Source organism: Myxocyprinus asiaticus, chromosome 24, assembly GCF_019703515.2.
Source record: "Myxocyprinus asiaticus isolate MX2 ecotype Aquarium Trade chromosome 24, UBuf_Myxa_2, whole genome shotgun sequence".
In the NCBI taxonomy this organism is placed as follows: Eukaryota; Metazoa; Chordata; class Actinopteri; order Cypriniformes; family Catostomidae; genus Myxocyprinus; species Myxocyprinus asiaticus.
In genome coordinates this window covers 44874132-44996027 of record NC_059367.1, presented here as the reverse complement: position 1 = coordinate 44996027, position 121896 = coordinate 44874132, and the positions used below count along the sequence as shown (strand labels likewise).

At 37.9% G+C, this 121896-nt stretch overlaps 2 protein-coding genes across 6 annotated transcripts; both read left to right on the top strand.

The window, feature by feature from the left end:
• Positions 1-16268: 16268 nt before the first annotated feature.
• Positions 16269-74897, top strand: LOC127414800 (protein bicaudal D homolog 2-like). The gene is made up of 9 exons (XM_051653121.1): positions 16269-16708; positions 35098-35310; positions 40543-40695; positions 42802-42957; positions 43688-43987; positions 53667-53924; positions 54412-55179; positions 58293-58444; positions 69582-74897. Exons 1-9 carry the CDS (start codon positions 16517-16519, stop codon positions 69925-69927), a joined length of 2538 nt encoding a protein of 845 aa, XP_051509081.1. The 5' UTR covers positions 16269-16516; the 3' UTR covers positions 69928-74897.
• Positions 74898-83274: 8377 nt separating this feature from the next.
• LOC127415287 (receptor-type tyrosine-protein phosphatase beta-like) lies at positions 83275-111400 on the top strand. Of its 5 annotated transcripts, none has more exons than XM_051653982.1 (14): positions 83275-83408; positions 83893-84066; positions 90374-90473; positions 93671-93761; positions 93872-93948; positions 94286-94420; positions 94504-94626; positions 96237-96397; positions 97636-97771; positions 99211-99275; positions 99498-104233; positions 104497-104603; positions 104705-104787; positions 107281-111400. In XM_051653982.1, exons 2-11 carry the CDS (start codon positions 84062-84064, stop codon positions 99562-99564), a joined length of 960 nt encoding a protein of 319 aa, XP_051509942.1. In that variant the 5' UTR covers positions 83275-83408; positions 83893-84061; the 3' UTR covers positions 99565-104233; positions 104497-104603; positions 104705-104787; positions 107281-111400. The 5 variants fall into 5 exon arrangements, with proteins under 5 accessions (XP_051509942.1, XP_051509944.1, XP_051509941.1 ...); XM_051653984.1 differs by having other exon boundaries at positions 83281-83413; positions 96240-96397; XM_051653981.1 differs by having other exon boundaries at positions 83281-83413.
• The last annotated feature ends 10496 nt before the right edge of the window (positions 111401-121896 follow it).

The following is a 121896-nucleotide window of genomic DNA, read 5'->3' as shown; positions in this document are numbered from 1 at the left end:
AGAAAATGCCAAATAATGCATGCCGAGCCAAACTAGGCAGATACCCATTAATTTTACACATTCAAAAGAGATCTATTACATTTTGGAAACACCTTAAATCAAGCCCCCATCAAACACTCCACCATGAAGCATTTTAGACCAAGAGCTGGACCCCAGAATCAGTCCTCTCAGCCAGCTGGTCCTGAAACTCACCAGCTCAAACCAATTACAGACCAGTACTTCTGAAATAAAACATATCAAATTCGGCCAAATCATAAAGCACAATAAAAATACCTATTTGGAACATTGGGAGAATGAAACTAAATCGCAACACAAATTAGAATGATATAGAGGTCTAAAAAGAAAATCTGAATTGCCAGTTTATCTGTCTACCATCAGAGATGTAAAACAGAGGCACATCCTGACCAAATACAGGCTGAGTGATCATAACCTCACCATAGAAAAGTCTTGGCTCCCCAGAGAAAACAGGACATGTGTTCACTGCCAGAATGGAGAGGTTGAAACAGAGATGCACTTTCTCCTCCACTGTGGAAAATATCAATTCATTAGAAACACATTCTTCATAAAATGCAGTGAATCAATACCTGAAATATATGAGCTGCCTGAAATTGAACAAATTCAAATCATATTAGGAGAGAAAGAACACATGGCCCCTACAGCTGCTAAATATGTCACACATGCCATAACCTGAGAGAAAGAACTCTGAGCCGCTAAACCAAACCTTTTCACTTAAATTATTCATTAGATATACTGTATATTACTGTGTATCAGTTACATGTGATTTAAAATATTTACATACAATGCATTTGTTTATTTGTTTGTTAATTACTGTGTTCTAAATATCCACAGTTTAAATCTGTTGATTAGTGTTATACACGTTTCTACTCTGTTTGATTTGATTATAACGTGTGCTTTGGCAACATTGTAACATACAGTCATGCCAATAAAGCAATTGAAATTGAATTGAGAGAGAGAGATTTAATTTTTAAAAACCTTTTATTATACAGAAAAAGAGACATTTCTAAAATTAACACATTGTTATACATTTTAAAATACTTTCAAAACAGTTTTTTTTTTAATTCAGTTTTACCAAAAATTACGCAAAACACAGCTCATCATTCACAACTGAACACAGAATTCCTCCGATACACCATACATTTAAAAAAAATTTTTGTAGAAATGAAAATCAACTAACAGTCTAGATTTGATCATTGCTTCAAACATCATGACAACATCTTGATCAATCCCCTTCTCAATCTTATGTTTCCTACTAACATAGATAGCCATTTTTGCTTTCCCCAAAATAAAATTCAACAGCTAACAAACAAATCTTTTTCTTTGTACATACTTAAAACCAAAAATAAAACTTTGTGTAGAAAACTCTTCATTAACACAGTAAAACAAATTTTTCAAAGTGTCTAACAAAGGTTTAAGTCTACAGCACTCTATAAAAGCATGAAAAACAGTTTCTCTACCACCACAAAAAGGACAAAACAGGGTTTAAAACAGAAAGAAAAGCATTAACTGCAATAATTCTGTGTAAAATCCTCCACTGAAGGTCAGTCATTTTTTTAGCTAATGGTGGCTTATAAAATGCTCTCCACTCTGATTTAACATCTTTGTCTATGCCTAAAAAGTGTGCCATGGTGTATCAACTCTGTTTTGTAACCCCTTCTTACTGAACACTCTCACACATGCCATATACAATTGTTTCCCATTCACAAAATTAAAATCCGTACATGTTTCTTTTTTGGATTTTAAAAAGAATCCTGAAACATTTTCCACATCCAGAAACAACAACAACCTCGGAAATAATCTTTATCATCGGGAATAGCTGTTGCTCTACAGAAGTTATCAAGCATAGTAATCTCTTCTGTTGTAAGGTCAGAAAGCAGTCTCTAGAGTATCTGAGGTACAGTTCACACAGATTTCATTTCTAAATGCGCCGCTACTTCTTCAGCTTTGTCAAATCCAGGCCCAGCTATACTGACCAAAGAACGCAACGTTATAAGTCCAGCTTTACGGAAAGCTTCAGTCAATGCTCCACTTGAATTCATTCCATCCAATCGTGCACCATATATCAGTGGTTCTTCCAATAGCCAGTATAATGAGTCTGTGGCTTCTTTTATTTTAACAAAAAATAGACACCATACTTTAAAAAGGTTCTGATAAAAAATGGGTATATCAGTTGTGTTCATTCTTCTGGGATACAATAAAAATAAAGATTTGTCTAAATTCAACTTTTGAACAGTCTTTAACAAACAACTGGTCATCAATTTCCAGCTGGAGTCATCCGGGCCAGTAATAAGCCTCTGTAAAAAACGCAAACAGAAAGCTGCAGTCCTGCTCTGTAGATGCATGAGGCCTTGACCACCTTCTTCTTTTGGTAAATATAAACGCTATGTGGCACCCAATGCACTTTACCCCCCAAATAAATCTACTGTGGCAGCGGGGGCGTGGTCAAGCATCCGTCCGGAGAGAGAGAAAGTGGTAAGTACGCTTGCATCAGAGCTTGCACCTGTCTCTAATTCCAGTGAGCATGGGGAGAGTGGCATATAAACAGCCACGCCACCAGCAGCCGAGAGAGAGAGAGAGACTGGCACAAGGAAGGCCACGGTGCTACAGAAGCTGTTGTGTTTAAGCTATTGTATTTGTGAAGCTGATGTGTTTAAATAACTCCATGCCTGTGAGACTGATGAGTTTTTGAAATTGTAAAGCACTGAGGTGGCCAATTAAAACTCATACCTGAATCTGGAAACCTCGCATCCCTGTGTTCTCCTTCCCTTCTGCCTGTAAGGCTGTGTTACATCTACTAATAAAGATGGCACTTTTGGTGGATTGAGGCAAGCTATTTGATGCCACAGGGAAGATGCCACCAGATTGTTAATAATGAGTGTACGCCCTCTGTAGGACAGCGTTGAAACAATCCACCTCCATCTGTCCAAACGTCCTTTCAATTTTTCAATTACTCCTTTCCAATTTTTCTGCACCATATCTTCATCACCTAGATATACTCCTAAATATTTAAAACCATTTATTTTCCAATTTAGACTCTCTGGGAAACTAGGTACATAATTTTTCCACCTCCCCACCAAAAAGGCCTCGCTTTTATTCCAATTAATTTTTGCAGAGGAAACGTAACCAAATTTTTCTGATAAATCTATTAGGATTTGCACATCCCTCTGCTCTTTAATGAAAACAACTACATCATCGTAGGCTGATAATTTAAAATTATATTCACATTTTGGAACTGAAAAACCTTTTAATTCTGTTCTTAACTTTTGCAAGAAAGGTTCTATTGCCAAAGCACAGAGCATTCCTGATAAAGGGCAACCTTGCCTAACCCCACGGTAAACTTTAAAAGGAGCACATAAGCCACCATTAACTTTCAACATACTCTCAATGTCACTATAAAGTTTTAATTTTTGCAATAAAATCAGAACTAAAACAAAATCCCATTAAAACCTTCCACAAATACTGATGTTCAACACGGTCAAAAGCCTTTTCCTGGTCAATTGAAATCAAGCCAACGTTTATACCAAACATTTTAGAAACTTCTAACAAGTCTCTAATCAATTATATATTATCAAAAATCATCCTTCCTGGTACACGGTATGATTGATCAAAATGGATGACCTCTACCAAAGCCTTTCCCAGTCTATTAGCCAAAACCTTAGAGAGCAGTTTATAGTTGCTGCACAACAAGGATACAGGTCGCCAGCACTTTATATCCGTTAAGTCACCCTTTTTTGGAAGCAGAGTCAGGACCGCTCTCCAACAGCTCAGTGGCAGAATCCCTCTAGCCAGACTCTCACTGAGAACTGCCAACAGATCCTCTCCTAAAATGTTCCAGTAGGTCTTATAGTACTCAACTGGAATTCCATTCATCCCTGAAACTTTGCCATATTCCATATCCCGGAGGGCTTCCTGTAGTTCCTATAAAACATGATCATGATTTCCAGTAAATTGTGCCAAATCCTGCAATTTTAAAATTTCAGACTCTAACACTTTCATAGACTTTGCAATATCTTTAGTGAAGTTATGAGTATATTGTTGACATAATTGTTTTATATGTGTTTTCCCAAATTCCCACCATTTTTGCAAGGACTGAAAATGTTCTTTTTCCATTTTAAACTCTTTCCAGAATGTTTTTAAAACTTCTTTAAAATGTACATCATTCAATAAATTAAAATGCCAATAGGCACTATTCAGCTTAATAGATTTCACAGTAATTGTTCAAATCACTAAACTATGATCTGAAAAACCTATTGGGGAAATAGTACAATAAGTAACCATACTAAGCTGATGCTTAAAAATGTAAAATCTATCTAGCCTTGCTAGAGACAATCGATTTTAATGAGTATGTACCAATGTGTACTGTTATGGAAATTTCTCCAGACATCGCATATCTCATGTGTCTCAATCATTTGGATAAGCCTTTTATGAGAGGGCATATTTGGCTCAATGTGATTCTCAATAAGAACCACATTACAGCGACCACGAGGAGGTTAACCCAACGTGACTCTACCCTGCCTAGCAACCTGGCCAATTTGGTTGATTAGGAGGTCTGACTGGAGTCACTCAGCACGCCCTGGATTCGAACTTGTGACTCCACGAAAGTGTGACTCCTTTTCTCCCAATGTTGGAATGCCCAATTCCCACTACTTTAGTAGGTCCTCATGGTGGCGCGGTTACTCACCTCAGTCCGGGTGGCGGAGGACAAGTCTCAGTTGCCTCCGCTTCTGAGACCACCCATCCGTGCATCTTATCACGTGGCTCGCTGTGCATGACACCGTAGAGACTCACAACATGTGGAGGCTCATGCTAAACTCCGCGATCCACGCACAACATACCACACACCCCATTGAGAGCGAGAACCACTTAATCGTGACCATGAGGAGGTTAGCCCATGTGACTCTACCCTCCGTAGCAATTGGGCCAATTTTGTTGCTTAGGAGACCTTGCTGAAGTCACTCGCACACCCTGGATTTGAACTCACGACTCCAGGGGTGGTAGTCAGCATCAGTACTCGCTGAGCTACCCAGGCCCCCTACATTCATCATCATTTTCAACCAAATCTGAAGTTTCACTGTCTGCACTTTTAATCATATTCACACTTGGCTCATTTTCAATACATTCCTTTGTCACTGTTTCACTCTTTCCAACATTGTCTATTTTCTTTTCATTCAATGTTCTATCCACAACTGCATTGTCAAGGGATTCTGGTTCACTAACTGTCGGCCCAGCTTCACTTGTGGATTGTCTTCTTTTGCTATTTGCATTTCTTTCACTTGAAACATCTGTTGAACCTGTATGTGTGTTATTGTCTGGGCAAGCACAAACTAAATGTCCTATTTTGCCACATCTAAAACACTTCATTGAACCAGTCATTACAAAGACAGTGTAATCAAAATCGTCAATTCTGAATTTTTAATTCAGGTCAAGTTCAACCCTGTTGTCTTGCAGAATCATGTATGTGAACCTCCTGAAAGATACAACATGTTTCACTAATTCAGATTTGCTCCTGATTGAGATCTTCTTAACAGGAGAAACCAATTTTCCAAAATATGTCAGTTCTTTAGCCAAAACCTCATCTTTAATAAATGGTGGAACATTAGACAACTTTACTTTTTTGGCAGGGGTAAAGAGAGAAAACACTGGAGTAAACAAATCGCGAATGAATATTCCTCTCTCACTACCTCATTTGCTTTTTCCACCGTACTTAAGAACAGTACGATTGCAGTGTTCATTCTTGACACAGCTAGAACACAATTATGTCCAACCACTTCTCCCACAGCTAAACTGCATTCCTCTATACTCGCTGCGGACACCACTTTTAGACGTGACGCTGCATAAGGGAATCCAAGCATTCAACATCATCATTCCAGCTATACTCCAGACTAAATTAAACCAACTCTGTGTCAGTGGATTTCTGACAGACAGGCAGCAGCTGTTATGTTTTTTTTATATATTTTGTATGTGAAGAACGAGACAACACGGACACGAGATGACTGCATCAGCGGGAACCTTTTTTATTACTACTGAAGTCTACTGTCAATGATGTCATACAAGTACAGGTAACACAAACATACAAAATACATGACATCACCTTTCTTAAGTTTGATACTATCCAGATTGTTGCTAGTATTACTTAACTACTGTATATTAAACTCTTATCAACATAATGTTTTAACTAAACAGTTATACAAGCTAAATAATACTTTGCTTATGAGCAATCTTGTGAACAATGAGCTTATATATATATATATATATATATATATATATATATATATTTTTTTTTTACTTTGTTTTGCTTGCACAAATTATTCAAAAATAACAAAATAATAATAAAACTCAGGTTACTGCAATGTACATTTGTAGTGTACTATATTCAGTCCTTATACCTTGAAGGTATATTCACTTGTCTAACTGACCTGGTAATATATCCATGTGGCTGAGACTCAGGTAATTCAGTGTTTTGCGTGTCCTTGTAATTTGTAGGTGAGTGAGTGTCAGTGACTTGTGAGTCCATCTCGCAGTTAGTGTCATTGACTGCGTTGTCTGTTGCTGTTGTGAAACTTTTCTCTCCAGTCTTGAGAAGATGCTTTCTGTTCCTCCTGTATGTTCTTCCATCTGGAGTTTGTACGATGAATGATCTTGGTTGCTCATGTCTTTTGATGATCACTGCAGGTTGCCAAACATCTCCTCGTTGCACTCTCACTCTTTCTCCTATGTGAACATCTGGAAGCGCTCTTGTTTGTCTGTCAAAGTAGGCTTTTTGTTTGTCTTGTCTTTGTTTCAGGTTGTTCTGGATCTGTATGTTGCTCTCGGGTGACAATAAGGTGACTAAGTTAGGCATCTTGGATTTCAACTGACGTCCCATTAGTAACTGTACTGGTGAGTACCCAATACCATCCAATGGCGTGTTTCGGTATTCCAACAAGGCAATGTAGGGGTCACTTTTGCCACTCTGAGCTCTCTTTAACAAGTTTTTGATGGTTTGAACTGCTCGTTCAGCTTGTCCATTCGAGTGTGCATGTCCTGGGCTTGATGTTACATACTCCAATTCCGATGCTTTTGCAAAGTTACTGAACTCTGTGCTGGCATACTGTGGACCATTGTCCGAGATTACAGTATCTGGTATACCATGCCTCGCAAACATAGATTTCATGGCTACAATTACACTCTGAGCAGTTGTGTCAGACAGTTTGCTGATTTCTGGGAATTTAGAGTAATAATCAACAGACAATAAGTGATCTGAACCATTGTAATGGAATAGATCTGTGGCAATTTTTGACCAAGTCCTTCCTGGTATTGGATGTGATTTCAATGGTTCTCTTGGATTACTGTTCTTGTGTGTGTTACATACTGGACACTGGGAGACAAACTCTTCAATTTGAGTTGACATGTTCGGCCAATACAGAACATCTCTGGCTCTTTCTTTGCATTTCACAACTCCAAGGTGTGATTCATGAATTTTCATCAGCATTTCCTGTCTCAATTTGTTTGGAACAATGAGCTTTGCAGATTTGAAAAGGAGTCCTGATGTGAAACTTATTTCCTCTTTGAATGTCCAGTACACTTGAATCACTTTTGGAACAGCACTTCTTTCATTAGGCCATCCAAACATGGTCATTTTGTGCAGTAGTTGCATTTCTGGATCTGCAGCTATTACATTGCGGAAGACGTACAGCTTTTCTTCAGACACATGTAGATGCGTCGTTATCCAGCACAGCTCTAACTCTTGACCAAGTAAGTCTTCTGTATGCTCATTCAGGTATGCACAACTTAGTGCGTCAGCGATGTGCATCTCTTTGCCTGGTTTGTATGTTACCTTTAGGCTGAATCTCTGAAGTCTGATAAGCATGCGCTGTAATTTGTGTGGAGCTTTGTGCAGCGATTTCTTGAAAATGCTTTCCAGTGCTTTATGATCACTTTCAACTTCCACTTCTTTGCTGTAGACATATTGATGACATTTTTTGCATTCATAAACTATGGCAAGTAGCTCTTTTTAAATTCATGCATATCTTTTTTGAGTATCCGTGAGGGCATATGATCCATATTTAACTGTTTTTTTATGTTGTAGAATAACTGCTCCAATGCCTTCTGAGCTGGCATCAACTGAAAGTGTCACCAGTTTCTGCACATCAAAGAATTTCTGTGTTGGTGCATTTGTTAGCAGATTTTTCATTCTAGCGAAGCTTTTTTGTTGCTCTTCCTCCCAGTGCCACTGAACATCATCTTCTAGCAGCTTTCGGAAAGCAGCACTGATGTCAGATAAATTCAGAATGAATTTGGATAGGTATTGCACCATACCCATGAATCTCATGAGTGCTTGTTTATTTTCAGGCGGTGGCATTTGCACAATTGCTCTCACATTTTCATCATCTGGCTTGAGAACTTCTTCTGAGAAGATGTGTCCAAGATATCTTATTTTGATGTTCTTATCTGGTACTTGCTCTTGTTTAGTTTTAGATTCCATTCTATTGCTCTTTCCAGCAGCTTGATGAGTCTGCGGTCATGTTCTTCTGTTGACACTCCCCATACTAGGATGTCATCTATGACGCTGACCACACCTTAAAGACCTTCTAACATCTGCACGATTGCACTCTGGAAGACTTCACTGGCTGAAGACACAATAAATGGTAAGTGAAAAAATCTATACCTTCCTATTGGCGTGTTGAATATGCAGAGTTTCGTACTTTCATCATCTAGCTTTATTTGCCAGAATCCTTGGTTGGCGTCCAGGACTGAGAATACCTTTGCATTTGGCATGCTGGATACCACTTCTTCCACTGTGAGTAGAGGGTAATGTTCATGCTTTATTGCATTGTTAAGGTCTTGTGGATCCATGCATATATGTATCTTGTTTGGTTTCACTACTGTTACCATGCTGCTCACCCAGTCTGTCGGTTCTGTTTGTTTTGCTATTACACCCATGCTTTCCATCTTGTGTAACTCTTCAACTATCTTGTCTTTAACCGCTACAGGAAACTTCCTTGGTGGATGTATCACTGGTGTTACATTGGGATCTGTTTTAATGTGATGCTCAATTGGCAAGCAACCAAGACCAGAGAACAGGTCATCAAAGTCTTTCAAGAGATCATTTTCAGTCTTTATTTTGTATATTCTTCTCACCATCCCTAATTTTTCACAGGTAGCACGTCCATGTATTGCTGGTATTGCCATCGACCACTTGAAATTTTATATTGTGCTTTTGGTTTCTGTATGTGAAGGTAAGTTGAACTTGTCCCACAGGCGACATCTTGTGGCCAGAATAGGTAATTAAGTGACAGGTGGATTTCTTTAAGTTTTCTTTGAGTTTCCAGTGACTTGAACACACTGTTGGATATTACATTACATGCTGCCCCGGTGTCTAATTTGAATATCACACTCTTGTTGTTCATTTTCAGGTTTTCAGTGGTGACAGTGTGCACATTTTTGGTGTTTTTTGCACTTCAGTGGTTCAACAAAGAAATCATCTTGTTCATCACTTTGTTCACCTTGTTCTACTGCCTGTATTTTCTTGGTGGAGACTTGCATTTTGTACATTTTTGCTTTGCACGTTTGTCCATAAGCTGGGCACTTTTTATATTCATATTGGTAACCACATCTTGAACATTTCACGTTTGCTTTATGGTGACTTTCCATTGCATGCAGTCTACTTTTCTGTTCACTTTGCACTGTTTTGCCTCCTCTTTTTTTTTTTGACACTGCCTATTTTGTGCATGTTTATTTCGTCAACTAGCACTTTCATCTGGTTTGACGTTATCTCATTGGCCCGACAGGTGTCAATTGCTTTTTCCAACGTGAGGTCTGCTTCACGCAACAATCTTGCACGAACATTGTCGTCTCTTATTCCGCATACAATTCTGTCCCTGATAAGTGAATCAGTCAAATCGCCAAATTCACAGTCTTTTGCCTTGTGTTTAAGATCTGTGACATATGAATCAGTTGTTTCTTCTGGGCCTTGTGCTCTCGTGAAAAACATGTGGCGAGTATACGGCAGATTCTTTCTGGGTTCACAGTATTCTTTGAATTTCTTTTTTAGTTCCTCAATTTTATTTACTTTTCGCTCTGTGAACTGGAATGGCATTTTCACCCGCAATATGAAGAAATGTAGAACAGTGCACTGTCTCTGATTTCTCTGCCACGCCGCTAGCAATGAGGTATAATTCAAATTTCTGAAGCCATACCTTCCAATTTTCCGCCAAGTTGCTTTAAGACACAAAGCTGATGGTGGTTGCAGTAGCGACATCTTTTTCAGTTTTGCTTTTCATTTCTTCTATCCCTTTTCTTACATTATGCTTTTTATATATTTTGTAGGTAAAGAATGAGACAACACGGACACGAGATGACTGCATCAGCGGGAACCTTTTTTATTACTACTGAAGTTCACTGTCAATGACATCATACAAGTATGGGTAGCACAAACATATAAAACACTACCTTTTTGAACACTTGCCTTCTGGCCGGCTCTACAGAGTACCGAGCACCAGAACCATCAGGCACAAGAACAGTTTTCCCCTCAGGCTATCCATCTCATGAACAGTTGCCCCATTGAGCAATAATTATGAGCAATACACAGCTTAGTCTATTTATATTTATCCAACATATCCTACCTCTTCTGCCATTACATTCCCTTACACTATCTGTATATAACAGATTTGTATTTGTATATTGTACATATATATATATATATATATATATATATATATATATATATATATATATATATTGTCCTATTGTGTATTTCAATATACACTTTATTTTCTATTCACTTTTTATTTTTATTCTATTTTTGTATTATCTCTGTCTTGTTGTTGTATTGTTTGTGCACTGGAAGCTTCTGTCACCAAGACAAATTCCTTGTATGTGTAAGCATACTTGGCAATAAAGCTCATTCTGATTCTGATTAAAATGCTTTGGCAATACTATACTCCAATTATCATGCCAATAAAGCTAAACTGAGAAAGAGAGAGAGAGAGAGAGAGAGAGAGAGAGAGAAAGAGAGAGAGAGAGCACAGTCTGTCTGTAGAGACGGGCTGACACAGGCAGAACTGGAGACCCAGAGAGGATAGACTGTGTTTACACTCCACTGTCGTGTCGTGGAGGATGAGCTGCACTTCCTCACTCGCTGCGGTAAATATGAGACAATTAGAAACACTTACTTTACACAAATAGCTCATATTCTACCTGAATTCCAGAACATAAATAAATTAGGCAAACTCTCGTAACTTATGGGAGAGAAAGTAGAGTGTGTTCAGCTGGCAGCGCAGTATGTGTCCTCCTGTCATCATATGAGGGACAGAGACTGACCCCTCATGATATTTTTGTAATTAAAATGTTTTATTGATTCGAAGATATATAACAAAGAAAAACACAATATATATACATTGAATCAACATTTATATTTAACCACCACCATTACCTCTCCCCCTCCCCCTCCCCAATGACCATCCCCACCCTGACCCCAAATGAACACCCCTGTGGTCACATATAAGAATACACACACACACACACACACACACACACACAAAATAAATAAATAAATATATATATATATATATATATATATATATATATATATATATATATATATATATATATATATATAATAATCATAGATAATTAAAACTAAACTTCTCTCTCCACAGCCCCTCCCAAAAAACATTAAATAATTGCCCCATTTTCTATCAAACAAATCCCAAAACCCCAACATATTACTTATATATATAAAAAAAAAATTATATATAAAAAAAAATCGAAATCTGCCACCCTCCCCATCTCCGCACACCACTCCGGAAATGAGGGCGCTCCATCCGACTTCCATCCCCTTAAAATAACCTGCCTACCAATCATCACACTGGTCAGAACCCCATTTTTTATGTGTTTATCCCCCATATTGCTGACCGTCCTATCGCCCACAATACGGAGTCTGGGGCAAAATGAAATTTGAGTGCCCAAAACGTCACAAATAAAACTCTGAACCTTCAACAAAACTTCTTGGATCTTAACACACCACCAAAAAACATGGGTTGTGTCTCCAACTTCTGATTGGCATCGCCAGCAGGTGGGTGTGACTTTAAGTCCAAGCCTATACAATCTAGAGGGGGTCCAATTAAATCTATGTAAAATCTTGAATTGCATAAGGCGTACCCTTGCATCTCTAGATGCAGACTTGATGTTTTTTAGAATCCTAGCCCACACTCCCTCCTCCAATACCAAGTTTAAATCTTTCTCCCATAATCTCTTGATAGAATTTAAAGCTCCATCCCCCAGATCCTGAATTAGCAGGGAGTAATACACTGATGCCTCATGACCATTTCCAAAAGCAGTAATCACCCCTCTCAGAGTATCTGCCACTTTAGGGGGGTGTAAACTACTCCCAAAGATAGTACAGAGCAGGTGGTGCAGCTGTAAATACCTGAAGAACTGAGATCTGGGAATCCCAAAATGTTGAACCAAATTTTCAAAGGATCTGAACACTCCCCTCTCATACAGGTCAGAGTGTAGTAACCCCCTTCACAATTCACTCTGACCAGCAGAAAGGGGACTTTTTAATACATAATTTTGGGTTCAGCCATATGCTCGAGGCAATATTTAAATAAATGTCCGAATTAAACACTCTGGACACTTTTGTCCACACCAAGTGCAAATGCGAGACAACGGGGTGTAACTTAACTTCTCCGATTAGTTTGATAGAAAGGCTTTGCAATGGCAAAATAGGGGCAAGAACTTCCTGTTCAATACAAAACCAGGGAGGGGCTCTCTCAGGTGGAAGCGACCAATGAGCCAAATGTCTGAGACCGAATGCACAATAATAAAACAAAATCTTGGGTAGGCCTAGCCCACCTTTGTCAATCAGCCTATGTAACTTATTGAAATGTAATCTTGGACGCTTGCCATTCCAAATGAAGGACTTCGCTACGCTATCAAATTGCTTGAAATAAGAGAGCGACATCTACAGGGAGAGATTGTAGCAGGTAGTTGAATTTTGGAATACAATTCATTTTAATTACATTAACCTTCCCAATCATAGATAAATGTAATGAAGCCCACCTGCCCACATCGCTCGAAAACTTTTTATTAAGGGGTCAAAATGAACTCTAACTAAATCAGTCAAATTTGCTGGGAATAAAATGCCCAAATACTTAATGCTCTGTTTATGCCATTGGAATGCGACCGGCTGGAAAGCCGTTACCAGACAGTACGCTGTCAGAGCCAAAGCTTTGGATTTAGACCAATTGACTCTGTATCCTGAGAACTTAGAAAAGGAATGAATAATATTGTGGAGGCAAGGCATAGATCTAATGGGGTCAGAGACGAATAATAAAATATCATCAAAATGTATAGTCCCTACCAGGGTTCAAAAGTCTCCAAATATCTGAAAGACCAAGATTTTTACACATCCTGTGAAATGTCACTGTCACTTTTGCTTCACTATGATCAAGGACTGAGTCCATCAAAAGATTAAAGTCTCCTCCCAATATTATATCATGAGGGGTTCCAGCGGCTTGCAACATCCCTTCAAGATCTATAAAAAAGCCCTGATCATCAGCGTTAGGTGTGTAAATATTAGCCAAAATCAACCTTTGCCCCTGAATTTCTGCTAAAACAATGACTCTTCTTAATTTATCTTTAATCTGTTTGAGACATTTGAATTGTAGATGTTTACTTATCGATGTAGTGATTCCCCTGCTCTTACTTGAGCCAACACTAAAGAAAACATGTCCACCCCATATCTTCCCAAATTTTTCAGCTTCCTGCTGGGAAAGATGCGTTTCTTGAAGAAACAATATGTCATATTTCTTACGTTTAAGAAAAGAAATAACCTTCCTTCTTTTATGGCGTGCCCCAACCCATTCACATTCCATGTGGATAGAGACAATCTGCTCATATTAACATTTGACATTTTGACATATTAGAAAAAATAGATTGTGTCAAAAATAAAAATTGTTACGACCACATTCCAACTTTAGTGCAACAATCAAACCCTGAACCTCCCCCCTAACCAAACAAACAGAAAAAAGAAAAACGTGCGCATTAACCCCGCACACGACAGCGCCAACTGGCGTCCATCCCTCTAAACTCAAACAGTCCATTTACTCCTATGAGAGCCCCCGTGACAACTTTACCATCAGATTTGCCACAAATTTTGTGAGACAGAATTACACAACAGAAAATAATCTATAAAACAAACTCCAGACAATAGGAGGCATAAGCACAAAGAGCGTGTAGATTCATCCACATAACTGTCCCGAAGGTGTGTTATTCCACAAAACAAACTCCAGCCGCTAGGCGGAACCAGCACAAAAAGAAACAAAAAAGGTGCTCAGTTTCCTCGGAAAGTCAAGTGAATGTTCAGTGGGTCAAGCCCACTCAGCTGCAACATGAGAGCCACACATAACTTACTCAGTCATTGACTTTATGAAGCACATTGCTTGCTGTGGTCATGTGAATATTTTGCGGCCATCCTTAGTATCTATTCTCAATTTGGCCGGGAACATCAGTGCAAAAGTGACATTCCGTTGATGTAAGAGATTCTTGCATTCCTTGAATCGATCACGTTTCTCCCTTGTCGAATTCACAAAGTCTGGGAACAAGAAAATGCTGTGGTTCTTCCAAGAAAGCCTTCCATTACTCCTCGCCATGCGTAACACGAGATCTTTATCGGATGATCTCAGAAATTTGGCCAGAATTGATCGGGACCTGTCTCCTTCTGCAGATCTCCGAGCCGGAACTCTGTGAGCTCGCTCGATTTCCAGCTTGTGGCTTGTTATGTCAAGCAGACTCGGGAAGAGCCAGTCTAGGAATTTCACCATATCTCTGCCTTCTTCATCCTCAGGTGTTCCGCTCTGATTCTCCAAGACTTCCAACTTTTCCCAGACTCGCTCCAAGTCTGTCTTTGTCGCTAGTGGGTTAGCAGCTAATTCCCTCTCCGATGACTCCAGATAATCAATCCGTTTCTCAACATCCGCTACTCTTGTAACCAACATTTCGTCTCCATGGCAGTGACTGATCGATGCATCACAGCAAGATCCTCCAAGTCAGCAACGACCTTCGTCAGCATTGCCGAGACATTCATCAGTTCATGCTGAATCACTTTCACTTCACCATCCAAATTGATTCCCGGGCTTGTGGCCTGCTGCTCAGAGGCTTCAGCTTGAGCACGTAAGTGTCTTTTAAATTCTCCAGAGCCCGAAGATTTTGAATTATTTTACATATTATCTTCCTAGAACAGTTAAGAATCAGGGTGTGATTACACCCTGTGTGGCAAAGTGGGGGCCTGGGTAGCTCAGTGGGAAAATACGCTGGCTACTACCCCTGGAGTTTGCTAGTTCGCTAGTTCGAATCCCAGGGTGTGCTGAGTGACTCCAGCCAGGATTTGGCCCGGTTGCTAGGGAGGGTAGAGTCACATGGGGTAACCTCCTCGTGGTCGCTATAATGTGGTTCGTTCTCGGTGGGACGCATGGTGAGTTGAGCGTGGTTGCCGCGGTGGATGGCGTGAATCCTCCACATGCGCTATGTCTCCGTGGCAACGCGCTCAGCAAGCCACGTGATGCACGGAGGCAACTGGGATTCGTCCTCCGCCACCCAGACTGAGGCAAATCACTATGTGACCACGAGGACTTAGAGCACATTGGGAATTGGGCATTCCAAATTGGGAGAAAAAGGAAGAAGAAGAAGAAAAAAAAACTAGCAAAGTGCACAGAGCTCACTGTTCACACATCGGAACCTTGCATGGCACCACGTGACTCTCCCCGACCCCTCATAATATTTCAGCTCTGTTGAAACTGCTATTTTAATTTCCTTTTTTCCTCCCTTTCTCATTGCTCTCTGTATTTTACTTTGTTATTTGTATTTTATTTTATTATCATTATTATTTATTGTATATACATATTTTTTATATTTGTAATATGTTTATTACTCAATGCTTTGGCAACATACTACATAGTATACAGTCATGCCAATAAAGCCAATTTGCGAGCGAGAGAGAGAGAGAGAGAGAGAGGATAGAAAACCCTTTTTTATCAAAAGAGCGCTTTACTTTTGTTCTGACTGCTGAAGATTATTGAACTGAACAGAGATCTCCACGTCACGCACAGGGGGCCGGTTCACACCGGCTTCCGGCATCCACACGCTCCAACCGCACTGACTCATGGGATATGAGTTCACTGCTCCTATTTCGACACGACAAAGGCGTAGGACAGAACTACATCCCCCACAAAGCCTTTCCTTATTACAGGGAAACCCCCAATCTGACCGATCCCTCAGTAGATTAGAGACTCTCCTGTTCCTCTCCATGTTATTGACGGGGAGAGGAGAGGAGGTGTTTGATCTGCAGCCATGGAGCCGCATTAGGAGAAATAAAGAGCAGGCTCCTCTTCCCCTGAAAAGAAGAAAATAGTCAATAAAGCTATTCCTGAGCAGGAATATATATGAGCGAAGGCGGATACGAGTGTGAATCATGCCGTGCACACACAGAAGAATCTGAAAGCGTTTGCCGTTAAAGATGTCCGCAGAGCAGCAGCGGGCGGAGATGGAGCGGCTGTCCCGGGAGCTGGCCGAGACCACGCAGGAGAAGATCCAGGCGGCGGAATACGGCCTGGCGGTGCTTGAGGAGAAACAGCAGCTCAAGCAGCAGTACGACGAGCTGGAGGCGGAATATGAGAGCGTCCGCCAAGAGCTGGAGCTGCTGCGAGAGGTAATGACGTCAAACCTGATTTATTTATTAGATCTAATTGACACAGATTCGTCATTGTGTTGTTGATTTGGCGCAAAGAGATTATGTAGGCTTCTTGATCTGGTGAAATGCCGTCATGTAGATGGAATGGCGAAATTGACGTCACTATGTAGCTGAAATGAGAAAATGCGGTAGATTTATAGTGTCATAACGTTACTGTTTAGTTGATATGACATTGTGATGTTGTTATGGTGAAAATGCTGTCATTGTGTGCTGTATTTTTTGCTGTGAATTGACGTCACTTTGTAGTTGATATGGTGAAACGACCTAATCGTGTTGTTATGGTGAAATGCTGTCATTTATGTAGTACATACGGTGACATGACATCATTATGTAGGCTAGTTGGTATTATGAAATGACATTGTCATTGTAATATACATACCCTTAGTAAGATAGTATATCATGCTGTCATGATGTAGTTGTTGTGGTGTAATGACGTCATTACTTAGTTTATATGGTGAAAATGCTGTCATGAGGCTATATGCAGTAGTTACTGTTGTTCTTTAGTTGTTAATATGGTGAAATGCTGTCATCATGTTGTTCATTGGGTGAAATGGCATCACTTTGTATTTGGTATGATGAAATTACATTGTTATTGTATATCAAAAGCTATTTTGCATTGGTTCTGTAACAGATTTAGTTTCCTGACATCAAACTCTCCAATAACATATAAAGAGGAGATTTTGCTTACCTTATATTCTTGATCTGATCTTTGAATAAGTTTCTAATAATTGTTGCTTTTTTTTCATCTTGTTTTTTCACTGTTAAAGACGTTCTTTTTAATATAAATATTGTTCACCCCTGTTTTACCCTAAAAAGGGCAAGAATATAAAGGTTAAACTGACTGTTGAATGAAGAGAGTAGCTTCTTTCAAATCAAGACTGTTTCAACTGGTTTATAATGATCATTTATAGATCTGCCAGAAATGCAGCATACAGAGGTTGTATCCACCTTCCTATAAAATAACCATGACTTTTTAGTTTTGCATTAGAAGCAAAGATGTTTTATAGAGGAATCACGTAAATGTGTCATGCTTAACGGCTAAATGTGACAGGGGTGCATTTGAATTTTTGCGGGAAGGTTTTTCCCCGCCTAAACAGCCAAACGAGTTACGACCTAAACGGAAATGATGGGAATGCAGATGTTTTCCCCTGGGCTGAGCTGCAGATAAAAGACTTCACTGTACTCACTCATCTCACTGTGGACACAGCCAGAGAATCACTCTATATTTCCACACAGATGTTTGACCAATGAGAGAGAGGGTCAGGAGACTGATTAAAAAATCATGTGAAATCTGGTGTGTGTGAGTGAGTGTGTGTGTCACTTGTCTTTGGAAAGCTCTGTTTGTTTTAGTCGATTGTTAAGCTATCCATAAATGTGCTGGAACTGAGTCCAGACTGTTTTTAGGTCATTTCAGTTTCTAGGCTGCATGGTGTCTTGATTTTGGAATTCGATCAGTAATTTCATGACACAGTTATGTTCTCTGTGAGGTTTTTGGAGGCTATACTTCCTGTCTTTTTTTCACCAGCTTATCACGTTCATTAAAAAACTGTCAGCACTTATTCAGTGTGTCCTACATTGGTTAGCGGGTCAAGTACAGTAGTTTAACTGAAGAAACGATGGTTTTGTGTCAGTTTGCAAGTTGAATTCAGAGTGACTTGAGAGAAATACCATCATGAAGTTTTGTTGAAAAGATGTCCTTCTTAAAGTAATACCCAAAAATGAGCATTCTTTTGCCATTTAAGATGTGTATGAACACAAACAAAGATATTTTGATGGAGATATAAGGTGTTTATATTCATACAATGCAAGTCAATGGGGTCACTTCCTCACGGTTGATGCATGTGCAGAACGATGTATCGTGCCAAGAAGACTGCAGATGTCAAGATTAATAGTAAAAAAAGAGTTACAGTTTGGTTTGTTTCTCACCCCAAACAGATCGTATCGCTTCTGAAGACATGGATTAAACAACTCGAGTCGTATGGATTACTTTTATGCTGCCTTTATGTCCTTTTTGGAGCTTAAAAGCTTTGGACCCCATTGATTGCATTGTATGGATATATTCACATCTTTTATCCTTGGAAATATCTTCATTTGTGTTCCATAAAAGAAAGAAACAGTCAGTTTGAGATAGTATGAGGTTGACTAAATGATTATTTTTGGGTGAACTATTAATTTAAGTCACAAATAATTGGGGGCCTGGGTAGCTCAGTGAGTAAGATACTGACTACCACCCCTGGAGTTCATGAGTTCGAATCCCAGCTGAGTGACTCCAGCCAGGTCTCCTAAGCAACCAAATCCCCTTTTCTCCCTAATTTTGTCAATTCCCACTACTTTAGTAGGTCCTTGTGGTGGCGCTGTTACTCACCTCAATCTGGGTGGTGGAGGACAAGTCTCAGTTGCCTCCACTTCTGAGATAGTCAGTCTACGCATCTTATCACGTGGCTTGCTGTGCATGACACGTGGAGACTCACAGCATGTGCAATCCACGCACAACTTACCATGCGCCCCATTGAGGGCGAGAACCACTAATCACGACCACGAGGAGGTTAACCCTTGTGACTCTACCCTCCCTAGCAACCGGGCCAAATTGCTTAGGAGACCTGGCTGGAGTCACTCAGCACACCCTGGATTCGAACTCGTGACTCCAGGGGTGGTACTCGCTGTCAGTACTCGCTGTCAGTACTCGCTGAGCTACCCAGGCCCCCCTCTTTTTTTTGTAACTTTTTTTAATGCAATTAGGTAAGGTTCCCACTGCCACTGTCCTACACACTCACATCCTGTGTGTGCACTTGCAGGGAAAAGGAAGCATTCAGGAAGTCATTCAATCATTTCCTCTCGATGGACTTGATTTGAATAACATGCCCTAACATGTCCTTACATGACCATTGTAACAGTCTAAAAACTAGGGATGCACCGATCCGATACCTGGATCGGTATCTGTTCCGATACTGACGTTTTTAGACGGATCGTGTATCAATCCGACGAGCCCGATCCAAATCTGATACTGTGTGTTAGTCATGTTCGTTACTGTCAAGCTCCAAAAATGACATAAAAGAACCATAAAAACATAAAGTAGTTCATATGACTCGTGCATTTTATTCAAAGTCACTTGAAGACGTGCAATAGCTCTGTGAATCACAAAAGGCTGTGTTTTATAAGTAAATATATAAAATGCATGCACAGTTCCAGCTCTGTTTACACACACACTCGCGGCTATTTTTAGCTTTCACGCGTTGCGCAACATTTGAGCGCTTCTCACGAACAACATCTCAGATGTAGATGCTCAATAGTTCGGTTAACTTATAATATGCATTTAGAACGCCACGAGAGAAGCGAATTAAACTACTGTGAACTTGCCTACAAACAGACACATACAGGACTTAATGGAAAAGTCCCAGGGTTTTAAAGTTAAAGGTGCATGATTGAAATATATTACTGTTGTATTTAAAATTCTAAAAGTCAATAATAATAATGTATTATTATTATTATTATTATTATTTGTTTACAATTTATAACAATATTTAAGTTCAAAAAATATCTGTGAATGAAAAGTGGACTGATATCTTACAACTAAATTGAACAAAAAAGAGATCTGAATCTTTAAAGTCCAGATACAAGTTGAATGTTTTTTGCAAATAAAAAAATTAAATGGCTTCTTTTCTACTGATGACATATACTGGATTTACTGTTAATTTTGCTGCTACATTATCCAGTATACTAGTTAATAATAAAGTGTTTCTTAATAAGCTATACATTTATATTGAAATAATGTGTAGTTAGAGGTTTGTGTTTCTTTACATATTGAGGAGTACGCCCAATTAGTTCCACACAATAATGTAAAGATATTGTAAACTGATTATGCAAAAAACAACACTGATATCGGATCGGTATCGGCCGATACTGAGATTTCCGATATCGGAATTGGATCGGAAGAGAAAAAGTGGTATCGGTGCATCCCTACTAAAAACACAGAAAAAACAAATGAACCTAGCTGTGGTTCTCAATTGATTTTGGTACAGGATCCACATTTTTCAAGCCATAAGGCATGATTAGCAGATAATTGATTGACAGCCCTGTTATTAAAGGGATAGTTCACCCAAAAATGAAAATTCTCTCATCATTTATTCACCCTCATGCCATCCCAGAAGTGTATGACTTTCTTCTGCTGAACACAAATGAAGATTTTTAGAAGAATATTTCAGCTCGGTAGGTCCTTTTGTAGCTCCAAAAATCACATAAAGGCAGCATAAAAGTAATCAATAAGACTCCAGTGGTTTAATCCATATCTTCAGAAGTGATATGATAGGTGTGGGTAATAAACAGATCAATATTTAAGTACTTTTTTTACTATAAATATCCACTATCACATTCTTCTTCTTTTGTTTTTGGTGATTCGCATTTTTCGTTCATATCGTCAACTACTGAGCAGGGACGAGAATTATGTTAAAAAGGACTGAAATATTGATCTGTTTCTCACTCACACCTATATATATTCACTGTAAAATTATTCACCTACACAAATGTGAACTCTAAAATTACTATGAAATCTTCCATTTGATTGCAGGACATGGTGGCTTGTGGGTGTATTTGAGTGGTGTTTGTGTGCTGGATTGAAGGTTAAAGTGTTGATCTGTATGGTAGCTATGTGAGTGTATTGTTGTAAATGTTGTCTTGCTCAGCTGTGGTAATGTTGATGGAGTTAAATGGTTAGTATTTGTCTCTTTTCATGCTTGGAACAATGAAATCCTTGAGGATTTATGTCCTGCTCTTTCCTGCCAGCTGACCTCAACACAATGACCAACACTTCTGTTTCAACATTTGTGTAGATCTTGTTTTAGATAACCAGATGTATTTTGTCTGCTTACAACACTCTTGGCTTGCATATGGACTCCTGTACCCCGATCTCAACCGCTGGGTCGTGACCCAAAAGTGGGTCACAGGTCATTGTCTGCTGGGTCGCGAGGTCTTTTCTGTCATGATTACAAATGATCAATTAGATGGACAGAACTGTACATTTGCAGTGTTTGGGGCAACAGTGACCTCTGTTGTCGAATCGTGCTAATATCTCCAGGTTTACATAAACGATCAGAGGCTGCATTTCTCTGATGTTAATTATTAGCTGTCCAGTCACAATAATCCATCAATGCTCCGAATCATTCTTTTTGGACAAGGTCTCTTTACATAGCGTTGCATTCGCTAGCTCCATGCATTACTGTGCTAGTCTGAATGCAATCCAATCTCTGGACACCATCAGTTCAGAGCGGCAGTCCCAAGTAGGGTTGTCACCCGTCCCATAAAATACGGGATCGTCCCATATTTAAAGATGAAGTGATGCGTCCCGTTTCGAATCGATACGGGATGCGATTTGTCCCGTATTTAAGCTGGTCTGATGGCGTCACCGCGAAATCGTTCAAGATCATTAATATGTGCCTACAATTGGTAAGGGACTGTCTGAAAGTCCTCACATTGTGCTAAAATGTGCTAAAACTGTGGAGGGTTGGTAAGGGACCGTCTGAAAGCTTCAGCCAGCAGCACCAAAGCTATAGATATTGGTCTGTAGATATTAGGCCGCTATATTCTAAGTAGTGCCTGACCGATATTAGCCTTTCACCGATATATCGGTATCGGTGTATATTTTACAGATATGCGCTGATATGACAACTTTTTTTCAGAACATATAATGCAGAAAACAATGTTTTAGAATTGGTGTCATAGCGTAGTTTGTCCAGCAGAGCGTGCTCTGACTCCATTGTTTACAGAGCTGACTCTGAGCTGATTTGAGCGATCTCTTCTCATTAAATTGCTAACTAGTTTGTGAAATACATACTGGAAATTTAATAAAAATTACCACATCATTTTATATAACTAATTAACCCTGTCCCTGACAACCCTGTCACTCATGTTGATCACATCTGTTTGCTGTTAGCCAGCTATAGTTTGTCAGTGCAGTCAGTAATGTAGCATATTGAAAGGTAAACATCACAGCATCATTTTGCAGCTCAGCAGACAACAGTGTGGTGGTGGATTGTGTCTGTTGAGTGTTGATTTCACGCTACGTTTTCCGTAGTTGGTGAGACACAATGCTTGGAAGTAAAAAAAAGTCCCTCTTTTACTCTCCGTAGCAACGAGCTTATAGTTAACTAGCTAATCACGTAGCGTACTTTCATTGTTGTCAGCTGAGTGGAAGCTAATGTGTAAACATGTATTCACCAAACTGTTTTGTTCAGGATTCACAGTTTGGTACCCCTTCAACCGAACAATTCCAGTCGTTGCATTTATAAAATGTAATATTTAAAAGTCTGGTTTTCCAGACATTAAAATAGGATAAGTAACAAATGTAGATTTAATAAATAGTATATTTGCCCTGTGTAAATAACAATATATAGGAACTGTATCTAAAATAAATAAGGGGTGATAAATACTAATACAACAGGCTTGAAAAATAGACATTTATTCATTTTGATATCCTTTATATATATATTTTGAATGTATTGAAACTTGACACTGGGTGATGCACCCTAAAAACGGCACTGTTAGATCGGTTTCATGCTGAAGAGCCGCTTAAAGGTCGGAGGCTGCCATATATATTTAGTTTATTCGTAGGGTTACGTCCTACCTAAATTTAATGGTTCAACGTTCAAGTATTTAGTAGAGTGTAAATTGTGACCTAGTGCCCATTTACGCCACAACTAGACTAAGTTGTAACGTACGTATAGCTGGTGCAACCGGCCCCTGATGTTTATTTAGCTATTTAATTTATTTGAATTTATTCTTTATTTAAATGGTCAGCAACTGACTGATACTAAACAGTACTGATGTTTATTTGGCTATTTATTGTATTTTTATTTATTCTTTATTTTAATGGTCAGCAATTGACTTATATTAAACATACAGTACTGATTTTTATGTTATTTTAATTATTCTTTATTTAAATGGTCAGCAATTGACATACAGTACTGATGTTTATTAAGCTATTTATTGTATTTTAATTTATTCTTTATTTTCTGAGTGTTCATTTCTAGAATTTGTTGACAATGTATAATAATAATGTCAAATGTTCTTTGATAAAAATATTTGTTTAAGAAAGCAGCCATCTGAGAACCTTTGCATAGTCATATCAGTGCAAAATCAGTGAAAAATCCACATAGAAAAGGTCTGTTTTCATTCCAGCTCAAAAATTATCTATATCAGCCACCATATCGGTAATCTGTGAATTTCCCCCCTCTAAAATCGGTATCAGTCTCAAAAATCCCATATCGGTTGGACTCTAATTCTAAGCATATAAGCAATTTGGTACTAGAAAATCACTTGCCATCATACAGTTGAAAGCTATTTGGTTCATTAAATGAAGCTTAACATTGTATTTGTGTTTGTTTTTGAGTTGCCACAGTATGCAATAGACTGACATGTTTTAAGGTCAATATTAGGTCAAAAATGGCAAAAAAGAATCAGCTTTCTCTAGAAACTCATCAGTCAATCATTGTTTTGAGGAATGAAGGCTATACAATGCTTGAAATTGCCAAAAAACTGAAGATTTCATACAAAGGTGTACACTACAGTCTTCTAAGACAAAGGACAACTGGCTCTAACAAGGACAGAAAGAGATGTGGAAGACCAGATGTACAACTAAACAAGAGGATAAGTACATCAGAGTCTCTAGTTTGAGAAATAGACGCCTCACATGTCCTCAGCTGACAGCTTCATTGAATTCTACCCGCTCAACACCAGTTTCATGAACAACAGTAAAGAGAAGACTCAGGGATACAGGCCTTATGGGAAGAATTGCAAAGAAAAAGCCACTTTTGAAACAGAAAATCAAAAAGAAAAGGTTAGAGTGGGCAAAGAAACAGACATTGGACAACAGATAACTGGAAAAGAGTGTTATGGATCTTAACCCCATTGAGCTTTTGTGGGATCAGTTAGACTGTAAGGTGCGTGAGAAGCGCCCGACAAGACAGCCACATCTATGGCAAGTGCTACAGGAAGTGTGGGGTGAAATGTCACCTGAGAATCTGGACAAACTGACAGCTAGAATGTCAAGGATCTGCAAAGCTGTCATTACTGCACGTGGAGGATTTTTTGATGAGAACTCTTTGAAGTAGTTTAAGAAGTTATTTTTGTAATAGTAATTTTTCACATTATTAATGTCCTGACTATACATTGTGATCAGTTGAATGCCACTTTGGTGAATAAAAGTTCCAATTTCTTTCCATAAGAGCAAAATCTGTACATTATTCCAAACTTTTAGCTTTTTTCGGTTAATGTGTTTCCATCGTAGTTTATGTGCATGTCTTTTTACTGAATAAAATATGAATATCAAGTTAGCCTATATGTTTTTTATTTGCATTTTAGAGATTTTATTCACATCTTAGTGTTTCCAGCCAGCATTTTAATGCAGTATCATGAAATTCACATTAAAATATGTGGAAGGAAATCCAGCTATTGATAGTGTCAACACTTTGTATGGATGGTCAGATTTGCTTGTTTTCATTGAAGCAAACAAGATACTCTTTGGAACATTGACACGATCATCAGGTTTTCACTCAAGAAAACTTTCACTAGTGGCCTCAGATTTTGGACCCCAATATACATACGCTTTGTAACTTTGGTGGCACTATTGACAAACCCTAGAATATCCACACGTGTGTCTGTACAACTGTTAGCTCCGAAACAAACAGTCTATAAACCTCCCACACTCACAGATGACTGGCCTGCTGTGTGGGACGTTTTTGGCAGTGTTCAAAAACACTGAAAGACTCATTCAGCAGATTTGTGTTTAATTATATCCTTAAGAAACAAAAACTCATTGTTTGACAAGAGGGTTCTTAACAGTCCTGGTGTTTTGTTGTAGTCTGGCAGGGATTTTTGCCGGTTTGCTAGGTGAGAATATTGCCAACATCTAAAGCTGATGGCCCAGTAACCGACTTTCAGGTGTTAGCCTCATTTACTTAAGTGTTCGATAAACAGAGTTGAACGTTAACAATTCAGTTTGCTGAGTGACTGGTCAACTCTCATTGTGGTCTCTGGGAACAACGAATAGTTCTGAATTTTTCGGTACAAAAGGTGAAGTTCACTTGTACTGGAGGTTACTGTGTACATATTAATCAGATAGTAGTGTAAAAACTGTCACGTATGTTAAAGAAACTAGCTGTCATGAGCACGTAGCCACTTCTCTCATGCAGTTCCCACTCAAGAACTGACTGGCAAGTTGTTTGCGGTCTGAATGGGCCTAGGACATTTCAAGATGTCACAACTTGTCAGTGGTTCCCCCACTTCAGGACTTGTTGTGGCGCCACTGCTGTGCACCAGCAGCTTTGGGAACTTGGGTTTAGATATAGATACACTTTGAGGTGTATATACTGTATAGAGATTAGGGTAGTAACGATAAGACATTTTCACGGTATAATAACGGTCACAAAAATGACCACGGTATTATGGTATCACTGTATTGAGGTGCATTGATAATATTATTAGCAGTTTAATATTTGGTTATGAAATATGTCTGATAAACACAGAGACATTTTTCAGTTATAACCAGTTCTTGAACTTTAAACCTTTAGCTTTTGATCTTGAACATCAGGACACTCCTAATCCGACAGGTGCCCTGAAGAAGGCATTTTTTGCCGATACGTGTAGGTTTGCAGCCCTCTTTTTTTTTTCAACTGTTTTTAACTGTTATTGTTATAGCCATTGACAATAAAGGCTTTTTAACTATATTTTTGATCTGGAAGTGTGCCTTGTAGAGCAACAGATCTACAGTACATAAGCTAAAAGATCGATGGCAAACTCCAATTAGATTGTAGTGTTGCAGCTTGTCGAATTTGCCAAACAACGATGTCACGACCTGGCGCTACAGTACACCAAACATGTTTTATTTATGCCGACATCACCACGCAAATCGGTGGATTTGCGATGCAGAAACAGCAGCAATTTATCAGCCAGCCTCTCCAGAGGACACGGAGCATGATACTGATCAAGACGCTCGTAAGTAACAAAAACAAGCTTATTTTTTTGTGATTTAAATTTTTTTTTATTGCTTCATACAGTAAACAAAGAAAAGCAAAACATATATACACAGAATCAGCATTTAACCCCTACTATTACTCCTCCCCCTCTAAATCCCCAACCCCACCCTGACCCTCAACAAACATTCCTGTGGTCAGTATAGTATATACAAATAAAAAAATAAAAAAAACAATCACACACATTTATAACTATACTTCTCTCTCCACTGCCCCTCCCCGAATGCCAAATAGTTGCCCCATTTCTCAACAAACGAATCCAAGTTCCCCAGTCTTCTAGATGACACTTCCTCGAAAGCCGCCATCCTCCCCATCTCCGTGCACCACTCCTGAAGTGGGGATGCTCCAGCCGACTTCCATCCCCTTAAAACAATTTGTCTGGTGATCATAACACTGGTAAGGACCCAATTTTTTATGTGTTTATTCCCTATATTGATGACCGCCCTATCACCTAAAATACAGAGTCTGGGGCAAAATGAAATTTGAGTGCCCAATACGTCACACATAAAACTCTGAACCTTCAACCAAAATTCTTGGATTTTAACACACCACCAAAAAACATGGGTTGTGTCTCCATTTTCTGATTGGCATCGCCAGCAGGTGGGTGTGTCTTTTAAGACCAAGCCTATAAAATCTAAAGGGTGTCCAAAAGAATCGATGTAAAATCTTGAATTGCATAAGGCGCACCCTTGCATCTCTAGATGTAGACTTGATGTTTTAGAATTCCCTTTTCCAGTACCAAGTTTTAATCTTTCTCCCATAATCTCTTGATAGAAGTTAAAGCTCCATCCCCAGACTCTGAATTAGCAGGGAGTAATACACTGATGCCTCATGACCTTTTCCAAAAGCAGTAATCACCACTCCCAGAGTATCTGCCACTTTGGGGGGTGTATGCTACTCCCAAAAATAGTACAGAGCAGGTAGCGCAGCTGTAAATACCTAAAGAACCGAGATCTGGGAATCCCAAAATGTTGAACCAAATTTTCAAAGGATCTTAACACTCCACTCTCAAATAGGTGTATTAACCTCCCTCACAATCCATTTGGACATTATTCCGCCGGCTACGGTTCTCCATGTCCTCCAACTTCTCCCAGACACGCTCCAAATCCACCTTGGTTGCTAGCGGATTAGCAGCTAATTCCCTCTCCAATGACTCCAGATATTCAATCCGTTTCTTGACATCCCTCACTCTTGTAACCACATCAGTGAATTTCGTCTCCATGGCAGTGATCAATCAACGTATTACAGCAAGATCCTCCAAATCAGCAAGGACCTTCTTCAGCAATGCTGACATGTTCAACATTTCTCATCGAATTTCCCTAATTTCTCCGACCAAATCGACTCACGGGCTCGGGGCCTGCTCAGGGGTATCAGCTTGAGAATGTAAGTGTCTTTTAATGTCTCCAGAGCCCGAGGATTTTGAATTCTTTGAAATATTGTCCTCCTAGAACAGTTATGGAACAGAGTGTATCAAATCTCACTGGTTTATGTCATTAATAGTATTAAAACTATCAAAGTGCGCAGAGCTCGCCGTTCACATGTCCGAACCTCGTATGGTGTCACATGACTCCCAAAAACAAGCTTATTAAAAAATCTGACAGCGTAAGAAACCCGCGATTACATGACACTTATTATTCTTTGGTTTTGAAGTCGAAATGTAAATGGGTTTGAGCACAACACTTGTTATAAATGTTATAAGCCGGTGATAATGCCGGTAAAGTTTACATGCAACGTGAAATGAGGGAAGAGGCCAATTAATTTCCGTGAGCCGACCGGTTTTTGCTCAAGTCACTAAATAATATTGGATTATGTACATATATTGTAAAACCAGAGGTCAGGTTCATCTCAAGTTTTTTTTCACCACTAAATAACATTGAAAGACGTTTTTCCTTGCTACAGTCACTTCAGCTTGTTCACAGGGCTTTCAGACAAGGTATGATTTTCTATAAAGCTGCTTTGAAGCTATGTTTATTGTGAAAAGTGATATACAAATATAAATGAGTGTAGACAAAAAAAAAATTCTCAAGAAAAACATGAGTTCATATTAGTTTTTCTCATTACAATCAAACAGAATAAATGCAGTGCTACATTTACATTTATGCATTTGGCTGATGCTTTTATCCAAAGCGACTTACAGTGCCCTGATTACAGGGACAATCCCCCTGGAGCAACATGGAGTTAAGTGCCTTGCTCAAGGACACAATGGTGGTGGCTGTGGGGATTGAACCAACAACCTTCCACTTACCAGTTCAGTGCTTTAGTCCACTACACCAACACCACTCCATATGTGCTGTTGTGATGATTTAAAAGACATTCATGTCAAATCCTTGAATAAGTTTGAGAGAAACATTTGTGGGCGCTGTTTATTTATTTTTTTATCTTATTGTATCCTGTCATATATTGTGAGGCTTTGTATCGTATTGTAAAATGTGTGTATCGTTACATGCCTAATATTTAGCAATAGTTACATAAACATTTGAATGAACAACCGTATATTTATTTCTTATATTTCATAACAAACTAATTTTGAATGGATCGCTTACATGCCAAATTAACCTACGAGGCGGTAACTTAATCAGTTTACCAATGGAAGAATAAAAGCAGTCTTAGCCTAACCACAAATTTGGCGATCCTAATCGTTTTTGTTTAGAAAAATCCAAATATGTTTACATGGGTTGGGGTCAGTATGGCAAGCAGCCGGTTGACGGGAAGCCCAGTGACTGAAACCTGCTCCAAAAGCTCCCGTCTCCCGTGCAACTGTGGCTGTAAACATATGCTCTTAGATGTCGAGGCTTGCAGATGTTTGTTTTTCATATGGTACCGCATTGTACTCGTGCTTCTACTAAACTTTGAAATCCTATTTGCATCAGAACATGTCATCTTCATGGACAAAATGGTCCCACGGCAAATGCTTTATCTTTCCTTGTCATTCACACTGAGAGGAAGACAGTGGTTTATGTGTTAACAGCGCCCTAGTGTGTACATAACATGCCCTACATGATAATCCCATCAAATTACCTCTCTGTTGTTCCTTTAACCTCTCGGTTAATTTTTAACCGATAGTATTAGTCCAACAAATTGTCAATGCCAGTCAGTCGGTTAACTGTTTACATCCCTACTCTATTTAATTAATTATTAGCATACAGTTTATTTTAAAATCATTAAGTATGATCTGTGTGCAGTGGTCTTCATTGACAAAATGAATTCATGCTTGTTCTCTCTCATTTGACCTCATCATCCTCTTTTGATCTATTTATAGAATCAGGATGAACAGCAGCTTTGGGACAAACACTCAATTAAAGCACTGACAGTCACAGAGATGCCCTTGTCTTAACTCGGGGGATAGGCCTGATATTTGGCCATTTTGCGATTATCGGCATCGGCTGATAACCATGTTCCCTTGGACGATTAACAGAAGTCCCTTGTGTTAGTTCCAAAATATACCTGTAGATTTGTCAATGATAATCAACACTTTCTGTTTTCAAGGTTTTACTTTAGCACTTTTGTGTATAAATTGTATTATGTTTATCAGCATTTATATTGGCCATGCTTCTTTCTACATTCCAGTATTGGCATCAGCTTTGCCCATTGAAAAACTCATATCAGTTGACCACTACTTAATTCTGATGGCAGCTCTCCCACATTTAATCGAATTTATTTCATTTAGTACCTTTTATAATGTTTTGCTAGTTCAAAATATAGTTTTCCTCCAGAATTCTGTTTTTACAGCCAGGTAGTTCAGCTCTGACCGATTCCGTGAGTATGCAGGAAACACTGATGAAATATGAGCTTGTGATTTGTCAGTGTATTTAAATAATCTGCTAAAGGCACTGAAATTATATTTGCTACTTTGGCAAGGAAGGATTAAAGGACATTTTGATTCCCTCAAAACTAGGGCTGTCAATCAATTACAATTTGTATTCAAATTAATTAAAACATGCAGAAGAATTAATCGAATTAATAGCAATTAATTGCATATAATCAATATTTGCTAAAAAAAGGCACCCCCAAATAAAGAAAATTCAATGTAAACAATACATCATAGTTCAAATAATTATTAATGCTATAATTTTATAAATGTAATATATACAAATTCAGATATTCAAATTAAAATACAGGTATTTAAATATAAAAATATATAAATATTTAATTATTTTCTGAAACTTCACTTGGTGCAGAACAATCTGGATGGAATAATATCAAACAATGCAGCAGTCCCCTCTATGCAGCCCGAACTTGTTTAAAACATTGAATCTTTGTGACATCTGCACTAAAAACTATCTAGAACAAAGAATGAAACAGAGCGCAGGTGTCTCAACATGCATTTTTGAAAATTTGAAGTTCTTTTTAATTTGACACAGTGTTTACACAGTGCCGGTCCTGCATGAGACGCTGAAGAAAAAGTGAGACACGGTGCAAGTCAAAGACATTCATCCAGCATGTGTTTACATAGGAAAACAATGGGAAAACAGAGCAGATGCGAGCAAAAACACATTTGGTGTGAACGGCCCCTAACTCGTCAATTTGCGCGTCTGTGAGTGAAAGCATGTGCGCGAAACAAGTTCAGTAAGCCTGTTTATTTTTTCATTCATTAGAAACCCCAAGTCCTACTTGAAAAACTGACCCGAACCCAGCCCGAATCCTGTTGGGTTCTGGGGTCTCGTCGGGCCTGGGTTGGGTTGCAGACCTCTATAAACACATTGGTTGTATAGATATGAATGGTTATGACACAGCAAAAAAGTCACACCCACAAAGCATTAACGAGACACAAATGGTCAAAACACAAAATCGACTAGAGCATACATTTGAGCCAGGGCCTGACATTCTCATGTAAATTGGTAATTACTTGTCCGAGTAAAAAAGTAACTTGTCCAGAGAGAAAAAAGGACATTTAAGTTACATGCTCAAGTAACATGTCAAAGTTTGTTGTTTACTTTTCTAAAATTATGACCAATGCCCAAACTAATAGTGTACCTGTGCAGTCAACTCAATTCTCTGCAACAGAAATGTAAACTGCACTGGGTAGGGGAGGAGGCTATTGTCATATGGTAATTATTTTATGTTACAGATGGTAGTCAAATAAAGAAAAGCCTCCATCTCTATTATTTACAGCAGGGATGATCACACTTCTATGGAATGAGATCTACTTTTTCATCATGTTGTTGCAGCAAGATCTACCATATACAATAAAGACTATACATTATCACAAAACCAAAATTTCAGTAGTCTGTAGAGAAATTTGACGATTCTCAATACCAGCTTCAATACCACAACAAATAATAACACTAACTAATTTGTTAATTATGGAAAAATGGTTTCAGGTTCTTAAGAAATTATTCAAGACTAGTAAACAGTCTGTAATAAAATGATGATAAAAAACAGCAATTAATAGAAATAGATTAAAAATAATAGAACTAAAAATGCAAATGAAGAAAATTCAGTGCTTTTTTTAACAGCTGTAAAAGTTTTTAACAGCAGTTTCAAGTATTCAAGTAAACATTCAGAATGAAATGAAACATAAAACTACTACTGGTCTTCACTCTGTGATTACAATACATCAATACTCTTTAAAGCTACTAAAGTTATCCAGTCAAGAGCAGTGAGACTGGGAGTAAGAGATGCTTTGCCGAAGCACCGGCGCAAAACACAACGTTAGACATCTTTTATGTTATTATGAGAAGTATAAAAATATTTTTGTTCATTATGAAACTGTGGCGGGACAAATTAGACGGGCTGCCACAGTCTAGGTAATTAATGGGAAACACTGGGTGTCAGTTTACGACTCTCCCCATTCATTTGTATGGTATCCGCAAACGCTTGTTGACCGCTACGCTCTCTCCAGTGGTAAAAGCGGGGAGGTTGTTATCTCAGTAAATAATAGAATCTCTGTAATGTGTCCTGTGAGCAGCTCTCATTCTGTGGCTGAGCTGCTTGTGAAGTTTGTTGAGGGCTGCTGACTGCCCCCTGCTGACACAGCTCATAAAAACACAATTACATGCACCAGTGAATTACAGGTTGCTCAGATGATAAGAAAATGTATGTACGTGTCAGGAGGCATATATTTATTATAAGTATCAGTGTGTATGTATGACACAGAGTGTGTTTTTTGTCCATTCCCCCAGTATTTTAGAGAGATTCCATCTATTTCTTCCACAAAGCCAGTTCCTGTGGGGATGTATGTTCACATGAAGAAAGTGTGTCAGCATTACAAAAGGTTAAATACACAGCTCTACACACATGCGCACACACACACAGTGTTGAATTAGGGCAGTGGGTCATTGCTTTAAGGGAAAGTAATGCCAGATTTGCTCAGATCTCAGTGTATTAAGTGCCGTTTGTTCAGTGTTCTAATTACACATTTAGAATTCAATCTCAGGTTTTATTAGACAGGCAGACAGACATTTTATTGATCATTAAGATGAATTTCAGTCACAAAACAAAAACTAATTCAAGCGGACAATCTACAAATACACAATTACACATTTACAATGACTTCCAGTTAGCAGTTTTAGCTATGACAAATCTCTGATAATTAATACTTTGATAGCTGATGAATGGTGATAACGGATCCGATACCTGGATCATTATTGGCTCCGATACTGAAGCTTTTAGACGGATCGGGTATCAGTCCGACAATACTCAAACCAGCCCATCTGGCACCAACAATCATGCCACAGTCCAAATCACTGAGATCACATTTTTTCCCCATTCTGATGGTTGATATGAACATTAACTGAAGCTCTTGACCCATATCTGCATGAATTTATGCACTGCTGCCACACGATTGGCTGATTAGATAATCACATGAATGATTGTTGGTGCCAGATGGGCTGGTTTGAGTATTTCTGTAACTGCTGATCTCTTGGGATTTTCAAACACAACAGTCTTTAGAATTTACTCAGAATGGTGCCAAAAACAAAAAACATCCAATGAGTGGCAGTTCTGCAGATGGAAATGTCTTGTTGATGAGAGAGGTCAACAGAGAATGGTCAGACTGGTTCGAACTGACAAAGTCTACGGTAACTCAGATAACCGCTCTGTACAATTGTGGTGAGAAGAATAGCATCTTAGAATGTTATTTTGAGATGCGGGTTGGCACTGTTTTGGCAGCACAAGGGAGACCTACACAATATTAGGCAGGTGGTTTTAATGTTGTGGCTGATCGGTGTATGCACAGACACGTGCAGGACTTCTTCAGATTTCACTTTACTACTCAGGATAATGATACAAAGACAATGAGAGAGAATCTACTTTGAACATCTCGGCTTGTGTATGTTTGTGTAAGTGAAATATTCTAGGCACACACACACACACACGGCAGTAACACAAGATGTGGGAACCTTGAAAAATGCATTTCTAGACCCTTTTATTCTGTTCCATTCCATTGCTCATCATCTAGCTATTTTTCAAGGCTACCAATGCTTCCTGTGTGAATGACACCTTACATTTTTACCTGGTTTGTGTGAACCTATCCAACTATTTAGTGCTTTGAGTCTGAGCAAATAATGATGGTACCGTAACTAATGGTACAGGGATCATGAAGGTCATATAGATTCCTCATGTTGTTTTCATTCTTTCTGTATCTTTTTCACTTCTGCTCTTTTCTGTATTTGAAACCGAATGGCTCTGTAATGCTGCACACATAGTGAAATGTACAGTGTTGTTCCAGTATACATATATGAGTGGGGTGACCTGCCAGTGAAACAAGACTCATACAAAACAGCCTTTAGCAGCTCGCAAATCCATGGAGAGACACAGTTTGAAACTCTAGTCCAGTGGTTCTCAACATGAGACAATTTTGGTTTTTAAATGACTCTTGATTTTCAACAGTTTCGTACTCTTGGGAGCCAATAATCCACTCCATAAAACACACTGGTCAGCAGCACAAACCATGTCTGTCTTTGCTTTGAATGAACCCATATTTAATATTTTTATATTTTCTCTCAACTTGTGTAGTTTGGTTTTTAAGGATGAGGGCATGACACGCAACCTGTCCATGTTGGTTTGAGTCTAATTTGACTAGCTTTTACCAAGTTAGAGTAGAGTTTGAGTGGATGCACAGGTCTGGGCATCAACAACAAAAGATGTGGAAAACTTTTTCTTCTCCCTTTTAAAAGCTGAGAAGCCCATTTATGTTGCTATCCTAACTCTGCACAATTAAATGCTTAGTTGTCTTTTATTCACTTCAGCATTGTTTTTTCCTGCTCTCTGCGACCTGAACAGACCTGAGACATATTTGGGTCTCGACCCAAAAGTTGAAACGCCTCCGCTCTAATCTACTTCCTATTTACCCTAACGTTTCTCTCTTCTATCTGTTTCACTCAGGCATTTGGACAGGCTCACTCCAACCACAGGAAGGTTGCGGCGGACGGCGAGAGCCGCGAGGAATCGCTCATCCAGGAGTCGGCGTGTAAGGAGGCCTATTACGAGCTGCGCATGCAGGAGCTGCAGGCAGAACTGCGGCAGGCACGCAACATCTTGACCAACACCGAATCGGAGAACGAGCGCCTGGCCACCATCACTCAAGAACTGAGAGAGGTCAGTACAAAACACGTGACCATGATAACAAAGGGGATATTTATTTACACTTGGTCACTTCATGTGTTTTTACTGATCTAATAGCTATCTGATAATGAAAAGGCCAAGTGTAAATGCCTTCCAAGATGGATTCGAGACGGATATAAATCCGATCACTCAAACCTCTGGAGGTGGAAAAATGCCAAACATTATTTGTTTGATGCAGAATGTCCTGTCGCCCTTCGCTTGTCACAGCTGCATAGGACGAAATTCCGATTAAAGCTGAAGTTTGTATGATTTCTGCGACACTAGTGCCAAAAATAAACAGTGTTTTCAAACAGCTTTCTGAATACGCCCCTCATCTGCCGTTGATCAAACAAAGAGCCAAACTTACGCCATTGGTCGAATCTCATTGTTGGGGCGGATCTAAGGGGGTTGCTCAAAACAAAATAATTTTTATAGCACCACAAAGACAGTGTTAACTGTTTCACAGAAAATAAACCAATGAACAGCTTACTTATAGTTGTCTCTGCATATTAAGCTGGGATAGAAGAAAGTGATTTAACACTGAAAAAGTCACATACTTCAGCTTTAACATGAGAAAGATATTATTGTGTGTCATGTTATTGCGTTGTGTTTGGTTAGGGGGAGGGACATTCTCATTCTAGAGAACATTTCATTAGACAAAAACTTATATACGCTCATGAATGCAGGATGATATCATCACTCCGTTTTCCCAGAAGAGAGAGACTACATTTTAAATGTGTACATGTTATGGATGTACTTGAGTACTCAGAAGTGAAAGCAATGATCGATCTTGAAAACAATGATTGATGATAATCATGCATTACAAGACTTTTCACTAAATTCAAAACCTGTGTTTGTGTGTTTTCTGTTGGGGGTTTCTGCTTGCAATTCTGCATGTCTTACTCATTTCCTTGTTCCATCCTCTCTTTTTCTGCAGTAAAATCCCAAATCCCTCTTTCAAGAATTTCAGCAGACTGTGGATTTGCTTGTTTTCAGAAAGAATATCAGCCTGACAAAATGTAAAAAAAAAAAAAAAAAAAAAAAATATTAAAGGGGTCATGTCATGAGGATTCAAATTTTCCTTGATATTTTGACATATAAGAGGTCATTCTACTATAAGAACATTCTGTAAATTTCAGAACTCAAAACTTAATCCCCAGTGCAATAAAAGCATTTTTTGAAACCAAGCACCACTTAATACATATCTCGCGGCGCTTTTAAAAAGACGCGGTGTCAAGTTACAACTCTGAAGTGCGGAATCCACTCTGTCATTCAGCTGCTGCCTCTTGCTGTTTTGAGCAATTTTTAATTGTTGGTGGATGTAAACATGAACTAGATGGACATCTCTGACCGTTTAGATGCGTTTCTGGTGATATGCATTTCAGTGCAGGATGATATTGGAAATTGGATGTGTGTGCCTAGTTCACACCGTGCTTTGAACACACCTGTGTGCGTCATGTGGATGTGTCTTCAGCGTATTTCAGCATGGATTGCTTGTGAACATTCATAAAACGGTTCAAGCTTTGCAAAGGAACTATTATTGAAGGATGGGGCAGTTAAAAACACTTGGACCCTATGCAAAACAGTAAGCAAACAGTTCCATTCATGAATATTTCAAATGTCATGACTGTATGGGAGGCGCGTTGATACAAACATTCTAAACCATTTATGTGTGTTGTTGGCAGTAGTAGCACCAGTGCGTGCAGCACAAAATGGAACGGGACATCTGTTTACTCTGTTTACTCACTGATTATAATGGGTTCTATTGCTTTTGATGCGACGCGACTCTCGCGTCCGGTGTAGACAGGGTATGAGTGTTAACAGTTGTGCTTGAGATGAACTGTTTAATATATTCAAATGCAATGTGTTGGTTGTGTGTTATGTGTAACCCCTGAAATGTAATTTTATGATGTTGTGGAGCTTGTTCATTCTCCTCAGATTTGAGTTTTAAATATGGCTGAATTTGAGGGGTTGCACGATGTTAGTCAATCAGAACAGTGGACGTTTTAAAGAGGCGCTTATGCCAAAATCAAGCGTTTCAGACAGAGGGCTGATATGTATTACTAAATTATGACTGTTTTAATGCAAAAAAAGTTATAAACATTATCAATGGACCTCAGGAAAGATAATAAAACTAATATATATATATATATATATATATATATATAAGCATTTCATTACCGCTTTAATAGCACTGATACAATCAGAGTGTCGTACACACACACACACACACACAATACACACAAAAATTATATTACACTCGTCTCCTTACAAACTATCTTTCTCCTTGCTCTCTCTCTCTCTCTCTCTCTCACACACACACACACACACACACACACTCACACATTAAATATCAGCATTGAATTGTAAGGTACTCATGAAACTTTCCCAGGACAATTTTGACTCATTATCATGTTTGTGAATGTGTGTGTCCATTAAGTGGGTCTCCCATGGTGTGAGCGTTTCAGTCATTGTCACGTTCAGACTGCCGTGAGAAAGGACTAGTTACTGTGGCGTGTGATTGAGTGGGTGTGGATAAGTGTAAATCTTGTGTTTGGTGGGGCGAACTCCACCCAACCCTCCAACCCCATCTACTCCACCCAACCCTCCAGCCCCATCTGTTTGTCTTGCTGTGTTTTCGGTTAGAAGGAGACAGTGTGCGTGTTTGTGTGTGATTAGTGAAGCAATCCTCTAGAGAGGGTAATTAACCGCTGTTGAAATTATGGAATGTATTTTGGCATGTGGCCAAGCAGTGAGCAAGATGGGGCAAAAATGGAGGGTTAGAGATGGTGGTATAAGGGAGGTGTACAGATAGAGGGATCTACTGAAATCAAGCCTCTGATTAAGTATATTAATTAGTGTAGGCAAGTGCTCCAGTCATTGACATATGAAAGCAGTGGCACTGGTGCCATCAAGTGATGGTGGCACAGATGGTGGTACAAATGGTGCCACCAGCACCAGATTTGGTTGCATCGGTGAAAAAAATCCTTTTACCATGTTATAAACCAGGTTTGGACCAGAATACATTAGAGTTTGATTGGATGCACAATCAAGTGATCCTTCATTTAAAAACAAAACAAAAATGAAGGACAGAAACTAATTATAATAGTAATATTATTATTGTATTGCACAAATACTGTAAGTGCAAGTACCAATAATATTGAATATTTTGTCAATGTGAAATGGACATTTGACAACAAAGCATTGATTTTGAGTCTGGATGCAAATGTGAATTTACTCATGCTGAATTCTGAAAATTTTGGCATTGATTTTTAAAATATGACTGATCATGCAAAAAAAAAAAAAAAAACTGACTTTTATTATTTAAGGATAGTGATCATATGAAGCAATTTATTATCACATAGTTGTTTGGCTCCTTTTTAAATCATAATGGTAACAGAAATCACCCAAATGGCCCTGATCAAAAGTTTACATATCCTTGAATGTTTGGCCTTGTTACAGACAAACAAGGTGACACACACAGGTTTAAATGGCAATTAAAGGTTGATTTCCCACACATGTGGCTTTTTAAATTACAATTAGTGTCTGTATAAATAGTCAGTGAGTTTGTTAGCACTCACGTGGATGCACTGAGCAGGCAAGATACTGAGCCATGGGGAGCAGAAAAGAACTGGCAAAAGACCTGCGTAACAAGGTAATGGAACTTTATAAAGATGGAAAAGGATATAAAAAGATATCCAAAGCCTTGAATATGTCAGTCAGTACTGTTCAGTCACTTATTAAGAAGTGGAAAATTCAGGGATCTCTTGATACCAAGCCAAGGTCAGGTAGACCAAGAAAGATTTTAGCCACAACTGCCAGAAGAATTGTTTGGGATACAAAGAAAAACCCACTGGTAACCTCAGGAGAAATACAGGCTGCTCTGGAGAAAGACAGTGTGGTTGTTTCAAGGAGCACAATATGACGATACTTGTAAAAATGAGCTGCATGGTCGAGTTGCCAGAAAGAAGCCTTTACTGTGCCAATGCCACAAAAAAGCCCGGTTACAATATGCCCGACAAGACCTCGACACGCCTCACAGCTTCTGGCACACTGTAATTTGGAGTGATGAGACCAAAAGAGAGCTTTATGGTCACGACTATGAGCGCTATGTTTGGAGAGGGGTCAACAAGGCCTATAGTGAAAAGAATACCATACCCACTGTGAAGCATGGTGGTGGCTCACTGATGTTTTGGGGGTGTGTGAGCTCTAAAGGCACAGGGAATCTTGTGAAAATTGATGGCAAGATGAATGCAGCATGTTATCAGAAAATACTGGCAGACAATTTGCATTCTTCTGCACGAAAGCTGCGCATGGGACGCTCTTGGACTTTCCAGCATGACAATGACCCTAAGCACAAGGCCAAGTTGACCCTCCAGTGGTTACAGCAGAAAAACGTGAAGGTTCTGGAGTGGCCATCACAGTCTCCTGACCTTAATATCATCAAGCCACTCTGGGGAGATCTCAAATGTGCGGTCCATGCAAGACGACCAAAGACTTTGCATGACCTGGAGGCATTTTGCCAAGACGAATGGGCCGCTATACCACCTGCAAGAATATGGGGCCTCATAGACAACTATTACAAAAGACTGCACGCTGTCATTGATGCTAAAGGGGGCAATACACAGTATTAAGAACTACGGGTATGCAGACTTTTGAACAGGGGTCATTTCATTTTTTTCTATTGTTGCCATGTTTTGTTTTATGATTGTGCCATTCTGTTATAACCTACAGTTGAATATGAATCCCATAAGAAATAAAAGAAATGTGTTTTGCCTGCTCATTCATGTTTTCTTTAAAAATGGTACATATATTACCAGTTCTCCAAGGGTATGCAAACTTTTGAGCACAAATGTAATTGGTCCAGGTAACAGTGTTGTTTCGTTTCACATTTGGAGCGTTTAATGTTTCTTATATGTAACAGAAAAGCATTAGTGCATAACATAAGAGAGTTAGCCATCTCTATAGTCGCAACGGCAGGAAAAATAGTTCCAAAATGCAACTATTTAGTCGCAGTCTGGGGCCCTGTATGTCAAAACGACTTAATTTTTTATGTCTGTGTTTGACACCATGACTGTATTAAAAAACTGAGCAGCAGTCTAACGTGTCTAGACACCCACTTCTACAGATTCAACAATTCTGTTGGAAACGTGTCTGCCATGATTTCCTAGTTCTCATGTCCTTTAAACACACAATGATCAGTAGTTCTGGGTCCATGTCTTACAGAACAATCAGATGGTGGAGCTGCAGAGGTCACGTCTGCGTGATGACATCAAAGAGTTCAAGTTCCGGGAGTCTCGTCTGCTGCAGGACTACAGTGAACTGGAGGAGGAGAACATCACCCTGCAGAAACACGTGTCCATCCTGAAACAGAGCCAGGTAACTGCCAGCTACTTCAACATCAAATTAAAAACATCCAATGAGTCTTGGGATTATTCATTGATGAATTTAATGAGGGATGTGCACGAGAAATTGACTAATCAAGTAATTGTTCTGCAGCAGCTAGTCGACTATTAAAAACGCTACTCGAATATCGCAAATTGATTTCCCTTTGTGCTGAATTGTACTTTCCATCTGAATCTTTCACCAAATTTCTAAGTTACTATTGAGTCCACTGAGGGCACTGTGGATGTGTGTCGTTGAGGTGTTGAATAAGAGAAGAAGATATGATGACTTCTTTGGCCAAGTGTGAAGTCAAGTGTGGCAATACTTGTTATATTTTGATTCTAATTAAATTGTACTCTGTTGGTATTCGGTTCTTTTTGGAGTCATGCAAACCAATGGACAAGGATCTGCTTTTTATGGTGGAAAGAAAATGTGAAGCGGTACGAGAAACTCTGAAGCTTATTAGACCAGTATGTGTAAATGCGTGAAATCTCTGAACACTGACAGAGCGCATTTGATAAAAAGCTAACTTTCACCACTTGTTTTTCTAAATTATAACATGTGAAATGATAAAAATGTGATAGCATTTATGTAGACTCAGAGTTTATATATGTGCATTACCCTCATGCTGTCAGTAGTGGTTTTCAAAGTTGCTTTTAAATCTTTTTATTTATTATTTTATTTATGCATATTGTTAATTTCATTTTTTTTTTTTCTCCAAAAAGAAAAGCATAGGTTGTTAAAGTTAGTTTATTCTAATGTTATTGGTAACATTTGTGAATAGAGGCCAACCAATAGTGGATTTTGCCGATACCGATCATCAAGGTGGTGGAAAAGGCCTATTAAATCGATTTCTAGAATGTTAAAAAGAAAATCGTATTTTTTCCTTACAATGACGGGCACAGACATAGAGGCTACAAGAGTCCAACAGGAATTAAATCAAATCAAAAATATGGATAAATATATTTGTCGATAACCGATAGTTCCAAAATGCAGCTATCGGCACCGATTAATCGATAAAACTGATATATCGGTCTTCCTCTACTTGTGAATAAAATTAAATGTAAATTACACGCACGTGTCATACTTGTTATTTTTTACTTACATTTTTATTTACAAGTAATCAATTGCTTGTTTTTTGCGGGTTAAAGTGCTCGACTACAAAATTACTAAATAATGCACATACCTAAATTATTAAACAACTTGGTGCTGTTAATTTGAGGGTCACTCTATGCAATTCCATCAGTGGTGCTGTCTGGTAAAGACAGGTACAGTGTTGGAGAGTAGTTAATTAAAGTAGCAATGCTGCTAACTTAGTAGCGTGACAATAGTTCAGCCATTTTCACCAAAAATAGTGTCGTTTTTCCAGTAATGAGCTGTAACGTTGTATTGTATTGTATTGCATTGTATTGCATTGCATTGTATTGCGAACGCAGTTGAGGGAGTTGAGGGAGTAATCAAACACACTCACCTAAACCGTCCTCTCTCTCTCATGTAACGCTGGTAAAAACAAATCATTGGTTAAGTGAATAAGTGAATCGGTTCAGTCACACAGTTTATGTAAATGAACCGGTTAAAATAAACGATTCCCTTACATTTAGCTGTGGGAACGCCAATTAATTTTAGTGAGTCGGTTATTTCGGAGGGTTCATGTGAATTAGCTGGTTCACATAAATGATACATTTATTCACTTGAGCCTCGCGCAGCCTTAAAGGAACTTTTGCCTTCTTTTTTTGAAGCAAAATACCACTTGTTTTTCTAAAAATGTGAATGTTTATCATTATATTTTCATTCAGTTATATAAAATAGGGTGTTTTCTAGTTTATTAGTGTATATTATTATAAGTATAAATTTGTTGAACCCTTATGAAAATTAACCATGGTTTTTAATGTAGTAACCCTGGTTAATTTTGTGGTTATTATGGTTTTACTACAAGTACCATGGTTAAACTGCTGTTACTCTAGTAAAACCATGGTTACTTTTTGCAATGGAATGTCGCTTATTAAATGTGTAACAATCAGGTGATATTATTGAATTCTGCCATCAGAACTGATTGATTAGTTGCGTTGTGTGATGTATGTGTGGTGCTGTGTGTTGTAGGTGGAGTTTGAAGGTCTGAAGCATGAAATTCGTCGTCTGGAGGAAGACACTCAGTTTCTGAACAGTCAGTTGGAAGATGCCATCCGCCTGAAGGAGATCGCTGAAAGACAGCTCGGAGAAGCACTGGAGACCATCAAGACTGAGAGAGAGCAGAAGGCGAGAGTGCATTTACATCTGCTTGAGACACAATTCTCAAATGATTGAGAGCGTTTGAGCTTGCTGATATTGTTGTTCTTTGGAGTGCTAACAGTCAGCATGGTAAAACCCCCTCAGAGAAGAGTGTCTCTTAATTCTTCTGTTGCTCTGCTTTGTGTACATATTCTCGGCCTTCAACAGTAAATTTATTTCTCAATCACTGTCGGACACCGAATACTCTGCTGTGATCAGTGTTATGAGACAGGTTTATTTGTGAGCTGTGGTAGAGAAATTAAAGGACAATTTTTTTTCTGAAAAATTTTACTAATTCTTTGTGGTTTGGTTCTCAATCCCATGTATTGAACTGTTTGAAACTCTACACGCCATCGAAAAAATGCAGTGCTCAAATGAATAACAACGAGATGCAATGTGATAGCCAAAGTCATCTGACTGACACGTATGAACATTGACCAGCAATAATGCAGACAATACCAACTCCCCTCCATAGTAGTAAATCATTTTTCAAGTCGTCATTTTTATTCACAACACACATCGTTTCAAAGCAGCTTTACAGAAAATTATGCATTAACAGAAAATGAAACTGTAATATCTATAAAGTCTTAGTCATCACTGTGTAAGATTAATAATTGTACAAGTTCATAAATGTCAGTATGTGTATGCCAGTCAACAAATGCTCCTGTATATGCCACACTCACATTTAATTGCACTATATTTGTTCTTGTTAAAACAGGCCGCTTTGAGAAAGGAGTTGTCTCAGTATATGAGTATAGGGGACTCGATGTACCACAGTCCTTTGAGTATCTCCCTCGATGGACTAAAGTTCAGCGACGACACATCAGTCGAGCCTAACAATGACGAACCCATCCACGGCTACGAGAACACTTTTAACAAGATCACCAACGGCGATGACAACCGCATTTCCACACCCAAAAAAGGGGAGATGTTCCACCCCTCCTCCAGCCTTGTGGACAATCTATTGAGTGAACTCAACATCTCCGAGATACAGAAACTAAAACAACAACTGCTGCAGGTAAAACATTTGATGTTCATATTGATATTCAATATATATTTGCTAGAGCTGTTGATTTAATGCGATTAATTCTATTAAAAATAATGCGTAAAAAAAATAAACGCAATTAATTATGCACTCTGACTAGTGCGCAAATTACGGAATTAAAGTTAGGGATGGAACGATACCATTTTTTTCTCTTCCGATCTGATTCCGATACCTGAACAATCAGTATCGGCCGATACCGACCCCGATCCGATACCAGTGTTGTTTTTTTCTTAATGTTTTTAGAACATCTATAATTCACTTTGTGGAACTGATTGGGAGTTCTCTTTGTGTAAGGAAACAAAAACCTCTAACAATACATTATTTCATTTTAAAATAGGAAAACAAAAAACAATTACATAAGAGCATGTGCAAAACTTTATTGTTAACTAGTATGCAGGATGCAGCAGCAAAAATAACAGTAATTCCAGTGAAAGTCTTCAGTAGAAAAGAAGCCAGTTCTCTTTACACATTTGAACTTGTATCTGGACTTTGTAGCAGCAAAATCTGCACATTATTCCAAACCACTGCATACATTTTTATGATCTGAATACTATTTTTTTATTTTATATAAAATAAAATAAAAATAGTATTCAGATCATAAAAATGTATGCAGTGGTTTGGAATAATGTGCAGATTTTGCTGTTTCGGAAGGAAATTGATACTTTAATTCACCAAAGTGGCATTCAGCTGATCACAAAGTATAGTCAAGACATTACTGATGTAAAAAAAACAGCTCCATCACTATTTGAAAAAAAAAAAGTCATTTTTTGATCAAATATAGACAGACCTCATTTCCAGCAGCCATCACTCCAACACCTTATCCTTGAGTAATCATGCTAAATTGATCATTTGGTACTAGAAAATCACTTGCCATTATATCAAACACAATTGAAAGCTATTTGGTTCATTAAATGAAGCTTAACATTGTCTTTGTGTTTGTTTTTGAGTTACTACAATATGCAATAAACTGGCATGTCTTAAGGTCAATATTAGGTCAAAAATGGCAAAAAAGCAACAGCTTTCTCTAGAAACTCATCAGCCAATCATTGTTTTGAGGAATGAAGGCTATATAATGCTTGAAATTGCCAAAAAAACTGAAGATTTCATACAAAGGTGTACACTACAGTCTTCAAAGACAAAGGACAACTGACTCTAACAAGGACAGAAAGAGATGTGGAAGACCAGATGTACAACTAAACAAGAGGATAAGTACATCAGAGTCTCTAGTTTGAGAAATAGACGCCTCACATGTCCTCAGCTGACAGCTTCATTGAATTCTACCCGCTCAACACCAGTTTCATGTACAACAGTAAAGAGAAGACTCAGGGATACAGGCCTTATGGGAAGAATTACAAAGAAAAAGCCACTTTTGAAACAGAAAAAACAAAAGAAAAGGTTAGAGTGGGCAAAGAAACAGACATTGGACAACAGATAATTGGAAAAGAGTGTTATGGATGTTAACCCCATTGAGCTTTTGTGGGATCAGTTAGACTGTAAGGTGCGTGAGAAGTGCCCGACAAGACAGTCACATCTATGGCAAGTGCTACAGGAAGTGTGGGGTGAAATGTCACCTGAGTGTCTGGACAAACTGACAGCTAGAATGCCAAGGATCTGCAAAGCTGTCATTACTGCACGTGGAGGATTTTTTGATGAGAACTCTTTGAAGTAGTTTAATTTTTTTCAAATTGTAATAGTAATTTTTCACATTATTAATGTCCTGACTATACATTGTGATCAGTTGAATGACACTTTGGTGAATAAAAGTACCAATTTCTTTCCATAAGAGCAAAATCTGTACATTATTCCAAACTTTTGGCCACAAGTATATATACAAATGATATGTATTATTTGTAATTATTTAAATATAACTGCCAACATGTTTTTGCCATTATGTTTTAAAAACGCCTCAGTGTGTGGCATGTTTGATTGGCTGACAGCTGGACTGCTTAAATCCTATTAGTGGAAGTTGTGTTTAGCCCGTAAAGATCCACCCCCTTCTGACACAAAGAGCTGTCAGCTCAGCCATCTGCCAGAAAGTCAACCTACAAACTCTGACCTTTAAGAGCCATCTCCATGGACACGGTCTTGCACTGTGTGCCAGCCAGCTCAAAACAGCAAGCTTTTGAATGAGCACGCGCGCGTGTGTGTGTGTGTGTGTGTGTGTGTGTTTTTATTTATGTGTGTGAGCACACTAAGCTGGACACACAGTGTGTCTGAGCCATAGGAGTGATTTGTGTTGTTTGTTCTTTATAAATAACATGAGCTGTAGCCAGCAGCACTGTCAGACAGTTCTGCACATTTACAGTCGTTATGGTAACCTGACCCTCCCCCAGCCCTCATGACCCCTGAGATTTGCTAATGATCAACCAACAAATTCATTTCAGACACCTTAAAAGAGCAGCTGAGACTACATGCTTGGCCTCCAGTGATGGGAAAGCTGCTTTTAAACTAGAGTCCTAAGCTCCAAACTACTCATAATTTAAAGTAGTTAAACCACAGTCAAGCTGCTCTTTAAAAAAAGTAGTTAGCTACACTACAAGTTACTAACAAAAAGTAGCTAACTACATTGAAGGTGTTGAAAAAAAAATATTTTTAGATGTGTAACAATCAGATGATATTATTTAATTCTGCAATAATATCTCCTGATTTATTTTAGTTATATACTGTGTAAGTGGTGCACCGATCAAGAAATTTGAGGCCGATACCAATCTCCGATTATTTTTTTTACATTTTTTTCTTAAAGTGCCCTTTGCCACACTTTTGCAAGTTATATGCTGCAGTTATATGTTTATGCCCCACACAGTAAAATTACGGTAACACTTTACAAAAAGGTTCATTTTGTTAACATTATTTAACAACATTACTGTAGTTAACATGAACTAATGAACTTAATGTTAGTTTCAACATATACGATTACATTTTTTAAAAATCAAAAGTTGTATTAGTTAACATTAATGCACTATGAACTAACAATGAACAATTGTATTTTTATTAATTAACATAATGATTAATAAATGCTGTAAAAATATATTGTTTATTGTTTGCTCATGATACCTAATGCATTAACTAATGTTAAAGAAATTAAACCTTTAAGTGTTACCAAAATTACATTAAAATTATATTAATTGTGAATTGCTAATAGGGCTGAAACAATTAATCGATGTTATCGACAACTTCGACAATAAAAAATTGTCAACAAAAATTTTCGTTGTTGAATAGTCGTTTGATGTCATTTAACGTAACATGAGATCACATTAAACTCTAATGATGATGCATGAGAGCAGCACTGCAGTTCACACCTGACTGAGGAGAGAAAGAATTACACAGATCACAGTCCAGACACACTCTAAACTTTCACAGCTTCATGCAGCTAGATTATAACGTGATGACTCATGACTTATTCTTATCGTGAAGAAAATTGGCAATACGCAGCTTTATTAATAAGAGAGAGTTTGTTTTTTTGAGTTAAAGATGGATTGAAGTGAACAAAAAGGTGAGAGAGGGTAGTCTTCACCCCATTACACACTGCAACGAAATACATTTTTGATTTGTTTTTGTTTTGGCTTGTTTTCCAATATAAATATCTAAAACTCCTTTAAAACAACATACATTTACTTTAGGAGCTATACTGCAGAAGACAAATGTGTTATCTGAGAATGTTGAATATAATATTAAAAATACAAATATTTGAAAATATCAAAAAATCCTTTAAAAAAAGATGCATTCACATGAGAAGCAGCATATAAGATATTTAGACTTGCTTTTAGAGAATAGATCTTGAATATAAGTATATTTTGTCTTTATTGCACTTGGCGAAGTATAACAATGTGAAAAAATGCACTTATATACAAAAAACACTTATATTTAAGATACATTCTCTTAAAGCATGTCTAAATATCTTATATGTTGCTTCTCAAGTAAATTAACCTTGTTTTAAGGATTTTTAGACAATTTTAAATGGAAAACAAGACACAAACACTTGATAACAATAGGAGTTTTTGCAGTGAATTTCTTTACTGAATTAAACTTAATAAAAAGTTTTTTCCTTTAATTCAGTGAATGTCATTTAGAGGTATTTTTAAAAGATGATTTTGTCCTCTTTATTGTTAGTAAGCATGTTTAGTACAACATTTTAATTCGGGGCACAAGCTGAATAATGGTTGAGAGCTAATGATTAATCATTGCAATAATCGCCGAATAGTTGAATAATCATTCTAATAATCATTCGAATAATCGATTATCAAAATAATCGTTAGTTGCAGCCCTAATTGCTAACATTTACTTGTATTGAAAACAGTTATTAATAGTTTATAGTTCTGTTGCTAATATCAAAAGGTCATTGTGACATACTGGCAACAAACCATGAGAGCATCACACACAGCAGAGATACTTTCAAAAATAAGAAAAATATATCCATTACAAGCACTACAACTGCTCCAGTGAGAAACCATTAATATCTATGATTTGTTTACTGTCTTTGACATCTTATTGTAACACAAATCACTAATTATTAAGCAAATGTGTGAAAACACGGTGCTGTTATTGAAGGTTGAACAGTTACATCTTTTATTAGTGGTATTGTGACCAATATTAATCTGATTTAAATTGGGATCCTTACAGAATAGCACTGGGATGAGTGACTGATAATGAGATATTGAGAGCACCTGCAGAGCTGCATGTTTGATTGACACCGAGAGTGCTCACGTCAAAGAGAGTAGAGCTAAAAACGCTCATGATGGCTCAAACAGTCTCTGTCGCACACAACGTCTGATTGTCATGACTCGCGTTACATCATGTATACTCAGATTTGTATTCACATGTTTATTTGTTGTTTAATTCATTTTTATACCCATTAGCAGCCTTTTATCGTCTTCCTGCTCACTGTACAACGAATCAGAATTACTACCGTAATGACTCTAGAAAATGGGCAACTTACTATTCATACACATGTAATTCTTACACTTTTTTAAAAACAAAACTGCATATTCTTGTGAATTTCATCATGTCTGAAAGTTTAAATTCGTGAATGCTTAGAATTGCCAACAACTCACCCTCCAAAGGCCACTCTGTCATGCATCAAGGGCTGAGCAAACACTCATTCATTAGAGGAGCAGTGTATGTGTGATTCCCTGCGTGCTGCAAAAAAGATCGCCCCTGATTCTAGGCACGATCGGCTGATCGCCGATCACAGATTTAAGACAAATATCGGCCGATTTCGATCGGTGGCCGATCAATCGGTGGAGCCCTATACTGTTTAATTAGGAACATCCATCACGAAAATGAAATATTTAGTTAAATGCTGCTGTTAATCACTATTTTTCAATTCAGTTATATAAAAAGTTTTCTAGTTTCTTAGTGTATATTAAATATAATTGTATGTTTAATTTAATGTTGTCATCCTAATTGTTTGACCCTTACAAAAATGAAACATGGTTTTCCTATAGTAATATTGTGGTAAAAACATGGTTCATTTTTGTAAGGGTCAAACAATTAGGATGACAACATTAAATTAAACATAAAATTATATTTAATATACACTAAGAAACTAGAAAACACCCTATTTTATATAACTGAATTGAAAAATAGTGATTAACAGCAGCATTTAACTAAAAATTTCAGTTCCATTGCCGTGTTCACAGTACACTGTGACAAATACAGTGCTACTCGTTGGAAAATGTAGCTTGTCACTGGAAAAGCAGCACTATTGTGAAAATAGCTACTGAAAAATAAAATAAAATTAGTTGCGTTGCTACTTTTAGTTAATTACTCCTCAAAACTGTTGCCCTTAAGTGAACTTAAAATATTCAATGATGACGGGTCCAGTCGGTGCCATGAGGTTTTGCCACATATTTGAATCATGTCAGTGCAGGTTAATGCAGATCAAATCCATCTAACTTTTTTATCCTGTGGCTTGTTCCGGCGAGTTAAGGACGTTCTGTTTTTATTTATACAGCTGCCTTTAATAATAAATGAACTGCAGACCTTTATGCTGGAGAATAAAACATGAGTCTTGCTTTGAAACTCAGTACTCACTGAAACCAGTTTTCTTTCTGTGATGTGGAAGGATATTGTAAGTATGGGATAATGTACAGTCAGCTGGTCATTATGGCAAAATAAACCCAGACAGACGGACTCTTGTATCACCCTAGAGGGGGCTGATTTGCAATAACGGCCGACTGAGTATGCATTACTTACCAAATAAATAAATGGGCATAAAATATTGATTTGTAGAATAATTGATTTGATTTATGAAGAAAGAGAGCACAGAGTGAAATGAGAGTCAAAACTAGCACAGCTAAAAAGGAAGTTTAGCACTGAATATACAAAAGTATTTGAGTGGAATGCTGCAATTGACCAATCACAATCAAGTATTCAAGAGAGCAGTGTAATAACGCTAAATAATATTTATTCCGTTTAAACTGCACAAAGGTCAGCACTCCAAAGTGTAATTCCAGACAGGTATTGTGCACTATTTTGGGCTCTCAGCATGTAGCCTACATTTGACCTTGCCAACTCAACATTGATTTTGGATCAGTTATATTGTCAAGATTCTGTCATTTACTCCAAACCCATATGACTGTGTGACACATGAGTAAATATTGGACAGAATATTAGGAACTGACCACCTCAGTCACCTTTCACTTTCATTGTATTTAAAAAAAGCTTACATTCTGCCTAATGTCTCCATTGTTTGGAAAGCCATAAGAATGAGTAAATGATGGCAGACTTTTCATGTTTTTAGATGAACTATACCTTTAAGATTCGGGGCTGGTAAACAGAAGGTTGCTGGTTTGATCCCTGCAAGGAGCGCACCATATGCTATCACCATTGTGCCCTTGATCAAGACACTTAACCAGATTATTCCAGGGCGAATTAACCTGTAAAAAGCTCTTGGTGCCATTTAATGGCAGTGCTCATTAATAAGGATGGCTCAATATCCTGGAGTGCTGTTGTCACTGAACCTTACATTCATTCTTCATATGTACATACACATAATTGGCGGGCCAAAGACTATTGGCCGTTGGCCCTTTCAAAGCCCTGAGGCAGAACGATGAAGCCCTGGAAGTGACAGTGGTAATGCAACTGGCCCTGGCACACACTAGCACGCCCTCATTTGGTCTGATAGTGGAAACGAGGCTATTGTTGCAGAATTGTGCTGATTTCAATATGCTGCAGTGGTAACCAGTGTTACACAAAGTTACACAAAAAAGTAACCAACTACCAATTACTAATTACTTTTCTAAAATTGTAATCAGATTAATTACTGATTACTGAATCGAAAAGGCAATTGCATTACTAATTACTTTTAAGTTACTTTCTAAAACGCTCGTTTTTCTGGTTAAATGAATATTCCGGATTCAATACAAGTTAAGCTCAATTGACAGCATTTGTGTTATGATGTTGATGACCACAAAAATAAAAGCAAAAATCTGGGTTCCAGTGAGGCACTTACAATGGAAGTGAATGGGGCCAATCCGTAAACATTAAAATACTCCGTTTCAAAAGTATAGCCACAAGACGTAAACAATATGTTTATCGTGTGTTAACATGAATTTAGTGTGATAAAATCACATACTAACCTTTTCTGTGTAAAGTTATATCTTTATAAGGTCTCTTTATAATGCTCTGATATTCAAGAGAGCAATCGCTTCATTACTTTTGGGAATGTAGACTTTAAAAGACAACTAGGTAACCAGATGCCAACAGAATGTGCGTTTACATTTTAAATTTCACCATAAGGTCTCCCTCATGATTGATTACCGCAGCGGCCAATTGCATGCTTGGCAACCGCAGTCCTACAGAGGCAGATCACTTGATTGATTACAGCTATGGCCAGTCGCGTGCTTGGCTACAGCAGCGCACGCACAGTTATTCTGCATCTGACAGGAGCGTGGAGGGCTCAGAACAAGCGGCACTCGTGAAACTTCTCAATTTAAAAACAAGCTGAAGAAGCATGTTGTTCATTCACTTCGGCATCGGCATGCGAGTCTACTTTGTTCATCAAGGAGAGAAAGGGGTGGAAGAGCTGTTAATGTGTAAAAGTGACTGATTTTTATACACATTGTTTTTTTTTTCACATGACATGCGTCAGTGCTGCCGAATACATTGAAGTCTATGATGTGACGCCAGTTCTCTTATTACTTTTTGCAATCAAAGCAACTGCCATGTTTTCAATGTTTGTGCACATCTCCCGATTTCTTGCATGGTATAAATTGCCCCTCAGTAATGCTTTCTGCAACTCTTGTCATGTGGAGGGCAAAGTGGTGCTCGACTCTGGCATTGAGGGGAGCATTGACGCCCCGAAGCAAGTCATGTGAAAGGTGCTTTACAATGACAAAAGGACATTATTGAAACTCATAATAATAATTATTAGGCTGTTATTGTTGTCTTTTCTGATAAAAGTCATTCTCAGCAGTTGAAATTATAAATTATAAACAGCTTTGTTCTTATAATACTTAAACATTCTTCTGTCAGACATGCAAATTTTAATAAATGTGAAGGTAAGGATGTTTTTGATATTATTATTAGACTATTATTTTTGTCTTTTTGGATGAAAAGTCATGCTCAACAGACAAACTGAAGGAAAATTATAGATCTGCTTTGTTCTTATAATGCATAAACCCTATAAAGTCTCTTGGTAGATTTTGGACGTGAATGACTCAAAATTATTATATGACTCACTCATAGCACATAAGACGCTCATTTGTCGCCACATAGTAGCATCTCCAGAAGTGGTCACTGAACTAATCAGTAAATGAAATAAAAAAAAATTGTGAAACAGAAGCAAGCCACACCTAAATACCCTTTATTTTTGCAGCTAATTCTGCACAATTGTGCAGTTAATTTGCTATTCTTGAATCATTTAAAAAGCTGGAATTTGGTGCTTTTAGCTTATTGTTTAAAAAAATATCCCCAGAAAACCTGTTCTTGTGATTGCCTCACCTTTTTCGCCCCTTATGAGTTATTATGTGTACTTTAAAGTAATTAATTCAAAGTCAGTAACTGTAATTTGTAATCTGATACTTCGTAATCAGTTTACACCCAACACTGGTGGTAAAATTGTCTTGCTAAGTTTGATCAAAATTGTGAGAATGACTTTTGATGGTCTTGGAAATATCAGTAAGAATAGGTTGAAAATTATAAATAGGGGCGTTCACACTGCCAGCAATCCGCAGCGACAAAGCGTCATGAACTTATTCATTTTCAATGATATGATGCATTGAGCACTGCTGCAGTTTATATAAAAACACTCTCCCCTGCAGATTGTTCATTTTTAGACCAAAACAATGGATTCCTTGTCAAATTTGAATGATTTCTTAGCTTTACCAGCAATATGTCTCATCTGTGATTTGATTTTCAAAAGCTATGGCCAGTTGTGCCGCCCACCAATATCAAAGTCAGTTTGCCATCATTTTCCAGCAAAAGTGAATTTATTGGTGCCTTGGAGTTACATTGTAGCAACATATTGCAAAAAAAAAAAAAAAAGCTATTTATTGGGGGAAGTTCCATGGTCAAAAAAGTTCCATGTTAAAATCACCTGCCGGAAAAATCCTTATTGTTTACTCTCTAACGGTCCTGGTCGTGTTGCGATAAAAAAAGATTCTTGTCTATTCTTACTGAACCGTATCTGATATTTCATTTCTCCTTTCAGGTGGAGCGAGAGAAGGTGACGCTGCTGTCTACACTGCAGGATTCTCAGAAGCAGCTCGAGCAGGCTCATGGAGCACTATCTGAGGAACACGAGAAGGTCAGCCGTCTCACTGAGAACCTCAGTGCCATTCGCAAGCTTCAGGCCAGCAAAGAGCGCCAGTCTGCTCTGGACAACGAGAAAGAGCGCGACAGCCACGAGGACAGTGACTACTATGAGGTGGACATCAACGGCCCTGAGATCCTGGAGTGCAAGTACAAGGTACAGAGAAACGTTTATGAATGTAATATTATTAGCTTGCTTGTAGAGATCACAGAGTGATACGAGAAGTCGTAAAGATGACTTGCAATGCCCAGATGACCGGTCTAATCACTAATCACTTAATCCCTGGATGTGCGGTTGTTATTTTGAAATATCAGACCAGGCAGTAGTTGGCATGACTGACCTATCTGAATTGAGTATTCCAGAGAGCAGTGTAATAAGTATTTTTATGCTTAGAGTATTGCATTGTATGTTAAACTCTATTAAAATTAATTGCTTGTTGAGTCTGTCATGTGGTTCACGTGAGGAGTGCTATACTGTATGTATGACACACAAAGTTGCTGCCTATGTAGAGCACTCCATATCCATGATGGTCAGAATGCTGTCTCAAATGCAGCTGCGAATGTAGACAGTAGACAGCAAGGCAGCTCAATGGGTTTGTACCAGAGCCATTAAGTTTGACATGCTGCATTGTTTGAAACCACAGGTTGCTGTGTCCGAGGCAAGTCAACTTAAGGAGGAGCTCAAAACATTGAAGGCGGAGCAGTCAGCCTGTCAATCACAGTATAAGGAAGAGCGGGTGCAGCTGGAGAGCCAGGTTGCATCTCTGAGCGCTCAGGTCACTTCTCTGGAGCACAGCAGCCGAGCGGACCACGAGCAACTGGCACGACTCGAGAAAGAGCTTCGTCAGGCCAGCGAAGTGGCGGGCGAATCCCAGGGCAGCCTTAACGTAGCGCAAGATGAGCTGGCCACCTTTAGCGAAGAGCTCGCCAACCTGTATCACCACGTCTGCATGTGCAACAACGAAACACCCAACCGCATCATGCTCGACTTCTACCGTGAAGGTAAAGCCGGAGTTAATGGCACTCAGACTACGGGTTGGGCCAGCCCTGAAGGTCGCGGTCGCCGCTCTCCCATCCTGCTAACACGTGGTTTGTTTCCCGCTGCCGATGCTAGCGATGGAGCGTCTTCTCCGGTCTTCTCCATTCCGTCCCCAATGGCTGATCCTCGCAAGGAGCCCATGAACATCTATAACCTGGTGGCCATCATCCGGGACCAAATCAGGCACTTGCAGCTGGCTGTGGACCGCACGACGGAGCTTTCTCGCCAGCGCATGGCTTCTCTGGAATTGGGTCTTGGGTCAGACCGAGAACAAGAGGCCAGCGTGGAGGAGATTCTTAAGCTCAAATCACTCCTCAGCACCAAGAGGGAGCAGATAGCCACACTGAGAACCGTCCTTAAGGCAAACAAACAGGTTAGCATGAAGAGTTTTAGAACCAATTCTTGTCACATCTTCATCCTCATCACTATGCTAATGTTCAGTCATGACATTACCAGAAGTATTTAGCATATACAAATAAGAATATGGAATAAGCATATGGAATTTTTGGGCCAGTAATGATAACTGATAATCAACAGCTTGTTGTGGATAATTAGCTAATTAATAAAACATTACTCACTTAAATGGGTGTCGTTTAGAAGCTTAGAATTTGAACTTTTGCAGATAGGCCATCTGACAAAATTTTAACTATTGCTTTTTAATTTTCTGAAAGAATTATAAGTGTTTTACTTCATAGTTTATAAAATGTAATATAATTAAATTAACATGTAATGGTTAAAAGATCTTAAAAATCGCATTGTCATGTGTCATATAATTGAAAATGGCATTAAAAAATGTACTTGCAGCATTGATAATAATATTTCACTTTCTCAGTTATATGGGAATAAGTATCGGCCACTGATATAACGTGGACCTTTAAAAAAAATTTTTTCAAACTCCACATATCTGACAGTAAATGGTCAGACTAGCCGACTAGCTTTCACAACGCACATGCTAACACACTGTGTTCTGTGTATTGTTGTATTACTGTTGTTAAAAGTATAAGACTTTTCTTATTTGACTCAATTTGAAGAGGCTGTCTGATTTTACGGCACCTGATTTAAAAGTACAAACTTTGTGTCTGTATTTTAAAGTAACCAAAAAAATAACAACAGACAGTGTACAATTTTATGGCACAAAGACACCATAAATCTCTCCAGTTGTCTATAAAATTGGAAGACTACCTGCAACTGTTTTTTATATTTTTGGAACATTTGTGGGTCATACTATGCTATATTTTTATTCATTTGAAAAGATTACTCTTGAACGTTTAAGAAATAAAATTTTTCCCACCTTATAATGGTCCTAAAATGTTATAACTTTTGGTCCTTAATGTAATAAAGGCCATAAATATAAGAACGTTTGGTCCTAAATAGTGCTGTCAGTCGGTTAAAATTTTTAATCTTGATTAATCACAGAATTCTTTGTAGTTAATCACGACTAATCAGTTTATATGATTTGACACCATATAAACTTCCTGTCAAAATGCATTTATTTCCATCTTAGGAAAGAAAACAAAACAATATGTAACAATATAATGCTTTATTAACATTTCCAAACAAAGCCTTCCACAATATAAAGATAGAAATGAACTAAAATAGCACCAATTAAAGTAACATTAAATGTTTCCCAAAGTCTAAGTGGGAGTTTGACTAATTAAAAGAACTAGTCCCCCATAGGTTGCATATTCATTGCAATAGGCATTAAATCTCTTAAACTCTTATCCTCCACAATATTAATCTGCCGGTAGACTGTGGCTATCCGCTTTGCTATAGCAATTGTGAAGCTGCAGTCATGATTTGCGTCAGGGCATCAATGCCAGAACTTCACATGAAGAGCGCTTGCAAACAAAAATGTCTCATTCTGCGTTTTGGTGATAGTTAAGATTTGACGTGCTTCTTTGGTAATTAAAATGTGCCTTACAAAGAAATACTTGATTTCTATCATAAGTCCCATCTGGGCTTGTTTTGTACATCAAATAGTGTAAAGAGCTTTTTTCTCCATCATTTTATCACTGAAAGGGAAGCGCTGTTGTGGTGTGTGCGTCAGTGTAATGACTCCGGGCAGACACATCGACACATTACAAAGGTTCCGCCCTTCCAACAAGTGTTTATTCTGGTTTATGCTGTATTAACGGTAAATGCGTTAATCGTGATTAGAAGAATTTGCGTGTTAAACGTTTTTAATTAATCGCATGCATTAATGTGTTAATTCTGACACTAACTATATCTAGTTTAAGTTTGTGTTTGCATATATTAATATATACGTAGATAATGTTTATGCAGTCATTTTTAATAGAAAATGATAGTTAGTATAGTCATTTATTAAAGTTGATGGAGGTAAATGGTATAGTTCGTTTACTTTACATACAGTTCAGTATGGTTTAATGGCCAAAATGGCTCATTAAAGAAGTTCATTCTCACTAGTATCCTTGATTCTATTTTAATGGGATTTATATATAGGGTTATATATTTTTAAAGTTAAACTAATCATAAATTGTTCACATTTATTAAGTACACTGATGTAATCTTGTAGCAGTAGGTAGTCATTAATAAATGGCCTTTAGCAGCTGTAAACATTAGAACTCTAACTGATAAATGGTTCATTGGTGTAAAATATATTAATGATTACAATTATAGCATTTAAGACCAAATTTGTATTACATATAGAACCAAAAGTTATTAAAAATGAGTTTAACAGAACGTTTTTCATTATTTTTAGTTTAATGAGGCCAATATAACCATAAAAATAAATGGAAATATAACCATAATAAAATGCATGTAAACACCGTAAATGAAACTTCACCTATGTTGGCGATTAAGATGTCACTGTTTTAATGTGAAAAAAATCGAACCATTATTTTGTTTGTTCGTTATTTTTAAGTGCAAGGACAATGACAATATCTGTGTATTCTCAGAGAATACATTAAGAATTAAAATGCATCTTGGTTTAATTTCCATTTAATTTTAAATTTAGGTAGAATGGACCCACTTTATATTAGGTGTCAATAACTACCATGTACTTAAGCATTTGACACGGTGTACTTATTATGTACATTCTGTATGTATTGTTGCATTTTTCTTACATTTAAAGTACCTGCATTTAATTACATCTGTAGTTACACTGTTAACCTTAACCCTAAACCTAACCCTAACCCAACCATTACCCTAAACCCTAAACCTACCTGCACCTCAAACTCAGTCGCAGTGAATGTAAATCTTGCGAGAATTTTGCAGAACAACATGTAGTTACACAATAAGTACATTGTATTTTATGTATTTTAATGTTAGTACACAGTAGTTAAAGACATCTAATATAAAGTGGGACCAGTAGAATTTTTTTTGTTTTATTCTGTTGAACCGATTAAGATATAATTTAAGTGATGAATGGTTTTGTACAAATTGATTTTCCAATGAAAAACAAACTTTCATTTAAATAATAATAATATTTAATATAAGTGTTTTTTAACTGTCATGTGTTCATTTCAGACTGCTGAAGTGGCACTGGCAAACCTGAAGAGCAAGTATGAGAATGAGAAGGCCATGGTGACTGAAACCATGATGAAGCTTCGCAACGAACTTAAAGCTCTGAAAGAGGATGCTGCCACCTTCTCCTCACTCAGAGCCATGTTTGCCACTCGGTATGAAACACTCAAACACATTTATCAAAACACACACAAGAACTTTACAGTACATTTTACAACTTTATTAGCTGCTACAATGAGCACTTCCTCTCTTTGTGGATCTTGTTGCTTTAGAGTAACTTGTGAGGTTAGTATCAGATGGCCCTGTCTAAGTGAGCAAAATAATGAAGCAATATCACACTCACAATCGTGCTGTTGGTCTGAATATCAGTACGGCTGTGATTTAGAACGCCTCTTGGCCAATCAGATTACATGGCCAAAACTAGCTGCTGTAAGAGAGAGAATTTGCACCAGACTTTATGCCTAGTCTGGCTTGCAAGACAGAGATGACATCATTAACGGAGCAATACGTCCTACACCTTTAGATCTAAAAAAGGGACCGGTAACTAGTCCTTCCAGTGTTTCAGACCAGTAATTCCAGTGTGTTAGGTGCAGATGTGTGGCAGGTTAAATACATTTAAGTTTTCCTAAGGGACTTTAAGCCATGACACCATATGGTGCAGGATCAGGCCCTCTAACACGTTCAGTGTTGTAACGTGCATCTGCAGAGAACGCAGAAAAAACAAACTGTGTATGATTGTTTTGTCACACATTTTCTCTAGATATTCTATAGTGAGACTTGGTTATGTTCTGCTGTCGAATAACTTTATTTTTAGATAATTACACTTAGGGCTGTCACAATTATGAAAGTTGGCAAACGATTTATTGTCAAAAAAAATAATCACGATTATGACAATTAATTGTCTGTTTTGGGGCTTTTGCGATTAATTGTCATACTTCTTAAGGTGTATGTGTGCTTCATTTAAGTCATTTATTTATATTTAACTGGGAATTATATAAAAAAATAAGGCTTTAAAAACTTATGAATGACATGAAAAATAATATACTGCGTGTATGAACCCCATGACCAAGAACATTCGACAACACGAACGTTAGATGAAAGTGAAACCGGAGCACCATCAAAATCCTCATTTCTTTTTTCAAACCTCCACATACGGCGTGGACATCACAGTGCTTTTGAAGTTTCTTCACATGCTCTTCAGGAGCTTCTGTGAGTGTGGTCCGCTGTGCGGCTCAGTGAGAAGGTCGGAGATTAATTGAACAAGACACACAAAGGTGCCCTTCTTTGCATTTATATATCTGCTTAAAATGACCTTATTTGGACAGTAAAATGTTATTGGACATTGAAATGCACAATAATTATCTCAAATAACCATGGTTATATACAATTATTTAATAATTGTGACAGGCCTAATTCCACTGTAATAGTCTAGAAGACCGGACAACCCACTTTTAATGTAGACAGCTTTTTGGAATCAGACAATCCATCAAAATCCCAGTTTGGAAATAGTTGTTGGGTTGAAAATTAATCAACATTCAAATGTATGACACTCGACTAAAAATTAACCTCTAATAAATTTTGTGTAATATTTAAGGCTGTCGACTGAACACAATTTAGTGCAGTGTAATGTGGAATTTTCTCAGCATCAAAGCAATTCAAGCTTGAAGTACCACCTTTATGTTTTTGTGAGTCGCAGTAAGCAGGAGGCAGTAAGCGCAACTCCAGCTGTACAGGCAACAAACACACTTACCGAGAGCAGGCAGCACAAGACGAGTAAAGGAGCCTTACACACAGTAGGACACGTTCTTGCGTTCAAAGACAGATGGGAAGAGTCTAACTCCGTATGCAGGGGTCTTGTGACTAATTTTTCAAAGTTTTAAACTGCATTAATAACTTCACACTGCGTCCTAAAAATGTGCCATTTATGGATGCTGAAAGCCAGTGAAACGCGACATCCACAGTGCTGCAAACACACAGGTCCAAAAAGCATCCGTCTGATGCATATTTTCATAGACCAAAAAAAATAGAACAGACAGATGCAAGAACACGTCTTGTGAGAACAGCCCTGTCAACTACAGACATATTGAAAATGTATTATATGTAATTAATTGCAATTAATCGGATTCTTATATAATTACATTAAAATATTCAAGTTTTTTATTTTCAGTTGAAAGCCCTTGTAACATCTGATTCTAAATTCTATAGGCATAGTTAACTATCTGATTATTTAGATAAAGAATATTTTAAATGAACCGATTAAATTCTAAAAATACATGTCTTTGACAAACATGTTACATGTAAATGGGTGTTTCTTATATGTTGTATTTTCACTTACAACTTCATGAAAAATAAACAGAAGATAAAATACCATTACTTACAGGTGGACATTATGTTTCAAAAGAGCCCACACACACAACGCAATCTGATGCATAGACCATTAGATAATCCACATGAAGCACAATGTGCACACAGCACATAATGTTCAATCTGGCTAAAAACATGTTAGCTTTCCTGGATTAGATGACTTCATTGGAAATTATGTAGTACTTTAAACCAGTTGTATTAGGATTCAGATCGCTGCAACCAGAAGTGGATGTCATCCAGATATGGGCAGAGAGGATCATTCACTCTAATTACATATGGCCACCAGGAGATAAACCAAATACATGACATAGACTCAATGATGACTCAAATGACACAGAATGGAACTGAATTAGATCTCGTTACTCATGCCTGCATGCTTTGGAGAGAGAGCATACCTTTAGGCATTGTTGTGTAATTAGTTCTTATGTACAATTATTATGTTTTTATTTGTTTGGAGAGGCTTTTGGACACTTGGAGATGTTTTTTTACATGAGGATAGATTATTTTTATAGTGCTGTAACTTTTTTTATTTTTTTGTTGTATCAACACAATATTTTACTCAGTTACATGTGACATGATTGGGAACAAAACAGTTTTTTGAAAATACCTTATTTACCCCCTGAGATATATAATATAAAATAAGAAAAATAAGAAATTTAATTTTTGGCTTAAGTTTTTTTTTGATTTTTCATCAGTTTCTTCGAATGAGAGTCTCAGAATTTAACACAATCTATATCATTAAAAAAAATTAAAGGTTTTCTTTGAAATTATACCAAGCACTTGACCCTCTTTGTTTTGTTTTTTGTCAAGTTAGAAGCCTTTAATTTTGGGTAAAAACACCCTCAGATTTGTAAGGGATAAACAAATCAAATTCCTTAAATTAGTCATTCATAATTGACCAGCATATTTTGAAAAAAAAAAAAATTGGCATTCTTTAGTACTTGCTTCAAAGTTTCCTTAATGTATCTTCTCAGATTATGATCCAGTAAGAAGACAACACTCGACTTCTCACTGCCGTCTCCCTCATTCTCTGTTTATACATAGTGTAAATGTAAAGCCATTGCAGCTCTTGAAATGCCTCTTTGCCGTGTCAGACTTTGAGGTTTTGTATTGTTCTGACAATATATATACAGTATATATATATATTTTTTCCCACAGTCTCAAACAACACCTCTAAAGTCTTCTCTGTTGAGACTAGTACTGCTAAAGCTGATATGAAGACAGTTGGAGATGTCAGTAAAACATATTTCATCTCAAAATCAAAAGAAAGAATGAAATGATATTTAGCTTTAAAAAAAATGAAGCCTTTTACTGTAAAGCAAAAAAATATTTTTATGGCTGTTATGTGTAAATAATTGTAAAGTATTTATACATCAAGGAAGTGGTTGTTGTACTGCCTTTAATGTATGCTGATTTAAATTATATATACTGTACATATATACAGTATATTATATATAAAAAGTAACGAGAATTATCATTGAGAATGAAAATTAAAAAATAATTAAAATTCATAAGTAAAACATCCAGTCATGTTGTAGTAATGAGAATTTTTGGGAATTTTTGCTTAGTTATCATGAATAATGTCACAATGCAACAAAATGTTTTTAAAAAAATTTAAAAAAAAATGTAATACTCTTAAAAATGCAAACTTAATGTTAAGAAAACCGGTAACACTTTAAAATTAGGTTCTGTTTGTGAACATTATTAAATACATAAACATTATTATTAAATGAATTAACTATGAACAGTATTTTTTAAAGCATTTATTACTTTGGGGAATGATAATTTATGGAAATGCAATTGTTCGTTGTTAGTTCATAATGCATTAACTAATGTTCATATATACAACTTTTAATGTAAAATATATATGTAGAAATCATCATTAACAATAAATAAACAAGTGCTGTAAAAGTATTGTTCATTGTTAATACATGTTTATTAATGTAGTTAACTAATGTAACCTGATTTTAAAGTGTTACCAGAAAACACTTTTCTTTCTTTCTTTCTTTCTTTCTAACATTGTCTGTTTTGTTTCTCGTGTGTAAAGATGTTCATTCCCACATTTTGGAAGAGCAGCTGAAGTGAAAGTGTGTGAAGACGTGTTTCAGAATAAAACCCCACACGCCTCTATATCGCCGCTCCTTGCACTCATACGCACACATAAAGCCCCAAAAGTGGTCTCGCACGACCCCCAGCCTCTTTTCCCGGGAAAAGACCTGCCCCCCGTCTTCAGAGGGCTGGTTCCCAGGGGCTGATAGCTAATGAAGCTGCACTGATTCTTTTGTGAGGGGCCGTGTCTTTAAATCCAAAACCTCAATCTCACGCATATATGCACACACATACATACACAAAGAAATGTGAAATTTGGGTTTAAGCTTTTGTGGCTTAATGTTGATTACCACAAAATGTAATTTGGGCTCGTCCCTCCATTTCTTTAAAAAAAAAAAAAAAAAAAAAAGCAAAAATGGAGGTTACAGTGAGACACAATGAAAGTGAATGAATGTTCGGAGGGTTTAAAGGCAAAAATGTGAAGCTTAGAATTTAATAAAAGCACTTGCATTAATTCTTCTGTTAAAATTTGTGTATTTTACAAGCTGTGAGCATGACCCAACACTTAATCATCACATTTTATAATCACTGAGATCATCAAAATATATTGCATACAGTAGTGATAATTGTTGTGTTCATGTGCTGACATGCTCTGCTTTTAGGCAAGAAAGTCGTAATTGCAGATTCTTTAAGGTGTGGCTGGATCCTCCTTTCTGTCTGTTCACATGTGTGAATAATGTTATCTTCAGCTCATAGATGCCTCATTATGACACAGCACTACGGGCATATTAACAAATGGGTCAGCAATGCACGAGACAAAAAAAACAAGAAATATATATATATAATTTTTTTTTTTTTTTTTTTTTGGGGGTTCTGTATTTTTGGCTAGAGAGGCAAAGGAACAGCATCAGGCTTTTTTATTTACCTATATTCTGTGTATTTATCTAATTCGGTTTAATTTCTTGATGTTTCTAATAATTCTCACATTTCACACATTAACATCACATATTTACACATGAGAAGGAAAAGTTGTGATTGGACATTTACCATTGTATTCTTCAAAGTACTTTGGAGTACCATGTAAATACTATTGTACATGAATATCAAGTACAAGGATACTGTATTACCATCTGATACCATCACACAGATAACACTAGACACAATCTCAATGTCAGTTGGTCTTTGACACAAAGTGTTAAATGCAAGTAACCAAATGCAAGAGAGCAGGGGCCTAGACATTTAAGTAGAAGTGCCCTCTAGGGTTTTATTTATATGTCTTTTCAGTTTAAAGCCAGAGCCCTCTGGAGTATAGAGTTGTTTCTTCAACTGTGGGCACTTTTAGCCCAGTGGACCTTTAGAAAATAAACTCTTAAAACACACTTTTCACACTGTCACTTGTTTATTTAGAGAAAAAGTTTGCCCAAAAATGATCATTCTCTCATCATTTACTCACCATTATGCCATCTTAAACTCATATTACTTACTTTCTTCTGTGGAAGAAAGATATTTTGATGATGTGAGGTGCATTTTGTTTTTTTCATACAATGCAAGTCAATGGGGTCCAAAACTTTCAAGCTTAATCACGAAGTCACGAATAGAGCCCGACCGATATGGGATTTTTGAGACTGATACCGATTTTAGAGGGGGGAAATTCACAGATTACCGATATGGTGGCTGATATAGATAATTTTTGAGCTGGAATGAAAACAGACCTTTTCTATGTGGATTGTTCACCGATTTTGCACTGATATGACTATGCAAAGGAACTCAGAAGGCTGCTTTCTTAAATATTTTTTATCAAAGAATATTTGACATTATTATTATACATTGTCAACAAATTCTAGAAATGAACTCTGAGGAAATAAAGAATAAATAAAAATAAAATAAATAGCTAAATAAACAACAGTACTGTATGTTCAGTATCAGTCAGTTGCTGACCATTTAAATAAAGAATAAATAATAATAAAATAAATAGCTAAATAAACATCAGTACTGTTTAGTATCAGTCAAATGCTGACCATTAAAATAAAGAATAAATAAAAATAAATTAAATAGCTAAATAAACATCAGGGGCCGGTTGCACCAGCTATACATACATTACAACTTAGTCTAGTTGTGGTGTAAATGGGCACCAAGTCAAAATTTATGCACTACTAAATGTTTGAGCGTTGCACCACTACATTTATGTAGGACGTAACCCTACGAATAAACTAAATATTTACAGAAGCCTCCGACCAGCAACGGATGGAATAAAAAAGCAGACTTACTTAATTACATCAATGAGCTCATGTTTTGGTTGACAGGCTTCAGTCCTTTCGACATATATGATGGTGTTGGCATTTACACTCATTTACATTTACGAGAGAGAGAAAAATTTTACTTATAAGCGGCTCTTTAGTATGAAACCGATCTAACGGTGCCGTTTTTAGGCTGCGTCACCTGGTGTCAAGTTTCAACACATTCAGAATATATATAATATATTCAAATTAATAAATGTCTATTTTTCCAGCCTGTTGTATTAGTATTCATCACCCCTTATTTATTTTAGATACAGTTCCTATATTATTTACACAGGGCAAATATACTATTTATTAAATCTACTTTTATTGCATATCCTAGTTTAATGTCTGGAAAACCAGACTTTTAAATATTACATTTTATAAATGCAACGACTGGAATTGTTCGGTTGAAGGGGTACCAAACTGTGAATCCTGAACTAAACAGTTTGGTGAATACATGTTTACACATTAGCTTCCACTCAGTTGACAAGCACTGAAAGTACGCTACATGGTTAGCTAGTTACCTATAAGCTCGTTGCCACGGAGAGCAAAAGATGGACTTTATTTACTTTCCAGCATTGTGTCTCACCAACTAGGTAACAACATAGCATGAAATCAACACTCAACAGACACAATCCACTACCGCACTGTTGTCTGCTGAGCTGCAAAAAGATGCTGTGATGTTTACCTTTCAATATGCTACATTACTGACTGCACTGTAGCTGGCTAACATAACAAACAGATGTGATCAACATGAGCGACAGGGTTGTCAGGGACAGGGTTAACGTTATATTGGTTATATAAAATGATGGGATCATTGTTTATTAACTTTCCAGTATGTATTTCACAAACTAGTTAGCAATTTACCGAGAAGACACCACTGAACTCCGCCCTGTCTGTGGAGCACAGATTCAGAGCGCGCTCTGCTGGACAAACTACGTTATGACACCAATTCTAAAGCATTGTTTTCTGCATTATATGTTCTGAAAAAAGTTTTCATATCTGCACATATCGGTAAACATATACGCCGATACCAATATATCGGTGAAAGGCTAATATCGGCCGACCGATATATCTAGTCACGAACATGTCCACCATATTGTGTTTTTAAAGCATCATGTGGTGGAAATGACATTTTAAACTTTGAATTAAATGGATGACTCTTTTGTCTTGTGAACGTTCATTCATTCATTCATTCATTGTTAAGGCTAGTGTCATATATATGTACTGTATACAAAATACACACATGGAAAATGATATACAATAAGATATTTTTTTTTTTTTTACACAGCACTATCTAGGGATATCATAAAATATAAATTATTGATCAGCACATTATATGATCTATATATTTTTTATTTTTTTTTGTTTTTTTTGAGGCATCAGTATATTAAAATTAGCCAACATTTTATTTAGAAGCCTAATTTGCGTGCTTTCCTATTCACTCAGTTTGGCATAATAGCATTGGCAGACCACAAGAGGGTGATATAACATCTACTGAAGCCGGTCACAGGTTTCTCTCACACACACACACACACACACACACACACACACACACACACACACACGACGAGCTGATGCTGCGCAACAGATAGCAGTCCAAAGTTACAAAGGTTTATGTACTACTTCAAGAATAAACAGTGACATTGATGAGTTTGCAGGTTAGTCTTAGAAAAGTGGTTTGATGATAATAGACTTTCATTGAATTTAAGTAAAACAAAGTTCATAATATTTAGTAATCGGCAATGTATTAATAAAGCTAAAATTAGGATTAATGAGGAAATAGAAAGTGTGTATGAAAATAAATTTCTGGGTGTTACAATAGATCATAAATTAAGTTGGAAACCACATATAAATAATGTAAAAACAAACATTTTTAAATCCATTGCAATATTAAATAGAACAAAACATATTTTGAATGAAAACTCATTATATATACTGTATTGTTCGCTCATAGTTCCATACATTACTTACTGTGTGGAGGTATGGGGTCATACATGTAAAGCCAACATAAATCCAATATATATGTTACAGAAGAGAGCAATAAGGATTGTAAAAAGGGTTGACTATTATGAACCAACATATATATTATTGAATTACATGCTTTCAAATTTGATTTAGTTGATTTTTACACTGCACAGATAATGTATAAAGTATATAATAATTTACTTCCAAATTGTATTCAGAGGCTGTTCGAAATAAGAGAAAGTCATTATAAACTAAGGGGAATGTACATGTTTAAAAAAAATAAGGGCAAGAACTAATATAAAAAATAGATGTATATCTGTTCAAGAACCTATGGAATAATTGTGACAAGTAATTAAAAATGTGTAGTTCACTTTGTAAATTCAAGAAAATTTTTAAAAATAGGGTGATAAATAACTATATAACTCAATATGAATAATTTGTGTATGTAATATTTAAACTGTTAAACTTATTAATGTCTGAAATGTGTATCTTTGTAGTTATGTATGCACATTTTGGGAAATGTTTTATGTAACTGTTTTGTTTATCTTGTATGAATCAAATTCACTGAGAAAAGTGACGCTCATTAGATAAATATGTAAAAAGGGTAGGTGCAATAATCAAAGGCTTCAGCCTACACATTTTTCGGTTATCATGTATATTTAAATGTATTATGAAGAATTGTATTTGAGGACCGAAATACATTTTTGAAATTAGTGAATTAGTGTATGAAACTGTTGTAACTGCGCAAACTGAACGATTAGAAATGGCGACGTTAATTATGCAATTTCTCTGTATGTAGCATTGAGTGGGTCTTTCATTCAAGCTGTCAAACCACAAAACGACATTCTTTAACTGAAAATACTAGTTTAGTTCATACTAGTTAATAATAGTTTTGGCTATATGAAAGATACATACACAATATATCATCCAGCGATGTCTAGAGTAAATAATCTTTGTCCTTTGATAATGATTTGGGTCGAAATTAATGGAAAAATATGCGAGTTGCACTCCGTGGTGCTGCAGAATTTTGATACTGAGCGTTGGCGTTGTGTGCGTGCTTTTGTAGAAAATAATTTTTTCAAATTTTTGAACGCTCCATGTCGTCCGCCAGACGTGTCCGGTGTGTGACCCCCTTTATTTTACCCTGCCGCTCACACTTTACCAAAGTTGTGTTGAGAAAAATGTTTGAAAAGACAATGACTATTGTGCAACGAGCAGCCCTATTTATATCTAACAAAAATCCTGATATATATCGATAATCATCAGGAAAATCTTCCGATTATGGGTGCGTGAAAAGGGCATCAATCCCATGCCTAGCACTATCTCATATTTCATCTCAAGCATGTTCTTAACAATTATTTTTAAATTTTTTATTTGGAATGCCCAATTCCCAATGCGCTCTAAGTCCTCGGATGGCGAAGTGACCTCAATCCGGGTGGCGGAGGACGAATCTCAGTTGCTTCCGCGCCTGAGACCGTCAATCCACGCATCTTATCACATGGCATGTTACCGTGGAGACCTAGCACGTGTGGAGGCTTCACGCTATTCTCCACTGTATCCACGCACAACTCACCACGCACCCCAATCAGAGCGAGAACCACATTATATTGACCATGAGGAGGTTACCCATGTGACTCTACCCTCCCAAGCAACCGGGCCAATTTGGCCGGAGTCACTCAGCACGCCCTGGATTCGAACTTGCGACTGCAGGTGTAGTAGTCAGCATCAATACTCGCTGGGATACCCAGGCCCCCGTTCTTAACAACTCTTAACTAAAAACTTGTAACAAATATATGATGGAAATGACTGCGATACTGTCGTAATTTTGGGAAAAAATGATTCATTTACATCATTTTCACACAATAAATAGTCAATATTGGTTTATGATTATTTTACTCCTTGTTTAGATTAACATAACTGTAAAAATTGAATCATTATTTTTATGATTGATTCAAAAGTTTCCAGGACTTGTGACGATATAATAAAAATGTATAGTGTTTTAGTTTTAATTAAAATAAACCCTTTGAAATATAAAGGCTCCGTTTACACCTGGCATAAACATGGTTTTCATATCTGGATATTCTTTAGCTGGATTGCATTTACATCCTGCAGTCAAATGCCACACATTTGTGTGGTGCAGTTGAAACCTGGTTAAATGTGTTGTGCGAGACATGAGTAGAGATTTAAGGAGAGAGTCGAGACATTCCAAGTTTATTCCAGTTGAATAATACATGGGATATTGTTCATTTTTCTGGTGACAAGACTGCAAGGCCACAGCATCTGTTATGTTCTTCACCTTGAGACAGCAGAATAAACAAAAAAGCGCTTTGTCAATGCTGGATGACTGTAGTGCAACCTCATTATATAATTACTTAGTCTAATAGCGTAGTTGTATCCGGATTACGGAAACTCAGTGATCCGATCACAGTACGTCTTGGGTGCATTTACACCTGCCATTTAATGTAGTCAACTAGTGCTATCCGATATTGATTAGATCACTGAAAATGCATTTTAATGCCAAGTGTAAAGGGGGCCAAAGTAACACCAGGATACAAAATAATGCATGGAAACACAAATAGTGTGTGACATTGTAGTGTTGATGAATCTTTCTCTGTGAATTTCTCTCTCTCAGCTGTGACGAGTATGTCACTCAGTTGGATGAGATGCAGCGTCAGCTAGCAGCCGCAGAGGACGAGAAGAAGACGCTGAACTCTCTCCTCCGTATGGCCATTCAGCAGAAGCTGGCACTCACACAGCGCCTGGAAGACCTCGAGTTCGACCACGAACAGACCCGCCGGAGCGGAACCAACGGCCGCGCCAAGACCACCTCCTCACGCGGGAGATCCGCCCACAACTCCACCTACTCCCGTGTAAGTCAAGCCCCCACCGCCACCTGCGGGGGTAACGGTGAGCCCAACGTCCACGTGGGAACGCCGATGGTCTTCTGCAGTGAAAAGTACAAGATCTACTGCGACTAAAGCCATTGCTTCAGTTGATAGCTGACTGTACAAAGCTCCACTCACGCTCTCTTGCTTGCTATGTGCTAACCCGTATGATGTGTCCATGTGTTTAGGGCGGAATAAGGTCATGCCTGCCAGCGTTCTAGTATCCAGCAGAATGAAGTTGATGTTGTAGAGCTTGCTAAGGGCAGTATGATAGCATTTAGTCGTATAGGTTCACGGGAAGGGCTGCGTGTCGTCTTCCGGTATTATGGTGCTTAATGCAGCTTCGCACATGGGTCTGTGTACGTGTTCTTAGATTTGACCGATATATGTGCTAGATAGAGAGCACTTTGAATTGTGGTTGTCACAGTCTGGTTGATAGCTTTTTGCCCTCTTTCTTTCAAAAGTCCTTTTTCCTCTGACCTTCATCCCAGTGGAGAAAAACTGCTTAAACCAGCCAAAGGTGGTCTTACTAAAGTAGCTAAGACCGGCAAACCACTGGTGTAAGCTGTTTTTCAAGCGGGGATCTCTCTCTTGCCTCTGAAACGGGCAGCCCGTCCAATCAGGTAACGTGTGTTTACATGACAGATGAAACTAAATATGCAAACTTTCTCCCTGCCTTGTTGACGTGCAGGAAAACCCACTGAATTGTGCCATTTTATTTTGCTAGAATTAAAAAAATAAATAAAAAATTGACGGGTTTGGCCCACGAGTGAGCGTTTTGAGGGATGTCACTCATGAGGAGGCAGGCGGGAACGCACGGGGTCCATACATAAGCATGCGCCGGAAAGCGCATCAGTTTCTGGCCTGTTTTTCAGTTTGCAATTGCTAGTAGATGTGTGGCTGCAAAACTATTTCTGAGAGCTTTAACATGTTCTAGACTTGATTTCATGTACTTGAGCACACTTGACACAGGGCTTAATGTGGTTAAGTCATGGTGAAGGGCTTTACATGGTGATAATTCAATGTTCACTTCAATTTATGTGTAGAAAAAACAGAGGAGGAGTCTTGTGTGTCGCGACACTCCTTTCAAAACAACACAAATCATGACTTGTCTTTTTTGGAGTTAGTAGATAACTTACTGTATGATAAGAAATCACCCTCAACTCCATATAGAAAACATGTTGAGTCATGTTCAAAAGACAGTAAGGTATATTCCCATATAGTCTAGTGGTTAGGATTCCTGCTATTTACCCTGGCAGCCCGGGTTCGACTCCCGGTATGGGACATGAGTCCAGTGTCTTTCCTAATACATTAATCTCCAATTAATTTGATCACCCATTAATACTTTTCAATCATCAATCATATTCAATTACTGACAATTTTATGAAATGGAATGAGATAAGTAACATTTGTCAGGGATTGCTGAGAATATTCTGGGTTCAATACAAGTTCAGCTCAATTGACAGAATTTGTGGCATAATGTTGATTACCACAAAAAATAATTTTGGCTCGTCACTCCTTAAAAAAATAAATCAAGGTTACAGTGAGGCGTGTACAATGGAAGTGAAACGGACCAATTTTTGGAGGGTTTAAGGCAGAAATGTGAAGCTTATAATTAGAGGTAGACCAATATATCGGTTTTACCGATTAATCGGTGCCAATAGTTGCTTTTTGGATCTGAACTATCGGTTATTGGCACAAATCTATGCCGATAGTTTTTTCACCATTTCATATTTTCAAAATAAGAGTCCCTGGTGTTTTTTGAGCTTGTTTATACTTAAAAGTACCACGTTATGCACCAAATCTTCATTTTTTTTTGGTTATTATTGGGATTTTGGTTGAACAATAAACTGCATCTTGGATTTTATTCATTTTGGACTATTTGCCCGCCATAGTAAGAAAAGAATGAGATAATTTTTGACATTCTATGAATCGATTTTAAAAACTATAAGCCATTTAATTGGTTATTGGCCATTCCCACCACCTTAGTCATCAGTATTGGCAAAATCCACTATCGGTTGACCTCTGCTTATAATTTTATAAAAGCACTTGCATTAATTATTCTGTTAAATCTCATGTATTATTTGAGCTGTAAAGTTGTTTAAAACAAAGGTTTTACAGTTGTTTTAAGGTTTACATGTCGTCATGGTAACGAAGTTGTAAATTTGGCTATAACTTTTTATCACACTAATATCATGTTAACAACACAGTGACTATACTTTTGAAACAGTGATTATTTTAATATTTACGGATTGGCCCCATTGACTTCCATTGTAAGTGCCTCACTGTAACCTGGATTTTCTTTTTTTTTTTTTTTTTTTTTAAGAAAAGGAGAGACGAGTCGAAATACATTTTTGTGATAATCAACATTATGCCACAAATGCTGTCGATTGAGCTGAACTTGTATTGAACCCAGAACATTCCTTTAACTAGGTCTGGTGGTTTGGTATCGATATCTGATCTAGTGCTTTACTTCATAAATAAGCTTTGTATATTTGTATTTTTGTTTTTTGTTTTATGCTCAGAAGATATTGATTTACATTAGATGTTTCTTGCCTTGTCAATGAATGTAGAATTTTACCGATTTTGGTTTTAGAAAGTTTTACTAATTAACATCTGGTAAATGCTGCTGTCAGCACGCCACCGAGGAGGAGCAGATCAATTCATATTTCACTGTTTGCAACCTTTACTATTTAACATGCATTTTAAAGTCCAACCAGGCAAACTGTTTGTTTATTTGTTTGTTTGTTTTTTGGGGGGGAACTAATTGTAATAATTTGGGCTGAGGACTTTTAGTGATTTCCTGGCTTCCTACATTAACATCATCTACATTAATCTTCCACACTAACAAACATTGGCTGTTTGGCTTCTGGTGACTAACACTGTTTTACATTTAATTAATTTCTTCCAAAATTAGTTGCATTGATTTCTGCTTCACTGCAGCTTATGTTCAGATGGAAGGCTTTCTGAATTTAACATTAATGCTAACTGCTATTATTTCTGTTCTCCAATTCAACATTCCCAAACGGCTCAAGTTGAACTCCCCTGGACTAACAAAACACACTGGATGACCATTTACTTGGTTCTTTTTTCATTCTTGGAAATTATAAACCTTTCTTATCGTTATACGTAGGGTATTTTAAGTACATTTTGACTTTTAAGGAAAAGTTTTGATTTGTTACATTGGAAGCCAGCATTCAAAGTCCTGAAAACGTCAACTTTTTTTTATCAAAAGAAAAGTGGCTAGATTTCCTCAACTTTCATCGGTTTGTCTAGGATTTTGTAACCTTTGCTCTTTTAATATAGGGTTATATTGCTTTTATGTTAACTTTTATTTTATTAACCTAGTTTAGTGTTTTGGTTTACGAGTCGGTATTTTACACAGTATATTTTAAGAGTATTGGGTTTCTTAGTGATATTATCACATCATCACAGTCTGTGTTATGTATCCTATTACTCCTCTGTGTTCTTCATCATTTTTGTTTTTCACATTTGTTTTACTGCCATATTTTAAACAAAATTCCAGGCGGTCATATGCTGGGCTTTTGTCGATGTATTATTCCTAGGAATAGTTCAAAGTGAACATTTACAAACTTAATGACATTGTGGCATAATTTGATAAAGAAGGCTTTGGAAGAACCAGCAAAACGATTGAATTACAATTAAAATTGCATGGATTTTTCTTTCTTTTTCATTTCAAGCACCTTCACTCGAGCTTCACAGGGATCACTGACCTTCAGCATTTTGTACAAGAATAAATGAATTAATTCCAAATTGGAATGCTGTAATTCTCTCTCTATCTATTGTGCCAAGTGTCGGTGCACCGTCTGGGTTTTTGAAAAGGATCGGAAGCGTTATACAAGAAGAGGGTGTGGCCCGTGACCTTTACCTTACCCTCCATTTGGTTTTTGTTGATGCTTTTCATTCTGACCATTAGTGCCTCTTATTATTTCAAGAGAGAATCCTAGACTAGCTTTTAGGTTTTTGTAGTTTTCTTTTCCCACTCCTTCCGAAAGATCAACAGATGAGGATGTCTCGTTTCAGACTTAACAGCAGCAATAAGTGCAGAAGACATTCATTCTGTTTCGTGAGAGTGTGAAGATGATATTTACCGTTAGTGAAATTAAACCGAGATTGTACTGAATTCTTCAGGTCAGTGATCCTAATAGCAAATTCAGGGGTTTTAGCTAAAGTTATTTTGTCAAATGGTTTGAAGCCAGATTTATCCTTGTTTGCCTCATTATGAACAAAACTTCTGAGACACGAAACGCATGTTGTGTTTTGCTGTTGGAGACTGGTGTTATTTAGCTTTGTATGGTGAGATAGCTGAAGATCATGTGGTATTGATAGTATTGTTGACAGTTGTGAGAAAGCGTGCGTCTTCTTTCTGTCCAATAGTTTTGTTTTTTGTTTTTGTTTTTTTTTATATAATCTTGAATATTTTTACATGGTTAAACAAGCATTACGATTTCAGGAAACAGAAAACATTTTGCATCAACAAGCAAACGGTGCCATGAAAGTCGCATCTTGTTTGTTGAGGCATAAATATAAGAAATACAGTCGGTAAGCGAGGAAAAAATAAACTAAGTGCAATTTTTTTTAAAACAATTTACATGGAAAATAAAGTTTTCTGTTTGCTGGAAGTAAAAGCATCGTGATATTCAACTAGCTGTGGAAGCTTATGATTGGAAACTCTTATTGTGTTCCAGTATTGATCTATACGGAAAGTTTGATAACTTTATATAAAATAACATCTACTTCCATATGTTTGTATTTATTTGAAATGTCGTGCAGTACTGAACTTTATAATATGCATTATTATGTCATATGCATGTTTTTTCTCAGTCATGGGACTTGTACACAGAGTCGAAAAAACAAACTTTACAACTCCAAAGAATTGGAAGACAAAACGAGAATGGGGTAAAAAGAGGGAGAGCTGGAAATGTTTAGTTTTTAACTGGTATATTACTGCTGACATAAACACAAAGTATTGTTTACTCTGTCTGTGTAGAGGTAGTCATGCTGGCTAAAATCAATAAATACAAATAAAAAGTCACACCTTTTCTTTGCGTGTTTGTGTGCATGTTTTGTGTCAAATTTTCCCTTTCCATTTTAAAGGATGGGTCTCATAGTTTTTAATAATTAATAATTTATTATATTAATAATAATGATATAATTACATGCAATCATCAGGGGTGGTTCTAGGATCAGTGGATATTCAGGGCTTAGTCCAGATCCCTGTGGATACATACAGTATGAGGCCATTTTAATATTACTAAAACTAAAATGAAAATGACCCACTAACTCTTAGAAATGCTCAAAGATCTGAAGCTGTGTGATTTTAACACTATGTTTGTCCCTTTTGGCTTTTGAGTGTTTCAAGTTCAAGTGTTTTAAATTACTTTAGAAGATAGCAGGCTAAAGTACAGTTGTGGCCAAAATCTCATAATTAAATAAATGTTTCTCCAAAACACATTTGCCACAATTATTGGCACCCCTAGAAATTCTTATGAGTAAAATGTATCTGAAGTATATTCCCATTCATATTTGACATTTTTTAGTGCACCTGGGTGACTAGGAACATGAAATTGTTCAGCCATGACTTCCTGTTTCACAGGGGTGTAAATATGAGGTAACACACAAGCCAAATTCCCTTAATCATCAATCACAGTGGGTTAGACTAAAGAATACAGGTGCATCTCAATAAATTAGAATGTCGTGGAAAAGTTCATTTATTTCAGTAATTCAACTCAAATTGTGAAACTCGTGTATTAAATAAATTCAATGCACACAGACTGAAGTAGTTTAAGTCTTTGGTTCTTTTAATTGTGATGATTTTGGCTCACATTTAACAAAAACCCACCAATTCACTATCTCAAAAAATTAGAATACATCATAAGACCAATAAAAAAACATTTTTAGTGAATTGTTGGCCTTCTGGAAAGTATGTTCATTTACTGTATATGTACTCAATACTTGGTAGGGGCTCCTTTTGCTTTAATTACTGCCTCAATTCGGCGTGGCATGGAGGTGATCAGTTTGTGGCACTGCTGAGGTGGTATGGAAGCCCAGGTTTCTTTGACAGTGGCCTTCAGCTCATCTGCATTTTTTGGTCTCTTGTTTCTCATTTTCCTCTTGACAATACCCCATAGATTCTCTATGGGGTTCAGGTCTGGTGAGTTTGCTGGCCAGTCAAGCACACCAACACCATGGTCATTTAACCAGCTTTTGGTGCTTTTGGCAGTGTGGGCAGGTGCCAAATCCTGCTGGAAAATGAAATCAGCATCTTTCAGCAGAAGGAAGCATGAAGTGCTCCAAAATTTCTTGGTAAACGAGTGCAGTGACTTTGGTTTTCAAAAAACACAATGGACCAACACCAGCAGATGACATTGCACCCCAAATCATCACAGACTGTGGAAACTTAACACTGGACTTCAAGCAACTTGGGCTATGAGCTTCTCCACCCTTCCTCCAGACTCAAGGACCTTGGTTTCCAAATGAAATACAAAACTTGCTCTCATCTGAAAAGAGGACTTTGGACCACTGGGCAACAGTCCAGTTCTTCTTCTCCTTAGCCCAGGTAAGACGCCTCTGACGTTGTCTGTGGTTCAGGAGTGGCTTAACCAGAGGAATACGACAACTGTAGCCAAATTCCTTGACACGTCTGTGTGGTGGCTCTTGATGCCTTGACCCCAGCCTCAGTCCATTCCTTGTGAAGTTCACCCAAATTCTTGAATCGATTTTGCTTGACAATCCTCATAAGGCTGCAGTTCTCTGTTGGTTGTGCATCTTTTTCTTCCACACTTTTTCCTTCCACTCAACTTTCTGTTAACATGCTTGGATACAGCACTCTGTGAACAGCCAGCTTCTTTGGCAATGAATGTTTGTGGCTTACCCTCCTTGTGAAGGGTGTCAATGATTGTCTTCTGGACAACTGTCAGATCAGCAGTATTCCCCATGATTGTGTAGCCTAGTGAACCAAACTGAGAGACCATTTTGAAGGCTCAGGAAACTTTGCAGGTGTTTTGAGTTGATTAGCTGATTGGCATGTCACCATATTCTAATTTGTTGAGATAGTGAATTGGTTGGTTTTTGTTAAATGTGAGCCAAAATCATCACAATTAAAAGAACCAAAGACTTAAACTACTTCAGTCTGTGTGCACTGAATGTATTTAATACACGAGTTTCACAATCTGAGTTGAATTACTGAAATAAATGAACTTTTCCACGACATTCTAATTTATTGAGATGCACCTGTATAGTTCTAATGTGCAGCAAAATGTTGAGCATCACAGAATGGGAAGTGGCTATAAGAAAATAGCTAAAGCATTGAAAATACCCATTTCCACCATCGGGGCAATAATTAACAAGTTCCTATCAACTGGAGATGTTACGAATCGGCATGGAAAAGGACGTGTGACTAAATTGTCTCCACGCACAGTGAGGAGGATGGTTCAAGTGGCCAAAAATTCTCCAAGGATCACAGCTGGAGAATTGCAGAAATTAGTTGTGTCTTGGGATCAGAAAGTCTCCAAAACTACAATCAGATGTCACCTATATCACCACAAGTTGTTTGGGAGGGTTTCAAGAAAAAAACCTCTGCTCTCATCCAGCAACAAACTCAAGTGTCTTCAGTTTCAAATGGGACCAGTTTCTATGGTCAAATGAAGCAAAAATAGAGCTTTTGGTAGCAAACACCAGAGATTAGTTTGGCATACACAGAGATGAAGTACACAATGCCCACGGTTTCATGTGGTGGTGGATCTTTAATGTTGTGAGGCTGTTTTTATGCCAGAGGTTTTGGACATCTTGTTCGGATACATGGCATCATGAACTCAGAAAAAACCTGACTGTGTGTTTTGGACAATGATCCAAAACACACGTCAAAATCAACACAAAAATGGTCCATTGACTACAAAATCAAGGTTCTGCTAGGTCCATCCCAGTCCCCTGACCTGAACCCCATAGAAAACAGAGTCCACCAGCGTGGACCTCGGAATTTGAAGGATCTGGGGAGATTCTGTATGGAGGAATGGTCTCAGATCCCTTGCAATGTGTTTTCCAACCTCATTAGGCATTATAGGAGAAGACTCAGAGCTGTTATCTAGGCAAAGGGAGGTTGTACAAAGTATTGAATAAAAGGGTGCCAATAATTGTTCCACACATAATTTTGACCAAAATATTAGTTTTTTGCTAAAACTTGTGATGTGTTTGCAGTTGTTTGATATCCATTAGAGGATAGATTTTTGTGAATATTTTGAATGAAAGAGGATAATCAATTAAGACAAATTTTCACAGCCTTCATATTTACCAAGGGTGCCAATATTTTAACTGTAGGTGCTTATGAGAAATAATAGTTGCTAGTTATGCTAAAGTTGGCGAGGTTCATGGCACCATGTCTTAATAAAAGAGTTTTGTAAATGTCCTGGCTCGTGACTTAAAGTTTTCTTGTTTACTTCAGTATATATTACTCTGTTTTCAGGGTTATAAATCTTATGGATATGGAAGCACATTGCTTTGGTAAATCAAAATTGAGATACAAAGTCATAATCTCATAATTTTCACTTTTAAATTCAACAATTTCATAATTATTATTATTATTTTTTTATCATAAAATTATGACTTTGCATCTCAAAATGTTTATTTACCAAAGCACAATTTATTATGTGGCATACATGAGTTTCCATATTTTTCCATAATTATGACTTAGCATCTCATAATGTTGATTTATTATTACAAAATGTGACTTTTTCATCTCATAATTTTGACTTGCCAAAGCACTTTTTTTTTTTGTTATTTGGAGGAAATGGGCTTCCATAGAAAACTGATTGACCAATAAGGTGTGATCTTCTGATATGTTTCCAGAGTCACTGCTGCTGCACAGTCCAGCTCGTTGGTGGCACTAATCAGCTGGCAAATACCGGCATTGGGTGCAGATGCTGATCAGTTTACACACCCCCTGAATATTAAAACTAAATAGTTTACGAACCCTTTATACTACAAACAGGAAAAACACAGTCTGTTTTTGAAAGTCGGCTTCTAATATACAGTATGTCCATGTATTCATAAAGAGTGTATTCCCCTGCTCTCTTATTCATCTCATGCACAAAAACTCTGTATTTAATGCAAATATGCAGTAAATAAATAATAAAGACGCTGTAAACACATTGTTTTTTTTTTTAGAATATTCATGTAATATGCTGATACCTCATATTTTATAATAAACCTGGTGTTTTTTTCTTAATGTACATTATTAAATATGAATATCACTGTGCCTGTTATATTATCCTGGCATTATCACATAAAAGACTCTTTACATGCAATATTGTACTACGAGCAAAGCCAAACAAATTGCTGAGCCTCACTATTTTCAATGTCATGATTGTATAACTTTCTTTCAAATATCTGGGTTCGGGTGTTGGCATGGAATATACTTGTAAGAAAATACATGTGCATAAATATAAAGACACAGGACGTATATTTATGCAACTGTTTACTCTTTACTCATCTCACTCGTGCGAAAAACAAAGATTCTGTATTCCTCAAAATGCATAAAAAACATGGAAAGAACAGCGTAACAAAAGGTTCGTTGTTGGGCAGACAAAGGAGGAAGCGGGAGCCAGTTTCCACGTTCCAAGCCAGTCAGCTTTTATTAAAATAAACAGCAATCGCTTTCCAGCACAATATAAAACAAGGTTCAGCTTTTCAGCAATAACAACACAAAATACTGCTTTTCAGCCAGCATAAAACAACACTCTGTTAATAGCCACGCAGTCTCGGTGTGTGTGCTTCAGCCTCTCTTCCTGTGGACTGGCCGTCTTTCATCTCCCCCGACTCTTAGTGTGAACATAGAGATTGTAATTAGTCACAATTCATCTCAGGTTGATGTCCTTACCGTTTTCTCTCTCCCCAGACAGGCGCCCGACCACGCCCTCACCTCCACATACCCCCACCGCCCAACTCAGGCTGGGGGAACCGTCCAGACTGCCCACTCCCACCCTTTTCTGGAGAGGAAGTCATTGACAGCCATCTGTGCCCCCGGTCTGTGGACCACCTCAAACTTAAATGGCTGGAGTGCCAAATACCAACGGGTGTTCCGGGCACTGGCATCTTTCATATGGTGGAGCCATTGGAGCGGGGCATGGTCTGAACAGAGGGTGAATGCTCGTCCCAATAAATAGTAGTGGAGAGTGAGGACTGCCCACTTCATGGCCAAGCACTCCTTCTCTATGGTGATGTACTTAGTCTCTCTCATAGAGAGCTTCCGACTAATGTACAGCACCGGGTGCTCCTCCCCCTCCACCACCTGGTACGGCACCCAGCCCCCTGTCCAATGCGTCCGTCTGTAACACAAAATCGAGAGAAAAATCAGGGGAGTGCAGAAGCGGCCCACCACAAAGCGCAGCTTTTACCCGTGGGAAAGCTTGTTGGTCTGGGGCTCCCTTTTTAGTGAGATCAGTCAGCGGTCTGGTGATGTCGGAACAATTAGGCACAAACCTTCGATAGTAGCCGGCCAGCCCCAGGAACTGTCTCACCTCCTTTTTTGGTCTTGGGTCTCGGGCAGGTTGTGATCACTGCAATTTTATCAATTTGGGGACGCACCTGCCCATGGCCCAAGTTGAACCTCAGATACCGTACCTCCAACCGCCCAATTGCGCACTTCTTCGTGTTTGCTGTGAGCCCCGTTCGTCGCAGCGACCTCAGAACTTCCCTCAGATGCTGCAAATGCCGCTGCCAATCATTACTGTAAATGATGATATCATCCAAATAAGCAGCAGCATACACAGTGTGCGGTCTGAGGACTCGGTCCATAAGACGCTGAAACGTAGCCGGGGCCCCAAACATACAGAACGGAAGGGTCACAGATTGGTGTAAGCCAAACAGTGTGGAGAAGGCTGTTTTGTCAGGGGACATCAGCATTAAGGGGATCTGCCAATATCCCTTTGTCAAATCCAGTGTCAAATAAAAGTGAGCCGAGCCCAACCGATTGAGCAGTTTGTCAACACAAGGCATTGGATAAGTATCAAATTTCGACACTGTGTTAACTTTTCTATAATCCACACAGAACTGAACCGAGCCATCACTCATAGGCACCAGAATCACCGGGTTGGCCCAATCGCTGTGGGATTCTTCTATTACCCCCATATCGAGCATGGCCTTGAATTCTTCCCGTACTACTTGTTTCTTGTGTTCATGTAAGCGGTAGGGACGACTACGTACCACAACCCCTGGGGTTGTCTCGGTGTGGTGTTTTATGAGATTAGTGTGGCCGGGGAGAGGCGAGAACACGTCAGAGAAATTATTTTGCAACCTCCGTACGTTGTGACGGTGAGAGGTGATTTCCGCAATGGACTGGGGTGAACTGATTGGCTTTTAGACTCACCTCCAGACAGAGATCCTCCCTCTCAGGAACTACCGTCACCAAGGATATGGGGACCGCCTCTCTCCATGGTTTTAGTAGGTTGAGGTGGTCAATTTTATGAGCCCCGCCCCTATCCGTACACACTACCTCATAATCGACTTCCTCGACTTGCCGTGCGACCTCAAAGGTCCCTTGCCACTTTGCGAGTAATTTAGTGCTAGATGTGATAAGTGAGGATTTCTTTCAGAATCCCCACTCGGGAGATTATTTTGGACTGGCTGTGTTTTATCTCCCCCGACTCTCACTGCGAACATAGAGACAGTAATTAGTCACAATTCATCTCAGGTGAATGTTCTCACCGCTTTTCACTCTCCCCAGACGGGCGCTCGACCATGCCCTCACCTCCACAAACAGTTATGCCAAATTAGGTAATTAAATGCTTTAACTGTGTTAAATATCTCATCTAATGCATTGACAGTTGAATGCTGAAAGGTCCAGGCAGGAAACCACAATAGATATGTTTGTAGAACAGCAGTGCCTACTCTACAGGGGTGAAAATGTTTTTCATATTATTCATTTTGGTCTCGGCAGTTAGTCTTGCAAATTTGTTGCAGATTTGGTGTGAATAGACCTTTAAAGGTGCAGTAATCGATGTTAGCCATTCTGGAACTTCTGTAAGCTATCGATTTAGACACACCCCTCTTTCCAAAACCCTGCCCTCCAAAGATACCATTGTACCCTTGACACCTTCACCAAGCAGTAGAGCCAAGTAGAGATCTCCCAACAGGGGTGGGAAAACTCCAGAAAGGGGCTGGGTTACTGCAGAAGGGGGTTGGGCTCACTCCAAAAGGTGGTGGGAATGAGGGATAGATTTAAAGTCTCTTCAACGGGTTGTAAAGTTGTTAAAGTGTTTTTTTTTATTGTTCCGCTGACTAAATATTGAAAAAGCATCTCAGTAAATTTCAGTAGATAAAAAACTCTAGGATCTAGGAGCTTTTTGATAGCTTTATACAGTGCATGTATTTGAAGGGACGGTAAGTCTGTTGGTGCCTTCAAGTCCTCCTGGGAAGTTCGTATTTAGAAGGTCAAAAATCGTAAATACAATGTGATGTGCGTTTAACTGATTTTAATCTGAAAGAACGGACCCATTTTGCAATTTTATATTCCTTTCTCTTTTTTCACTAACCAGTGAAGGCAGAAAGTTTTTTTTTTGTGGCACTACTGCAACAAAATGAAGCACAAAACCGCGCATTAGGTGTGTAATTAACACTTCATGTCCATTTGATCATTCTAGTGCAGCAGCATAAAGGTCGTTTTTTTGCAAAGGCTTGTAGGTGCGTAAACCAGCTAAATGAGTCTTATTTACTGGAAGGTTTCATCGTCTTTCTTTATTTACAATACAAAAAATGCATGCAAACTAAACTGCACGGTCAAAATCCTCAAGTAAATCTGATTTATTACCAATCACAATTTGATTTTTAAATCGACACATCCCCAACTATCTCAGAAAGTCGGGTCTCAAAGAGTACCCCACATGTAAAAATGACTATGTGGTGGCGTTCGTGCCCTTAACTCGTAAATACGATATTTTCGACATGACTTGAACTCACCCTCACAGCCTCGTTTTCATTCCCGTCAAAAATTAAAGATGGCACTACTGTGATAAAGGTCTATTGGCTGTTTAAAAAAAATGTGACAGTGGCCCTCAGCCACATTTTTGTTTGCTGTTTACAAGGTAATGTCACAGAGACGTGAGATACATTAAGACATTTATTTCAGTGGTATCTTTCAGGGAGTAGGAACATTGTCTGCATTCCACTGCATTAGAAAAATCACTTACAGCACCTTTAAGTGTTAGTTTTTGAGTTGTTACCGTCTTTAGTCTTTCATAGGGCAGTGTAGTTCAGCAATACAGCAGGATCAACAGACATAATAGTAAGTAATCTAGGCATCTCCTTTTCTTGTAAAGACTCACATTTGCATTTAGCATTTTCCTGTCAATTCAGAGAGACAGGGAAAGAGACACAAAGAGATGAACTAGTTCTGTGCTGTGTCATATTAATCCATTAGTCAAACTGGTTAAACCAGCACTGTACCTTATACTCATTTGGTTTTCTGCTCAGAAACACACACACACATTCGTGCTGACTGCAGCAGTCGTGTCTTTTACACACCGATGAACGCAAAAACAAACATTGAGATAATTTCTCTGGTAAGGTAAGCAGTCTGCCTCCTCTCTTACTTATTTATTTTGATTATCATAAACTTAAAACTGATTAACATGGTGCCACTAGCTTGCCTCGCAAACCTATTGGTACTGTTTAATCACTGGATCACCTAGTTGTGTTCTGGTGTGACTGACTGAAGTAAACTGATCGTTTTTACTGTATTTTACACTAATGTCTTTAACAGTCATGATCCAAATGAGATCTCTTTAATATCTCATTAGTTCCTTCTAGACAGCAATAAGATTAAATTAAGCACAAATGGAAACTTTTGCTGAAGGCTTCTGCTCCTCAGATGTTTCAGTAATCTTACATGTGTCTTCTCTAGAGTTTTAGAAGAGATCTCAACAATGTCTCAAACCGAGACTCTAATTTAGGCCTACTTAAAAAGAACTGAGACAAACCCATGCTGCATTTTATTGAAAGTCACTTTGTCAAACCCTGTTGATATTGTTCTTGCTTGACGCATAGGATCAGACTACTTGATAGCAATGGACATCTGAATCAAGACAGTGCAGAAAAATCTTGACGGCGCCAGTCCGCTTCTTTACCACCACTGAATGCTCACAAGGACAAAAGGATAAAAAACAAAACAATACAATTCTTGCCGAAGTCAAAGCTAGATGAAAGGCACTTTAATATGAGGTAAGAAGAATCAGAAGGGGTTTGAATGTATAATATTTGCATGACTAAACTTGAGTCCGGATGAGAATCCTGACTGATTAGTCATGTAATGATAGTTATGATATATGTGCTATTTTCAATCTGATGGTAGATTTTGGAACAGGAGACATCTCAAAATGGCCTTATTACTATAAGTTATGCTGAACCACACAGACTAGTGTATTTATAATTTATGGATGTATATGTTATGCATGCACAACCTGTTGTATGCCTGTGGAGATAAGAAATAACAAAATAAAGCACAAAAAAGAAAGAAGAAACTCTCTAAGGTGATTTACTGTATAACTTTTTTCCCAATGTTAATAATAGCTGATGGAGTACTTAAAAAATGTTACCATAAAAGTGAGAAATAAGACCCTTTGATACACCTTTCATTTTTGTAAACGATTCTGAAATCGGAAGGTTTTGGAGGGAAACCCAGGGTTCTACATATACCAACACTAAAGAGCCAAGTTGTACAGTATGTACATGAAAAACCAGGATGAACCAGGAAGATAATATATATCTTTTAGATAACTTATTACTCCTTACATGCCAGATTACATAAAAACACTGCTTTTAAAACCCCTTTCAAACATTTTCTATGGAGAAAATACCATGTTCATTCCATCTGTGGAACAAATTAACATTTTGACAATAAGTCAATATATTTGATTTCCAGAAAACCTGGAATATGTAAGGAAATAATAATTGTCAAAAATAAATAAAAACAAAAAACTGTTCTGGACCTTTCATTCTCTCCTACAGTATAGTTCAAAGGTCTAAAGGAACCAAATTCAATTTCACTGAAGTGACGAAAGGCTCTTCTAAATTCTAAAGAGCAACAATAGATAATGAATAAACAGATTAATAGAGCACAAAAGTCTCTACAGTTTCAGGAAGTAAAAATCCCATTTATTTTCATTTTTCATTCAATTCATTTTTAATGATAACTTAAATACAGACCTGCTGTGAGATCCAAAGTATTTCATTGATCATACATGCATCTGTTGAAGCCATCAGTCCATGTTGTTTCAACTAGAGGTCAACTGATAGCGGCAGTGACGTGCACAGATCTTAGCAGGAACAGGAGCGGAAGAATAAAAAGGGCACAGAATTTTTTTACTTTTTGAGTAAAATAATACTTAAGTTTCTTTGCTTTTTGAGTATTTAACCTTTTTCTTGTATATATACTGTAGATATTTTTTTATTTTTCCTTTATCACAAATAATATCCTATTCTGTTATATTTCTCACAAAAAGCACCATGGTATAACACTTATTTATTTATTTTCAGACATGGTCTGTGATAACCCAAAGTTTATGACACATGTCATATTAAAATCATGGTATTTTTTAAAGTGCCTTGGAGTACCGTGACAGTATCATGAAACATGAACATGATCAATCATTCAGTGCCATGGCATTACCCTGGTAACGTGGTGTACAGTGCAAAGGCGCGATGAGAAAGTGCGAGCGCGAGGCAATGACTGTGTTCCGCGAATGCTACAGGGTCCTTCAATAACTTATAGCATGTGAGTAAGAGCAGCCAGTGGAGTTTCTGGTGCCCCCCTAGGGAGTTGGTGCCCTATGCAGACTACATAATATGCCTATAGGGAGCTGCAGTACTGTGGTAGCCTAATGGTACTTTTCTTAAAGTGATTAATCTAATGGCTTATTAGTTTCAACAAAACCAAACTGGCTTTGGCTGAACCTGACAGCTCCTTCAGTTTATTTCAGTATTCTATAAAAGATGAATTGAATGTCTATCACTGAAAGCGACGTGACCGCTCCCATTATAATTAATAAATCTGTCTACACTGCAGGTGTGCAGTGTCAGAAATGCAGTAGCAATCGAGTATTATTCTTTTGATGAACTTACAACACAATAAATGGAGTGGACTTTTTATCTGACCTGTTTCTTGTCTGAGGTAATGGTACTTTGATTCTCCGGGCGACTTCAAACTGTATTATTTGCTTCCTTGAAGAACACTGCTGCAGGAGGGGACGCCACTCGAAATATCGTTCAAAACGAAAGTGAAAAAAAAAAAAGTATTTTCTCAAAGGGCCCTACCATAAGACTGTTAGCGAAGGGTACATTCATACAGTAATGCCATGTTTCCTTCAGAGTACCCACTTCAAGGGCTCTGCACTTCGGAGTGAGTATAGGGCATAGGGAGGATCACTTGCAATTGGAATCTGCCCCTGATCTGCTGTAGTGCGCGCTCTTAAAGGCACCTCTACTTAATTTTCTTTAGTATGCCTGCGATTTACAAAGAAATATCAATATACACATTATTACTGTTATTGTGAGATTATTACGAGATTTTGATGGTTTTTTTTTTTATTATTAAAATGTCTCCCCTTTTTCTGGACGACAAGAAGGGGACCTTTAGATATGTGAATGAAAGGGGCAGGGGCTTGCACCCTTGCTGCCCCCATTCTATGCACATCAGTGGATAGCGGGTTAATTATAATTAATTATAATTGTATTTATTTATCACACATTATACATTTGCACATATACAGTGAAAGTCTTTTTTCACATATCCCAGCTAAGCTGGGGTCAGAGTGCAGGGTCAGCCATGATACGGTGCCCCTGGAGCAGATAGGGTCAAGGGCCTTGCTCAAGGGCCCAACAGTGGCATCTTGGCAGTGCTGGGGCTTGAACCCCCAACAGAGATTTAACCGCTAAGCCACACTGCCCCTACCACTACCAGGGTTTTGCCGATACCGATAACTAAGGCAGGAAAACAATTTATAATATGAATGAAAACTTTCCACTCGATGTAAAATAATGCTGAACTTAAGTAAGGATCACTTTCAATGACAATATTTAAACATTTCTCCCACATTGGTACCTTCTTCAAGCTTTTGCCATCTGAAATGAATGAAAATATTAATTAAAATATTACAGGTCAAATGTGTATGTTGTTCAGCAGTAACATAAAACACTGCCTTACAAAGCCAAATAGTGACTGTATGCTTCATCACTACTGACAATATTTATTACTTTATTTTATAGTTATATTAAATATATGAATGATGTGCAAGAACGGGAGAGAGAAAAAGGGATAGAATTAAAATATTGTGTTTTCTCTTTTTAAAGGTAATTTTAGGTAATTTGGCATTGTTTTTATTATATAGCCATGTGCCCTCACACATTGTATTATATAACAATGTGCCCTCTCATTAATATATAATTTATATTTCAGACATATATATTTTACCATGCTCTTATGTTTTTTTTTTTTTGTTTTTTTTTTTTTGGGTACATAACTATGTCATCAGATTAGGAAGCTTGGACAGAAGTTCATTTTGTCACAACGGAGAAAAGTTTGGGAAACTTTATTTTCAAAAACTATTAAATGTAAATCTATAGGCCCCTTTAACAGAATGTGATGATGCGTTTCCACCTTATTTAGCAGCAGAAATCTAGCAAACGTTGTGTTTTCAATTTTACAATTATTTAGTGTAAATTTATAACATTATAATTTGTAGTATATTAACCTGGAATTGGTTTTAAAAGACGAGTTACCACAGCTGCGATGAGATTACTAATACAGTTGCTGAGGGAGTGACAGAATATCCTGTGCTCTCTGTTTTTTACTTATTTGGGAAAGCTATGAAAGTATAATAGTGGATTTTTTATTTATCTTCTGGAGCAAATGGGTAAACAAAAATGATATTTTCTGTGGTCTTCCATTCACCGCTATATAAGTTTACCCTGCTATAGTTTACATTCCAAACCCGGATATTTGAAAAGGGTCTATCGCAGCGAACAAATTGCGTCAAAAGAGCTCTGCAGCGACCGCCCACTCCCATGATGCACTTTGAATGACGCAATCAAGTCGATCTCTCTACACTCTCAAACTACTTATATATATATATATATATACTCTATCTGAATATTTTGCAATATACAGCCACTGAGCACATTTAGGTACACCTGTACACCTACTTATGTGATTTTTCTAATCAGCCAACCGTGTGGCAGCAGTGCAATGCATAAAATCATGCAGATATGGGTCAGAAGCGTCAGTTAATGTTCACATCAATCATCAGAATGGGGAAAAATGTGATCTCATTGATTTGGACCGTGGCATGATTGATGGTGCCAGATGGGCTGGTTTGAATATTTCTGTAACTGCTGATCTCCTGGGATTTTCACTCACAACAGTCTCTAGAGCAGGGCTACTCAACTTTGGAAAGGTCAGGGGCCACAAAGCTGGATCCCTGTACCCTCGAGGGCCACACTCTTAATTTGTATGATTATATACTGTGTATATATATAGTTATAAGTTAACATTTTTATAGTAAGAATGTTGGAATGTTAGTTAACAGGATAGTTCACCTAAAAATGAAAATTCTCTCATCATTTTCTCTCCTTCATGCCATCCCAGATGTGTATGACTTTCTTCCGCTGAACACAAATGAAGATTATTTAGAAAAAATATCTCAGTTCTGTAGATGAGAGACAGATCAATATTTAAGTCATTGACTTTTTTTTTACTATAAATCTCCACTTTCACTTTCAGATGTGAAAGTGTAACTAAACAGACACCACATGTGTCTTACAGATGTGAAAGTGAAAGTGGATATTTATAGTAAAAAAGTACTTACATATTGATCTGTTTCTCACCAGCACCATCATATCTCTTCTGAAGACATAGATTTAATCACTGGAGTCATAAGGATTACTTTTTTGCTGCCTTTATGTGCTTTCTGGGCACCATTCACTTGCATTGTATGGACCTACAGAGCTAAGATATTCTTACAGTTTTTATTTGTGTTCTGCAGAAGAAAGAAAGTCATAGACATCTGGGATGTCATGAGGTTGATTAAATAATGAGAGTATTTTTATTTTTGGGTCAACTATCCCTTTTAGTAATTATTTTAAATTTAAGGGTTGTAACAGTTAAATTTTCTGATAAAGATCAGTTCTGTTGTCACTGGGATTGTCAACTAACAAACACCATGAGTGTTCAACATCACATACACCAGAGATGGGTTCAGAAACAAGAGTGATATATCCAAAATTAGCACCAAAACTCCTTCAGTGATAAATCATAAAGATTTGTTCACCCCTCTTAGCGTTAGATCACTAAAAAGCATTTGTGTGAAGGCATCTAAACGCCGTCACTGCAGGAAAAACTGTAATGTTTTCCTGTAAATACTGTTGTCATGACAAGTACATATATCTGATAAGCTGTTCAAGAGTTTGGACAGATTCGCGCTGTGTTGAGTGAGATTGCGAGCGCACGTTTAATTTACAGACTGCGCGTGAGTGCACATACTGTGTATGAATGTGCACGCAGACCGACTGCCGCTCTCATAACATCAGCCATGCTCAGATGTTATTTGTTGTTTTTATTTATTTATTTGTAACATCCTCTTGCAGTTGAATTCCCTCTCTAATGTGATTCAGTGATGTAGAAAACTAGCGTAAATCCTCATGAAATTGGACACCTCACAGTTCATACAGATTTGATAGGCTGCTGATAAATATATTTCTGATGATTATATCATAACACAGGCCGCAAAAGATTGCTCGAGGGACGCATGCGGCCCGTGACCATGTGCTGAGTAGCACTGCTCTAGAGTTTACTCAGATTGTTGCCAAAAACAAAAAGCATCCAGTGAGCGGCAGTTCTGCAGAAGGAAACACCTTGTTGATGAGAGAGGTCAACAGAGAATGGACAGACTGGTTCGAGCAGACAGAAAGTTTATGGTAACTCAGATAACCACTCTGTACAATTGTAGTGAGTAGAATAGCATCTTAGAATGCACAACATGTCAAACCTTTAGGCAAATGGGCTACAACAGCAGAAGACCATGTAAGGCACTTTATTAGGACCACAGTGTTCATAATAAAGTGCTCAGTGAGTGTACTTTAAATATATTAATTCTATTCTTATAATCAACAACTTCAAAATCCATAGGTTAATAAAGCTTGATTGAGAAAATTTGATTGTAGTTCATTCCCTTATTAAAGATGATAAGTACACAGTCTTGTATCTTTGTCTTTTTGTCTAATTTTCAAGTACTTTTCTGCTTCAAATACAATTTTGTAATGTTGTGATTCACCTCGGAGCTGGATGGTTTGGTTGATGGCTTACAACTCTTTTATGAAGGATTTTATGAAATCCCTATGGGAAAAAATGAATGGGGAAATACTTCTGGAACCAAAACAGCTGAAAAAGGAGGTGGACACAGTTGCACTCTGTAGACATATTGTATGCATAACCAGTCTGTTTGTTTGAATGTATCCACTGTGGTTTTCTCGACAGAATAAGGGGATGCTCTAAATCACAGATCCTTCAGACATTTCAGGCGCACTGTCAGTCTCTAGCAGCCAATGACAACGCAGGATACCGACAGGAATTTGAGGTATGAAATTAAAACTTAAACAATTTAAGATGTAAGACATAACAACATCTATTAAAGGCAGTAAATGTAAATGTTTCCGGGGTCAGTACAAGTTAACCTGTTCCCACTGCCCCCATTTTCTGAGCTCAGGCCTGAACTGGATATACTCAATATTAATGGCTGTAGTTCATCAACTCTTTATATTAGTCATAACTGTGATCTGTTTTGACAGAAGACACTTATAAGTTTGTTGCCCAGACGTCAGAATTTAATAAAGTCATAAAAAAAATAGTTATATAAGCTCACATTTATAGGACTTGATCTGAAAATTATTTTCATAATATATTTTTATGAAATTATAAATTACACTGGCCTTAAAAGGAACTAGAGACACTGGAGCTCAAGCCACAAGTCTGATAATGTTATATTCCAAATCTGAGGATGGTATCTTTAAAACTGAAAAGTTTTATGAAACATTATTTAAGACCATGCCATATGTTGTTTTTTTATTTACAAAAGGAAGTTTACAAAAGGAATGAAATCTACTCTAAATCAAATACACAAAAAATTAAGTCCATACACCCTGTATTTTTATATGCTGCTTCATTCATGAGTTTGTCTGCAGTCTGTAAGCCATTCACACCTGAGACACATTGATGTCTCTAATTATTATTCTTTTGTCTATATTCTGTCTGTTGCCAAATCCTATTATACAGTATGTCTGCCATAGTAACACCTATATTGACACCCAACACTCAACTTTGTTGCATCAAATATCTTTTTGTTGTTGTTGATCTTACATGGATTTCAAACTGAACAGAAGTGTCATGAATTGGTGTAAGCCAAACGGTGTAGATAATGCTGTTTTCTGACGGGACGTTGGCGTTAAGGGGATCTGCCAGTATCTCTTTGTCAAATCCAGTGTCGAATAAAAATGAGCCGCACCCAACTGATTGAGCAGTTCATCAATCCGAGGCATCGGGTACGCATCAAATTTAGACACCGCATTGACTTTTCTATAATCTACACAGAACCGGACTGAGCCGTCACTCTTCAGAACCAACACCATTGGGCTGACCCAGTCACTGTAGAATTCTTCTATTACCCCCATATTCAGCATGGCCTTTAATTCTTCCCGAACCACTTTTTTTTTGTGTTCAGGTAATCGGTAGGGATGACTGTGTACCACTACCCCTGGGGTCGTTTCGACCTGGCAACCTCCATGACTTATGACGGTAAGAAGTGGACTCCGCAAGTGGACTCGATCGGTAGCTGATAAGTTCACCTCCGGTCATTTAACCTCATAATCGATCCACTGTGTGACCTCAAAGGGCCCTTGCCACTTGGCGAGTAGTTTAGAGCTCGATGTGGGTAGTAATAAAAGAACTTTATCTCCCGGTAAAAATCCCCGGTGGGAGCATTGGGGATCCGAACCAATGCTTGCACTTCCATCACTAGGCACCGGTCCTGGAAATGCCCTGGCTCTCCACAGCTCCAACAGACCGGCCCAGACCTTACGTCCACACCCGCAGATTCACCCACCTGGGAGGGAGAGTGGGGAGGGGTAGGGGAAACCGGCGGGTAATAATAATAATAATAAACTTTTATTTATATAGCACCTATCATACAAAAAAATGCAGCTCAAAGTACTTTACAATAAAAAATACATTAAAAACACAGAGTGCTTCACATAAAAACAAATAAAATGCCATAATTAATGTAAAATAAGATTGAAAATGAGACCCACTTTATAATAATACAAGATAAAATAAAAATACATAGAATGCATAAAAAAAATTATAATAATATGTGATGTAAAATACAAAAAGAATTTCAGAAAAGTCATTGCTAATTAAAGGCTAAAGTAAAAAGATACGTTTTTAACTTTCTTTTAAAAATATTTAGTGAGCTGGCTTCTCTTATATCTATAGGTAATGTGTTCCATAGCTTTGGGGCATAATTGACAAATGCTGATTCCTGATTTTATTTTGACTGTTGCTGGGAATCTCCAATAAACCAGCAGCAGATGATCTCAGTGTTCTTGAAGGCACATAGTTAACAAGGGAATTGGCAATGTAGCTTGGTCCTTGCCCATTGACGATCGAGTTGAACAATCCCCGAGACCGGGGAGCAGGTTTAGGAGAGGGAACTCCCCGTTTCCGGAAGGATGGGAAGGAGGGGAGAAAGGAGAGAGAGAGAGAGAGAGAGAGAGAGAGAGAGAGACGATGCCAAAGGCTCACCGGCCCCCGGATAAGCTGCCATATGATCTTCTGCCAGATGAACCGCGTCATCCAGCAACGCCGGGCGATGGCACTGGACCCATTCTGCAGTTCCCCTTGGCAGTCGAGTGATGAATTGCTCCAGCACCATCAGGTTGATCACATCCTTGGCGTCGCAATCCCCCCCGGCTAGAATCCACCTCTGGCAGGTGTCACGGAGCAGCTGGGCATAGACAAACAGGCGGCTGACCTCACCAAGCGTGAGGGATTGGAATTGCTGGCGGTGTTGTTCTGAGGTGCGGCCGACCCGTTGCAAGACAGCCCTCTTTAGGTCCTTGTACTCCAGAAGGTTGTCTCCAGGGAGTTGCTGTGCTGCGAGCTGGGCTCCTGGGGCCCCATTTTGGCCAGCTAGAGTTGGGGTTGCGGCAAAGGACCTTTCCTGGGCTACCAGGCTCCGCAAGACTTGCCTCTCCTTGGCTTGGGCCTGATGGAGCTCCTTAAAGCGCTGCTCCTGTGCCAGGAGTGCCTGATGATGGGTCTCTTGAATGTTGGAGAGTGCGTGGATGATTTCATCCAGAGGTGAGGATTCCATGGCGGCATGTCTTCCTCCAACTCTCAGGTTTTGGCACCAGTGTGAGAACTTTCTAGTTCGTGCATAAGGAGGAAGCGGGAGACGGTGAATCGGGAAACACAGGTAAAGTTTTATTAAGTCAAACAAAAAACAAGCACACGCTTTCCAGTGTCTTTTCAGCGAATCCCATGTCCGTGAGCGTGTATAGCTCTCTCTCCCGTCTCGCCCTCTGGGATGCTCTTAAAACCCCTCTCGAGCTCTCACTGAAATGAGAAACAGGTGTTAAAAGTAATCACGGCCAGGTGATGATCCTTACCGCATCCCTCTCCTGACCCAACTCTCCGCCGAACATCACTCGACCACACCCCCGCCTCCACAAATGGGTTTTATTAAATTCATGCACTGATGGCTTGATGTTTGGTTTTCAGGAGCTGGAAGATGTTGGCAGAGAGTACACCTGCAGAGCTGGACAACTGGATGCCAACAAGAAAAAAAACAGATACCCCCTCATCTTACCCTGTATGTCAATATGTATTATTATTATTCATATAAAAAATAGGTTTAATTTTTCAAATGAGCATAACATAGGTCTTTATGTCTGTTCTAATGAGTTGTGATTGGTTGATCAGATGACCACACCCGTGTTCAGCTCTCTCTGCTGGACTCCAAACTGCACTATGACTACATCAATGCCAACTATGTGCCTGTGAGTATACCAGCCAATCAATTATCAAACAGCCAGAAAACAACACGATCAATACATTAGTCAATCACTTAAGTCCTACCACATTGAAAAGCTGTTTTTCTTTTCTTCATTTAAACCTGGAAAAGCCCAGAATTCTTTGAATTTTAAAAGATTACAAAATTTAAAAACATTTTTAAATGCAAAATGAAGAAATTTTAAAGATTCTCCGTGTCTAGGAAAATATGTGACATTGACCATGTTTAAAGCATAATTCACCCTTTTAACATTTTCATAAGTGATCTCAGACCGTTGGACTCCACTGTCTATTACTGAAGTCGATAAATGAATGTGTGTGCAGGGTGGGACATCCGAGCATGATTTTATCTGCACTCAAGCACCTCTGCAGTGCACCATGGTGGATTTCTGGCGGATGATTTGGGAGAAAAATGTGCCGCTTATTGTTATGGTGACCGCGCTAAGAGAGGGCAGCAAGGTTTGCTGCAGCTTTCTACGTACACAAATATCGAAACACGCGCAACACTTATTATACTCAGGGCCATGTTGTTGTTTGTACAGGTGATGTGTGATCAGTACTGGCCACCCGAGCAAGGAACAGGATGTTATGGAACGGTGCAGGTGACCACAGTTTCACACCAGCGCCATCCGGAATATTGCATCACCACAATCCGCTTAAAGCAGGTAAATCAAGAACAGGGAGTGGTCCAGGTTGTGTGTCGCTGCATTTAAAGTCAACATGAAATTAAAGTTGACCCTATTTTCTTTCTTAAAACATGTCCCTGCTTTTATTATACACATTATTCCAAAGCAAAAAATGTTAGTTGTAATATTTTTGTTAAAATGTAATAACTTGCTCCACCTCCAGATGTCACCAAGTTCTCTTATACTTCAACCCGTCTCCTCCAATCATTTTTCACACAGAGACCACTTTTATCCATTCAATCAGTTTCCAATGGATAAAATCAAGTCCCACCCTACATTTTTTTTTTTCTCATTGAATACCCTGTTTCACTTGGAAAACGTCAAATTACATAAGTAAAGAAGTTGTGAACACCGTTTCACTTTGACTTTAAAATAGCATGTTTTTTAACCTCTTAACTGGCACCATCTTTTATCTCAAGAGTTCATAACAACACATCCATCAAGATTTTTTGTCCAAAAGTGTTAAGGATATTATAGACATTTCATCAGATTATCCATGTTTATTGTATCATATCTGCAATGAGAATTATGATGCAAGTGCAAATGTTCCTTCCTTACTGTGTTTTCATTGTTATGCAACCTAGCGCCTTGTTTGTAGTCTTTTGAACATGTGTAGTCTTCTAAACAGAAAAAACCCACCCAAAACTTTTTGTCCAATGATTGTAAGTGCATCATTCAAAATAGCCAAACAACAGCCGGAGCTTTTTTTTTGTTTTGTTTTTTTGAGTGCCAATTTGAATGTAAACCAAGTGCAGGTTTAATCATGATTACTACGTGTTTAAAAAAAATCTAAAGTTTAAGATTTTTAAATTTTTTATGAAATTATAATTTGTAAATCTTAAAATAATGTTTTTTATTTAGTAATATCCTATATTTAATATCCTAAAAATAGGTGGTTTGGCTTGAAATTTAATCTAAGCACAAACGTAACATGTCAAGCAGAATTATCTGTTATTTTAGTGTCTTAAAGGAGCTTCAGGTGTTCGTGCTTGTCATCTGTGTTAATATCAGGCACACTAAAGAAGATCCCTGAAGCTCTCATGATCATGTATGTATCCACTTTTAAAAATTTTACGATCGGACGGTTATTTAGTTTTAAAGCCGCTCGTAACCAGAAAAGTTTAAACTCTTGTTTTAGCTCAGCGGTTTGATTGACAGGTGATAGTGGAGTTTCACTGCTGCCGAGATGCATACAGGACGGATTAGCGTTTACACCTCAAATTTTACATTTACATTTATGCATTTAGCAGACGCTTTTATCCAAAGCGACTTACAGTGCAACCTGGTGTTAAGTGCCTTGCTCAAGGACACAATGGTGGTGGCTGGTTACTGATTACTGATTACTAGTTATGTGCTTTAGCCCACTACGCCACTACCACACTCCTAATGCGATGCGGTCACATGCATTTTTTACCACATTAGTTTGTGGTTTTTGTGATCCAATCACAAAACGTTTTAGACCCCGTTTAGACCTGTATTTAGCACCTGTGATGCATCTTAATACCAGGTGGAAACGGTGTCACTGTTTAATAATAAAGTCTAAGTCTTTTGCATTAAATTAATAAATGTGCATGTGTTTGTGTATTTAGCAGGGTTTCCAGGCTGTGCGTCATGTGACTCACTATCATTACCCCCTCTGGCCTGATAAGGGGGTCCCGCAGGACACATCATCTCTTTGCACTTTCACTGAGCATGTGCGCCAACACCTCAACAATATCAGCAGCCACGGACCAACAGTAGTTCACTGCAGGTCTGAATACACACACTAGCTCTGTTGCAACATAGTGAGCTGCCAGGCAGATCTTTTCTAAAGCATCATCCAAATTGAAACGGAGCCTTGTGATTGTCTGATTTGGTACATAAGAGGGAAACAGCGGTCGTCACTTACAACGCACGAGAGACTCAACACACAGTTGATTTCAATAGAGTGCAACAGTCTGGTTCCGGAAGTAAAAATCCCGTAAATTTTTTCCATAGGTGAAATTATTAACGATAACTTTTAAAGAAAGACTGACCGTGAGCTCTGAGGTTGGTAATCGATGGTATATGCTTCTGCTGAAGCCATCAGTCCACATTACTTCAACTAAATTATTTAGAAATCGTGTTTAGTAGTGAAATTCCTGGTGAACAACTACACTACCCATGGTCCTGAGGGAAAATCCACCAATCAGAGACTGACTTCAAAAGAGATTTGCAACTCTGCCCACTCCCATGATGCACTATGAATGACGCAATTGCGCTCTATAGTTTGTAGTTAGCATGTTGATAAGCTAACATCCCAATACTTTAATAAGCATTTATATGCATAACACACACAAGTACTGTGTAAAATCAATTTTCAATTAGATACAATAATTCTATGAACTAACTAACAGTTCTTTGTTATTAAATTAATTATAAGTTTTATAATAATAAGCTATATGAAGGAAGCACGCCCTATGATGCCTTAAAATGCTGTCTAGGTAGTTAGCTGACTAGGTTTTGGAACAGAAATATAGTGTTCTTATAAATGGAACTCATTTTGCTGCTCATTTCAGTATATGTACAGTATTGTGCAAAATTCGTAGGGACAATAGATATTTCACAAAAACATTTGTCTTAAGATGGTTATTGTATGTCTTCTGCTTTAGGTCTGCCAATAGGGTATATCTATTTTAGATTTCCAAACATTCCTTTTGCAAATAGAATAGAAGTTGAAAGAGTCCTGCAACAGATGGTGTGGATCTCAACATCAGTGAGTCAGTCTGGGATTACATGAAGAGACAAAAGCCTAAATGCACTGAAATGTGGCAAGTTCACCACGATGCTAGTTTTTATGTTTACTGCACTTTGATAAATGAAAACTATTCTTGGCATTACTTTTGAAACATCCTCAGCATACAACATTCTTCACAACTGCCTAAGATTTTTTGCACAGTACTGTATGTATATTTACAAAATGGATGATACCTTTCTTTTCTTTGATATTCTGTGTATGTGTGTGTGTAGTGCAGGAGTGGGTCGTTCTGGCACATTTGTGGCGTTGCTATGGTTACTTCAGCTGTGTGCAAGAGAAATTCCTCCTAACGTCCGTTTGGCTGTGCAAGATCTACGTAAATGCAGAGTCATGATGGTACAAAACATTGTAAGGGAACAACCACTCCACTGCACTATTGAAGGAATGTTCCGGGTTCAAAAAAACTTAAAGCTGAAGTATGTAATCTCTGCGGCACTAGAGCCACCAAATGAATTGCAAAAATAAAAGTTGTTTCTACAGCCTACAACCTATGAATGATTTACCTATAATTGTTTTTGCATATTATGCTAGGATAGAAAGTATTTGAACATCAAAATAATTACACACTTCAACTTTAAGCTCTATAAACTAGTACAGTAATGCACAGTAAGCAGGCCAGTGTTCCAAACGTTTAAAGGCAAAAATGTGAAACATGTAAACTGATCAGCCATAACATTAAAACCACCTGCCTAATATTGTGTAGGTCCCCCTAGTACTGGCAAAACAGTGCCAACCTGCATCTCAGAATAGCATTCTGAGATGCTATTCTTCTCACCACAATTGTACAGAGTGGTTATCTGAGTTACCGTAGACTTTGTCAGTTCGAACCAGTCTGACCATTCTCTGTTGACCTCTCTCATCAACAAGGTGTTTCTGTCCACAGAACTGCCACTCATTGGATGTTTTTTGTTTTTGGCACCATTTTGAGTAAATTCTAGAGACTGTTGTGCATGAAAATCCCAAGAGATCAGCAGTTACAGAAATCCTCAAACCAGCCCATCTGGCACCAACAATCATGCCATAGTCCAAATCACTGAGATCACAGTTTTTCCCCATTCTGATGGTTGATATGAACATTAACTGAAGCTCCTGACCCATATCTGCATGATTTTATGCACTGCACTGGTGCCACATGATTGGCTGATTAGATAATCGCATGGATGATTGTTGGTGCCAGATGGGTTGGTTTGAGTATTTCTGTAACTGCTGATCTCTTGGGATTTTCATGCACAACAGTCTCTAGAATTTACTCAGAATGGTGCCAAAAACAAAAAACATCCAATGAGTGGCAGTTCTGCAGATGGAAACACCTTGTTGATGAGAGAGGTCAACAGAGAATGGCCAGACTGGTTCGAACTGACAAAGTCTACGGTAACTCAGATAACCGCTCTGTACAATTGTAGTGAGAAGAATAGCATCTCAAAATGCTATTCTGAGATGCAGGTTGGCACTGTTTTGGCAGCATGAGGGGGACCTACACAATATTAGGCAGGTGGTTTTAATGTTGTGGCTGATCGGTGTATATTTGTTAAAGAATCTATGTGAATTATTCAGTAAAAAACCTGTTGATTATTTAAAATCATGCACTTTATTTGTATCAATGGAAAGTTACTGGGTTTACTTGGGTTTCGCAGTTAGGACATTGGACATTGTTCTATCAACAGAACTTAACTTGTATTAAATCCTGAATATTCCTTCAACATTGAAACAACAATGTTGAAGGAAATACATTAACAGTCAATGTTTATAATAACTTCAATAATAATAACTGTTTGTATGTGTTTTAGGAGCAGTACATGTTGGTGCATCAGTGTCTTCTGCACTATCTGGGTGGAGAAACATCCAAACCACGGTAAGATCTCCACTAATAGACTTACAATGGACACAAAGACAGCTCATTAGTTCTTAAACTAGAACCCACAGGTTCTCTCGCACTGTACTACAAACTACTGTACATTAATTCGTAACTTGGATGGAAATTCTACGACTATATTGCATACATGTCGTAATCTAAATAACTAATAAATGCTGCCACATGCTGTGACTTACTTTATACCCTGTTATTTTTGTGCAGCACTGATTCCTGTGCTGCCCCTGTGTCGCTGCATCCTGGAGTACATCATGGTCATGACAGTCAATGAGATCACAGCGAGGGTGGCAGAGGTGTTTGGAGCGGGCACGGCAAATTCCACAGCCACAACAGATTAAACACACACATCCAGAGTGTATCACACAATCAAGCGCTGCCCAGCCTCCACCGACGCCACTACAGTACCTACAGACAGCACTGAAGAGCATACACCCTGCACACCTGCTGCGCATTATAATGCCATCAACACACAACCGATAGCACACATCTGAAAACGGATTCATCTAGAGCAGTTGTAGTTTACTCGACTATGTTTTTCTGAGGCACACAAATATACGGCCGGGGCTGAACCGATTCTGCATCACAGTATTATCTAAAGTAACATCTCTTGAGTGTGAGTGCAAAGAATTACCATTTGTCTCCTGCAAACTGAAATGATAATCTATTCAAGCACACAAAGCCTTAATGTTAATGGATTGTTTAACAGAAACTGATGTGTTTATTATATTTTGTGATCTTGTTAGTTGCATTTTTTTTTTTTGGGATCATTTCTAGGTTTGAAATAATGAAGTTGACAGGACCAACTCCAAACAGGAAACCCTACAACTGTCTGTAGATTTTTTAAGTTTAGAGTTTGACATCGATGGAGTTGTCATCCAACGAATGTCACTAGCCTAGTTTCCATCCACTTTTCGCGCTATGTTGTTATCGACAAAGTGAAAATGCATTTTGGTAAAATGGGGAGAGAATTGAGACAATTCATTGAAATTAACCAGCTTACTGTCATTTTAATTTCACAAATAAAAGCAATTAGAAGAGGAGGAATTGCAATCAAAAGGGAACAGTTGCCCTTCTGATAGGACTGTAAAATTGGTCCTGATGTTGCACCTATCGCAGGTTAAGGCTAATTTAAGTTTGTGTAAAGAAAAAGGCATATATAGGTCTAAAAATAAAAATAAATTTGTTTGGTAATAAAAAAAAAATTATTTAATGCTTTTTTCGTTTGGTAATTTATTTAATTAATATAGGAAATAATGAAATTTACAGAAGGGTGCACCTCCTCTGGTCCCAGTATGGGTTGCAAAAGATTATAGGGAATTGTCTTCAGTGCTTTGCCCATTCATGAGACAGCAAACTACATGCAGCTGGACATTTCAAGGAATTTGAGGAGAATATTCACAGAGTCTGAACTGGATTGTTCCCTGAACTTTGTCCAACTGTATGCTGATACCCCTCATACCTGTATCGCAACCCCATATGTTCACCCTGTCAGTGGCTGCATAGTCACTTGTGGCCTGTCGCATCTTGACCACATGAGAAAGACTCTTTCCAAGGCAGTACAGTACCTGGACCACATGGATGACTTGGTGACCAAACGTTGGTCCCAGGAGTCAGAGTGGAGCCAGTGGCTTTGTTTGAAGATGACATACCCCATGCAAGTGATGCAGACCCCAATTTTGACATGACAGAACTTGGTACCCTGTCGTCCAATCACCCCTTGGTTGTTCCGTTCTTGCACAAGAATGTTAATGAAAGGGTCTTAACAGTTGTGGAAGAGGTGCTTAAACACTTCAAGTGCATACCAGTGTGAGCTGGCATTGAAGGAAGTGTTCTTTGGACAGTCAGTTTCTCCATTGACAAACGTTTTAGTGTTAGCTTGGGGACAAGTTTCATCCATCCAGAGAGTGTGACCTTGACTCTGAGCTTTCTGGGACCTGCTCCTCCCAGCAGTGCAAGTGTGGGTCCATCTCCTCCCCATTGTCCAACTGGACCAGGGATGATTTACAGAAGCTGCGAATCAATAGATTGTTCCAAAAATTCAGGCCACAATGTGGAGCAGTACCTCTTGCTAGGACTGCAAGATCTGAAACTGAAATACTTCCCAGCTATGAAGTTCTGGACTACAAGGAACAACAAGATGGTCAGTTAGTCCTTTAAAGAATTTTTAGATGTGCATGACCGAAAGGATGGCACCTTTAATCAGGCCAGAGCTACAACATTGGTAGGGGACATCTGCATGGAAATGGAGAGATAGTGGCATGCCTTGGTTTGAACCTGTTCTTGTCAGTTTGCTTGGAGCTGCAGGGTCTGCTAAAGGTGCTGACTTTCTGAGCTGCATGGCAAAACTCCAGAATAGAGACTATTATTTGTTGAGACAGCATGAGGGTGAGGATGACACCTTTGTTTCTCATAGGTAACAGTTAATAGCTGACAGCATATGCCGCCCAATGATGTTCAAATCAAATCAAATCAAATCAAATCACTTTTACCCAATGTTCCAAGGTCATTTGTTGTAAAATAATGGATTTCATGTATTGACACAACACTGTTAATATAATTGGGACAGCATGCCCTGAGGTTACCTGAGCAGCTTTGGGACAGTGCAGTAAAATCTCCTTATAACTATGGAAATCCTTGGCCTAAAACCATGACTCAATTTTAATTTTCATCAGACTTGAACAGCTTTCATTCGATCTTCCCCAATTTTGACCAAAAGTTATTAAAATAATTTCATCGTTTCAAACTGTTTTTCTCTATTGCTCCCGCAAAGTTGACAGGAATGAGGCTGTATCTTGGCAACACTTTGGCCACCTACCCATCTAAAGTTGTCAGTTCAGGTTAAATCTGCTCATAACCTTTGGCCTAAAATCACAGTTTTGCTGTCCTTCTTTGGATCATGCCTACTGTAATGTGTGATATGCGGATCAAGACTGAAGTGCCTTATTGCTTTTATAAAATGCCGGCAACAGCAATATGATAAAAGACACCAATGTTCAAAAACAGTTCTTCTTTTGCCAAGAAATATAGTTTATTATCGTATTTAGGCTGTTTGCATTAAGAGTGAACAGTCTGGTTTCGAAAGTAAAAATCCCATTATTTTTTCCATTGGGGAAATGATTTTTAATGATAACTTATAAATCTTTTACTGTGAGCTATGAGGTTGTTAATCAATAACTATATGCTCATGTTGAAGCCATCAGTATGGGTTATTTCAACTTAATTTTATAGAAATGGTGTTTAATAGTACAATTCCTGGTGAAGAACTACACTACCCATGATCCTGAGGGAGAATCCACTAATCAGAGAATCGCAGTGTCAAAAAACTCTGCAGAGACCACCCACTCCCATGATGCACTGTGTATGACGCAATGGAGTAGGTCTCCCCACACTCTCACACTACTTGTGTCTTTGCAAATATCTGAATATATCAACAAGATCAAGACATAAAAATCCCAGATATTTTCTTTAATTAATTTTGTTAATCTGTTCTATTTAACAAATGTACATGTTTACAACAGTGTATGTTGTACTGCTGTGGGGATGTCAGGTAGAGGAAAAACAGGTCTCTTTAAAGAGAAATGAGGAAGATCAGTTCTACTGTTTAGGCAAGCAACAGCAAAAATTACAACAATGCACCTTTTTTACCTACATGCCTTCTGTTTACCTGTCATTATACCTAGATAAAGGGTCACAGTCATGGCGAGACATCTAGTGATCAACAGTGTAATAAAATACCTTGGTATGAACGAACAGGAATGCAAGCATACAGACAATATATCAAACACTGTATAACTCAGCTTTCAGCTAATTTACGACTTCAAAATAGGAGACAAACTTATACTAGGCCTGCTTTTAAATACATATGTCAGCATTTTGAACACATTTAGGGGCAAACAAATGACATTTTTGGCCGTTTATAGTATGGATCTATGCTTTCAAGTGGATGAATATTTAGGTGGGACTCTGCCCTACCTGCCCATATAGATGAGCCGCACCAGCAAACACCTGTGATTAAGTGTCTCATGGAGAGCTGACACTGAACGAGTTGTTTACATCCAGAGACTATTTAGCAGAGAAGGGCCACATCTATTTAAATAAATGGGAGAAATTAGTACGCCCAACCAAGAAGCTCTAACGCCCAACAGTCAATGGATGTAGAAAGGAAGTCCCGCCTTACAAGTAAAAGAGCCAATCACCTTTTAGATACAAGCCAGGAAAATTGCGTGTTTTAGGTAAAGTCTCAATATGAGGTAAAGAAGCACAATTTATGATTCCAGTTTTATACAATTTTATTGCTGATTTGAAATGTTTTTGATTGTAACCTTGACCAACCATTTTTGAGATTTTGGTGTCCCCCCCATTCAAGTAGATAGGAGCTGCACTGGCATGACTGGAAATAGCCTCCCGGGAGCATTCCAAAGATGACCGACAGACTTGCTAGAAAGTCTTTGCATCTCAATCAGTTCCCTAGTTCAGTTGTCAGGGCACTGATCAGTGAGTTGGCCATTTTAAGGGCTGTCTTATTCGCAAAATCGTTCCAGTGCACTGAAAAGTTTGCTCCCTAAAAAATCCCACAATGCACCGTAAAAACCATGGAGCATCCTTGCTCACTATTTTCCCTTATTGGAAACATTGTCATGTCCTCTGAAATCTCTCAAGTTGTTAGAAGACGAGCACAAGTGTAAAACTATGAAGTCCGAAACAGCCCCTATCCACTAAATAGTGCACATTTTGTAGTGGTGTCCGAATTCATTCCCTACATCTCGTTCCCTACATTTGTTCACTCATTCTTACCCACAATGCAATCTGATTTTGAGTGTACATACGATGTACACTCTCCGACCCCTATTTCCTATAATCCAACGCAGAGACGGCGGCAGAGTGCAAAAGAAAATTGCAAATGGTGGATGCAAACACCAGAGGTGGCAACTTTGACAAATGTAAGTAACTATTTTATTAATACAAAATACATCTGTATCAAGATATAATGAAGTAAAATTATACATATTGATGGATTAATTTAAAATTGGCCACTTACTCTGCTTAAATGCAATTTTTGACTCGTAACTAGCAAGGGTAATTTTTACAGTTGGGATTTCATGCAGCAAATTATAATTTGTTTGATTGTTCACATATATTATTTATCATGTTTATTCGCATACACTTTAGAAAATAATGTACCGAAGATTTTCTATTGTTTTAGGGACGGATGAAGATGTAACGTGTCTCATAATGAGCAGGATGGCCAAAGGGCATCTCTTCTCTGGGCGCAGGAATGGATATGTCTGGAATTGACTCCAGTGGATGGGAGTGAGTTTGTAGATTACTTTTTCTCAGGAATTAGTAGAGTTCAGTTGCAGTTGATATGTCTAATTAGTAATATTTAAATCATTACATTATATACACTACAGAACTGTACTGAAAGAGATGGGTTTGCTTGGTGTGGTAACCCCTGCAAAAGCTGCCAAAGCTGAAAACGAAGAAAACCTACAAGGTAAATTCATCTTAATAATATATACAGTTCTGCTTGTAAATCTGCATCCTTTGCAGCATCTGCAAAATGTTTTTTTTATATGATGCATAAAAGTAGCTTTTTTTTTAGTACTGCATTAATGAAGCTATTTGATATTACAGATATGTACATACATTTCACAAATCCAGATCATAACTAAATTTACAAATGATCCTGTTAAAAAGTTTACAAGCCCTTGGTTCTTAATATCATGTGTCCTCCTTCAGGGTCAATGACTGTAGCCTTTTGTGATGTTTGTGCATAGCACTTCACGTTTGATCTCTCAGTGGCTGATCCAGCTTTGCCACTCAGGACATACTTAACTATTACAAAAGGCTACACACAATCATTTATGCTTAAAGAGGCAAAAATTAATAACGAAGAGTTTTTAAAGTATTTAATTATTATTTTCTAATGGAGTATACTTCAATATCTGTTATACAGTACTGAATCAAAAACAAAACATACATTTTTGTTTTTGCTCATTTTAAAGAAAAACTCAAAGATTCTACAAGGGGTATGTAAACTTTGAGCACAGCTGTATATACAGTATTTTTATTCAGTGCTGTTCAAAAGTCTTTGTCATAAGACAAGCTATTTTATTCTGCTTAGTGTTTTAATTGGAAATATAAATTTTAGACTATAGTACTATACTTACTATCATGCATTGAATTACAGGAATAGTTCACTCAAAGGTGATCAACTTTAGTAATTCTCTCATCATTTCCTCACCCTTATGTCATCTCAAACTCCTATGACTTTCTTCCACAGAATTCAAACAAAGATATTTTAATGGAAATATGATGTCTGTTTGTTCACACAATGCAGGTGAATGGTGACCAAATCTTTTAGCTCCAAAAAGGACATAAAGGCAGCATTAAGGTAATATGACTATTACCTTAATGAGTATGACTCCAGTGGTTAAAACTTCTGAAGCAATCCAATCAGTTTTTTGTGAGAACAGACCAAACTGTAACTCCTTTTTCACTATCTATCTTTTTTTTTTATGTTTTTTGTTTTTATTATTTTTCCCCTTTTTCTCCCAATTTGGAATGCCCAATTCCCAAGTACTTTTAAGTCCTTGTGGTCGCGTAGTGATTTGCCTCAGTCCGGGTGGCGGAGGACGAATCCCAGTTGCCTCCGCGTCTGAGAACGTCAACCCGTGCATCTTATCATGTGGCTTGTTGAGCGTGTTGCCACTTAGACATGGTGCATGTGGAGGCTTCACGCCATCCACCGTGGCAACCACGCTCAACTCACCACGCGCCCCACCGAGAACCACATTATAGCGACCACGAGGAGTTTACCCCATGTGACTCTACCCTCCCTAGCAACCGGACCAATTTGGTTGCTTAGGAGACCTGGCTGGAGTTAGCGAAGCGAACTCCGGGGTGTGGTAGCCAGCGTATTTTACCACTGAGCTACCCAGGCCCCCCTTTCACTATCTTGACATCAGCAGTCTCCTAGCCAATCATGATTTCAAGCTCAATTGCACTTAGTGCTTGATGCATGCCAGAATGCTAGATGGTGCCAGGAAGTATAATCAGACTTGAAATCTTAGAGACCTGAGCTTGAAATCTAGGGCTAGGTGACTGCTTATGTCAAGATTTATAGTGTTCTAATCAAAAAGCTACAAGAAAGTCTTACGCATAAACTTTTTGCCGCCTTTATGCCTTGCATTGTATGGAGATAAAGAGATCATATCTCTAAAATATTTTATTTGTGCTCCGTGGAAGAAAGTAAGTCATACAAGTCTGAGACCACTTAAGGGTGAGTAAATGAAGAGAAAATTCTAATTTTTGGGTGAACTATTCCTTTAAACCCATACTGAACGACTTTATGCTGTCAGAGCTTTTTATAAGAAAATGTCATGTATCTCTGTAAGATATATCATTCTCTTCTAAATCAATTTTAGGAGCTAAGGAAGCCACCCAGTTGGGAGTTGGGACTGAATCGTGGGAATCCACTGCAGGAGCATGGAAGTGGTACAACCTCATGGATGAGGCAATAGGTGGGAGGCCATCCATCCAGCCTCCCATCCTAACTGCCTCATCCATGAGGTTGTACCACTTCCATGCTCCACTGTTGTTGCAGTTCCCCTGATTTAGTACCAGAGGAGCCAGAGCAGGAGGATATGAGAGGGAGTGGAGATGCAAGGCCAGCGAAGAGACAGAGAAGACTCAGTGCTTTTTTTAGAGAGAGAGGCTGAGAGGGCAGAGGAGAAAATAGAAGAGAAGAGATGAGCGAGGAGAGACTTCTCTCAATTCTTGAAAAAATTGTGGAAAAAATGTCAAGTTTTTATTTAGAATAAAACATTTGAGTCATGTTTGCTCTTTTCTTCACAAGATAATTTACACTAACATACTAACAAACGCCCCACATCTTTTTCATAATTTAACTATATAATAACTATATGTTAGATTAGTAAATAGTCATTTATAGAAACAGATTTTATAAATAATCATGATGTTGTAGGGCTGGAGGAAGATCATCAAAATCTGGAGCAGAGACGGCGGCAGCTAAGTGGTTTCTTGTGTGTTATCCACTCTGCGGGTCTGTTATGTGCTGGTCATCAGGGACATCGTTGTTCACTTGGCCTTCTTCTGGCTCTGTGATGTCACCATTTGTGATGCAGGTGTTGTGCAGTACAGCACAACAAGCTATGACCTCTGGAGCAAAGACTGGCTTAACTTCAAGGGCCTTGAAAAAGATGGATCGCCATCATGTTTTCAAACTGCCAAACGATCTCTCAATTATAGACTGAGCTTTTGCATGGTGGGAGTTGAAACAACGCTGACTTGCATTCTGGAGTGGCTCTCTGTATGGTGTAATAAGAGAGATTGTGTGGCTAAGGCAGGGGTAACCTCCATCTCCTAAAATGTGGTAACCCTCTGGTGGGTACAGTGCCTTAGTGTAGATTGGGCTGTTCATGAGCACTCTGGAGTCAAGATTAGATCTGGAATAATCCACAAAAATGTCCAGGTATTTTCCTTGGTGGTCACAGATTGCTTGTAGCTGGATGGAATAAAACAACTTTCTGTTTAAGTAGCACATCAGCAGATGGTGGCTTGATTCTAATGTGACAGCCATTAATGCTACCAGCAAAGACAGGACTGCCAGCCAGGTTTGCAAAGCCAGCACTGATTTCCTCAAGCTCCTGCATAGATGGGAAGCGGACTACTCTCTGTTTGATCTAGAGGATCTTTTTTGTGACTCTGTGAACAATTATGTTCACCAACATTAGTTCATCCCAGTTTGGAGAGGACGCTGGCGCACGTTAGCATCTACCTTCTATCAGGGACTTGTGCAAAGCAGTGGATTAAACAAGTGGATCTCACTATGATAAGGTACTCCTTCTCCGAACTTCTGTTCCGGCAACATCATGCCCGTCCTGACATCAGTGTTATACAAACTTTGTGATCCATGTAACTTTTCCGTCGGCCTAGTTATGTGCACAGAGGCTCTCGTCAGAAACGCTGCATTACTGGAGCCATATCCTGGTCGAGTCGTAGACGCTTGGTTCATCATTACTCAATCTGCCGGGGTATTTGCCCTAGTAACCTATGTTATCCTGAAATTCACTCTGACAAGTGCGGTGGGATTACGCGTCTCAGTACTGTAAGACTCGTACATTTAATTACAAGGTCACTGAATCATAAAATGGCTCTCCCATCTGACATTATTACAGACAGAAACCTTGATGTTTTCTGTCTCAGTGAAATGTGGCATAAAGACAATGATTACCTCAATCTCAATATGTGTGCCCCATCTGGTTATAAGCTTATTGATATGACGCAATCCACTGGTAAAGGTTGTGGACTCGCTGTTATTTACAGATCCGATGTGTCAATCACTGAAATCGCTGCACCCTCTGTTTCGTCATTTGAATGTTTGGTTTTTAAAATCAATGGTGTTTTGTCTGTTCTTGTACTGCTAATTTATCATCCTCCTAACCTAACCCACTCTTCTTCTCTGAACTTACTGAACTGTTGACACTTCTAAGTCCTATTTGTTCAGCTATGGTATTAACTGGAGATATTAACATTCATGTTGACAGTCCGAATTGTGTTAATGCTGTCAATTTTTTGGAAAGTATTGATGGTTTTAATTTTACCCAACATGTCAACTTTCCTACTCATGGGTCAGGACACACATTAGATTTGGTTTGCTCCGCTGGTGATGCTATTCAGTCGCTGGACAGCACTGAAATGAGTATAAGTGACCATAAGCTCATTACTTTTGAACTCAACACTTCAACTTCAAAGTCTTTGATTGAAGGTGTTATCACATTTAGAAACATCAAGCACTTGAACTATGACCTCTTCTCTAACTCTGTTTCTGTGCTTCCAATTTTTAATTCAGTTGAGGACTATAATTCTGTTTTGTCTACTATGTTGGAGGAGTTTGAACCTCTGAGAGAGCGTGTTGTCACCTTTAGGAAACCATGTCCCTGGTATACAACTGAGTTACGTTTACTGAAGGCCAGAGGTAGGCAACTAGAGCGGCAATATAAAAAGTCTAGCCTAACAGTTCATAGGCATATGTTTGTTCAACACCAAACTGATTATCACAACTCTCTCAATGCTGCAAGTAAGGATTACTACTCTAAAATCATTAGTGATGGGGCAGATAATCCAAATGTATTATTTAAGATTTTATCCAAAATTTCTACTTGTTCATCTGTTGACCAATGTAATATGTTTCTCAATTATTTCATTGGTAAGATTGAGAATATAAACAACTCAATAGCTTCTGTCCCTCTGTCTGAGTTGCCTCAGATTCTACCAACAAATCCTGTGACTCATGCTTTTTCGAGTTTTGCAATGGTCGATATTGATTTCACTGTCAGAACCATTATGTCCATGAACTCAACTAACTGTATTCTTGATACCCTTCCATCATCTGTTCTCAGGGGCTGTCTTCTATCTATTAGTCCTCATATCACCTCAATTGTGAACTCCTCATTAAATTCTGGTTCGGTTCCCCCAACACTCAAAATAGCAGCAATCACACCAGTCCCAAAAAAGCCTCTCTGGGACAGTGCTGGACTGGTTCAGATCGCTCTCAGTTTGTCATCTTGGGTAATAATAAGTCTGAGACTGTACCAGTGCATCAGGGTGTTCCACAGGTGTCAGTGTTGGGCACCACCCTATTCAGCATTTATATGCTTCCCCTCGAGCAGCTTATTGGGAAGTATGGCCTTGGTTATCACTGCTATGCTGATGATACACAAATCTACATCAGCACTGGCCCTGATATTAATTGCACTTTAACTGTGCTGACGGATTGTCTGCATGAAATTAGTACCTGGATGCAGCATAATTTTCTAAAGCTGAACTCATTGGTACACTGGCTGCTACACGTAACGTTGACCTAAATCTTAAATTGATGGTTGACAACAGCCTTGTGCTTCCCTCCTCTCAAGTGCGGAACCTAGCTGTCATCTTTGATGCTCAGTTGACATTTGATGCACACATTAAAAATATTTCCAAAACAGCCTTTTACCACCTTAGAAATATTGCCTGACTTAGGCCCGTCCTCTCTCTGGCTGATGCAGAAAGTTTTATCCATGCCTTTATCACCTCTAGGCTGGATTACTGCAATGCCCTCTTTTCTGGCCTACCAGCAAAAACCTTAAATAGGCTTCAGTATATTCAGAACTCTGCTGGTCGTGTTCTTACACACACCTCACCATGTCTACACATTACACCTGTGCTCTCGCAGTTGCACTAGCTTCCCATTCATGCTCGTATTGATTTTAAAACTCTAATTTTAACATATAAAGCAGTTCATGGTATTGCACCAGAGTATCTTTGCAGTCTTGTTGCGCCCTACACTCTCTGCCATTCTCTTCATTCTGCCAATTAATTTGCAGTTCAGCATTCCTCCTGCAAACTTAAATCTATGGGGGAAAGAGCTTTCTCTTTCAGAGGCCCTAAGCTATGGAATGCTCTTCCTTTTACTATTAGAAACGCCCCAACCTTGGATTGTTTTAAGAAGTTACTTAAGACTAATTTATTTAAGGTAGTCTTTTAATATTTATTCATATTAATTTTATGTGTGGTTGCTGCTGTATGTTAGTAATTTTGTCTTTAGTCTTTTTAAATTTTTTGATATGGTGGTTGCTGTTGTATGTTATGTGTTTATTCAATGTGTGAGTGTAAGAAAAGAGCATTATAAATAAAAGGTATTATTATTATTATGTGCACTGTTGAACGGGGTATGGCAAATGCTCTGCAAACGACCCGGTAAAAAGTTGCACTTGCCAGCCAAAATGTAAAGTGGTGGAGGACACCGACAACAACCCCGCGAAAATGTGTGCTCGTGCACTTGTGTTAGTTTTTGTTGGTAGTTTACTTTTCTACAATTTTTTTTATTTAAAAAAAATATATATATATAAGACAGTAGCGTTTTTATTATTTTTTATCTTTAATGACATAAATAGTAAACAGTTCTGTTATATTTTTATGAAAAATCAAATATACATAAACATGACAAGTTGTTGAATTATTTTCTCTTTATCATTAATGTAATAATCATAACAAATGAACAGTTGTGAAAAGATTGTATTATGATCGTTGTATTGTGATTAATATTTTTATTAATGCAAAAAATAAAACAAAATGCCAGGGTAATGTACAGTAAAACATTTAATTGCATATTATGAAAGTATATATATAGTGGGCGAGTGGGCGATTTCAGACACAGCTCAAGCCTTATTTTCTCTTTAAAAGAGATGTTGTATGTAATAATGTCTTTCATTCATAATTACCATGAAAGTGAAACAATCTTTTAAATATTTGAGTTGTGAAAAGGTTTAAAATACACTCCTATATATTTTTCTTTATGTATGCCATTTATCTGTTATAAAAACACTATACGTTTGAATATCTTAACGATAATTTATTAACGATAGTATCATTTATACAGCCGTCTGCTGATTAATGCGCTTCTATGCGCGAGCTCGTTACCGTGTCACAGGTGATTGAGTCATAAGTGTCCCAATGTGCAGTGGATCAGTACCCTTACCAGTGCCCGAATTCATGTTCACGATATACTGATTCACGACATAGGGAGCTATAACATTACTCATCCATAAAATTACATAACACACACACACACACACAGAGAGAGAGAGAGAGAGAGAGAGAGGGTGGTACAATACATGGCATGGTTAGAAATACAGATGGGTGTTTTTAAGGTGAAGTTATACTATATGTACTGTATATATCGTCCTGCAATATTTATTTTGCATAATACCATCACAATATCAACACCAGAATCGCTATAGTATTTTTTTATTTTTTATTTGTTAGTCAAAAATGTTTTAAATGATCTCATTAAACTTTGAACTCGCCTTACAAATGTTAAAAGTTGAAGATTTTCAAGATTACTTTTTTTAAAATTCAAAATACTTTCACATCACAAAACATTCACATTTATTGTTCTGCTATTCTGCATTCAGATATAAAACAGATTTTAATATGCATATTGCAAAAAACTTTTGTCACTGTAGAATCCACATTACAGTGATAGTTTTCTCCAAATGGAAAAATCGGTCAAATTTTTACTTACCCTCATGTTCCACCCTAAACTGCCACTGTATGACAACAATGAGCACAACATTTTCCCCCAACAATTCCTCCCTTTGTTTTAAGAAAAAGAAAGAAAGTTATATAGGGTTATAACAACACAGGGGTGAGTAAACAATTGGGGCTTTTCCACTGCACGGTACGGCTCGACTCGACTCTGCTCGCTTTTTGGGGGTTTTTCCACTGTGGATAGTTCCTGGTACCTGATACTTTTTTTAGTACCACCTCGGTCGAGGTTCCAAGCGAGCCGAGCCTATACAAAATGTGACATCAAAACCCTGCAGATCACTGATTGGTCAGAGAGAATCGTCACTACCAGCGTCACTGGATTTTCGACACGGGACATCAACACGCTAGTTTTAAAGTTAGCAACAGCGATAGCAGTATCATTGGTTCACGCGACTTTCGAATTGTAAAAAGAAATGGCTGTGCGCAAAACCACGCCGTGGTCAATAAACGAGGTGCAGACGTTCCTCTCGTTAGCGACGAACGAAACGACGCAAAACGAAAAAGTCTTTCAGGAAGTGTCCCAGCTGTTGGCCGCACACGGCTACCACCGGACCTACCAACAGTGTAGGGAAAAGTAAAAAAAACTTACGTGACTACAGAACCATCAAGGACCACAACAGCCAGAGTAGTTCAAACAGAAGAAAGTGGAAGTGGTTCGACCAAATGGACGCTATCTATGGCAATAGCCCAGCGAGCAATGGGAGGGAGAGTGCCCTGGACTCGGCGTTGTTGGAGTCCACGATGGAGGATGGTACGTTTTGTTACGTTAACTCTATATTCTGCTTGAAAGCTTCACTTTTAGTTGACCAGCTACTGGAAAGCTTGCTTCTAAAACAACCAGGCCAATTTAACTGTTACACTTGTGTAAAATCACCATGCAACAACTGCTTTATGCAGCACAATGAGCTAGGAGCTAACAGCTAGCAGTCGTGTTATTGTTTATGGTCAGTAATGTTTGTGTCACGTTTAAGATAATGTCACGGCAGTAGAGGTGGTGCAACTATGACAATCAGCCTATAATCCCACCCACGTTGAGGCGGCACTAAATTACAGTGGAAAAGCAAGCTCAGAAATGTAAAGCGAGCAGAGTCGAGTCGAGCTGAAACGTGCAGTGAAAAAGTGCCAAATGATGGAATTTCCATAAGTCCCATACTGACTGAGTGCAAATAATTACCATAGCTTTTGTTTTCATGTTTGTTGCACAATCTGTGTAGGTAAAAAAAAAAAAAAAATATCATTTGTTTATACAAAACAAACTGTTGTTTTAGAATAAAAAATCAACAATAATGATTGTTTGGTAGTTAAAATAATTTTAAAACAGTAATAATAAAAAGGTCTACATATTCTCCAAATATTCAGATCTGTTTATTCCAGGATATTGTAGATTACCACGAAAATATATGACAAATACAGGGCAGTAAATAACTGTGTCATTGTAGCTGCTTTTGACTCGAATCTTCCCACTGCATTGATACGCCTGAAACCAGCAGATGTCCTCAGCGTGCGGTGTTTTGAGCGCTTCGAAACAGCGAATCACTGATTCGAAGTTTCAGAAAGCTTCGTTTCTCCCATCGCCGCTTGCGTGGCAAAGTTAGTTCATGAATATTAAGCTCCTGCGGCGTCCAGTCACGTAGCCTAATTAATAATCATGAGCCATACCTTCAGCCTAGCACAATCCGGTATTCTGAAATATTGGGTTTTTTGAGTTGCACTGGGAGGAGCATATATGAATATTCATGAGTTTCCTGTTTCTTGTAAAATCGACACTGAAAATAATTAATGCTGGCTTACGCGATCACAAAACCTGTTTTCAGAAAGGAAATAACATTTCAGCGTCGAAAGAAGTTAAGTTTATACTATTAATGTTAATCTGTGTACAACAATTTATAGATTTTGTCGTATGTTATGTTTGATTTAATGATTACAGCCATTGATTTGCTAAGGGATCGTAAGGAAACTGCTCCAAATAAATAAATGAACCCAACAGCCATTAAGTATTTCTGTTATAGTTTTCTGTTTTCCCTTGTGAAACTTTAAAACTGTGTTGTTAGATAATTTGTCACAACTGTATCTGTGATGGCATAATAACGTTTCTTTTGTTATTATTCTGTGTCATTCCTTAATCTCTTGTTCATTTGGTAAATAACTAACAGTTGCTCGGTACACACTGAATAGATGGGCGATGTGCTGGATTGGCATATCCAATCTCAGATGCATGAAGGTAAGAAGGCTCATCTGAATAGGTGTCAACTTTCTTCTTTCCTGAGGCAGAAATGGCATTATATGGCACAACAAAACCTGAAAAATGGCATAGCTTGGAAGTCCAGTGTAATATTTTACTTTAACATTATCATCCTTAAAAAAAATTGTCTGTGTTTTTGTCTGTCAGTTTCACTTCATTGTGGCCCAAAAGCAAAGATGGTGCCCAGTCAGGATGTGTGTCAAGCATTTCATATGCTGGTTGTCCTGTAAATACAGCAATTTCATAGGTTACGTATACAAGCTGATGGGAATCTTTATATAACTTAAACAGCATCTCATGCTGGCAGAAGAACTAAATGAAATGAACATAATGTTGTGGTTTTACATTTGCCTGTTTTTTTAGATTTCACCCATTACTACACTCACACACAAACCTATGTTTACACTTCACATGCCATCATAACATGTTTTTGAAGAAATATATTGTACAATTAAGGTCAAAGTTGCACACCACGGGACTCACCTGATTGAAAATGCAGAGAACACTCTCATTGACGCAGAGATGTTGCTATAACTAATGTCTTTTCGTCTGGCTGCCGCTATCCACGCCATGCGACGTCTTCTCGTTACCTCCTCAACATGCTTTCCTTCACATTGTTTACACGTCGGAAAAAGGAAAAAACATATCCCATTGTTCAGTTTATTTCCTGAATGATCGTGTGACTTGCTATTGCAGTTTTTAATGCAGCAGGGATGACCAGCCATGGTGATATTTTCCAAAATCAAAAAGAAAATCAAAACACTGCCGTAAACACACTAGCAGAAAAGAAGCTTGATCCTCCTAATATGGCGTCTACACTAAACAGTTACCCAGAATTCAGCACAGCGTGATGTCAGCTTCACATTCTCTATAGGCAGAAATATAAAAAAATAAAATACTTTGAGAACCACAGAACTACTCAGCTGCTGGGTGAAGAGAAACGCTTAAAACAGAAAACTTTATCCTTAAACACCCGTTACATCTCTCATCTCCGTCTCTCTAGAGCTACTGTATATCTCACATATAGAGGTATTTGTTTCTTCCTTTTAAATAATATAAGTAGGCCTATTAGTGAAACTATATGGCTTTGTTTCTTTCAACATACCCTCTGATGTTCATACATTTTTGTTTTTTCATGCTCGACGTTGGAGAGCGAGAGCATTTTGCCCTGCTCTGTTTCAAATTTTACTGCAATCTGTCACACACAGCACTAAAGAGCAAGAATAAAACATTTATTGTTTGAATTTGGTGATAAAAGTGATAAATTGAAATCTGAAGCTAAAATCATGTTTCTCGTAAATCTATTTTTCACTCAAATGATGGAGCATATCACATTTGTGGATATGTTGCTGTAGCTGGTGCTGATCAGTGCTTAAAATCTGCATTAAGTGTGTGCAGATAATGATGCTGGTTTCCTAAAGTCACATTTGGCTTGTTTACTGGCTGCTGCAGATCTTGTGTGGGTTTCTATTAATGTATTATCCCGGGAACAGTCTAAAGTTCAGTGCTGACTGACAACAAGCAAAACCAGAGCAGAAAGCAAATGGCTACAGCAAGCACTTTTGGGCATCTGCTGTCAACATCATTTTTCAAAATAAAAGTCCCACATTGGACGAACTCATTTTTACATTAATATGAACATGAATTATATTGTAAAAATAAAGAAAAGGAAATAAATCAAAAGTAATACAAAATAAAATATAATTTAGGTTATCAAATAATATGGTGAAATTAGCTTTATATTCTAATGCTCATAAAAAATACAAATAATTGAAGATTAATTTTAATATCTATTACATAACTAATGGTAAAACTGTGCATATTATACACAGTCTAAATGCAGTTTGGAACATAACACATTTATATTTGTGATCTCTGTGATAGATGGTCCTTTTTATTCCAATAAACTTCAGTTTATTTGGGCGGTGGGGGTTCTGGTGTTCTGTATGCTTTTTGTTCAGAAACTTTTGTTTATTTTGATTTTTTCGAAAAACATACCTTTTCGAACTCGTCCTAGGCCGTTTGCCTGATTCTCACGAAACTTGGTATGTATCATCTACAGACCCTCCTGACAAAAAGTTATCAAAATAATTTAGATGCGTTGAATCATTCTAAAGATATAAGCAAGTATGTTTTGGCCATGGCCTATAATGTCTAATTAGCCTGTATCTTGTGAGTGCAATTTTCAAACTTAACAAAATTTGTACACATGGACAAGAGAACACTCTGAGGTAACATAACGAGTTTCATTCAACCCGATCTCATGAAAAGTAGCATAATTTACGAGTTGGCTATTTCGTATGGTCTTGCACAATGTTGCTTGCATGAACTCATACTCACGCTCACGTGCAAATTCCCGGATGTCTAATGTGGAAGTAAGCGTGAGTTCCGCGCATGAGGCGTTAAGGACATACTTATTAATATTATGCCCTTACCCAAACCCCTTATCTAAACTTAATCAATCAGTAGAGTGTGTAAACATGATAGGAAGCTGTTGTGTGTGACAGAAGCAAGTATTAGATGGAAACGATGTCCAGTGACGTCATTGGCTGTAGTGAAAGTCGTAGGAATTCAAACAAGTGCAGTCACAGGATATCATACGAATTAGCCAAATTTAGAAAAGTCGTACGAATCCTGACGATTCGCCATGAGAGTGTGTTGGTTTTATTCATTTTTGATGCTAGGGGGCGCTATAACTTAAGACAATCCTATTTTTGCAACTGTGGTCAAAGCAGGTGAAATGTTACACCAAAACAGCTGTCCATAGCATCCACAGGATATTTTCTGTCAAATTTGTTTGTTTTGGTCATCTTGACATATGTGCATGGCCCCTGAATAGTTGCTTGCGGCTATATTATTATTATTATTTTGTTAGTTTTTTTGCATTGGGGGTATGGCCTCATGTTGGGGTTTAATTATGTGATAACTTGACAGGCAGACCACATAATTACATGTCTGCTTATTAAATAAATAAATGGCCATGAAATATTAATTTAATAAAAGTTTAAATTATGTGGTAAGAAAAAAAGAAACAAGAGAGACATCAAACTAGCACAGCTAAGTAGGAAAAGGGTTGCCTGGGACAACTGTCAGTTATGCTGTTTACACAGAAACATGCGATTCCAAGTATTCCAGAAAGCCGTGTAATAACATTCATTACTAAAATGGCAAACAAATTGTAAAGCTAGTAGCCTAGAAATTGTATTCAATTTATTTTTTCATATCTGTGAATTCATCAACCAAATTAATGTCTCCATTTTCTGCTTCAGGGAAATCCATCACTGAATCACACCAATGGATCACTCATTGCTTCTTGAGTGGCTGTAGAATGAGGAAACCATGACATTCCTGGACTTTGATTTCAGATGTATTGATAGAATCTTCATGCAAAATCAAATATTAACTTTGCTATGTTGGGACCTTTTGTAAGGATTCTGGGTCTGCTCACCTGAGATTTCAGTGGTGAAAATGATTTTGCCTAAAGTAACTTGCTTCTAGCTTGTAGGACTTATATGTACACATCTTCTAAACACATAAAGACAAGTATTGCTAAGTAGATAATAAATTCATTTATTTTATTACAATAAGTCAGAAACCATTAAATTAACATTATATTACAGGAAATATATTGAATATACATACCAAGGCAGAAATATGAATATTATTAAATAATATCCCTCCTTGTCCCAGACAACATATATATTATATATATACATACATACAGTATATATATAAATTCTACTTATAACAAAGTTAAAACAAAATTGAGTGAACTCTCAAAATTGATGGACCAATATATAAAAGGAAAGACAAAAACACTTATTTTGGGAGTTTGGTTAATAAGAGAAAGAAAATGTATTTGAAAGTGTCTTATCCTGTGAGCTCCTAGAGGCTTTGCTTTGCTTTCAACATATTGCATTATAACAATCCACAGAAAACAAAGTGGCAACGAACTCAGTATTATTAGTTGAAACTATTACTCTACTGTATGTATTTTAAAGTAAACTATATGATGGACAAACGTGAGGTTTTGGATGGGTAAACATTGTTTAATGTACGCGAAATGTATGTGGTATGTGACATAACTACTGTACAAGAAAACACCAAAAACATCATTTGTATGAATTATTAATTTTGTCCTTGGTTTTACAATGAAATTGCTAAAGGTGCTAAAAACAATGTATAAATCTACGTAAATGTGCAACAACAATATATCTGATTGCACTCTCAGCCAATAAATCAAAGCAGGCAGCTATAAGGAAATATATGTTTGTCGAGGATGTTATAAGGAAGTATTAAGTGTTTGAACTCTTAAAATCAGGCTAATCATATTTGGCTTTATGATAATGAGAAGGTAACTCTTCAATCCACAGAATAGGTCTAATAGCTGTTATCCTTTACAGTATCAGCTGTTACAAATACTTTCAAATACATTTAGCAAACATCTAGAGCATTTTTTTAACTGAGGAAACCATGGAAAAAGACGCAGACAGCGAAGAGGATGATAGCAATAGCTTTAACCACATTTCTCCACAGCGGTTTCTCAGACGTGTCAGTGAGCTTCATCTTCATCTCTGCTTCCTGCGCTTTAGTCAGTTCAGGGGCATTGCCCTGAGCAAAGCCACAGAACCAGTTGTAGGTCTTCCTACAGAGACTTGCTTCTTTACGATTCTCTGTGGGGTCAAGAGACAATCAGAAACAGTTGTTATTAGTTGTTAAACACTAATTCTACATGCACAACGTGATTTGCTTCATTAAAACTGCCTGGATCAAAATACTTTGTTGTTGCGAGGACAACTAATCATAGCATATAATCAGAGGGCAATGATTGGTCGATAGGATTGTTGATCCAGGAATATGTCCTGCTTGCATAAATTATGTTAATTTAAATAACGTGGTCATGTCTGGATGTTAACTTTTTTATTATCATAGGTATTTGTACGTAAAATTTAGATAAACATTTTTGTTTGTTTAGATAGACACTTAGGGTACATTTACACGACAACGATGTACTAAATACGGAAAACATTCTTCCTTTGTATTTTTAAAAAGTTTCACGTACAGACGACAACGTTGTCAAAACGATCTCCGTTCACACGGATCCGCGAAAACAACTAAAAATGCTGTATTATGCATGCCAGGCCAGTAGTTGGCGATGTCACTTTGTAAAGAAACACTACGCACCTGCGCACATAAGCATTCTTCCACAAAGTGGTGAATACAAACAATGAAGATGGCGATCGCTGGTCTTAGTAGTGATGCAGTAAATCTACACTTTGGAGAAGCGTCAATGCACTCAAAATCTTGAGCAGCACAAAAACAGTCCTGTAGTCCGCCATTGTAGTTTTGACTGTCTCGCACGTTGTTTTGAAGTATTCACGCACATGCCTATAGACTGAAAACGTAATACGCGTGCGCATGACATCATCACGTTTTTGTATGTTTACACGGAGATGATAACGGCATCATTTTCAAAAACGTGCACTTTGAAACCCGTTTTCAAAAGTTTGCGTTTTCAGGCCCCAAAACGCCGTTGTCGTGTAAACGAACAGCCAAAACACATAAAAGGTTTTCCATTTTTAGTTGAAAACGTTGTTGTGTAAACGGCCCCTGAAACATAAAATAACGCAGGGGCCATTTATACGACAACGTTTTCAACTAAAAACGGAAAACTTTTTTGGCTGTTTTGGGGCCTGAAAATGCAAACTTTTGAAAACGGGTTTCAAAGTGCAAGTTTTTGAAAATGATGCCGTTATCGTCTCCGTGTAAACATACAAAAACGCGAATTTGTGAAAACGATGACGTCATGCGCACGTGTATTATGTGTTATATAAAGAATGATGGATTGATAGGCATCAATTTGAGATGTATAATTATCAGTATGAATACTGGTGTCTGTGCAAATAACAATAATCAACAATCTATTCATTTGGAGTGTTTTGTATGGAGTGTGAACGTTGTACAGTAGGCAGAACCTGCAATTTGAAAATCTTGAAATTAATGTATGGATTCAGATGGGAAAAATGTATTTAAAATGTTATTTATTTATTGACTTAATTTTATCTGATGTACCTTTACCCTGCAATTCATTCGCCCACCGCTTATGTATATAGCCTATAGACAGAGATGTGATGCCATGTACAGTATTCAATAATATGCTTAGAATATGAAAATGTGAGGCAGTGAAAATGCATGTTAGATCCAGTGTACACAAGACCTCTCTCTCCGTCAGAAGATATCCATACATCAGAGTCCTCTCTGATATCCAAAACAAGTCAACATCAACAGCTTGTTATGTTAACTCACTCTCCTACCAGACCAAGAGTCAGCAGGGGGAATACAGAAGAAGGCAGGAGACAAAGTGATGATAAAAATGAGCATTTTTGATTATTCAAGAGTTTATTGAATAATCTTGAGAGTTCAGTCTATAGGCATGCACGCGAGTACTTCAAAACAACACGCGAGACATTCAAAACTACAATGGCGGACTACAGGACTGTGTTTGTGCTGCTCAAGATTTAAGGTACGTTTACACGACAGCGATGTACTTAAAAAGGAAAAGTTTTTCCTTTGCGTTTTTGCAAAGTTTCGCATACAGATGACAACGTCAAAATGATCCCCGTTCACACGGATCCGTGAAAACGACTAAAAGCGCTGTATTATGCATGCCAGGCCAGTAGTTGGTGATGTCACTTTGTATAGAAACACTACGTGCCTGCGCACTTAAGCATTCTTCCACAGAGCAGTGAATACAAACAATGAAGATGGAGAAATCATAGAGCAATTTTGTCTGGACGGACGATGAGGTTGCTTTATTACTACAATTACTTTGCTGGAGAAGCGTCAATAAACTAAATTGCCGGACTTTGTGAGGGCACCGTCGCAGTCATATTTTATGATCCTTAAAGGATTCGTCAATAAGGCTGTTTAAACATTAAATTGTTCACAATTTAAAAGCTTTCAATACATTTTTTTACATTCCAGTGTCAATTTATGTTGACTATCTAGACACAACCATGTCATGAGGTGGGTTTGCAGTGTGTGGTTGTGTCAAGTCAATATGCAGATATACCTTCTAATCTCACCTGTAGTAAGTCCGTATATCATCTGGGAAGATACTACAACCTTTAGAATGAGAAAATATCATTTTGGTGAATTTTAGTGAATATTTTCCTCAAATAATTGATTACTGTACTCATATAATTGATCATTTTGTAGTAATCTCATCTGTAGTAAGTCCGTCTTATC

Coding starts and splice junctions, on each gene's coding strand:
- LOC127414800 (XM_051653121.1), top strand. CDS start 16,517: ATGTCCGCAGAGCAGCAGCGGGCGGAGATGGAGCGGCTGTCCCGGGAG. Junction 16,709..35,097: donor AGCTGGAGCTGCTGCGAGAG/GTAATGACGTCA, acceptor TGTTTCACTCAG/GCATTTGGACAGGCTCACTC. Junction 43,988..53,666: donor TAAAACAACAACTGCTGCAG/GTAAAACATTTG, acceptor TTCTCCTTTCAG/GTGGAGCGAGAGAAGGTGAC.
- LOC127415287 (XM_051653980.1), top strand. CDS start 108,825: ATGGTATTAACTGGAGATATTAACATTCATGTTGACAGTCCGAATTGT.